The sequence below is a fragment of the Colius striatus genome, chromosome 4 (assembly GCF_028858725.1).
Source record: "Colius striatus isolate bColStr4 chromosome 4, bColStr4.1.hap1, whole genome shotgun sequence".
NCBI classification, from domain to species: domain Eukaryota; kingdom Metazoa; phylum Chordata; class Aves; order Coliiformes; family Coliidae; genus Colius; species Colius striatus.
The window spans coordinates 50,912,226-51,056,404 of NC_084762.1; positions in this window are offsets into that span (position 1 = coordinate 50,912,226).

The window sequence follows — 144,179 nt, forward strand, 5'->3', positions numbered from 1 at the left end:
GCCTGGGGCTAATTGTGAAGCCTGGCTGAATATTACTATACTTAATGAGAAAATATATTGTATAATTTACTTAATCAAAAGATGATAATTAATCATTACTGTATCTACCTTGGGGAATAGTTTTTTTTAAAATGTTAATTAGCCTACAAGAGTAACAAGTAAGTTTTGTAATCTCCTTTACCTCTTTATTAGCTGATGAGCTAAGTACCTCAAGAGAGCCTCAATTTGTACCCTCATGATTTTGTCTCCTTGCCTTGTGCCTAAGTATTACACAACTAGATCTCTTTCTTGATAAGTATCTGTTAATACAAAAATCAGCATTCCATAAAGAGTATAAATGAAAAATTAATAATGAAGCAAGAGCCAGAGTTGATATTCTACCCTATAAGCATGCCAAAATTATATCATTTGTGTTTTCATTCAGTTTCAAGCTTAGGTAAAATAATTATTTTCACTTTAAAAATCTGATAAATTCTTGTAACTAATTTTTCCTTGTTGAAATAATTTTGATAATGATTATTTAAATCCTTCAATTTGCTTCAGATCAGACTTGTTATCCTGAGCAGTAAGAAAAAAAAAAAGGAAAAAAAAAGAATGGAAAATGTGAGCTGTATAAGGAGATTCCACAAAGGCTAAACTATACAGTACTATAACAAAATTGGGATAAAGAAGGAAAAAAATAAAGAAAGGTGACTGTTAGGAAATAAAAATTGAAATTTTTCTAAATTATTATGGTTATGATTAAAGGCTGTTGATAAATAGTGTAGAAAAAAATATTTTAAAAAGTAGATCTAAGAAAATACCACATTACATATGTAGTTCCCATTCTGGCTGTGTGACAAATAGTTTCAGAAACTCTCTCACCCTGTCATATTCAAGACCAGCCATTTCACATTACAGCAGGTCCTTTCCAAACTCAGAACTAAAAGTGTTAGTAGCAGTTGCTTTTGCTAGCATCACTTTTGGACAGGTTGATGGGATGAGGAAGTGTGTGTATAACACAATATTTTCCTTTGGGAGATACAGCTGTCATTGAAAAATATATATAAAAACTAAATATTAGTAAAAATAAGACCTCTTCTTCATACACATACATGTATATATGTACACATATTAAAACACATGTGTATATATATATGTGGGTATATGTGTATATATCTACATACATATTTTTCTGTGTGATGCCTGTGTATATTTTTGTAAGTAAAGCCCCTAATGAGCTTCTGTGATTCTGTGAAATGAAAGAAATATTGCAAAGTTATGCAACAGAAAACAAATGTTTCTTCTTTTCTCTGGTATTTACAGTAATACCATTAATCGTGATGAATTCTCTTGATATTCAGGGGGTTGTAATATGCAATCCCTTAGGAGTTCTGTTATAATTTAGGAATAATTAATTTCCACCTACAATAAAGCATTACCAAAACTTGAATAATGTAGGGCCTGTTCCCTTTCTTACCTGTGTCTCTGATATTTTCCAATGTCTTCCTCCTTTTACCCTTAGTAGCCAGAAGGTTACTCTACTTATTTCCAGATAGTAATACAAAGAATTAAGATTTCCCTACTACCACTCAGACCTATAGTAATTCAGATGCATTATTTATCCCTTGAGCAATTTGCTAAGATAAATCCTTTCAAGAAGGTCTAATGCTGGATCCTCTGGGACATTTGTCATTTCTGATTAATGTTAACTGTGAATGCATATCTTGAAAAGTACACTACTGCAGTACTGTTATTAGATCTCTTTGACTCTGAAAAACAGAACACCTGCTTTTCAGCACTGATGGAGCTGCATCAAATTTGTCAAACACATGAAACCTTATGACAGGTTAATGCCCCGATCCCACCGTATCCAGCAAGTTTGCCGTAGCTTTGAATGTACTTGAACATAGACTACAACTAAAACTTTGATCTTGACCCTGCATCCTCTGTTCCCAGGCCTGAAACTGCAAGCATATCTATTTTTACTTTGTATGTAAAACATTTGGGTAAAAGTCTCACTTCAACATTTAGTAAATCTATATTTAAATACTTAGAGTGTAAGTAGTGTAACTAAAGTTCTCTCTCTCTCCTTAGCTGTACCCTAGCTAGCTATATCTATCTTGTCAGTACCTTCTTTCTCTCTAATACTGAGCTGATTACACCATTAAAATGAAACAAAACTGCAACACTCTTTTCAGAGGGTATTTCAAATGTTTCAAAGTTCAGAGAGATTTGGTGTCTCTTGAACGTAACAATAGAGTTGCAACTATTATAATTTAAAACTGAACAATTCAGCATTTTGGGATTCTGGAAGACGTCTTTGTTGAATTGTTGTGGTTTTTCCTTCTCTTTCAGTAGAGCTGGATTTCAAGTGTCACATTTTTCACCCACATGAATGAGTGTGAATTACACAGAGCTTTGCTTTTCTGGCAGTATTTTTAAAACTTCCTTTATACTTAAATACTGTCACTGATGCTTCTTAAAACAAACTTCTGCCAGGTAGAAGACTTCAAAAGTACACATATTTTTCAAAAATCAGATGCTATTATTTTATCAAAAGTCAAAGCATTAAAAGTACATCAGAGAACAATACAAATTATAGTGGTAAAATAAACAGCAAAAAGAGTAAACAAAATATATTGTATTAAAAATACTAAAGGTCATTTTGGTAAGTAGCTAGTGAACATTACCAGTAGTTTTCCAAGCTACATCCCAAGTCAATTTAGTGGGATAATAGCATAGTAACAATTTCAATAAGGGTTTGATACAAGTCTTCAATGCATAACTCATTACAGTGCCATTTATGATACAAGTTCATGATGGCAAGATGATTTGAATATCACTCTAAGGGGATTCCATTAAGAAGACATTGCAATATGAAGCTACAATAGCAAAAAACTTTCACAGAAAATCCACAGAGACAGTGTGATGGTTCCATTACTGATTCCAAAGTGTTACAATGACACTCCAAGGATTTGACTACAAGCCTACAGAGACCATATCAGCATAAAAGATGATGATATGGATGATATACTTCCTTGCAGATATTTGTATTCCCATTCTAAAATACAAGGGGTTTTTTGAGACATTGCAAAAAATAAAAGTAATTTTATGAATCATGCCATGTTTCCTACATGCACTCCAAGACACATTGTTTTAAGAAGCAAAATCCTTCAATCTGCATCATTCCTTATCAGCTTCAGTCTTATTGACATGTTTAAGAAAGGAATTGAGCTTAGTTCTACTTCTTTTAGGACATGATTGCATACCAGAAATGTATTATTTACTTCATTATTCACATACTGAGGTGAACACACAATAGTATCAATTGTCCTCAGTAACAGAATTGTAAAATTGTAATATCTGAACTTCTTTGCAAAATGTCCTAAATCTAGGAAGAAAATTCTAAGTTAAAATTGTTGAGTTTGGTTGCCTCTCTTCATAAGGGCAATTTCTCTTAATCTGTTAGGAAAGGTCCACGTTTTTAGAACTGCTTGTGACACTGATGATGGAACATTTTGTCAAGAGTAAAAAGTTCTGTAAAAATATGCCATATGTGCTAAAAACATAGGGAAGTACCTTTCTATGACATATTCAGAAAGAAAGAGTTTAGAGGTTTATTTTGGACCTCTTTTTTTAAGTTTTTTTCCCCTCATTGAGCTAGATAAGGAAATTGCAATTGAAAAGTTTAAGGGATGGATGTGAATGAGGGTTCTTTTTTTCATTTGGTTTTGTTTTCCTAAAGTAAAGTTGAAAAGAATCTGAATTGACATTCCTTTCTGGAGTCTCAGAAAGATTTTCTTCAATTTTGGTATGAAACTTGATTCCTAGATCGTTGAAGTCCTCAGTGAAGTGAAATTGCAGTTTTTATCTGTTTTATAATGTATAGAGCACTCCGCCTTCCAAGCAGCGTTCATCTTCAAAAGTGTTTGTGGATATTAAAGTTTATAAGTCTAAATAATGAAGTATTTCAAAAGCTGATGTTTGAGACTCCTTTTTAGGTTAGTGTGCACTCTTCAGAAATCCAGAATATTTATCAAACTACCATTCTCATTTTCTACATTGCAATTACAAGCATATATCATTGCTTATGTACCAGAAAGCATAAGTGTAGGTTAAATTATCTGTGTTTTTCTAGCTAATGCTCTTTGATGTCTTATTCATTAACATGGTCTACACAGTAGATCAAGTGCCTTTTGTTGAAGAATCTGTTATCACAGTATATTCCTCCCTTTGCTGGTTTTAACTACTTGCCCCAGCAAAGCCTAAGGGAAGTGTTTTTTATTTTCTCTTGTGTTTGCCATTCTGTTCATTTCATTTCATTTCATAATTTTAAAATCAAATTGCTAATTTTAACTGAATTTCACAGCAGATTAACAGTCTCAAAAATCCAAAGTTTAGTAAAGCTTCAGGAATATAGAAGGCAGGCTGGAAGGGACAAAAAAAAAGTTATTAATGCCCTCACAAGAGGAAGAGCTAAATATAGAACCTAACTTTTGTGTTACTGCAATATCCAAGGACTCCTCTCAGCATTGATACTGTCTAGAAGAGTGAAAGACAGACTCTTGAGCCAGAATTACAAATATTTATGTTAGTGTCATGAACTCATATCTTTGTTGTGATTTCAGCTTTCATACTGTATCCAAACTATCTAAAGAAAACTTAGCTGGAATATTTCAGTACTGTAACTACAGCAGCCACTTAGCTGTATAGAACAAGAGCTCCTAACAAATCTGAATCTATTTAGAAAATTAACAGCTGAAAGATGCTGTGAACCTCTTATTGAGAAGGAAGTCTTCTCTGGTATGGACACTTTCAAAAGCATATAGATAGCCTAATGTGTTCTTAAAGAATATGAGGAATTAGAGAGCACTGGGCTACACTGTATTCTTTTTATGATTTCTAACTTTCTAGCACTTCAAACAAGCTTATCAACCTGTGTCAATTTTGTCTCTAAAAAGGTCTTAACATTATTTCAACATCGTTTTTCTCGATGGAATATATTGTTAGTCATTCTCATCCTAGCTATATTTTCACTTACTTTTCTTGCATGTATTTGGAATCAATTCACCAATATTTTTTTCTTGCTTTCTACAATACTTTGAAAAGCTTGAAAAAGGTAATATGGCTTCATATTGACTTCAGTCAATGTCATCAGTGCTCAGATAATAAATAAAACTAAAAAGTAAAAAAAAACCCCAAAAACAGACCAATATGTAATGCAGTCATATATTCTGCTGCTCCCACAGCTGCAGTCTCTGCAGACCACAGACCTTGTGATGCTGTCCAAAAGACAGTAATTTGACTGCAATTTGAAAATGGATTTGTAACATGATGTACTTATTTGACAGTATAATGCAATAATAGAGGTATATTAACACAGCTATTTCAAAATAAACTATAATTGCTGACAGGGTCTTGTCCACAATTAAAGTGTGGATACTAAAAATAGTAGAGTTCTGACAAAATTATTGTGTGCACAGAGCCTGAGAAGATGCACTTTGAGGGAAGAGCCACTTCCTTTCCAAGAAGTCTTTAAAATAAAAATTAAATGCTCTTAAAAAAAAAAAAAAAAAAAGGAAGTGTATTCTCTTTCATCTGATAAACATACTTAAAGAATAATATTTTGCTGTCATGAGGATATTACAAAAAGATGTCAGAGTATTAGCAATTTATCTGTATTAACTTTTTTTTTTAAAGGAAATCAGACCTGCAAATCAATCAGACTCAGAGTTCAACTCTTTAAATACCTTGGTAAAAGTCTTCATCTATAGTGCTCATTCGTTTTATTTTTTTTGTGAGCATGCAAACTCTACTGGTCAAATCACGATTGATGTTTGATGATGCTTGAGTTAGGCAACTATTGCGAACATTGGCAAGTATAATTTTGATCAAAAAAAGATAACACTTTGGGAGGGTTTTTTAGCCTTAGAACACAGTTGAGGAAATTTAAGAGAGTGCTCTATATAATTTCTTAAAAACATACAACACATTTGAATTTTGACAGCTAAAGAGAAAACTGTTTGAGTGAGTGATATCTCTATGGAAGAACAAAAACACACTATATAAAGCAACGATAAGGAAAACTCAGACTAGGTGATTATTACAGCCTTATATTCGTGTGAAGAACTCTTTTGAATTCAGTGGAATCTTCAACGAATATCATCCTTCAACAGAAGGAAGGAGGTGACTAGCCAAAGCCTCAGTAATACCAAACACCAGTGACACAGTGATTGCTAACCATTGTGGAAAGTCTATGAGAAGAGAGAAAAGGAAAGTTTACATAAACCTTTATTACTATTTCTGGTCATACTAGACATAGCAGTTCTGTACAGAAGCCTCTTTAAATAGGATGCATAGGAAACAACATTAGGTTCTCCTTACATGTAATATGTGGTAGAAATGAAGTTAATATAGACTTGCTATTATTTCAGTAGGCAGAAAAAAAACTTAACAATTTTTCAGGCAGATAAATTGTATATTAATATTTAGTTGAAGTACATTAAAGCTTGTTTGCACTCCGAATTGGTAACAGCTATTTCAGTGGTAGTGGATGTGTTATCATTTATCTGAATTGATAATACTACCTTCATTGTGCAAGATCTGATTAAAAGAAATGATCAAAAAACAGTCCCTCCTCTAAAAGCTTTCATCCACAAATGGCTGACAACTGATGGATAAAATTGCTAGATAGATAGATTGCTAGAGCACAAGAAAGCATGACATTAATACAGATCAACCTGTTACCAACAATACTTGCAAATTATTCAAATAACTGTCATCTAGTTTTTCTGTGAGCATTGTAGACACAAAAAGTTTTAAGGAAGACGTGTTTATGTTCATATTCCAAATGTAGTTGCAGTGCACACTGTATAAAAATGAGTGATGTTATTTTCACTGTGTGAAATCTGAGAGAGAAGAAGCCAACTTGTAGCTATAACAGGTAGCAGCAATAACCATCACCATTGGCAAACGCTGACAGACATTTTTGATGTCAACACCGTTTCTTAAAATAAACCCCTTTACTGTGAGAAACTCTCTTTGTTATTCTGTCACCTTTATATCTCTACTTGCCTTGCTGTCTTGGTAAGGCCATTGGGAGTGGAACATAAAGCGTTCCAAATTTGATATGGATCCCTTGTGGAGGTACAACCAGAGTTCACATATCTCTGACTCTTCCATTCCCCCTTTGTCTCAAGGGGAGTGTAACTATAAAAATGTGTCTTTATAACTTTTTAAGTATTCGTGTCCTCTCTTAAGCCAACATTGTTAAAGATAGCTGTGCAGGTGAAAAAGCATCAAATTTCAACACAGAAAGTAAAAAATAAAATTATCTTCAGCACTGTTGGTACTTCTGATAATACATAAAAGATATAGAGAATAAATGATGAAATTTTGTTTAAAAAAAACCAAACCAAACTAAAACTAGGGAAATGGGTGAATAACCCTTGAACAGAAAAGCACTGATTGAGAAAGGAGTAGGAGGACCAGATGGAGTCAGAGAGTAGAAGTGTATCTAAGTTATTCCTTCTGTCATCACTGCTATACAATATAAAGATGTCTGGTGCACTGAATTATCTCTGCTTTCCTCTGTATCCTCTGATATGATTCACAGTTCTTCTTTTGTGATAGTTGTTGCATATTAGAGTTCAAAGGTTGTTACTAATCTTATGGTTGGAAAAGCGAACATATCTTATTAAAGAATCAGTAGCTAGTCTAATAAGGTCTGAACAGTCTACCCAAATTGCCTACCAGTTATTGGCACAATTACAACACTAATTCTTACAGCTAATAATACATTGAAGATTTCTATGCACAAGCTTTCTCGTATCTAATATTTTCTTGCAGTGTAAATTCACCCTTTAAATGTCTTTCTACATCTAAAAGCCAATCATATAAAGAAAAAAAAAACATTAGTATGAGAGTTACTGCAAGATATCTAGCACTGGACAAAGGGTAATGGGATGAAGCTGAAACATAAAAAGTTCCATTTAAACGTAAGGAAAAACTATTTTACTGTGAGAGTGACAGAGCAGTGGAAACAGGCTGCCCAGGGAGGTTGTGGAGTCTCCTTCTTTGGGGGTCTTCAAGACTCGTCTGGACACATTCCTATGTGACCTCATCTAGGTGGACCTGCTGTGGCAGGGGTGTTGGACTAGATGATTTCTAAACATCTCTTCCAACCCCTACCATTCTATGATTCTCTGAACAACAACTTTACTGGGAGAAATATGACAGGGTTTTCTTCTCCCTCACACTTGCGTCTAGGTACATTCACTGTCTTACAAATCTGTAAGTCTGTCATCATTAACTGAATACTGTGCTTTGTGCTTACAGTCTGGGGTCCGTGATGTCATCCAACATTGCTTTCCTGCACTGTGTTCTTGTTCCAGGTTTGTAGACAACTGGTCCATACTGAATAACTACTTGTTATTCTTACCTAGTAACTATAAGATGTTACATCACATAACTCCCCAAATCTAAAATAAGTACAGGCAATAGCCATCTTACCACCACACAGTTGTTAAAAGAAAACAAGTTCAAGCCTAAGATAAGTCTGACAATTCCTGACACCCTACAATGTTAGAAAAAGCCAGAGGCATTTTAATTACAATTATAGAATTATATTTACTGGATTTCCCCCTGATTGTTCTATTACATTTGAGTCTGAACTTCCACTTCTCCATGTGAATTATTTAGTGGAAATTTAGTACAGTTCATGGGAAAACTGGATCTCAGATATGAGAATCTGTATCCAAAGATTAGGAGGGAATTTAAATACAGAGAAAAAACGTACTGCAAATTTTACAAGCAAGGGAGGTATGGTATATTTATGTCTGCTGCATGATACAGATACTTCTGTTGACCTTGAGACACCCAAATAAAGAGGATCACATTCACTGTTGATATCACACCATTATTATTATTAAAGTAATTTAAAAGAATGTGTTTGGCTTCGAGGCTAGTCTCATGCAGATAGCTTCGTGTTTGTCACTCCTAAAATTCCATCATTCCCAGACACATGATAAACTTTATACTCTAGTGTCATTAAGATGACAATGATTCTTCCTCTGTGTCATGGATTTTGAATTCTTTGGCTGTAAGTGTACTCAAAGCAATATGCTTATCTCCTTGTGAGAAAGTACAGAAACTCTTGATATGTTCAAGACTTAGCTATCCCATGGAGAAAAAAAGAAAAAAAAATTACTTTACAATATTTACAAATCTTTCAGATTTATCATCTAAACAAGCCCAAATCCATATGTGACTCTAAAGGATATATATACTTCTCCACTTAGCTTTATCTTCTTTTCATGGAAACATAATTAACTCTCCCTCCAAGAACCACAAAAAGAGCCACAAACCTAAATGTGCTTATAAGTAAGAAGGATTTTTTCCCCCAATTTCCTGGGAAATGTCAGACTGTTATGTGCCTGGTGGCAGTAAAATTTGATGTAGGTTATCTCACAACTATCTGAAAATTCTATATACTAACTGCAATCCTTCCAAATGTCTAATATACTGACATTTTTAATCAATCATTTATATTTTAAAAAAAATGGATATATGCCAAGAAGATGACACTGAATTTTTTAAAGAATATTGTATAGTCATTTTCCAATATTGGTGCAAAAGCAAAGGATAGTACAGTGTATCACACACCTGAATGTCAGAAAATTATCAATCTCTTGCAGAGAAATTACCTATTTTCCTGATCTCTTTGATCCTTACATATTTGGACTGTGGAACAAAGATTTCAAAAGGAACAGCAAGAGGTAGTTAGAGTTCCAGAAACTGGACACAATGAGTGGCTGGATTGTTGGACTAGACTGACTTCCTTGCATCTCTCAAAGCATTTTCCAGATAGCATTTTCTCTGAACATGAGTGTATGTGTGTGTTTGTGTCCACTGTGCCCAGTTCACATGGCATAGTCCTTGTATGTTAAAGGTATCACTCAGATGTTTTTGTCACCATTTATGAAGGTGCCAGACTGTCTGGGGAATGCCTCTGTGGCAAGTGTAACAGAATCCCTTGTAAGCTGTTATACAAATCTCTTTTCATTTTTTCAGACGACTTCACAAAAACAAAAACCAGGAGAGTGCCTTTATTATTTTTCATGAACATACCATTTTTAATCGTATAGCAGATAGTTATATTGTAGTTTGGTGAGGCTTTTACCTCGCTTTTAACATACTATTACAAATAACTAAGAACTTGCTAACAAGCACTACTTTCTTGCAGTAGAGTGTATAATGCAAAACAGAGCAGAATTATTTTCAGAACTAAAGTTTTTCATGTGCTATTGTATATGTGGCTAGAGTCTTTATTGCTATGTTAAGAATTTACCAAAAATATAAGAATGGCAATGGAATATTATGTTTGTAAAAATTTTAAAGTTAGGAAATTTCAGAATTAAGTCTGCCTGTCAAATTTAAATTATCATCCATTACATTCTTACAATTTTTATGTACATGATCCATTTTTTACCTGCACATTTTCTGAATTTTAAGGATTTGACCATCAATGCAATTCAGATCAGTTGCATCAACCTCTCAGTTTAACATTTTAAATACAATCTTCTATGTCTTCTACGGCCTAGGATGGTTGGAGTGCATCATAGCCCACTCCACTGATATGACCTGGAAAAAACTACAAAGAGTGAGGTGGAACAGTTATCTTCTCCTCTAAGGACTTGTTTCTTAAACTCCTTTTGAGCTTTTTCATGGCCACAGTAGTTGCAGGATAGAGTCCATTGCATATAATAAAATACTCCCTATTGAACAGTAATAGGCAGTAATAAGTAGCATTAACTAATAGAGCATACTATTCACTAAGTGTGTTAAGTGATAAAGCATTAATTAAACTTAAAAGAAAATAATGAAAATTATGAAGAATTTTGCAATACTTGAGGAATAAGCATGAAAGCAACATGATCTCACACTGTATGGCTACCAAATGTGTCTTGTACTTGGCCTTTTCTTTCTCTACCCCAGAACTTTACCTAAGTGGTTTCTCAGAAGGATATACAAGGCATTAAGGGCCTCTTTGTGTTTAATAATCTACCTTCAGCTGTATGTAAGTCAAGAGACCTACATGTTCAGCCTATGGCTGACACACTCAAGAAGGAGTAGGTTTACGTGGTGAAACAACTCTACAGAACATGTACTGACTCTCTCCCAGCATCCAGCTCATGCAAGGTGCTGTGCTGCATTGTGTAGAGCTCTTCTATGTAGATATAGGGACACAGACAAAGGGTAGCTGAAGTACTACACTTCTACCCATATACTAGATCCTGTCTGCTGGGGATGGGAAATCTGAAATCTACTGGATTTCTGCAAAGATAATGAAGACAAGAGGGCAGAGTAGCATCACACCAGGGCCAAATAAACAAGCCAGGATTCAGAAAAGGCTGAGCCAGAATCATATCTGCAGGGTTGTACTGTGACTGATTGAGCCAGACTGGGATTGTCTTCTGCTTCCCTATTATTCCAGGGAAGTCACTGGGCTGGCCAGGGTCCTGTCTCAAGTGTGTTGGATGTCAGCACTAAAAGTGCTTATGAAAGAGACTATGCTTCTGTCAGCTTAGGTTTTCACTCTGGATGGAAATCCATAAGATTATCGTATAAAAAACTCATATATACAGACATATGTCTGGAAAACTGGAGAGAATTGTTCTCACCTTCCCACAATGCCTCAAGCTGAGCCAATGTTGCTCTGTCACAGCAGACTCTAATTGGAGCTCCTTAGGAGTAAGAAGTCTGCATAACATATTCTAAATGGGATGCTAACAGTTTTTTTTGGTGCTGATAGCAGTCCCTGAGGATTCTGTGATGAAGTTTATTTTCAGTAATACGGTAGGCAAACATGATTCTATTGTTGCTATTTCCATCAGGCTATTGAATTTTGGAAACTATGGTAAAATATTGTGCACCTGATATAATGCAACAGTCAGCTTTATTACATCTCATTATTGCATAAGCACATGAATACATTAATGTGCATACATATATGTATATGCACCTACTAATTTTTCACTTCAGGGACTGTATTTTCAAATTCTGGTTTCCATTTTCTATCTCCTTTGCTAATACAATTGAAACTTTAGGTCTACATCTGGTTTTATGAGCACAGTAAGCAATGATCCTTTTACACATCCCCATTGATTCCACATGAAGCTGGCAGCCCACCTGTGTATCATCACTTACACACAATTTAATATCTTCAGTGTCTAAATGATGGTATAATTAAGCACTAAGCTGCATGAACTGCTTAAGCTGTCTGGCGGAGAAAAGTTGCTCCCTTCTCATCCACTGTACAAGTAGAAATATAGAGGCCTCTTTTAACATTATCTTGCAGATTAGTCTTTGATGAAAGGAAAAAAAATAATTTCTTGCTCTGCTAAGAAACAAGAAAGTAAAGAAACAAACAAAAAAAAGGTGAAAGATACTCATTAAAGAAAGCCGCTACAATTAATTAATGATCAAAAAGGGAGGTGCTGTAAGCCAAGTTTTCGACATATAATTTCCTAGTTGGTGAATACACTATAAGATCCTTTGTGAACCAGAAATTGAATGCTTAGTGTTGACATACATCATCCTCCCAGACAATAAGCAGCATGTGGTTCCACAAGCTGGGGTCACACCAGCTTGTTGTAACTGAATGTCAATTATTTTCCTTGGAAACAGTGACTACTGGCAGCATTAAACTCTCAGGCTTTTGTGAGAACATAGTATGTTACCTTGTGAAGATGGCAGTGACATTGCTTATTGCTACTGTAGGTAATGTGTCTGTCTAATGCAATGGAAACATACTTTTTCATCTGCTGCATGTCTAACCTCTTTGGTTTGATCAATGACGTTGTATGAGTGAAGGTGCCAGGATAACTGAATCATTCCTGATTAATGGTGATATCATCAGTAGCAATATTTTAGTCTTAAAGTATTGGTTTGTGCTCGGTACTGAAAGGAAGTACATTACAGAGGTAGAGAGACAGAATGTACATTTGACTCAACTAAGCCTGAGATATATTGGTATTTCTAAAACAAGTAAGATATGGAGATATTATATATGAGCTGAGGGCCGTGCAGAAAAATAAGTTCTAAAGCTATTTTCTAATGCTTTTCTGATTCTATTTGTTATCTCTCTATGCTAAAAATTAATTTAGCTACCTAGCCTTATTTTTTCAAAATCTTATGTTTCAGAAGAAGCTGGAACACTTCTATTTCCTTGCTTAATAATTTCCACCATGACAGATATTTTTATGTACTCTGTCATCATTCTAGTGAGTGAAAAATTCTGGTAACTACAATACTGAGAAAAACTGCTCTGGACCTTACGTAATCTGACCTTGATTTTAATCTCAAATTTAAAATTATTCCAATAATGAAATAGGATGTAAGTACCTAAAAAGCCACTAAAAATTACCTAGCTTTTTACTCTACTTTGAATAGGAAACATTTAAATGTTGGTAATGGATTTTCCAGGACCCTTTATGAAGTCAGAAATAAAAATCTTTGGAGTACTGTTTGTATATTCCTGACTGTCCATATAGGAGAAGGAAATGTCCAATCTCACCTGAAGTAATATATACAAATACAAGGAAGAAAGGAGAAAAAAAAGGAAACTCTAGTAGGATAGATTTGGTAGGATAGGATTTGTTTTTTTTTTTTTAATTCATAACTAACTCCAAGTGTTACAGTGATTTAAAACTGGTAAAAGAGGAGAATCCATCTAATAAATTCAAGACTATGTCCTTCATGTTATTTTCAGAGCAGCTTTGAGAATGAGCACAATAGGCTTTGAAAACTACTTTGGAAAAAACAGTGGTAAAACAGATGTTAGAGATTAGTTAAGAGTTTCTGCAGTCACTAAACCACAATATAATTTGATTTTGTTGCTCTTTTGATAAGAGCAGCATTTCTGGAGCATGCTCATGTACAATAAGCACACATTTCTGTTTCTTTTTTCATTAGTTCAAGTAGCCTCTAGGGATGAAAATTTTTCCAGTATTAATTAGGCTTGTTTTCAGTAGACTTTTTGTGATAGATAGGAGCTTATAGTTAAATACTGGTTTATATTTGTGATCAGTTTTTAATGATTTGTGTCTATGTTTTCTCTTATTCCTTGTGGAGCTGTTATACTGAGAAATAACTATTGGGGAAAATCTGTAGCGTTTTTCTTTTGTAAATACATTAACATTCTTCACTATCAATGTTTCCATGTTAATGCAATTTTCAATAGGTTCATAAAATGGGTAATTCCAGCATCTCTCAATCACTTTCTATCACCTGGAATTTACATATTTTGCAATTGAACTGGAGATGTGCTGTTTTGCTTCAGGTAAATTTAAATCCCATGGAGTTTTTTAACCAAAAGTCCAGCCAGTTACTACATGCTTTTCTGTTTTGCTACAAGCAAGCATTTATAATGCCTGGATAAATACAGACAGGAATATCAACATTTTTTGTTTGTTTGTTTTCCACAGAGCAGGTATACTAACTGTAATGCTACAAGCACATAGATTTTTGTATTTTCTCATCAGTGTCCTCCATACTTGAGGAAAAATTTTCTATTCTGTTGAAGGCTATAACATAGATCAATACTCTTTAAGTATTTCTGCTATCACAATATGACTATGGTGACATTTTCATAGTGGGCAAATGAATTAAAATCATGGTTTCCATATGAATGTACTGTGCTTGGTAGGCTTAAAAAAATCACTAATTAGTGAAACTTTTACAAACCTGTGAGATAATGTTTGCAAAAGAGGAAACTGGATTCTGTTGTTTTAGTTGGTCTGTGTGTATCAGTTAAGTATGGAAGGACACTAAGCAACATTAATGAACAACTACTGAGCAGACACAAACAGGAGAGGGGAAATGGTAGTAAAATCCCTTCTTATTTCTCATCAGTAGTTCAGCCCCAAGATCTCTCAATTTAGAGAATGCTCAAAAAACTGATGTCCAGACACAATGTTGGATTCCATTAAATGTTTGCTTAGAAGTAATTTCAAGTACCCAAAGAAAAACTGGAAATTAAAATTTAATCAATTTGATAAACTTTATCTTACTAAATATGTGATTTATTTTGTTAATTTTACTATAATCACCACATTATTTGGACAGTACTTTAAAAAACAAGCAAAAGGAGATTTAGGCACTCATCTTTACATGCTTCTGAAATTAGCCTTAATAGAGCTAGAAACATTGTTTTCCTTTTTTTAAATTCCTTCCATTGGAAATTCTAAATCACTTTTATAGTCTGGGATAATTTTCTCTTGAACTCTTGGCAAAATCTCAAGACACGTTAATTTGCCAAATTCAAAGCATCTAACTTTCTTCTTACAGACTGCAAAATTACTTTTTTTTTTTTTTTTTCATGCAGATCCCAACCTTTGGAACTCTTATAAGAAGTGATATTCACTTTCTCCTTCTCTTTCAAGGAGCATTGAACAAGTTTCCAGGTAAAAGTCATTTTGTTTTACAAGCTGACACTGTTTTATTTTCTGTTAATTCTAACGATGTCTTAGAAGCATGAAAAGACTGATTTTGTCCTTTTATATGTAATATTTATAAATTCTCATTTTTTTAATCTTGTTCTCATGCCTGATATCATTACTAGAATCCTTTGATAAAAGTACACATTTATTAAGCTCACCTTCAATTTCTTAAGAAGACTTTTTCTCTTTTCATATATTCAGAGTAACAAACAAAACTCGGAAAAGTTTACAGTAAATTCTTCCAAATTCATGATAAGCAATTTTCAAACTACTTAAAAAAGGTAAAGAACAGCTATGCAATTAGTCTAGATCTCCAAATTATACACACAAATTTCAAGTACACATCTGTTCACTAAGAGTAAAATTATATATAGTTTAAAAACAGGCATTTAAACAAACAAGTAAATCAAATGAATCACCTGTTATCTATTTTGCACTCTTAATTGCATAGCCAGCACATGGAAAATGTTTACTCAAATGCTTTTGTAAATATTATAGTACTTCACTACTTAAGACTAAAGATATGTAGATTTTCTTCTAGATATAAACAATAATAACACAGTAGTAATAGAGGTTAAGCTTTAAAATTACTCATAAAGACTACTACAGGATAAAATTCTGAAGTGGCCAATATGTAAAAGGTAAATGAAAAAAAAAGAAGAGAAATATTTTTCCATTATCCTCTAAAGTTGAGGCCATTTATTTTTCTTGCACAGTTGCTTCTCACAAGTGTATATGAATTCTCAAGGGCATATGACTTGTTAGTATAAAGAACCATAAGTAAGTAATTCTGGGTCATGAAAAACCATTATTTATATGACAGTAGCCGATAGCAGTCCTCCAGCAAAGAATATAAAATATACAGTAACGCTTATCCCTCTTCCAGTACTCTGTGGCTTAGAAGCCTCTTAAGTTCTGGTTAATATCTTTTTGTTTAAAAATTTAAATGTTTTTTAGTTCATTAATATGTTTAATTGCTTTCTGTATCTATTTATAATTTGAAATTAACTACTGTATCTTGCTACAAAGCTCTTACACAGTCTACCTTCAGCATGGAACAAGTACTTCACTTGGTTTTAAAGCTCTGCATAATGATTTCTTTGCATTAATTTTAGTGCTTTCAGTATCAGAAATATTGCATCACCATTCTATTACTATACACATCTCATGATAATATAGTTATTTCCTCTTCATTGTTTCTTCTCAATGTTGAAGTCTATTTTTCTACATCCTATTCCAGCCAAGTCTTTACTTTTCAGAAGGCAATTATTTCCTCTGACTTTTTTGAGTAGTGGCGACGAAGCTCTCACGAGTCAATACTCAAGATGCTGACACAGTGTAGATTTTTGCAGTTGAGTAATTATGCATAATATTCCATTTTATATTATTTTCTTAAAAAATCATAGTTTTTGACCAATTTTTTTTTATTAATGCTGCTCACAATGACGCTCAAATTTCTTTTCTGTAGAAAGTAGGTAGCTTAGAACTTATCAGCCACTGTATATGTTTAGGGCTACTTTTTATCATATAAGGTACTTTAAATTTACCATTTCAGAATATCATCTATCACTTTATCATTTAGCCTCTTGATAGTATGGTATACTTTGGTCTTTGGAGCCAGCTGTTTTTATTACACTCAGTAATTTTGAGTCATCAGGAAACTTTGTAATCCCACTAATTACTCCCTTCTACATATTATTTTTTAATATGGTGAGCAGCAAAAGTCCAGGTACAAATCCCTGTCATATGTGATTTTACCCCTTTCTTCTCAAGTCCTTTAGTTGACTATCAATCCACAAAATCTTTACTGAGTGACATTGCCCAAAGTTTTCTGGAGTTAAAATATGATGTTCTTTTAAATATCTAGATGAAATTCTTATTGAGTGAAAATTGATGGTAATGATGGTAATATACGACAATAAGAAATTATTAATGTTTCTACTTACCTAAAAACTAAATCTCTCTAAAAGAATATGAATAAGTAAATCACATTTATCACTTTGCCTATAGGCTTTGATGAAATGCTGTAGTTCTGAGTGTCTGTGTAAGTGAAAGTATTTAGCCAGGAAAACAAACTCTCTTCTTTGAAAATGAAAGGTTGAATTCTCAATATTTTTGTGTTGTTTGTTCTGTTGTTCTTTCTCTTGTTGTCCTTTACACTTTCTGTGATCTGGCATTGAGTCATTTACAGAAACCACAAAAATCCAGAAGTCATGCAGAAGTGACTCTACTGTCCTTTGAATTGCCCAACAATAACAAAATGTGGTTCTTGTTACAGAGCAATCATGGTTCATCTTCTATAGAGCACCAGTGGTCTTAATCTTTCACATTGCATTTTGTTCATTACTTATTGCTTACTCTGTGTTTATTTGCATTCTAATTTCTGTTTAATAAGAAAGGTTATCCCATTTCTCCCAAAGGCATTTAATTGAACTGAAGGTGACCAGCAGGTGGTTTGCATAAAATTTCATTAGCCTTTTAGATTGTTTTTGACACCTTTATGAAAGAGAGCTTCATTACCATGCAAATGGTCATTGGCCTTGTCTCCAAGCTAATTGCTATATAACATAACATACATGTCACAATGTTATATTCTGTAAGATTTATATGATTAACTCAGCTAATTTCAGAGTTATAATGACACACTTAAATAACTACAGAATGGCAAATATCTCATACAAGTCATATCATATTATGCTATGAAGGATATCCCATACTATTCAGGTGAAAGAAGAATGAAATAAAATGTTTTTATTTGATACTCTTATCCATGGAGATAAAACTATGATTTCTTTCCAGCTTTGAGATGACAGTAAGGAATTTAGTGTAAGAACTGGTATTAACTTTCATTCCTTTAGTTATCTCTCATTAATCTAAATAAATTAAGGGGTTTTTATTACAGATTTTTAATACTTGTAATTTCCAATAAATATAACTTTCAAAATATTTTAAAATAAGTTAAAAAAATTAAATTTACTGACTTCCTTAAATTTCAGATTTTTGTTTTCATGTTTACTCTCATTTCTAGCTCACACGTTAAGCAACAGGAAATTTCATACCAGTATCCACAGACTGCTTATTTTCAGTGAATATATAGTTTGCAACTTGTCATGTAGCATTTGAATTTTTCTAAATGCTACTCTGAACATAGCTTTTGAACATAGGTTCAATGTGAGTTTTAAGTAATATAAGTTACATATATAAGGAAATGCTGTGAAAATAGAGTGATTTTTACTGAAGTCTATTCCTTTGTTGAGTATTTCTTTGGAAAAAGATTATTTGAAGGCAATGAGACTGCAGTTTTGTTTTATTAATTGTTGTCTATATAATAAAGCATGGGAATTTGCATGCTCTATGGCTTATTTATTTATTTACTTATTTATTAAATTATTAAAATACATCATCATGACAATTTGGAACTGTAGGTAGCCAGTACTAAGGCTCTTGGATTTTTCAACCTAGTTCAGCAATTGCTAAGTATAAATTCCTGAAAAATGGTACTGGTGTCACATGTAAGCCAAGAAGTCACAATAATATCCTATGGTAACAGACTGAGAATGTGTACTCGTTTTTCACAAACATTTAGTAATGAAAATAGTCCATAAATTCACCTCAATACAACTGTTTTCTTTTTTTTTTACCATAGGCAATTATTTGTTTATGTTTTTATTGTGACATGTATTCATTTTAATGTAACTTACTGCTAATATTCATGTTAAAAATTCAAGAGCTACCTTTCAACACTAAAACTAATAGAGCATTGACACCTTGTCTCATGTATGCCTGTGTAAAATGTATGCCACTGACATATTTAATTTTATGGCCAGTGTGCAATTTCTGTGGAGGACTGGAGCCTTTAGCACAAATTTGAAGACAGGAGGTGTGGCTGATGTACTTTCAACTGGCCGGCTTCCCCTAATGAAGTGCCATTCATGTATTGGCCTAGTAGAGGTGAAGGTCCTGAAAAAGGTGACTGGCAGCTGATGGTTCCAAATGGTTTCCAGTGACTTGAATGACACAGACCTTGAGATTATCCCTTGTAGGACTGTTGGTTTAGGCTCTCTCATAGACCTTGGGATTTTTGTCGAACCACACTTTAACACCTTGCATCCCCCTGAGATTCCTGCTTCTCTGCAGGACCCAATAGGTACCCAGTTAGCACATGTATAAATTAATTTCTTCCTGAAAGAAAGCATAGGTTCTTCAAATTACTGCCCTGATTAAGATTCTATTAGTGCTCTGTATGTATAGCTGGATCTCTAGTAATCATAGATAATGATTTTATTATACCAACACCCCTATGTGAAAATGGAAATACTCTAAAAATTATTACACAGCAGGTTAGATAATCATTACTTGTCTATTGTCAGAATAGTATGATGATGAAGATCATATATGCTTAATGCTTTTCTGAATCTGGGAACCAAATTAAATTCATTTATTTCTTCATTATTATTACTTGTTTTTCAATAGGTGTAAATTAAAACTCATACTTACTGTTCTTTGGAAAGTGCATTCTTTCAGCAGATTCATAATTCTTGGCATATGCATATCCTAACCCCAGCTTGATGGTCCAGTTGGGTTTGAAGTGGGAACAGCAGGCTGATAGCACAATTGTAGAATTTCAATGTTAGCAGCATTTCAATTAGCTGGTTAACTATGTTGCTGTCATAACAATGCTTGCTGCAACTACTACTAATACAGACAGTTTCTGACTCTAATGAGCAGTGTCATCTTTTCTGAAATTCATAGTTGTTATGGTGAGAAATTGAATTATGTGACTTAAAGGACCATGTCTTACTCTGACTTGTTACTTTCTCAATTAGCATAAATCTTACTGCAAGTCTTGGAAAGTAAGTATTGAAAAAAGTATTGGGAAAAGATGCTCCTGAATCATTTGGCAGCTTTAAAAAAATGCATCAAATCTCAAGACATTTGTTAATTAAGTTTTAGCATATTTACCTTTGAGTTTTTTTACTTACAGTAATTGAGTTGTTAGTGTGGAATAAGTATAATTATGTAAGTCTTGGAAATGCAAAAATAACCTGTTCCATAGAAATAACACAAATCATTATCCTTATTTCATAATTTATCAAACAGACCCTCTATCTTTCCTTTTTTTTTTCTCCTGAGAACCACAACATTAGGATGACTATGTTCAAGAACGGAAGACTTTCAAAATCTCACAGTCTGCATCATAGAAATCTAGCTACCAACCTGCTTTTTGTAAAGCATAAAAATCTGTAAAAGCATTTCTGCTCAATGAATGGCTAATAAGAAACAGGAAAAGTGAAGTGATTTCTCTTATAAACTAATCCCAGGACATTTCAAATTGATATATATAGTAACAATGTCTTTAAATTCCATGAAAAGATGAATGGACAACCACTGACAACCTCTGAACATCTGTTTAGCATTGCAACATCTTTGCCTTTTGAATAGTAAGAACATATGGTATGGTGCTGGGTGGTTTTTAGTCAAAGATATTGTTTGAAATATTTCCATTACTTTGATATCCTGCTATTGATTTGTGCTATGTGTAATAGAATATGCAATCTATACGGTAGAGTTTGTTAAATGCATGATACAGTTGTACAAAGCATAGAAAAAACAAGTATGTGAAGCTAACTACACTTGTGAAACTACGGAAGATGGAAAGCTGATTGGAGCACTTTTATGAATTCAAATAATATGGTAATTAACTATTAAATTAATGACATCAATATTGCTCACCTCTTTCTCCAGCCTCAAATTTCTTGCCTTAGTCTTGTTTTGATTGAGCTTCAGGAAACACGTTCACCTTAGGGAAACTATCTCAGGTAAATACTGCTTGAATATCACTGTGTAAATGAAAGACAAAATACAATTCACTAGAAAAAGCTGTCTGTTATATCTTTTCCTGTAACTTCTATTTGCGCATTTCTTTGTAAGGTCTTAATAGTGAAACTATTAGCTGGTCAATTTAGACAAGTCTTGGTGTGAATAAATTTTGCTTTTTCAATCAGTCAGGATAAACATGCAAGTATGAATATAAGATTAAATTTTATAATATTCCCTAATGTTTACTTAAAATTCTGTTTCCAGAAACATTTCTTCCAAGAAAACCATTAGTTAGAATAGCAGCAGGGAGATTAATGTTCAGTCATAATGATTAATTTCAAGATGTAAATGAGTGTTTGAAGATTTTTTTGAGAGCAGAAATCAATCAGCTTCACCTAAATGGTAAGAATGATGTAAATGGTGTTTATATACCTTATTCATCGCATTCTCCTGATTTCCCTGCACAAGCATCATGAGGTATAAATGACTCAAAGAGTTTCACCTTAACTTCTCTTTTCTTGAGGATCTTCATTGATACAGTATTCCCACAGTTGGGAACATGAGGAAAAAAAAAAAAAAGGAAAGAAAAAAGAAAAACAAGGAAAAGAAAAAAATAAAAAAAGGTTCATATGTTCCAAGTTTCCATTTCCCCTCAGAACCAACATAAAGCATCTCGAGGGGAGGGGAGAAATCATGCAGGGCTGTATCAGAGACTTTTTATAAGAAGTTGTAGTACTATTAGTTATAATTTGACCTTAAAATTTCCAGGGCCAGTGCAGCTCTACATGAACCACAAACCTGTAGATAAATGCTGCAATGTAGCCTTTGATATATTCTGTGTTATGATGAATTTAATATTTTTTTAATAATTTTTTTATATATTTATAATTGAGTGGTGATATGTGGATAATCATCACATCATTACTTAAGTAGTGTTAGAATCTTTACTCACTGCAGATTTTTGTGTTGTTTTTGGCTTTTGTGAACGTATTTCCATGTAACACTATTCAGCAAAAACAAATTGTAAGATAAATATTTATGTCCAAATATACCTTAATTTAAATGTCATTTTCTTTTAAGTATTTACATTTCTGTTTACCGAATGATGCTGAGTAGCCATTACTACCTGACAAATAACAGACGGTAGCAGTCATGGTAGATGAGTGAATACAACTTAATCCTAAATGCTTTACTGTTTAGAAAAGAAGTTGCAACTTTAGAAGTTAGTTAAGATAACTAAATTTATAAAATCTATGATGTATCACATTTTCTATGACAGATGCATCTTTATCATATATTTCCTAGGCTGCATTTCTATTTTACTAGGTTGTAGGTTCACATTCAGTGACCTGTCTGCATAAGCTAATATTCACCCTATTTCCAGGCACTTTTTCCCACTATCAAGAAACCTTCTGTTGTTGCTGCTACCCACGGTTGCATCCAGCTGTTTATGCAGTAAACTGGGGAATCAATCCAGCTGTAAAAGATCTCAAACACTTTTTGGCAGAGATAATTTAGGATAAATTAGCTCATCAATCCAATCTATTCTGTGGCTACATAAACACTTTATCGGCAGTGGTTCCTGGAACAGAAAAAGCCTAGGGGATAAGGGAGGACTGGTACACCATACAGCATCGTTGCTGCTGAAGGATCATTGCCTCAATGACCAGAACTCAGATTCAACTGTAGCGTATTTGGGGCATATAAATAGCTCATCATGACTAAGGCCATTTTTTATTATTTTGTTATGTACATATATTTTTGTGAGGAGCCATTATTTTCACTTTTTGTATTTACTAAAAGCTAAGACTTACCTTTTTTTCTCTCAAATGAGAAACTGTTACCTGCAAATCTCATAGGCCCAAGAGGTACCTGACTTCCTACATTTATTTATATATTTATGAGCCACCTTGTGCCCTGATCTTGCCTCTAGATCTGCTAGTGTGGGCATCTGTGCCTGTTATTTAAATCAGTAGAGCTGTAAAGATAGTTAGAGAAGTAAAATTACTGCAGTAGTTGACTTCAGCATATTTTTTACTTTGAACTATTGATAGATGTTTAAAAACATAATTATCTTTACAATATTTTCTGCTGAAAATGAAGATTATCACTTTAATGTACAGATCCATCTATTATATCCTCTGACAAAACAATTATATAACCAGTTTGAAAATTTTGTTTATGTTTCGGGAATAAACTTTTAGTTTAAGTTAAAATACAGCCTTATAGACTTGTCTTTTGCTGATAAATCTCGAGTTTGGAGTGTCTACCTCTATTCATCAGCGTTCATATTGTCCGTAATGCCTACCAATAGTTAAATTTCATTGTGTTGTTTTTGAGCAAAAATGAACACCAACTTTCCACAGTAATATCTAGTGTTAGCAGCAGAGGGAACTTGGGCTTAGCACTCCAGTGCCATCACAATACAGTATCAAAGCAATAGCCCTAGAAAGCTGAATTAGAGCTGGTAGTTGAAGCAGAACACATTTCCCATTCACTCTACATTATACCTGCAAGTGATATCTTTCAGAGGCAGTATTCCCAGGAAGAAAAATAGTATACTGCTTTTGTGTTTCGGTTATGTATTTGTAAAGCTACTAAGGCAGCAAGAGAAGTTAAATATTTCAGTATCTGTCTAGTCCTACTCCATAGATACAGAAAAAAACACTGAATGAAAGATGCTATATTTATTTAATACATACTGGTGCAGATTTCGGAGATAATTCTCTAACAAGTGATGCAAGTGCAGTTGTGTTTGGAAATACTTGAAGATCTGACAACTGCATATCAAAGCTCTTTCTTTGTTAACCCACATCCTTTGCTTTGCAGTTGTTCAGCGAATCAGGGTGCATGATTTTGCTGGAAAACAATTTATCTGCAGATATGCAGAGACTAGCCGGAATAAATCAGCTAGAAGGACTCAGAAATGTACAGACATAAAATGTGCACATTAGTTGATATGTTCTATAGCTGCCTCTGAAATTGCAGAGTAAGTTTTTCACACTAAGTAATGATAGTGCTAAGTACATCATGTTATCTTCCAAAAGCTGAACCAAAACAGGTAAGGGTAAAAAAGTTTTAACTGATTACTACAAGTCAGCCATACAGAGTCAAGAGATATTACTTTTCTAATGCATTTTATATTAGATCCATATTTTATGGACGTAGAAGAAAAAATATTGTAGGACTCAAGGACCTCTCTGATGCTAAGTAGAACTTCAGAACTAACATCTAGATACAGGATAATTATTAAAGGTAGAATTTCCTCTAGATGCAATCAATGTAGAGCTGTTTATGGTAGGTATCTGCACATTTTTATCAAACGGTTTCTCCACATATGAATAAAAAATGTCTCAAGGGGAGAGGATGTAATAATAGTCTAATAGATTACTATGTAACGTATAGATTTTAGTATTTGTAGCATTCTAATACACTCTGCAAAATGCTGTCTGTTTTGCAGATAACAATGACCAGGCTCTGTAGGAGAGCTCTGTGGCCATACTATAGGGATTGGTGCATCACTCTTCCCCAACAAATTGCAGTGCAGTGTTCCCCGAGGAAGCAGAAGATGTGTTTAAACTTGAGATCTGGAAGATGTATGAATGCATAGGTGTCTGTGATTGCTCAGAGCTAATAGGCCTCACTAACAGACAGATCTAGTTAGCGAGGACATAGCACTGTGCTGATTCTGCTGTGATGTTTTGGAAAATATGTATGTTCAGCACTGCAGTTCACTGTACAGACATAGCAGCCTGCTCAGAGGTCTCTAATTCAATGCTCCACTGGGCTCTGAAGACTTTTTATATCTGGAATACTGTAAAGAAATTTACAAGATAAAGCTTGCATGCTGAAAGTTTCACACTCCCACTCACAGATTTTGTCTTGTTCTGTGTGACAAAAAAAAAATAGTTACCTTAGAAGATGAGAGGCAAAGTTTCCACGACAAACAATAATAAATGTGTTGTATGGTCTTCACTCATTGAAGATGTCAGGGAGAACTGAATATGATTACATAACAGATTCAAACCTGTGAACAATTCTTTGAATGGTTTCAAAACTGCAGAGTGCTGCTGAGTGTTTCAGCAAAGAGGTGCAGAGGAGAGTAATGCTGTTATGCAGCAAATTATTGATAGTTTCCTAACTACTTTTCTCTTTTAGAAATAACAGATCTTCATTACACTTGAAACTTGTAGACAGTATGAATAAAGGTGTGTTTTAAGTCCAAAGACACACTCTGGTTTACATAAATACATAAATATATAAATATTTATGAGAGTTGGGCAGAGGGGAATGTCATGAGGTTCAACCAGGACAAGTGCAGAGTCCTGCATCTGGGGAGGAACAACCCCATGCACACGCTGGGAGTTGAACTGCTGAAGAGCAGCTCTGCAGAGAGAGATCTGGGAGTCCTGATTGATAATAAACTAAATATAAGCCAGCAATATGCCCTTGTGGCCAAGAAGGCCAACGGCATTCTGGGATGAATCAAGAAGAGTGTGGCCAACAGGTTGAGGGAGGTTCTTCCCCCCCCTCCACTCTGCCCTGGTGAGGCCTCATCTGGAGTTCTGTGTCCAGTTCTGAGCTCCTCAGCTCAAGAGGGACAGGGAAGTGCTGGAGAGAGTCCAACGCAGGGCCACCAAGATGATCAGGGGTATGGAATATCTTTCATATGAGGAAAGACTGCAGGAACTGGGGCTGTTTAGTCTGGAGAAGAGGAGATTGAGGGGTGATCTTATTAACATTTAAAAATGTCTAAAGTGTGGGTGCCAGGAGGTTGGGACATCCCCTTTTTTCTATAGTAGATAGTAACAGGACAAGGGGTAATGGGATGAAGCTGGAACACAAAAGGTTCCACTTAAACATAAGAAAAAAACTATTTCACTGTGAGGGTGAGGGAGCAGTGGCACAGGCTGCCCAGAGGGGTTGTGAAGTCTCCTTCCTTGGAGGTCTTCAAGACCGTCCTGGACATGTTCCTATATGACCTGATCTAGGTGAACCTGCTTCTGCAGGGGGGTTGGACTAGATGATCTCTAAAGGTCCCTTCCAACCCCTCCCATTCTATGATTCTATGAGTCTATGATATCAGCAATATAGTGTGAAAATCGCTTTAACTGCAAAATACTGTTCCCCTTTAATACAAAGAAACAAGATTAAAAAGAAAAAAAATTAATCTGTTGCTCTGTTTATTTTTCACCCTATATGAATGATCCTTATTCCTGACTTACGGACTATTGCCCTTATACTCTGTGTCTGTGTCCTAAATGGACATGCCAATGACACTGTGATGACTAGCAGTCAACGTTTACAAGTATTATCATAAGGAATACATTACACTACCATTCAAAGACTACATTGATAGATTATGGCATTGGTTACTGTTATTGTTATTATTACTAATATTCTAAAGTTTGACAATCAAGCTTCAGCATCTCCTATGGATTTCTCCTGGATGTTTAGAGGAATTTTCTTCTCCTACCGTTTACATTTCAAAACAAGAAGTTGATCCAATGTCTAAATCTGAAATAATGATAAGTGGTTTATGGAGACTGTCATGATGTAGATTCCATTTCAAGATCTCTCTGATAATAGGCAGACTTTACAGTCCATCATCAACAATTAATAAGGTTTTGACTTAACTGGCCTAGGACAGTAAATTTTTCTTTTTGTATTGGACAGTTCTGTGATTACATCAGTTTTCCTACTTATCCCTCTCCCGCAATTCCTTTTCATTTCATGTGAATACTTGGAAAACCTAGGAGAGATAGAAGGGTTTTTTTAATTTTTTTTTTTTTTCCACAATAGGATAAATACATGATTTCTATGTCTCAAGAAAACTGAAAAAAAAAAGCCTCCTCAAAGGTGAATTCCTCTTTTAGAATTTGGTGGATCTGTTAAGTATCTGATTATTCTACCACTTAGTTTTGACACAAGTTTCAAAAATTTAGAATAGGTGAAAAAAAAATATCTACTGTTATCTGCTAAAAGATCAGAATGTTTTTTTGAAAGAGTAGATGACCAATATAATGTCCAATGATAGAACAAGGGGTAATGGGTACATAAATGGAACATAAGAGGTTCCAAAGAAACACAAGGAAAAATTTCTTCACTGTGAGAGTGATGGAGCATTGGAACAGGCTGCCCAGATGAGTTGTGGAGTCTCCTTCTCTGGAGACATTCAAAACCCACCTGGATGAGTCGCTGTGTGACCTATTCTAGGTGATCCTGCTCTTTCAGTGGGTTTGTACTAGATGATCTTTTGAGTCCCTTCCAATCCTTAAGATTCTGTGATTCTGTAATTCTGTGAGTTGACATTTTATTTGATCTGGATAACTTAATGCCTGAGTGCTGTTGTTACTTCTTTAAGTTCTCCTCTGTCCTCCTTATCCAACACTTTATGGACCTCAATCAAACAGAGTGGAAAGATAAAATCATCATTTTAATTCATGCATGCATTATAAGGTAAAAGTAAATAAATAAATATATAAAACTTCAAACGTATATCTTAACAGAGCTATACTTAGTGTTTATTGAATCAAAGTGCTAATAATGCCATACTAAAGTGCACAATCCCATCCTGCAGAGCACATTTATATAGCAAAGATGTGATTTTTATATATGTACAAATATATATCTAGTTCCTCTGAGTACCTACACTTGAATTCACAAAGCCTCTTAGAGAGCCAAAAGTAGACGTATGTGTTACAATTCTGAGGAACTGGTTACAAGAACTAGAATCCAATACCTGAATTTAAATATATAAAAATAAAAACAAATGGTACAATATTCCTTCTTCTTTTGTCTCTCTGCTCTCCCTTCCTTTGCTTTTCATTAGCATTTTTGGCCTTGTATGATTGGAATATATGAATTGGCCCTCTGTTGATTGAAATGGGCTCAAGTTATGCCAGAGGTTTAAACTGAACATTAGGAAGAACTTTTTCACCAAGAGGGTTATTAAGCATTGAAATGGGCTGCCCAGGAAGGTGGTGGAATCACTATCACTAGAGATATTTAAACACGTGCTGAAGCACATGATTTAGTTTAGTGATGGACTTGGCAGTGTTAGGTTAGTGGTTAGACTAGTTGATCCTAAAGATCTTTTCCAACTAATGATTCTATTATCTATAATTATTAGGTCTTGTCTCTAACTAGACTATAGTGTTTGAAAACAATTTAAAAAAAAGATCTTGTAAAATTTGCTGTATTCATTTATGCATTTTATTACCCCGAAATGATCTTCCAACTTTCTCCATATTTACCCTATACTTAGTCCACACTATCTTTAATCTAAAGTTAATCTGATCTCACAGCAGATTTACAGTTGCATGTTGTTAGCAATTAAGCAGAATTAATCTTGTCCTATGTTTGCGTATACATGTCCTTAAATACCTTCTATTCTTCGTAATATGAAAAGCTAAATTTCAGTATTTCTTGGGTTTGAGGTTTTTTCCCACACCTTCAGAATTCTACTTCCATGCCTTAATTGTTAGGCAACTTATAAGAAACGTTCAGTTACTACATTTACTTAGTGCTTTTTTTTTTTTTTTAATGTATGAATGTTTAGCATCTTAGGGAAGAGAAAACGCTTTTCAATGTCATGCTAGAGTTTTCTTTCATCTTCAGAATCTCCATTGCTCATTCACACTATACGCCTGATAACTTTTTCGGCTTACCTGAAGGGTACTTCTGTTGAGTAGAGGCACTCCGAGGCAAAATCAATCTTCCTAATGGCAGAGAGAATTGTGCCACCTCAGTCGATATTACAGGTTATTTAGCATAAACATATGTGTTCCCATTAAAGACCATCTACATTCAACTAAAATGAGTCACTTGTGTAAGAAGTTTTGCTTATAAATCTGAGACTAATTTCCCATGTCTATTCCATATGTGCCATGAGGTATAAAATTGTACAAATGTCAGTGTGCAGCCTCATAATATATTTCTCTGAGAACAAAATGTGGAGTCATTATGCAGTATATTTCTCTGCAGAATTATAAATAAATAGAACACAAAAAATAAAATCAGTTCTAGGTGAGAACCTTCTCTACTTATCTCTCAGTTAAAAGTGCAAATATTTCTTCAGTAACAACAACCCATTGACATAGTGATTATATTAATATACAGTTAATACATAGTATATTAATTATGTGCAAGGATAATGACATCAGTTAAAAGGCTCCATTACCATTGTTTTTTATAGCTAATGATATGCTTCACTTACACATGACTGCACTGTGGTTGCCCTTGTCTAAGAGTCTTTTCAGTCTTACACAAAACAGAGAGATGGAAATAGGTTTTCAACCTCCTCAGAGGTGCCTTCTTTCAAGCTAGAGTGTCTTTCATCTGTAGTAGTTAGATAGGAGAGTTTTGCATTTCAGAAAATGTTTAGACTATATTTTGGCTGCATTTTTTGTGCTAAAATCTGTGGAGATTTCAACCTTCCTGAACCTGCCAGAGCCTCTCACAGTACTCAGTGCTCACTCAACTACCCCTGTACCATCTCAGGATTCTGCCTAGTTCCCTATTCAAGAAGCACAGAATTACTCACATTGGCATTACGAGCATAGGACTGGAGGTCTGGGAGAAGTGCCTGCACAATCCAGAAAAGGTTTCCTTACTACTTTTTATCAGACCATTCTCTACTTGCATCTCTGGTAATGGGCAGGTGGTCTCAATGCAGGTGTAGGCTATTGATTGTTAAAATTTTGATCATTTTTGAATGATCATGGAGGACTGGTGAGGTGTCAGAGAACTGGAGGAAGGCCAACGTCAGACCAGTCTTAAAAAAACGTAAGATGGAGGACCTGTAAAACTACAAGCTGATCAGTCTCAACTCCATCCCTGGAAAGGATATGTGACCTACTGTCAAGGTTTTGCCCACCCGGCAACGAAATGCCACAGCAGTCTCTTGCTCTCTGCTGCCCATGCACCCCCCCTCTCCACAGGACAGTGGATGCCCCAGTGAAATGGGAGAAAAAAGAAAACTAAGGATGTTGTGGATTGAGACAAAGGCAGGGATGGCTCATTGCCATTTATGATTCCAGGCAAAACAGACTTCAATACTTGACTTAGAGAGGAAAGTAGGAAAGTTTATTCTACTACCTACAAGAAACAGAACAGAACAAAAAGAAAAAATAGAGTAGGATGATGAGAAAATTACAACCAGCACTTTAAGATCTCCCTTCCCCATCCCTCCTTTCTTACCAGCTCACTGCTCCCCATATCTCTACCTCCTCCCCCATCAACAGCTAAAGGGGCCAGGGAATGGGGGATGTGGTCAGTCTCTCACAGGTGGGCTATGCCGCTTCTCTCTTCTCAGATGCGGATGACTCCTTGCTTTCTTTCCCTGCTCCAACATGGGGTCCCACCCATGGGACAAAGTCCTTGATGAACTTCTGTGGTGTGGGTTCTTCCCCACAGTTACAGCTTCTGTGAATACAAGGTCCCTCACATGGGACATGGCCTCCTCTGGTCATAGTCACTCCCCCTGTCATGGGATCTTTAACAAAGTGCAAACAAATCTGTGCTTCACCAGTCCTCTCCACAGGACGCAGGGAGGTCTCTGATCCAGCACACCTCCTTCTCTTTTCTCTCACTGATCTTGGGGTCTCCGTGGTTTCTTCTCTCTCTCTTCCAACTCGTTGTACCACCACCAGCTAGAAAAGAAGGAAGGACAGAAAAAGAAGAAACAGGAAGAACCCTCCTCTTCCGGCTTCTTCTTCTTAAAAAGTGGTAGTGGAGGCACCCAATTAGCTCAACCCCAGAACTGGATCTGGCTTAGAGCTGGGTAGTTTTGAGCAACTTCTTACAAGAGCCATCTTTGCAGCCCCTTCCCCATTACCAGAAATGGCTACATATCAAATCTTGACGCCTACTTAAGGTGATCCTGTTCTAGCAGGGGGATTGGACTAGATAATCATCTGAGGTCCCTTACAACTCTTGAGGTTCTGTGATTCTATGAGTCCACTCTAATATCTGCTGTGAATTCATATGTCACTCTCTTTAATGGGTCTCATGTGGAAGAGTTCTGAGAGCAGAAATCTGTAGCTGTTGTGACAGCAGTGGTAGCATAGAAAACCAGAAGGTCTGGGTGTGTTACTTGTGCTGGGGAGCTTTTGATGTCCTTGGAAGTCTTGCTTTGCAGATAAACCAGAACCATGTAATAAAGAAGATTAAATGTGAAGATGAGGTATAAACCTCACAAACTTTCTTCCTATGATAAGTATGAACAGCTCAGGAAAACTGTCAGTACCATTTCTGGATGTGAACACACCCGTAAACCTTATGGGGCTGTACAGGATAGTAAAATAGACCAGTAAAGAGGTTCAGGTGGAGCAGTTACAACTCTTTCAAGGTGGATTGAGTCTTAAGACCTACACTGACTAGGTCAGCAAGAGAACTTGACATCTATGTACTGATAAAGGTACTAGAAGACAATAGTGTAAGACATGGAATTAATCTCTATTGAACAAATATTTCTGACACTTTCTGACTAAATTAGATCATGTCCTACAAAAACAATGACATCTTCATATGCCATCAGCAACCATGGCTTAAATGGTTATGAATTCACACTATTCCTGTACTCCATAGAGAACTTTATATGATGGAATTGTTATCAGTTTTGAAGAGGAGAGTCTTAAAATTGATACATACTATGATGCTAGTAACAGCTGACAGTGTTATGAACTCATTCAAAAAAAGGTGTTTAAATTAGAGTTGTGCTTTTGTAGTACTCTTTATGATACAGTTTTTAATTATGTGGTCACATTGTTTTGTTTTGTTTTGTTTTCCCCAAAGTATGATTGTATCACTGAATAAATCTTACCAGGACTTTTCTACAGATGAAGCAAAGAAGTATCCTAATAGTATGCATTTCCCACAGTTGCACAATAATTACTGTCAGTTCATGTGATAAATGTATATGCAAATGTGTAAATCAATGTGTAAATCGTTAATTGAACAGGCAACTTCAACTATGACATTTCCTAACATTCTAGTATTAAACTGAAAGCTCTTAATGTACTCACAAAGTAGCTTTTTCTTTTCACTTATTTCATACTTAGCTTTCTTTTTGTTTGGTTTACTTTATTGTGTAGTCAAAATGAATTTAGTTTGTCTAATTAAAAAGTATACAAGTCTATATCATCTTCAGAAATTGAGAAGTTTCAGTTTAAATGTGCAATAATTAAGAGCAAATGGGATTGAGTACTTAAAATAGTGACAGCTCTGTGTTTTAAAATGTTTAGATGCAGTTGTTTGGCTATAGAGAAGGAGAAAAGAAAGCTGGAATTATGCTAGTAAAGGCATACTTACTGAGAATTTTACTTTTATCTCAAAGATCAAAAGAACTCATAATCTTCAGCAAAAATTCAGATTGAAAGTGAAGAAGTTAAAATGCACATTACGGATGATAAGTAAAGTAATTGTTTAACAATTTATGGGAAGGTAGAGAGCTGTTGTAAGAGAGCAAATGAAGATATAAAGTAGCCCAAACATATGTTTCGTGTCTGTTAGAGGCTATGTCTTTAAAAGTGGAAGGGTAACAGCCACTCAATATACTTTTCAACTGAAACCATATCCATATCAAAAGTCAGAATGTACTGTTGCATAATTGGAACAACTGGGGACATCTAATCTTACTAATGTCTCTGTAATTGGTACAGACTATAAAAACAAAGGAATAAAGAACACAATTAGTATAATGAGTTAGACTGCTCAACCCTGACTCTTGGCAAGCTCTTTCCCAAATATTTCCACTGTGTACTCTCTCAGAAATAATTAATTTAGAATGGTATGTTTTCCTTCTTTACATAATAGCTTGACCATTTCTAGTATTTATTACACAGTTTAGTCAAGAATGTCCACACGTAGATGAGAAGGTCACAGTGTTTGCGTTTGCTTCCATTTTGTCCTGTATGAAACTAGAATAAGAAAGTGTTTTACAGAGGCCAATATTTTTCTTTCCCTCAACATATAATAGCATTGATGGAGATAATAAAAAGATTTTGAAAATATTCTAAATTGTACAGAGGTGTAACATAGAAAAGCTTTCTAAAGACAAGTATCTTGTACCTATGATGGAAAAGGAGGTTTAAAGTCCAAGGCTCTACATCAACAAATGTGAATGGTATTCTTCTATTGACTCAGAGGATTGCTGCTACTTATGCCAAAAGTTAATTTATCTTCAAGGAACCATTCAAAGGTTGATCTCCCACTGTTGCATGAGGAAATGAAGTTTGAGGATTAAGTTTATTTTCTCTTTACATTGATTTGTGTATAGTTCTGCACTTCTGAAGGATTTGGGGTTTGCACGTAACAGCATGAGCTTCTTTACATTACAAGGCATAATATTATATATATTATATTATATAAGTTCAGAGACAAGTGGAATTACTGAATCTTAATAATCTAAGTAGCTACTGTCCTTGCAGTAAGAATACACCTATTATTCATAAACTGTTCTCATCAGATAGTAATTTTATTTGTGGTTTGTTTTAAATGAACCATTTAAAATTCTATCATTGATTCAGTATACATGGCAAAAATGACAGATGGTTGTGATAAAGGAATTTAATGCCTTTGCAAGCAGATCAAACTACAATCAGGAACAGATATTGGGTGTATGTGTGTGCATACTACATAGATATATATATGCAGTTGGAATAAGGATTTATAGGTGTGTTTATTTTTACATCTGTCTATATCCATAAATATTACTTGAACATTTCTACCACATAGATAAGGATAATAGTTAATCATGTATCTTAGCACACTAATGACCACATTTATTCCTGTAGACATACGAAATATTTCTATCAAGGACAATTCATAGAATGAATTCTTTTAATTCTCCTTAAATATTAGAAAAAAATTCACAGATATCACTTGTCCATAAGGTATAAATGTATGGGTCTTGTTGCCAAGACAAAAAAATCAAAGCAATGATTCCCCACATTTTTAGAGTTATGGTAATACTGTATACTGATTGTATTGTTTTTAGAGATTTCAGAATGGCAGTTGCTGAAAGACATCTGTGAAACCAAGCTGTTTAACATTTGCCAGAGTACCCATTAGCTTATGACTGAACATAGAGTCAGTGAGGCTACTGTATCACAATCATTTTCTTAAAATTATATTGAATGTTTATTGAAACATATACTTCATAGCATACATAAATACACCTTTAAAAAAATAATCATAATCTTACAGACCAAACCTGACTGGTAAAACAGAGCTAAAGAGAGGTGAGACATTTAATGAACTTTTTCTCCAATATTAGTAATGTCTTGTTCAGCCTTGTATTCTGATCAAGCCTTTCCATTGCAGGGCGATGCCATGACTGAAGCAGTCCTTGGTACATGTTTGCAACCAACTAAATGTGTCATGAACAAGAAACGTAAGTGTTCAGGGACTACTGATTTCAGCTCGAGTCTTTGCCTGATATTGAAAGCTGAACCTGAACTGTCTATACACTCTGGACAAGTCCCAGTTCCATACCTATTTAGCAACAATATGTATGCCAGTCCTTCCGTTTGCACACTCTCTTGCTTTGCAGAAAGGAGTTGGACAGAATCAAGGTAAACTCTGACAAGATGCCTGTCTTGGAAGACCACAAGTCAGGACTCCAAAGTTATCTAGAGTTGTCTAGTTACTTAGAGCCTGCCTGTACTTTGCAGACCCTAGGTCTTCTGAATTTATGTGATTTGCCCTGTGACTCCAGACTCTTTCAGCACCGCTAGAGCTAGATACTGCCTGTCATCCACCTACGTTTACACTGACTACCTATTTGTGCTGTTGGAGAGAGGAAAATAGAAATGAATTGTTTGATTTAAATTCTGACACTTCTAAATCTGAAGAGCTCACTTGAGCTACAGACAGAATGCAACCTGCTAGTTATCAGAAAAAAATAAAATCTGATGGGAAATACTTAATAAAAAATTCCTTTGAGGGTCACAACATTCTAAGTAAAGAACTCTTTAAAAGTAATTCTCAAATATATGAGTTTAAAATATATAGGTCTGAGTAAAGCTCTTCTGATATTTTTGAATACAAACATCTATTTAATTTAGTTATTTATCACAGGAAAAATTTTCAGGTGTTACTTCAGATAGTAGAAATTATTTTTTAGTATCTTTGTATATTTACAGTGCTTTGTACAGATTCCCTGCTTTTAGATTTTATGGTTTTGTCTTGGACTTGATCCTTCCTGTGATGCACTGAATAATCAAACCCTCAAGGAACTGAGGAGAGTTAACTATCTCTCAAGTTATTTAGTGTCCTAAGATAAGACATTCACTTTTATAGAGATACAGGAAATGCAAAAACAGTGTGAGTATGAAGTCAATACTTTATTTGGGATCTCGGACATGTAGAAGTAAGGTTGCACAGGCAATAACGTCATCTACAGTAAACTAACAGGAATTGTTTCCCAACTTGAAAGAGAAATTTAACAACAAAACTCACAATCAAGAGCTGCTAAATCACAAAATTGTTTCTATATATTAGTGGAAGAAGGTGGGATGCTGAACACTGAGAGCTCATTGTCTCTGAGCTTGCATAACTGGCTCCTTCTGGTACCTAGCCTAATCATTAGACCAAACATTAAACTATTTGGTGATGTGGATCCTATATGGATTTCTAGCTTAGTTTTTGTCATGCAAAAGATGCTGCAAAGCTTGAAGTAATCCCAGTGAAATGAATAACTCATTTGAAAGTGAATAGAATAGAGATCTGTCTTGGAAATGTTTAAAGATTTTAGAAGGCTACATTGAAGTACTGGCACAAAGGGTCCTCGCAGTTGTACTAGAGCTTTTACAAACACTTAGTCCCTCCAGATGGAATTTATTAGAGTCAAGGAGATTTGAATCAGAGATATAATCATTCTTCTAGAGAGCTTTCATTGTAAACAGATAATACTGTCAAAAGTAACAGTAGCCCAGATATGTGAATACCTATGAATAAATCTCACAGATACACAATGATGAAACTGGGTTACAGTGCAAGCCTTGCTTTCAACAGTGTTTGCAAATGTCCAGTTTTAGAGGTTGTGATCATTGTAAAAACATGTTTTGTTTCTGTAGTGTACATTGTACAAGCTAAAGCCCAATAAAAAAAGCAAAATCAAACAAAATCACATTTTAATGCTTTGTATAGGAAAAAGTAGGACTGACACCACAAAATAAGAAGCACTATCAATTAACAAAATAATATTTGAAACTGTTAAACTAATAATCTTCAAATTGCTTCATGGAAATATTAGAATATGTTTCTTCTAAAGTTACAGGAGTATGCTGTCCTATCTCTCACTTCAGTTCTTCTCAGAGAAATTACTTGTGGCACACACTTTTGAGATATCCTAATTTCTCTTCTCTCAGCCTTTGAGACATCAGTAATGTGCCATGCAATGAGAAGTAAAAGTCAAGTAGGTTACATGGTAGGTTTGGGGTATAGCTGTCTTGATCCTCTCCAGGGATCTTTTGACTGTACTCTCCGTGGACATAGGAAACACCTGACTGCAACCCCTCATCCCTCTTGCAGTAAATGACCTGTGTCAGATGGACCTGGACACAGGATGCCTGGCATGAGGAATGACAGAGTGAGCAGTAAGTATCTTAGTGCAGCACAGTAAGGGAGCAAGGAAAGAGCCTGAAAGACAGGGAGTGTGAGAAAAGAGAAAGTATACTGGTATTTGCCTTCAGCATCTAGGAGTTGACAGGTAGGCAGAGTCTGCACTGGCTAAGTTGCCTGCAAGAAGAGCCTTCAGGAAACAGATGCTGACTCAAGTCATCTACAACTGAGACTTGCTTGTTGCCATTACTATCCACTGCTTAGAAATGTTAGAGACAGTTCCATAAAGGAAACATCTATTGATTCAATTGGATAACTTAATGCAAATGTGCTCATTACTTTGTCACCTTTTTTTTTTCTTTTTTGATTGCAACTATTGGCTAATCAAATTATAATTTAAAATACTACTACTGTTTCTAATGCTACTACCACTATTAACTATATTTCCTAATCATTTTAGATTGTGCTAATCTTCTATTACATGTGACATTCTGATATGCTATTAAAACATAGATAAATTAAATAAAATTTGATGGAAAATATATTCTTGGTAACATTTATGCTTCTACCTGTAAATTTTTGAGTTTACTCATCTCAGAAATTTGTACTTTTCATAGAGTAGTTGCAGATTGTGCTAAAGTTCAAAAAAATAAGAGTATATAAAATGAAAACCATAAGAAATAAGAAAGTAAAAACTTTTTTTTTTTTTTTTTTTTATATGAAACCCCTTAACAAGATTTTCTTCCTTTCTCATTATAGGTCATTTCTAAGAATGCTACAAGAAGTAAGAAATGCATCAGTACTTTTTTTTTTTCTTTACAAGTTTTCAGATTATCCTCTAGAATTTACCCTCCAGGAGAGACAATAATCTGTGGAACAAAAATAATTTTAGGACTCATAGATGTCTGTTTATCTTTTCCTTTGAATTGTTATTATCTAAATTTTAAATAAGTCTCTAAATGATAAATCTCACATTCTGGGTTTTTACTTAAAAGACTTTTAATAAAATTACTTCGTCTAAGACATAATCATTTAAGAAGTCTGAAAATACCTTCTGTCCTGAGGTGTTTGAGTTCCAAATAGAATCATTAATTACATAGCCCAGAAGGCTCAAATTCCTCTTGCATTATCAATGGTATAGTTGAATAAACAACTGAGATTTCATATTAGGAAATCCACACATTTATATGAGCATATCCTCCCATATATATATCTGTACATATAGTATGGATGTATATTTATATAACAGAGGTTTCTTCATGTTTGGTCTTCAAAATGTAATGATCAGACAGGTGCTATATCCTTGATAATCAGTTGCTCAGGAGAAGATTTACAGTAAAAAAACCCTTTAAGCTCGGACACTGTTTACTGCATATGAGACACTAACTTGAATTGTAAATTTTAAACATGAATCCAGTGGGCCTTTACTTGACAGAAGATACCGCTTCTAGTGGAAACACTTTAACTTGGGCAGAAATATGAGAGTAGTGTCATAAACTCACATACAGTGACTATAGATATTGTATAAACCAGAGAAAAAAGGAGTTTGATTAAAGTTACTGTTTGTACTCCAATGATCCTTAAATCCCACCAGTACTAAAAGGCTATAGCATGTCACAGTGCCATAAAATGATCAAAGTTCAGAATCCTCAAAACAAACATGCATGCACAAAATGCTATTATAGTCTCTATAAGAGACCATAAGAACATTAAAATGTCTATGAAATGTAAATATAGTATCATCATCCTGGAAAATAGAGACAATGTTTTTTTTCAGTGTTGGAATGGCCCTTATACTACATGAGTATTTTCTCATTTGATTCCTAGGCGTTTTCACAGTTTGACATTTCTTACAGTACATAATCCTTGCGACAAGATTCAGTGCTTGCAGTATAATAACAAGCAGCAGCAAAGCTTTTCTACATATTCCTCCAAGTTATTTTTCTTAGCATGTGATCAGACTTTGAAAAAATATGTTGTTTTGTAGCTGGTTTTGTCACATAAGCTTCTGCATTTAGAAATAGCTGTGTGAGCAGCAGGAGAATTTGTTCTCTGGCTTGGTCTATGATTAGATTAAACTCTTGAGGCACAGTTTCTCTCTGGATGTTACTGTGTGGGCTGAGATTTCTGAAAGAAGAGATTACCAATTGTGATGATCTGTTCCAGAACTGGCACATGTGTTGATAAAACAAATGACACTGAGACTTTCTCTGAGCTTCCTACCTCTGAAACCACAATAACTGGCAAACTGCAGCCAGAAAAAAAAAATGTACTGGTATGAGAAGAAGGAAGGGATAATTGTATTTCTCTACAAATACTTTTATACTATTCAAAATCAAGCAAATTGAGATTCTGTGATTCTGTGAAATGGAATAAAAAAGTCATATATAACCATGTATATATACTATTTAAACAGTCTAACTAATTTACTTGAAATCTTCCATCATCAGTAGTTCCAGAATTCACAATAAAAAGAAATAATTTCTAATTAAAAAACCCCAAACAACAAAACAAAAAAAAGTCAAATTCAAACAACCAACAACAGCATACTGACAAAATGTAAAATAATCCCAAATACACCTCCCTGACCCCAAAACAAAATGAGAAAAAAAACCCCATAACAGATAGTTGCTTAATTCTGAAAACATTTCTAACAAACTTACTGACAAGCAGGCATTTCTGTATAGTTAGAAACAATACTTTCAGCAGTAATGTGACAGTTGCTTCAGCTTCTTCCACTTGGTGTTGAAACTCCCCCCTCCCAAACACAAAATCTTAATCTGAAACAGCCAGAAGAACATTTCAGTCTAAGTAACAAATTTGTTGAAACATTAGAGGATGCAAATCAACAACATGCCAGATAAAGCCCAAAGTTTGGCAATGGAGGTCTTTTATTTTGAAAAATTTAAAGGGTACACTTGATGTAAAATAAAGCATGTACATATGGTGGTGTATTTACTCGTGTAAAGGATTTTGTCTTAAATTCCATTGCACTCCAACTGTCTTGCAAACAAACAATATTTTAAAAAGTCTCACTTCCTGCTGATTTTATTGCTGTGTGTCTGAGAAGCATGGTATGCATATCATCAACAGTTTCTCATAACAACATTGAAGTCCTTTGCAAAGTATCAGGGAAAGCTGTGATATTCCTTGTCTGATTAACAAAATGCCAGGTAAATCTCTTAACTCCTTACTTTCTCCATACAGTTTCTGATGAGAAACATAGAGTTTTCTCAAATTCGAGAAGCATTATATAGAAAAAAAACCTGAAATAACTCCTCTTATCCTAAGCCTCCATAAATCTGTAAATCCCACTTCGATAATCTCAATGTTTTGCAGTCAAGGTGTGATTGAAGCAAAGTTTTAACTTGTTGCATTGGGTTTTGTTTGGGGAAAATGAAATCTTTAAATCACAATGGTTACTATTAATGCAATGTCAACCTGACAGCCTGCATAACTAATCATCAATCCTAGCCCTGGCAGTAAATTATGTGCTCCTTGGACATGCTCAGTGACTGTATCTTTCGTTTGCTTTAGTTAGATAGTTTAGATGCAAGCCAGAGCATCTAAATATATGGGTTGGAATGCTACAAAACATCAAGGGAGACAGGTAGTTGCTGCCTGAGGGTGATTCATACCAGAACTGAAATCATATTTACAGTCTACAGAGGATTAAAAGAGGATTTGTGCAAAATAAGCTCTACTTCCCTGTTATAGATAAAAGCTGTCTTCATGTTTCAGCTGTTAAACCTCTATCCTATGCCAGACAACTTCTACATAATCAGTTCAGGTTCTCAGGGCAAAAAGGCTCACCTTCAGTCTCAGAAAAACATGCTAACCATGGCAAGCAGGAAAAAAAAGCCACAGCTGAAATACAGTTCAGAGATCTGCTCTTAATCACCTATCAAACTCTCATTAAAGATTGCTGCTGCAAAGAATGCAATAACTCTGTTAATAAGTTGTTCAAATTATTTACTTAAAACTGTTAATTTTATATCTAGTCTGAAACTCATCATCTGGGCTAATTTTTTTTTATTTGAAAGTGTGCAAGCATTTTTCAGGAGTTACTGAACTTTTCAATTTTTTATGCTCCCTTTAAGATGAGACACATGTTTTTAGCATATGATATACTTGCTTTTAACAAAACCGTCTTCCATTTTTGGCAACAGATAGCTCAAGATAGAAGTATGAAAATGTTAAATGCAACATAATTTTCCTTATATATGCAAAATTCTACTAGATAAACCAATTTTCTTGCCTGACTGTATCAAAAAAAGAAATGGAGTATTGTAGAGTATATGGTTCACTGCTGCTTTCGTGCATCCATGGATCAGACATACTAGATAAGTCATGACATACCAAAACCTTCTAATTGCAATTTACTCTGAGTCACCATTAACAGTTGTCTTGGGCAAAATGGCACTGACTTGTGTCATCAAAAATGTACCATAGTATATTACGTACCTATTCAGATGCAATAATTAGCTCACATTAATGTAGTGTGCATTTTGGATTTTTCAGTAAAGATTATTCAAGGCAGTGAATTTGAAAGGAATGTTTCTTTTTATTAATGCTTCTGTCACGTTACATTTTTTTAAATTAGCTCAATAAAGCTAATGCCATCATAAAACTCTTACATACTGTATCATGTGACTATGATTTAAAGAACTGATGGCAGATGCAAGGTTTTAAAAGGAGTTCTGTGATATAACCTCTAGAGACTTATAGTGATACACCAATAATAGACCAATACTTATTACTTTTAGGTGAAAGAGCTTACACTGTGTAAATGTGCTGTGCATCTGTCAGGAAACCTACTCTACTACCCCAAGTTTTCTTGACAATGAGAATGAAAATAGTTTGACCATCAACCCTGAGGAGGAGAGATCACTTTCAATATCCATTAGAGACAATGTACCAGACCTCTAGAGGTGCTAAGCTTTCACTGTGTTATCCATAGAATATCCATACTCTCCAAATATTTTTTATTTCAGCACCTACTTTCATGTATCCTGAATAACTATTTATCACTTCTGTTCCATGGGAGTAGTCCCAGGACTACAGTCATCCCATGTTCTTTTCCTTCCATTGCCACTCAGTCACTGAGTAAATTACTTTACAGTATGAACTTTTCCTCTCATAGATGTTTTGGGGTTTTTATATGTCTTGGCACAATAATTACCTTCAAAATCAAAACCCAAGGAATATGTTATTGTATGAATCACTGGCTAACACTGACTACACTATCCACACCTAAATCATACAAGATACTTCTCCAAATAAGCCAAATAATGCTAGATTTAATGGCCTCGCTGTTACTAAGACAAGCCCTGACTCTTAATTCATCTTAAAAATTAAATATAAAGCTAGTAAGTAGTAAAATTCAGCCACTTGTTGTAAGCATTAGCAATAGTATTGAATCACCGATTATGTGAAAAATAGAATCTCAGAGCAAAGAAGCTGACTGAACAAAACATGACATTTTAATTTCTTTCTTGAGCTTCAGTGCTCACTTTTATGAGATTCATTTTCTTAGTAGCAGCAGAAAACTATAACTTCAAAAGCTTTTTTTAATAGTATGTTCTTACATTTTGCAATTAAAGATTGCTTCTTTTTTTTCAGTCACTTTGGAGGTTTAGAATTCTTCTAAAAAAACACAAAAATTGAACTGATGCACACAAATATTGTGCTTTATTTTCAGCCTGATCTTGTCTGAGTAGCTAAAAGTATGAGATATCCTTGAAAAGACATTGTTTACCTGACTAATCTTTTCTTATCTACAGGCAGTTACAGCTTAGAAAGAACAATTTGGAGTCCTCATTGACCAGTCTCCAAAACCACCATTTCAGTGTTCAAAGGCAGGCGAAATAGACAACCAAATCTCGGAGTTACTGACAAAAAATAAATAAAAAAGCTAAATGAACGAAGTATACACTAATGAAGAAGAGCTAAATTGCTGTGAATCATCAATTTGGAGGGCAGGGATGTGAGCAAGGTGTACACAATTATGAAGGCAAAGTGTGAGAAGAATACCGAATTATTGCTTTCAACATCCTGTTATAATAACAAGTACTCACTGAAACTAGTAAGAGTTTGTCTTAAGCGATAACTGTATTGTTATCCAACATTTTCTAAAGCTTTATTTCTAAATTCTTTGATTTTGGAAGGTCTTTTCTTGGAAAAGAAAAAAAAAACTACTCAACTGAATTATCTGAGGACAAATTATGTACTTTAATGACAGGGAGAAGTGTGAAGACTACAAAGCTTTGAGAACAGTTATGACTCAGAGACAACAGAGGACAGAAATGACACATATTCAGTTGATTCTACCTCAGGAAAAAGGGAGAAACTGAATGACTTCCAGAGGATTTATCCAGATCTATTACTCTGTGATCACCTAGATAAATATTAGGTCTGATTCAAGCCTCATGTGTACCTCATTCGGATTCTTTCATTTCAATTATGTAGATAGTGAACAAATCAGTAAGGATTTAGCATCAACAAGTAAAGGAAAACTTAGACAGCTTTCCATGGTTTGACAGTAACAGTATATGCTGGGTTAGTATATGAAAATTAAGGATAATCTAACTCGGTTTAACTCTTCAAGGATTATTTCCAGTAACAAGTAGGATCTTACTGTGTCTACTTTAATATCTAGCTAAACCTGAACATTCAGCTAAAGCAACCAGGTAACTGTTTTCTGCTGGTCCAGCAGAGGGAGATTTGAATTATTTCCTTCTGCTCTTTAAAGAGCTACACAAACTGCCAAGATTAGAAGGTGAATAGTCATGTCAGTACTCCAGCAGATGCTATAAAAGTGATAAAATCAGATATAGTGTTTCCTAACATAAGTTAAAGAAATAAAAACTAAAATTACATTAACTTTAATAAACTGTCACTTTGAAATTCTGTATGCACATGAATACAAGACAATAGGGTTTTTTTCTGTTTTTTCTTTAAAGATGCTTTTTTTTTTTTCATAAGAAAATGCATTCTGTACTCCTGGCAGTCAACTCTCAAATCTACGAAAGCTGAAATCATTTATTGAATATATTTCATAGAATCATAGAATGGTAGTGGCTGGAAGAGACCTTTAGAGATCATCTAGTCCAACCCCCCTGCAGAAGCGGGTTCACCTAGATCAGATCATACAGGAACATGTCCAGGACGGTCTTGAAGACCTCCAAAGAAGGAGACTCCACAATCCCTCTGGGCAGCCTGTGCTACTGCTCCGTCACCCTCACAGTGAAATAAGTTTTTCTTATGTTTAAGTGGGAGCTTTTGTGTTCCAGCTTCATCCCATTACCCCTTGTCCTGTTACTATCTACTATAGAAAAAAGGGATGTCCCAACCTCCCGACACCAAACCTTTGCATATTTCTAAATATTAATAAGATCACCCCTCAATCTCCTCTTCTCCAGACTAAACAGCCCCAGTTCCCGCAGCCTTTCCTCGCATGAAAGATGTTCCATACCCTTGATCATCTTGGTGGTCCTGCATTGGAATCTCTCCAGCAGTTCCCTGTCCCTCCTGAGCTGAGGAGCCCAGAACTGGACACAGAACTCCAGATGAGGCCTCACCAGAGCAGAGTGGAGGGGGGAGAAGAACCACCCTTGACCTGCTGGACACACTCTTCTTGATGCATCCCAGGATGCCATTGGCCTTTTGGCCACGAGGGCACATTGCTGGCTCATATTTAGTTTATTATCAGTCAGGACTCCCAGGTCTCTCTCTGCAGAGCTGCTCTTCAGCAATTTCACCCCCAGCCTGTACTGGTGCGTGGGATTGTTCAGTTCCCAGATGCAGGACTCTGCACCTGTCCTTGTTGAACCTCATTACATTCATCTCTGCCCAATTCTCAAGCCAATCGAGATCCCGCTGAATGGCAGCACAGCCTTCTGGGGAATCAGACAGTCCTCCCAGTTTGGAGTCATCAGTGAACTTGTTGAGGATACACTCTGTCCCCTCATCTAGGTCATTGATGAAGATGTTGAACAAGACTGGCCCCAGAATCGATCCCTGTGGAACTTCAATGGCCACAGGCCTCCAACTCGACTCTGTGCCATTGATCACCACCCTCTGGGCTCTGTCCTTCAGCCAGCTCTCGATCCACCTCACTTTCCACTCATCCAAGCCACACTGCCTGAGCTTTCTGATGAGAATGTTGTGGGAGATAGTGTCAAAAGCCTTGCTGAAGTCAAGGTAGATGACATCTGCTGCTCTCCCCTCATCTAGCCAGCCGGTTATACACTCGTAGAAGGATATCAGGTTAGTCAAACAGGATTTCCCCTTGGTGAAGCCATGTTGACCCCCCCTGATATCCATCTTATCCTTCATATGTTCAGTGATAACATTCAGGATGAGTTGTTCCATCACCTTTCCACAGATAGAGGTGAGGCTGACAGGCCTGTAGTTTCCTGTGTCGTCCTTTCTGCCCTTTTTGAAGACTGACGTGACATTGACCTTTCTCCAGTCCTCAGGCACTTCACCTGTCCTACCTGATTGTTCAAAAAATGATGGAGAGAGGCTTAGCAATTACATCAGCAAGCTCTCTCAGCACTCTAGGGTGCATCCCATCAGGACCCATTGACTTATGAGCCTTAAGCTTGGCCAACAAGTTTTTAACCTCTTCCTCTTCCACCCAGGGCAAGTCCTCTGCTGTCCTGGTCATCCTGTTATCCTTGCCGGACTGGATTTCCCAAGGGTCAGCCTTGACCATAAAGACTGAAGTAAAGAAGACATTCAGTACTTCAGTCTTCTATGCATCCTTAAACACTTGGGCACCCTCAGTGTTTAGCAGCGGGCCCACATTCCCCCTCACCATCCTTCTGCTGCTGATGTACTTGAAAAATGCCTTATTACTGTCCTTAACATCCCTGGCTAAATTTAATTCTAGAAGGGCTCTAGCCTTCTTAGTTGCACCCCTGCATGCCCTGGCAATGTTCCTATAGTCTTTCCAAGAAGCCAGCCCCTGTGTTTCCACCTCTCATCTCGTAGATGGCTGCTTTCTGCCTGAGTTGTCCCAGCAGATCCTTGCTCATCCATGGAGGCCTCCTACCTCCTTTTCCTCCTTTTTTGCACTTTGGGACACATTGATCCTGGGTTTGGAGGAAGTGGTGCTTGAAGATTGACCAGCTCTCATTGGCACTTCTCTCTTCTAGAATCATATCCCATGAGATCCATCCAAGTAGATCTTTGAAGAGGCCAAAGTCGGCTCGCCTGAAATCCAGGGTCATGGTCCTGCTTTGTGTTCTTCCTCTTCCACGCAGGATCTTGAACTCTACCATCTCATGGTCACTGCAGCCGAGGTTGTCTCCAACCTTCACATCCCCAACCAGGCCCTCTCTATTCATCAGTTCCAGCTCCAGCAGCACATCGCTCCTTGTTGGTTCCTCGATCATCTGCAACAGGAAGCTGTCATCAACAATCTGCAGGAACCTCCTGGACTGTGTGTACTTGGCTGTGTGGCTATCCCAGCAAATATCAGGGTGGTTGAAGTCCCCCATGAGGACCAGGGACTGTGATTGTGAGGCAGCTCTCAGCTGTTTGTAGAAGGCCTCATCCACATCCTCCTCCTGATCAGGTGGCCTCTAATGGACTCCTACAACAATATCACCTGCCTTGCCCTGGCCATTAATTTTTACCCATAAGCACTCTACTCTCTCCTCATCCCCATCCAGGCACAGTTCAGTACACATTAATTGCTCCCTCACATAGAGAGCAACTCCACCTCCATGCCTTGTCAGCCTGTCTTTCCTGAACAATACATAGCCCTCGATGGCTGTGCTCCAGTCACGGCAGCTGTCCCACCATGTCTCTGTGACCATAATAAGGTTGTAGCTGTGCATCTGCACCCACATCTACAGTTCATCCTGGTTATTCCCCAGACTGCATGCATTAGTGTAGAGGCAGCGCAGGGGCTTACTCAAACACACAGGTTTCCCTGGACAGGTATAGCAGGTTCCTCCCTGGTTTGGCTCTTTCTCAGAGTGGTCAACTTTCCGTATCTCAGCACAGTGTGCAGATTAAGGGCACTTATCATTGCATTCCCTGTCCTGCCCTGTTTAAAAGCTAGAGGGGACAGTTTGCTCTGTTTTAGTTCTCCCCCACTCCCCAAGTCCCTTAGTTTAAAGATCTCTTTATTAAATTTGCTAGTCTACTTTCACATAGTCCAGTGCCTTTACGGGAGAGATGAATCCCATCCCTTCCTATCAATCTGTAGTCCCCAAGGAAGGATCCATTGTCAAAGTACCCAAAGCCTTCCTGCCGGCACCAGCCTCTCAGCCAGGAGTTCACTTGGCTGATTATTTGACCCTTAACATCTTTAGCATTAAATTTCATAGATTCTTTTCAAATATTTCAGTGATGGATGTCTTGTTGTAATTTACTGTGGAATGGTAGTGCCTGTTTTATCTTCTATTCAAAAAATCCGATTGCTAACATATTTGGGAATGTTCAGAGGCAGAAAACATTATTCTATGGAATGGCAAAGGAGTCACTACAAATTGTCTTCTTGTTCTAAGTATGTGACTGTGGAAAAACACGAGTTTTCTTTCATATGATAAATACAGTTAAATTACATATTTGAATATTGGTTTACTACTGTCCTTTGTAATAATAAGCAGTCAACTACACAACAGAGAAAGTGCAAAACTTGATTTTCTAAATAAATACATTCAATCTATATTTTCTAGGTTGCTTTGACAGGTATAAATATATGTCTGTGTTGGATAGTTTCAGGGCTTGCTCAGATACTTGCATAGGAAAAGTTTTAGCTGGTTGAGGAATAGGTTGAAAAGGTACCGTTTTTTCACAGCCTACAAACCTCACTGTAATTTTGCAAGCATGTCAATAGCCCTATTGAAATCACACAAGAGACTACTCACACATGTAGAGCTACTTACAAGTGTAAATATTTGTTCAAAGAGACAGGGAACAACTCTAGGTAAGTATTGTTCATGTAAGGAAGCATAAGAATTGCTTGTGTTAGGAATCATCTGTAAATAGCAAAGAGACTTAGAATGCCTGCATTGCCAATATCTTAAATCTCCTTTAGCCTTTTTAGTACTGAAAGATTTACGTAAAGGCAATATTGTGATTGCTCTTTTAAGGTAATAGAGGCCACTAATCATTTAATCAAGTCAGAACTTGGATTTACTTTTTTTTTCTTTTCTTCGTTTGAACACAACGAAAAACTTCTTTACTCTGAGGGAGCCCTAGCACAGGCTGCCCAGAGAGCTGTTGGAATCACCTTCTCCAGAGGTTTTCAAAACCTGCCTGGACACATTCCTGTGTGACCTGTTTGAGGTGAACTTGCTTTAGCAGAGGGGTTGAGCTAGGTAATCTCTAGAGGTCCCTTCCAACTCCTACCATTCTGGGATTCTGTGATTCTTTTATTTATTTTTTTCTCATTTTTCAGTCCAGGCAAGATCAACTCTGAAACATAGCTATGGGAGGAAGGTTGTTTGGACTTTGCCTTTAGTAGCCCAATCAATTTAAAATTCAAATTAACAATAAAATGTTGTCAAATTATATTGCAGTAGAGTGGTAGTCTAGCCCTGCCTCTTAGTCTTTTTTCATTTTTTAAGCTTTTTGACACATTTAGCAACATGTGCAAGTTCATGAACAATTTTATTTATGTCATCCTTTCATTTTGCAAGTACAGTCAAGAATCACACATTAGGGTAAAATGTTATGCTGTGTAGTAAAATTATTCTTTCCCACCACTGAGAAGGAAGGAACATGCATCTGTCTAGGTTATTCTGTATTATTTTCATCATCACATATCAAAAAACTGTTATCAAACCTGATTATCTTTCCTTCACTATCATTCATATCGATGAGGAAGAAAACATATGGGTTTTGAAACTGTCAGGTTTCATAAACTAGATTTCTCTCGAGAGCCACATGGAATAATTCCAAGACCAAATATGCCTCTTTTTAATTAGATAAGGTACCAGATATCATATTTCTATCATATTCTGTGTGAACGCTGACTTCTAAGCCTGAATTTCTTTGTCACAAATGAAGTCTACAACTGTGTATCCAGAATTGTCAGTGTGGACTGCTTTAGCTGCCAGATGAGAGACGACCTTATCTAGTCCCCCAGAGAATGGCTAACATCCTCTCCAAGAGGCCATTTCCTCTTCAAGAAGACTCCTTAGTTTCAACAAAATGCTTCGACCTCTAAGAATTTCTTGATAAAGAAAATCTGAAAGAAAAAAAATGGTGATTCTGGGAAGAGGATCATGTGTCTTCCTTTTGTATATTTGTTGTGATTTTGCCCAGTCAGCCATGAAGCACCATGATAGTCTCTTGCTCAGTACCCTCCATCTACCACCCTCCTTAGGATGGTGGAGTTCCCAGCGAGATGAGAGGCAAAAAAAGATAACCAAGAAAGTTGTAGATTGAGACAAGGGCAGGGAGGGCTCATTACCAGTTATGGTTCCAGGTAAAACAGATTCCAGTACTTGACTGAGAAGGAAGTAGGAAAGTTTATTCTACTACCTACAAAACACAGAACAGAACAAAAAGCAAAAAGAGCGCAGGATGATGAGAAAAATACAACCAACACTTTAAGATCTCCCTTCCCCATCCCTCCTTTCTTTCCGGGCTCAGCTCACTGTTCCTGATACCTCTACCTCCTCCCCCCTCAATGGCTCTGGGAGGCAGGGAATGGGGGATGTGGTCAGTCTCTCACAGATGGGCTCTGCTGCTTCTCTCTTCTCAGAGAAGGATGACTCCTTGTCTTCTTCCCCTGCTCCAACATGGGGTTCCACCCATGGGCCAAATCCTTAATGAACTTCTCTGGTGTGAGTTCTTCCCCACAGTTACAGCTGTGAATACAGGGTCCCTCACACAGAACATGACCTCCCCTGGACAGAGCTACTGCCCCTGGCGTGGGGTCTTAACAATGTGCAAACAAATCTGTGCTTCACCAGTCCTCTCCACAGGATCCAGGGGAGTCTCTGCTCCAGCACCTCTCCTCCTCGTTTCCTTTAGTGACTTTGAGGTCCACATGGTCCCTTCTCTCTCTCTTCCAACTCCTTGTACTACCACCAGCCAGAAAAGAAGGAAGGACAGAAAAAAGAAGAAACAAAAAGAACCCTGGTCTTCTGTCTGCTTCTTCTTAAAAAGTGATTGTGGAGGCGCTCAATTAGCTCAACCCCAGAATTGGATTTGGCTCAGAGCTGCAGAAAGTTTTGAGCAACATCTTACAGGAGCCATCTTTACAGCCCCTTCCCCATTACCAGAAACGGCTCCACACAAAACCATGACAATATTTCAAAGGCAAGAATACTAAGAATATATTACAACCTACCACTTTCTTCAGTGATTTACTGTAGTTACATACCTCTGCAGTAGGGGGATAGTTATGAAAGAAACAGATCTTAATGATCCTTCAGATCCTTGCTAGGTATTTGTTAAAGATGGTGATGCTGCTGTACATAGGAACATGAGAAAGGTCCAACTGAGTCTTGTCTCTGTTCCTGAGACAAAATACAGAAGATAGAAAAAAGGATATCTAAGCCTATGTGTCTCTCTCACTTCATACTTTCCAAGTCTCCAAAAATGTCAGATTAAGTATCTTTCTCTGTCACATATACAAATATATATGTTTGGTAATTCTCAATAGATTCTCTAGTGTATATTTTTCCCGTTCTTTCCTGAAATTACACAGTTTTTTTTATCAACCATGTCATCCTTTGGTGTAGAGTTCTGCAGATCTGTTATCTATTCAGTACATATTTCAGTGTTAACAATGGAATACACAGATGCAGTACTACAGTTCTGGTATCTCAGTGTCTAATCTAAGAAGAGGAAATACAAGAGATTTTTTACTGTCTTTACAAATAGTTAAACCAGTGACAAATGCATAGAGGATGTAGCAATCTGTTTAAGGAAGTTTGCTTTTTCCTGTCCTGTAATCAATAATGTTGTTAAATGTTTACACAACTTCAGAAATTAAGTTAACACCTTTACTTTCTTCACATCCAGTACCACATTACTCCTTTTGAAAACCTTTCTTCACAGTACCACATTACTCCTTTTGAAAACCTTAAGGCATCAAGATTAAAGAACATGTATGGGAAGTTTTACATCTGTCAAATCCCTTCCTTTGTATGAATTATTTGTGTAAAAATTGCAGAAACTTCTGTGTCATTAAAAGCAATCAATTGGGTACAGAGAAATTGCTTAAGAATCAAAAGCAAAAGTGGCCTAACTCAACTAAGTTGAAAAGGTAAGAAAAGATTTGTAGCCACTCTGAATACCTCTGTTTACAAAAAGTTCCATTTAAATTTAAGAAAACACTATTTTACTGTGACAGAGCCCTGGCACAGACTGCCCAGGGAGGTTGGGGAGTCTCTTTCTCTAGAGATCTTCAGAACCTGCATGGACACTTTCCTGTGTGACCTGATCTAGGTGGACCTGCTTTGGCAGGGGAGTTGGACTAGTTGGTCTCTAAAGATCCCTTCCAACCCCTCTTCCTACCACTCTATGATTCTATGATTTAGTACCATATGTAAAGCTGATACTGAAGAAACCATGAATTCGTGCTGTAGAGCCTGTGGCATATCAACATGTTATGTACCTGAGGTGTTTTTATGCAAGTGTGTATGTGATTAAGTAATAGCTTGTCACAAGGGTTTGACAGGAACCGGAAAGTTAATTGTTGATAGCTAGATACTCTTGAAGTCTTCTGGTTTTATTTATAGATTTGTTAGATTTTTAGCCCAAAGACATTATTAGGACCTCTTTGGCCGTAGCACTGCTCCAAAACTCTCAGAAAAGAAAGTAAATAACGTCTGAAAGGAAACACTGTTTTGCAGAAAATATTCTGTCTTCAGTTTAAGTGTTCAAATTAACAAGAATCTACACAGACTTTAATAAAAATATTTCAAGCTTTGACATGCTTCCAATCAAGCCAATACTATTATCCAATCCTTAATTTGGTTAACATCTGTTTGTAAGTTTTGTCTTGTCATGTCTTTGTCAGAAAGAATCTTTCACACTCAAATATTTTCTTTACTTAAGGCTGAGAGTGCAGCTTTGGTTTAAAATGCTTCTTTGGTTTAAACGATAGGGGATTTTTCTAAACAAATGCCCACCATTAGATATTACATAGAAAGGAATTAGCAACTGTGAACATGGTACATTTGTGATTTTTATTATAATGTGTAAAAATGAGAAGGAAAAACATTCCTTTTGCTCCTTTCAAAGTACTTGGTTTATGTACCTTATTATATGGCAAAACATAATGCAGCCTACTTCATCAACAGTACACTGCGTCTCCCTCATTCTACCCTCTGGGAATAGGAACCTCATCCCCCAACAAGAGGGTAACTACTCTAATCAAATTCAGCTTCAGAAAATTTTTTTTCACAACCTGATTTATTTAGGGGTAGGGCTTATCCATTTACATTGAAGATTTCAGACAAGAGCATAAAAATCATCTGTAAACGTAAAAAACCTTGATCTCTATTTGAGAAACTGTAAAATATGAAACTTTCATTAAGATTGATTTTGGACTTTGCTGCTCTTTGAGTTAGTTAATTAAAAGCAGAAACAGATGAAAGATACATATTAATATTAATACCCTATCTGAAAGAACTTCCTTCAGTCAACAGAAGACAATGAACCAGGAAGATCTTTCCTAAAATATGTCTTGGCCTTCAGGCCCTTTCACAGCACTTCTTTTGACATTACTGGCTGACAAAAGGAGTGCCTTTCAGTCTCTCCTGTTACAGGATCAGTAGTTTTCACATACTGTTACTTCATATGCTGTTTTTGTCATTTTCATTAGGAATGCTCTGCAGTATTGAACATTAACCAGTCACTGTCATAATAACCTCAACTTTGAGTGACATATAAATAGATGACCTCTAGTATCAGTGCATCATAATCATTGAATCATAGAGTGGAAGGATTGGAAGGAACCTTTAGAGATCTAGTCCAATGCCTCTTCAGAAGCAGGTTCACCTACATCAGGTTGCATAGGAACATGTCCAGGCAGGTCTTGAAGACCTCCAAAGAAGGAGACTCCACACTTTCCCTGGGCAGCCTCTTCATCCCATTATCCCTTGTCCTGTTCTTAGCTACAATAGAAAAAAGGGACTTCCCGACCTCCTGACACCCACCCTTTAGATATTTGTAAACGTTAATAAGATCTCCCCTCAATCTCCTCTTTTCTAGACTAAACAGCCCCGGCTCCCGCAGCCTTTCCTGGTATGAAAGATGTTCCAGTCCCCTGATCATCTACATGAATGTTCAGAAATTGCACTCATTATATTTCAAATCTGTTTGCATATATTGAAATTGGAGTAGGCTCAGGACAGTAATGTTTATATAATCAAACTCAGTGAATAAGAGTAAAATGCAGAACTGAATGCAGGCAATGTTGTCAGACATCCTGAAGCCTTACCTTTCTTTCTATGTTCTTCATCTTTAGGGAAATATGAGATTGGATGTCTCTTGTTCACTGTTGATAGTATTTATTTCCACAGCTAATGAAAATCTTTGGCAATTTGAATCACAGCATTCTTTTTGGTATCAATATCAAAACCTACATGATATTTTTCTTCCATAGAGTTCCCCTTGTTTCAACAGTGCTTAGGTCTATCTGCATCTGGAGAGGAAATATAAGGAAATATAATCTAAAATATTTTTTTGCCAGTAAAGTATTTAATTAATAATTTAGGATAAACTAAATTTGGTTTACTGTAACTGCAATTTCAGATCTGCTTATATTTATGCCACAGTTGTAGGTTTTTAGGTTCACAGTAGGAGTCCTACAGTAAATCAGAGAAAAACAGACACAATTGTTTCATGGATTTATATAGCTTTCTTTATGCTAACATTACATTTTTATTTTAGTAATAAACATTATATGCATTCCTCAAGGAAAGTGTATCCAAGGAAAACTAAGTTCAGCTTGAGGGATTTTCAAAGTATACTTCCTTCATGAGAGAATTGAGGGATCAAGAAGGAGATAAACAAAATGTCAGGAGGACATACACAAAACACACAGATCTGCAGGAAAAGCAGCTTGAGTCTCAGTACACCTTGAGTGCCTCCTAATATCAAAGCACCTTCTGGCAAAAGAGTTCAGGAATGACCACATGTCCTGCTGCTTCTTCGTAAGAGACAGAGGAGCATAAATGAATGTCATTGCAGCTAAAGAGAGATAAAAAATGTCTCTGGATGAGAGGGCATTCTGAGAAATGAGTACTTGCTGCACATTAAGCACAGAGGGGAAAATGAGTGGAAATGGGTCCTCTGTGGACCTCCTTGTCCCTCTGCTTTGCTCGGAAGTCTGCTCCTCATTGCTCTGCTCTCTGTTGCACTCTCTGTATCACAGCTCAGTGAAGAACAAAGCTGTAGATTATTAGTATGTATTAGCTTCAACATGTTTTTTTTATAAATACGGTTTTATGTGAGGAATAGTGTTTGTTTCATGTGAAGAATATGATTTTAAACTTCTGGCACATACAAGTATTTGAATTAATCCTTTCTCTCTTGTATGAGAAAATACTGTTTGATGCTTCATAAGCATATTCAGTACAAGTGATTCCTTAAAGGAAAAGTTATTTCCTTGTCAGGCTTTTATGCATGTCCCAAAAGGTGATAATTATTCTGCGTATGATGTGCCTGTGTATGTGTGTGTTTAACCAGTAAACCAAAAAAGTCTATCTAATAGTATTTCTGTCTTTTTTATAATATCAGCCTTACTGCTAGGCTTTGAAATGACACTGGTGCTTTTTGAACACAGTATTTTGAGCACCAAGATTTATGGACAAATATTTGAGCTAAAAAACTTATCTGCATGAAGTGGGCATAAAAACTCCTTTACTCTCAGCCTCTACATGTTCACTCTTTCTGGTACAAAGTATGATTTAATCCTCTCTTGTCTCGCCATATTACTGGTGTTTTCTCACCTCTTCAGACTCACTAGGACTATCAAATCACCTTTTGAAGCAAGAATTATTCTTTTTATGTAATAATTCACCTCCCTTTAAAAGTCACATCTGTAGTCTGATGCTAGCTGGCACTCTGCTAGTTTCATGACTTCAACAAAGGTCTCTGCTGTCATTATAATTTTAAACTAATGTAACTACATTGACATTAATGGAATTGTTCCTGGTTTACATTTAAGTAACAGTAGACATAGTACAAATTTATTTAAAAGACATGTAAAACAGAAAACCGCTTACATTAAGTATCTTTACCAAATGCTGGTTTGAGTAGTTAAACTGGGATTATTTCATTAATCTGTGATAATAATTTTAGACCACTGTAACTAAATTCACTGTGAAGGTAGCTTTTTCCACAGAATTGACTCAATGAACTGAAAAATCAAAGCTCAACTCTATGATTATATTTATTAAGTGTATTCAGGAGTCTAACAGGAGTAGATCCATGACTAGAGTTAAATAATGCAATGATACGAAAAACAATGGCACTTTTCCAGTTAAAATATATGACAATGGTTTCATATAAGACTTTTCTATTTTCTATTAGACTCAGATTGTTACTGAAAAACAGTTCAGAATAAACTGTCTAATACTCAATGTATTACTAGAGGAGTTGGCATTTCAATATTTGTTGCTGAGTGTGTTGGGGATAGCTCCTCCTAATGCATGTAAAGAATACTATATACTTTACAAAATAATGAAGATAGATGGATACTGTCACTTTTAAATAATTCTCACGCTTTTCTTGCATTTCACTCATCATTCATCACTCAAAGTCCAAGTGATACTTATTTGAAATGATAATAAATGAGGGGAGTAGGGATCTATGGGATTCTATGAGGAGGGCCTTTATAGGAATCCCTGGAAATATTGGAACCTGATATCAATATAAGCACTCAATGCATACTGAAAGTTGCTTTTCAAAATTCTATACAGTAAAGGTTTTTGGTATCAGGAAAATTCCATCGCAATTCAGGCAGACTTTCCAGAGCTTTTTTGTGGAGATTACTTTTAGTTAGTGCAAAACAAACTATTTTACTCATCCAGAACTCAGAAGAGTATAAATGTTCAATAATGAATGAACAATAATGAACAATGTGGCTTGTGTTGGTTTTTTATATGATAACTAAATATTCTGATGTTTAATAGAAAATTTGGATTTGATTCAGGCTTACTAAAGGAAATTAAAATCCCTCCCAAATGAGGGTCAAATAAAGGAAAATGAAAGAGCAGCAAATCAGACTCAATTTTCTTCTGTGAACTGATACAGAGATAGAATTAGAGATAACTACAGCAACAGTGAAAACTTATCGAAACTTTTCCTTGCATTCTCTGAAACACTGTATGACAATCCCCAGATTGCATTAAGATTTCAAATCGGACAATATCTGTGAAGTTAAGAGATTTCTAGGTAAATATCTCTGTACATTGGATTGGCATTAAGAAGCCATCTAACAAAGACAAACTGATGCTGCATATTCCAATTACCAAGAGCTGTTATCAGAACTTTTCGCAAAGCTCTTAGGTTTCTTGATAAATAAGAGACTCAGTTCTATGTGTTATTGTTATGGTCAATGACATTGATTTCTTGGCACAGTAGCCAGAGAGATACAAAACCAGACTAAACTATATGCAATGTCTGCTTTTTTTAGTGTTATTGTTTTCAACTATTCTTGTATTTTTTTTTTTTTTTAATAGAGAAAATAAAATGAAACAGCTTCTGAATTATGTCTATCTTTCAACCAACATGTAGCTTCAAAAAAATGAGCACTTCTACTTGGAAAAGTTAGTGTATCTTAAAGAAAATTTCTTTATTGCTTAGACATTTAACTATATTTTGCTTGTTCAAATCAGAACAACATTCTGGTATGAAATTCCTTCAACTGTCAAGAAAAATGTAGATAATTTCTGCCTGCTGATCATATAAAATATATTCTTCGTGACTGGAATCAGTGATGTTTTCATCAGTTTAAAGGATCTGATGTAATCTTACTAGTGTTCAGGACAGTTTTGAATGCACTGACTTCAATATGCCATCCAGAAGTGACATCTGACAATTAAAGGCAGTTAGATCATAGAATCATAGACTGGTAGGGTTGGAAGGGACCTTTAGAGATCATCTAGTCCAACTCCCCTGCAGAAGCAGGTCAACTTAGATCAGGTCGCATAGGAACGTGTCCAGGCAGGACAAGAGTCTCCAAGGAAGGAGACTCTACAACTCCTCTAGGCAGTCTGTTCCACTGCTCCGTCACTCTCACAGTAAAACAGTTTTTTCTTATATTTAAGGGGAACTTTTTTTGATTGAAAATCTTACCAGAAAATGAATGGCAGTGTAAAGCTTTTCTACTTTGTTAGTGGAATTTTCTTCTTTAGCTGTTCCTTTTTTTACCACTTTGTTTCTCTTTATGGAAAAAGTGCCCTGAAACCTGCTTGGACTTGCTTAGCGATGTGTTTGTTATTGTCTTTTGATTTCTGAAGAAAAGATATTAAGATGGGCAGTATAAAAATAAAAAAATAGGATTCTAGACAGATACATCCAAAAATCCTCTTATGGATTATGGATTCTTATTGTCTAAACACAATAACTGAGATTCTATGCTACATGCTTCTAAAAAAACCCAAACTTCATAGCTTTGAGAACGAAAAAGAGCCATACTAATGTTAAGCTTCTCATACTATCTTCTCTGGGTTAGATATTGGTCCTGATAGTGTTTGAAAAAGCATCAGTAGACATGTCCTTTCTGTCTGTGTGGTGGGATGTAGCACTGTGCAGACTCTCCACCTCCCCACATAATCTGGCCCTGATGTCAGTCAGGTGTTCTTACTTTTAACAGGCTGCTAACATCAGGTCTATAATAGGGTTTATTTGCCCCAGTTCACAAGTTGAAATTAGTAGGTCTAAAACAAACAGGAACAGTAGAGAACACATAAACCAATAAGAAATTCTGCCTGACAAAAAATTATAAATATGAGTCAAAAATTTGCTCATTTTTTAAGTAGAAGACTGTTTGCTGTATAAAAATATACACAGTTGTAATAATGTATATTAATAGATATGCTATATGTTACATATATTTATATGTATTACATAGATATTATATGTTATATATGTATTTAGTATATTGTATATAATATGTTTGATTTATTAATATAGAAATTTATATATATAGGGATAAAGGGAATTTTCATCCTTTGACAGATGCAAGGGGAAATATCATGACCAAGGATGAGGAAAAGGCTGAGATACTTTACACCTTCTTCACCTCAGTCTTCAATAGTACAACCAGCGGTTCTTTGGGTGTCTGGCCCACTGACCTAGATGGCTGGGGCAGAGGACTGAATGAAATCCAGAGGATGCTGAGGATGTTGGAGGAAGTGTTCACCAACCACTGTCCATCATCTACCAGCAGTTCTGGATCATCAGGGAGGTCCCAGCAGACTGGAAGATGGCAAATGTGACACCATCTACAAGAAGGGCTGGAAGGACAATCCTGGGAACTACAGGCCTAACCAGTTCCAGGGAAGGTTATAGAAGAAATTATCCTGAAGGCCATCATGAGGCACATACAGGACAACTGAAGATTCAGACCCAGTCAACATGGTTTTATGAAGCGCAGATCCTGCTTGACCAACCTAATGGCCTTCTATGACAAGGTGACACACTTAGTGGATGAAGGAAAGGCTGTGCATATGGTCTTCCTGGACTTTACTAAGGCCTTCAACACAGTATCCCACAGCATCCTCCTGGAGACACTGGCTGCCTGTGGCTTGGACAGATGTAATCTGCGATGGGTGGAATGCTATCTGGATGGCCGGGGCCAGAAAGTGGTGGTGAATGGAGTTATATCCAGTCAGTAGCTAGTCACCAGTGGTATTCCCCATGGCTCAGTGCCGGGGTCTGTTCTGTTTAACATCTTTATCAATGATCTGGATGAGAGGATCGAGCGTACTCTCAGTAAATTTGCAGGTGACACAAAGCTGAGTGGGTGAATAGATCTACTTGAGGGGAGGAAGGCTCTTCAGATGTGTGGATGAGGTGCTGAGGGACATGGTTTAGTGGTGGTCTTGGTAGTGTTAGGTTAGTGATTGGACTCTATGATCTTAAAGGTCTTTTCCAACTGAAATGATTCTATGATTCTATGATATAATTCTATGGATATTGTTTCAAGTCTCATCAGTTCCCAATCGACCTAGGGTCTAGAAACCTTTAAGAGTTCCTTGATACTTGGATTTTTGGCACAGTTGTGCACAGTTCAGTTTGAGTCTGCAAAACCAAGTCTTTGATCCATTCAAGAGATAAAAGCTTAACGTAATAAATAGACCCTAAAATATAACTTGAAGGAAGCAAGTGCAGTCAAACTTCAGAAAAGTAAATTTAAAGTGATGAAGGCTCTCCAGTGAAATTATAAAATTTCATTTGAAATAAATAAATATGGGAAATGTCACTCTCAGAATACTTTTATTCTACATTTCAGTGTAGAGAATAAAAACAAGAGAAAAAGAAGTAAGAAATTAAAAAGATCATAAATGGTAAAGCCTTCCCCCGACTTGCATCTTGAAACAAATACCATTCCATGTGAAATATCTATATAGCATGTACCAGCCATGAAAATAGAGTAGGAAGACAACTAGTTAAAGTTGCTGGGACAATTTTTGACTCAATAACTGTCAATATTCAACATTAAAATTTTAAATTAGGTGAAATAAAAATATCATTACTTAAAGTTTATTAAACTGCATATCTGGTCATATGTGTTCTAAAACTGAGTTTTATCCTGGAATTACTGAAAATGATGAACATAGCATGAAAGCAGTGATGTTTCTTTGATTACAGTAAAAGAGTCGATCAGAACCAGAAGACTGTGATTTTTTTTATTAGTTACATGATTCTCTACAGATAATTGACTAACTGAACACCTGTCATTATTGCATCAACCATCACTAACAAAGAGGTAAAACAATTTAAAACTGCACAATGATCGTCAGAATTTAGGGCTTTATGCATACTCATTGAGCTACTTACTTGCTTCCTTTCCAAACAGAAATGGTGGGAAGTTGATAAAAACTAGAAAAAAGAATTCTCCTATCAATGACCTGGATGAGGGGACAGAGTGTATCCTCAGTAAGTTCGCTGATGACACCAAACTGGGAGGACTGGCTGATTCCCCAGAAGGCTGTGCTGACATTCAGTGGGATCTGGACCGGCTTGAGAGCTGGGCAGAGAGGAACCTCATGAGGTTCAACAAGGACAAGTGCAGAGTCCTGCATCTGGGAAGGAACAACGCCATGCACCGGTAAAGACTGAAGGTGGAACTGCTTAAGAGCAAGTCTGCAGAGAGAGACCTGGGAGTCCTGGTTGATAATAAACTAAACATGAGCCAGCAATGTGCCATCGTGGCCAAGAAGGCCAATGACATCCTGGGATGCATTAAGAAGAGTGTGGCCAGCAGGTCGAGGGAGGTTCTTCTCCCCCTCTACTCTGCCCTGGTGAGGCCTCATCTGGAGTCCTGTGTCCAGTTCTGGGCTCCTCAGCTCAAGAGGGACAGGGAACTGCTGGAGAGAGTCCAACACAGGGCCACCAAGATGATCAAGGGTATAGAACATCTTTCATACAAGGAAAGGCTGCGGGAACTGGGGCTGTTTAGTCTGGAGAAGAGGAGATTGAGGGGAGATCTTATTAACATTTATAAATATCTAAAGGGTGGGTGTCAGGAGGTTGGGACATCCCTCTTCTATAGTAGATAGTAACAGGACAAGGGGTAATGGGATGAAGCTGGAACACAAAAGCTTCCACTCAAACATAAGAAAAATCTATTTCACTGTGAGAGTGACGGAGCAGTGGCACAGGCTGCCCAGAGGGGTTGTGGAGTCTTCTTCCTTGACAGTCTTCAAGACCCTCCTGGACATGTTCCTATGCGACCTGATCTAGGTGAACCTGCTTCTGCACAGGAGTTGGAGTAGATGATCTCTAAATGTCCCTTCCAACCCCTACCATTCTATGATTCTATGATTTTCACATGGTTAACTTTATTTGGGCAGAAATGTTAATTATGTGTCCAAAAATTAATAAACCTTATTCCCCAGCAATTTTTTTGCTGATATGCACTACTTCATCAATGAAGCTGTAAGCTCAGTGTAATGGATCCTGTAAACATCCAATGTATACAGACATTTTATACTATGAAAGTAATGTAAATCTGCAAAATATATGAGCTTTTCTGCACTGCCATTGACTTTACAAAGACCTAAAGTTTTACACCTGAATGTTTACACCTCATATTTATAGTAACGTAATTGCTAGGAACTCAGATCTTGCTTCAAAGAAAGTAAAACCTTGACAAGTATTCTTATGATAATGTAAAAAAGCTAAAAAAGTCATACTTCTTTGCTTTTACAGTGTTTTTCTTTGTGTTTAGTTTTTTATTTGATTTCAAACACTATTGACAACTAATGTAAGAAGTAACAGTGCTCAGTTTATTTAACTGAACCTTCCTTTTACAATTATTTTTCCATTAGTAACTGCTCTTCTATTTGCTACCACAGGCAACCTATTTATTTTCACAGCACTTTTGCATTTTATTATGCCTACTACATGTGACATCCTGTGTAGTTCTACTTAAGCAAGTAAACAAATGAATTGCAAAAGTCTTTTCTTCTATTTTTATTCTAGACCTCTTCTGTAATCTCAGAATTGTGTATTCCCTGTAATACTAACTTGCCTAAGACAAAAGAAGTCACAGAAATGGGCAAACTGTGCCAGTAACTAGATTTCCAATAAAAAAAAATAACCTGATGACTCAGAAATGAAGCTTTTACTTCAAATAAAGTTCTTTAAGAAGATTTTCCATATTAGATCATGAAAGAATTTAGTTTGTCTTGCCCTCCTAACTACTTGAAAAGAGCCTTCTAGGGAATTTTTTTTTTTTTTAACTTCTTGAAAAGGAAAGATATTTTAAGCTTTTCAGTAGAAGAGGGACTGGAAAGAGGTTTGTTTCCTTGACAAACTGCATAAACACACACTCAGAAATATAAATTCCTGAGTTTTCCACATTTCAGGTTATAAAATGCCATTATGTATAATGCTACAATTGTTTCGTGTTTTATATTGCCAGTAATATGTACTTTGGGGTAATAACAAATGTGAGGGATCTGGTCTTCTTTAGATCATGAATTCTCAATTACTCAAAATCTAAAAATAAAAAACAGCCCAGGGTGTGAATAACAATCTCTAATCTGAATGCTTTCCTTATAGGAAATGATATTATTAAGGGCTAATTATGCTACATCTGTTCATATTTTGTAGTACTATCCTCAATAAGAAGTCAGAAGAAAATCATGAAAGTTGTACTGGAATTACATATTACCTATTCTGAGTGAGATGGCAGAATCTTCTATTTAAATATTATTAAAAATAAGTATATTTTTAACATATTTGTCCCAGCAACCTGATCGAGCAGAAGATGTCTCTGCCTACAGCAGCAGAATTGGAACTAGATGATCTTTAAGTTTCCTTTCAATCCAAATCATTTTATGATTCTATGATTCAGCTGTGATTAACCTGAGATTTATAGCCTGAACCCACCAATTAATCCACTTTTTTTCCTCAATAAAAAAATCTACTCCTTTTTAAAGTATTATTACAAATATTACTGAAAATAGATCTGAGCAGTTGTAATATTAAACAGACTTTCTTGGAGTCTATCGTAACAGTTGACAGTTTTCCCCTGAATGTAAAAAAGAATAAAAACTTATTTTCAGATTCCAAGAGACATGTTTTATTGTTGTTATAAATACCGTGTTGTCTTAGTATTAAGGAAATGGTGCCCAGCATGGAAGCTACTCAAAATATTAAATAAATTGAGGAATCTTTTCTGTTTATCACCACATAAATGTCATACCAGACTGTCTTTTCACTTATATAGTTCTAACAACTAGCGTGCCTAATATTATTTTATGTTATAGCTATGCAAAGTAAAAAAGCATATGAAACCTCACACTGAGCCTTGCTTCTTATAGGAAGAAATGTGACATAGATAATGTAGAGCTGAAAGAAGTAGATTCAGGCCTATATTTCAGAAGATTATTCAGAAGTTTCAGTTTATTAACATTACATCACACTGTGAAAAAGAGGCTTGTTAGGATGATTAGGGACAAATTAGAAAGGAGATAGGTTTCTGGTTTGCATTTTAAAAAAACATTTAACTCAATAACACAGAGAGTGAACATAAGCATTCAGTCCCAGTAACAAAAAACAAAGCATCTGAACCAATACTCCTGGCCTACTGTAAGATGCAAATTGCATATCACAATATTCACCCTCAAATTTCAAGCTACTAATGCAATTTTAGCTACCTTTTTTCTCATTATTTGCCTTTTCATGTCACAAACACATCCCATCACATACTCAGTGGTAAATATAAGGAGTGTGTTCAGTAAGGTCAAAATGAAAAACTAGGTTCTCAGGTGTGTGCAAGATAGGGAAATATCAGTGACTGTGTTGGTAGTGGAAATACCTGAAGTTATTAAGTAGCTAAAAGTGAAACTTTATTTTTGTGCATTGAAAAAAGACAGGTTGTAAGTATAACTGCTTCATAACCAAAGTTATCCTCTTCTCTGGATTTTAATAGAACTTAATTATGCTTCCAGGATATCAAATAGGAGATAGGTTTTTTTAAATGTCTTATTCTAGTGCATAATAGACCACTTGGAGCCATTATGGTCTATATGAGGTCAATAATAACCATTCTGAAACTCAGCAAATAAATATTTATAAATGAAAAAGAAACATTGCTCCTTGGAGTCTATCAATAATTCATATTTTAGAAAGCTTTAAATACATGATAACCCATAATGGCTCCAATGGAACAGTCAACTCTCATAAACTTCTAGGAGGATTTATTTTTTTATTTAATGTAAAACTGCATTACAATTCTATAGCAGAGGGATCATACATTAAAACAGTTTTGTAAAAGTGATACTGTAGATGTGCATAGTTAAGAATAATACTCTTTCTGGCTAGGGATAATTGCCATTTGGGCTAGGCCACAGGAGTTCATACTTTTTATGCAATATTATAAATGTACAAAGTGCTTAGCAATTGCCCTTATTCCTAGTAAGAATTACTGTTAGTCAGCTTTCAGCTGCATTGAAGAAGTCCCCAGTGCACTAAATATCACACAGAACACAGAAAACAGAAATATACATGCAACAGTTGCACTGTTTAAATCAAACAACAGAGATCCTAAGAACTACATGACATGAAAACATTAAATGGGCACAAAAATGCTTAGACCAATCTATCTTAAGCCTGTAAGAAAGAATTATATATGCAAATTTTACTCTTAACTGAATCCATTACACCTGTGCAAAGTCTGCTTTTGGACAAGGATTGTGAGGTGGTTCCCATGCTGATTGCGATTTTGCCATGTAAGAAAAACTTGTTGGAGTTGTTATTACATTTTCTTTAATTTGAAAAAAAAATAAAGCAAAAATAAAGTTGTGTGTACTCAATTTAGAAAAGGATATTTAACTAAATTCTCCTGGTTTGCTCCAGTAGAATCCTGGGATTTTGCTGGCTTTAAGAAGTTCTTCAATATTTCAATCAGTATCAAACAAGCTCCAATTTAGTTAATCCCATAATGTAGGGAAAGCATATATGCACACTGAAGTAAAATTCAACATGTTTGCTTAAAGGAGTGATGAAATCCTTCCTCACAGGGCTCAGCAGCTCAGCATATAGGTGAAGAAACAATATACATGAAACCATTCTCCACACTTTGAACTTCTTTCAGGTTCCTCTTCCACACCAGTTAATGTACCTGCAAGAGGAAGCACCAAAGGTATCAGCCAAATAATGAAACACCTAAGAGGTCATTTTTTTCTGAAATAACAACCAGGTTAATCACAAAAAGTCAAGCCCAAGTGCATCATTGCTCCTCATTTTTTCTGACTACCTCTCCTGAGATCTCTACCTGTGCCCAGGAGACACACTGGAGATCAGGCCTGAGCCCCCAAGCTTAGTTGAACCATGCTAAGAAAAGGTGAGGGCTAGTGCTGTCTCCAGCTGGACTTGGATTACTGCCTACCCTTCCTGCACTGAGCTGAGACGTGCCCACCCTCTCCTGCTTGTCTGATGGTCACTGGGCTGTCATTAGGACCTGTCATTGCCAGAAGCCCTAGCCTGCTGGCCCTCTTCGAGTGCCTCGGAGTGATGTCTTTTTTGGAGGCAACATCACCGATACTTGTGTTGAGGTTATCCTTGGCTTTAGCTTAGCTCCCCTCAAAGAGCTGCCACCTGGACAGTGCTAGCCAGCCCATAACTGCCTGCAGCTTTGATCTACAAAGAGAGGAAGGAAGGAAACAGAATAGTGGGGGTTCTGCTGTGTTTGCACATTCTAAGTACAAGAATCACAAGATTAGGAACAGGTAACCAGGAACTGCAAACCCTGGAGTCTTTTGCCAATTATTCCAGGCCACTCCACCTGCATGATAACAAGATGCATGCAAATGCCCTCAGTTGGTGTAGATTGAGAACAGGACCCTTGGCAGGTCAGTCCCTATTTTACTCTCCTTCACTAGTTTTTAGACTAGGAAGAAGGTAAATTGTCTTAATTATTACTGATTTTAAGATGTCGCTATTGACTTTCATTAGCCTTCTCTTCGGCTCATGAACATAACAAAAACTACTCCAAAAGCTAATAAAATTGGGTTCTGTGCAATTTTCAAGGCATTTCTAGCTCCCAAAGATACAAATAATGGTTTTAGTAGGTGATTTTTAAAAAGACATGCTATTAGAGTATATCAGTAGTATTTCATTGAACTGGCTGTCCAATACTTCAATGTCATTAATGTCCATGCATAAGGATGCTATAAAATATAAAATTAATTAAGCTGAATTTTGAAGAACAACTATATTATATTTTACTTGATCTTTATATGCTGTTTACACAAGCAGAATACTTTGGACTTGAGAAAGCAAGTTCCACTAGATATACCAGCTGACTGGTGGCACAATTTGCAAGTGTAAAAATACTACAATATAGCTGACCACAGAGTTTTTCCAACAGTCTGCCTCTGGTAGAATAAAGTTTCTGGATTGGGAAGTAATTCAGAAGAGAAGTAAAATGAATAAAGTATACAGATATGAGTCCCTTCTGAAAGCCAAGTCTGCACATAGACAGTCTTAACATCTTCTCTAACAAAATTAAATGATAAGATAAAGTTGCACTGTCATATATTAGCATTACAGCTACAAATGTTCTTAAATTCATTTTTTCCAGCAATGAAACAGTAGCAAGTATACGATATTCATCTATAATGTTGTTTTGTTCCACATGGCTTAAGCAGAAAATCTTACATAAAAATTATTCTAAATTGCAGTTTATGCCATTCAGCAACATAAATGTAACGAGAAATAATGTCAATCAGAGCTGTTAAATTATTCTTACAGATTGCTGCAACAAAATAATCCTTACGCTATCAAGTAAAGTGTAAATGGGACTGCTTGAGTTATAAATAACTCTGATTTTCTATGTTTTGAACAAATATGTTGAGTTATTCCAGCAGTATAGCCAGAAGCAAATAAAGGATAAAGAAACTTACTTAACATTTGGGCAGTCCTTAGTGGTACTACAAAAGCAGTTGGGTAATGGTACCAATTTTTTTTTTTGCCATTGCATATCTGGATTATACGTGAGAATTTGTGAGATAAACTAAACAACTAATATCATAGGTCCTGATGCATATAGAATCATAAAGAAAAATTTCAAATACCACTAACAACCTATCTGTACACACCATTCTTAATTCTTAGAGAAGTTAAACTTGAGTGATCACACTGACAGATCTAGGTAGCCTGTAGGTTTTAAACTGTAGTTCAACTGATAACTCTCCTGAGTTTTTTGCTTCTCATTTACTAGTTCTCCTACAACAGCTGCCTGCGTACTAATAAAGTATCTCTACTGATGCTGAACAACTGTGACTATCAGTGTAAAATATGGTTGCTCCACCCCATCTTTTATTTATCCGCTCTCAGAATTGCTTGAGCATAAAGGGAGAATAGTCTCTGAAGATCTCTCCTGTTTTTCTGTTTCAGAGGGCAGGGTTAACATACTGGATGCTTCCTGTTTACTGGCAAAAAGCTGTATTCATTACTTATTCTGTCTCAGTCTTTAGTGCTTCTACCTGGACAACATTCCAATTGGAAGTAACATTGATCTGAATTATTCATCTTTGTGGTTCTCTTTCAGGGACAGCACAAAATAGAGCTTAGTGTAAAACTCTGAGACTCCTTGAGTAGGATTATCTAATAATCTTCCCCTGTCTGTAAGTCTGACCTCTGCAATTGGTACACTATAGCTAATGGAGCTGACATGTAAAAATCACATCTTCTTTGTATGTCTCATGGGTTAATTTGGTCTGAAAGGGACTCAGTCTCTATGCAACATTGTTATCCACACCCTAGAATTCTTTAGTGAGACATTCTTTGAAAGGCCTTTTTCCCCATTTTTCCAATAACCTTACAGAGATCACATTTTCAGATGTGTTAAGGCAATAATAAAACTGTTCCCAAGCAGCACTCTTGGAGAGTAGTGCTGAAAAGGTTAACATTCCCAATTCAAGCAATTAAAATTTTTATTTATATTTTGGGGATTAAGCAAGCAATTCAGGCATTGTAACAAATCAAGCAGATAAGTCCTATTCACATAAATGTCAAAGTGCAGACAAAAATTAGATTAATTTCCTAAATAACAATGCTTCTTTTACTTTATGGGAAGTGTCCAGAACAGTGCTTCCAATTATTCCCAACTTTGCAATGAATAATTACAAAACAATCTTTTCTTTATAAAATTGTCTAATTTTAATGACTAATTGCACCTTTTCATTCTTTGCATAAATGGACTTTCTTTGTTACGTAGACCCAGAAGGGATGCAAGTGAAGAACAAATGCAAGACAGACGGGAAAGAAATAGTTTCCATGTTAATGTATTCACATATTTATGGAAAGTTTGCTAAATAAATGTAGCTGCAGAGTCGATAATAACTTGTGTGCATTTGTGCCTTGTCCGATGATATATAGGTTATTTCCCTGTAATTAAGCAATCATGTGTATTTACCTCATAGGAATATCTTCTGACAAATTCTGAAATGTATGCATGCGTACAAATTTTTTACAATTATACATTAAAAAGTCTGAGAATTAATCTAGGATTTTTCAATGAGAAGAAAAATAAATTAAAGAAAATGATCATATGATACAGTAGGTAAAAGGGAACACAGTAATAGATAGGAAATGGTAAAGCAAGGTAAATTGCTGCCTTATAAACAGCTCCTTGATTGCTGACTGTTAATTCAATTTTAAATCACAGATTTTTGGTTTCGTTAGGTTGTTGGTACTTAGCTGCCAGTTGATGGTGATCACACTAAAAAGTATGAGTATCAGCTATGTATCATGGATATTTAGCTGCTGCAGAGTTACTTTAGCTTTGCTTTTAGATCTGGCCCCTGCTGTCCAAAGCCTTTTAAACATTAGGTTATTATAATGCGTAATTCATCACTACAGATTAGTTAGTTGTGCATAGAAGACAAAAGACCAAGCAGCATACTTGTCTAGGGGAAACTATGCTGAGTATTCATAGTTGCTGGTCATTATTTGTCTAGTTCCAAGTCAAAGACCTGATTATCTGAGAGTTTCTCTGTCCCCTACCAGGACACGTGTTGCTGACAGGATATGTTTTGTAAGTACTGATGGATCTTTGTGACTTGACTTTACTCAGGAATAGTCCAGTAACACAGTCAAAAGTATTTGTGTATAAGGATTTTTCAGAGAGAGGTAATGCTATTTTTTAGGATACCACTGTTAGTTGAAAATGCTGAGGTTTATGTTATTCACTGTCTGACTAATCTGAGTTGATTTGTTCATGCTGAATGTTTGGTTGCTGGATGTACACTGCCAATGCAAGATTAAGTAGGAAAACTCAGAGCTTTATACATAGCATTTTTTTTCATGACGTAAATCTAATTAAATAAAGAAAAAACTTGGAATGAATAGTGGGAGCACCATTTGCCTTTGTCATCTTCCTGCAGCCTATACTTTTTTTCTTTATAGAGTCATAAATTCTCATAATGTTTGATACTCTCAGCTAAAATGAAGTCATCCCCCTAAACCATCACACTGCAATGATGTTCAGATGCTAGTCTAAATGACAGACTGGACTTTGCATTATAAGTAAATGTTCTTCCTCAAAAACACTACTAGAAATCTTGTAACTTTTCCTACTTATTTTAACAAATAGTAATCTTCTTTTTCCTTATAATTATTACAGAGTAGTAATTATCCAACTCAAAGTGCTGTCCATCTTGAACTTTTCAGTCAACTTTCCTTTGTTGGCCATCCTCTCAGAATAAGATCATCTGAGTGAACAATGTTATTTACCCCTCCCTTTTCTTCCTTGCTCTCCTTCCTGTCCTTCACCCTCATAAACCAACTCCGCAAAACAAAGGGCAAAAAAAGATCACGAAATGGATAATGGTCAAAAAAAAATTTTTGAAAAAAATTTCAACTGCAGCTGTTGAGATATATTACTAAAAGTGACAGATTTTGGATCTGGTCTTTTTTCAAGTCCTCTGTGAGTTACGTTATCATCATTTCTTCATCTGTAGGGGACAAACTCTGTCCCTTCTGTGAATTATGTCAGCAATCTTCCATCAGACACATGCAATATTGCTAGATGACACCTTGCAGCAGGTGTTCACTTCTTCCATATGGTGCTTCACACACTTACTTGAACTATCATATCTGAAGCATATTGGATTTGTTCAGCCTACAGAAGTTGTCAAGCTAGATGGACCACACTCTTTTAAGTATGCACATTCATCTTGGCTTGACAAGTGTCCATTCAACACTGAGTGGATTTTTTTTCCTGACAAAGCTCCAGAATCCCATATTACCTGTCACTGTAATTGTTGTGCTGCCAGAACTTTGCAAAAAAATATTTGTGGATTGCCACTGGCAAATTACTTTTATCTTGATATGTCAAAGTATGAAGTACTTAGATTTCCTGTTCTGAATTGGGTAAGTGAGCACATTTTATAAAGAATAGACAAGTCCTTACATCCTTTCAGACTTTCATTTCATAAATTAAAGTATTGGCTCTATGCTACCAGCTGCTTTAATAGAGTATCTATGTCATTTAAAATGGCCTCTATTGGAAAGTTGAATTTTATTTTTTTAAAACTTTTTTTTTTCCTAGAATACATCCTATTGGCAAGTTATGTGATTATTCTCTGTTCACTTGTTCAGCACAATGTAACCTACAGCAAAGAATCTTTAGCTGCTCTTGTATTTACTGAAAGGATTCAGTGACATACTATGTGTGTGTAGCCTTTGATATCCTGATTTAATTGAGGCTGCAAAGTCCTAGACAATTTAGTAAGAATACATATTGACTTGGACAAGCCAGAGAAGGATGACACAGTGCCTGTGAAGTGGGATCGAAAATCAGTAAGCTACAGTGTCCTTTGTAATCTGCCAAAAATAATGCTTTTTGAAAGAAAAGATGCTTTTTTTTTTTATCCCACTATATCATAACAGCAAAAAATAAGCAGACAAAAAAAAATCTTGCTTAATCTACATTAGGAAAAGGCTGGTATATCTGTAGTAGCAAAGGTATCAATCCCATATCCATATAGTGCTAAGATTCTTTAGCCTACTTCCTAGTATTTGTCTACATTAAACAGGTTTCCCCCTTACCAGAAAAGGCTGTCATGTCAAACCATGACTTGATCTTAGGGGAGAACACATCAAAGGTCTTGCTGAGGTCCCAGTGGAAAATATCCACTGTTCTCTCTTCACATACCAAGCCAGTTATTTAATTGTAGAAGTTTATTAAGTTGGTCGAGCATGATTTTCCCTTGGTGAAGCCATATTGACTAGTCCTGATGATTTTCTTGTTTATGTATCTAAAAAATAATTTCCAAGATTAGCTGCTCCATTACTTTCTCAGGGACTGAAACGGGGCTGACCGGCCCCTGGGTTTTCCTTCTTGCTGAGAGAAGTGATATTTACTTTACTCCAGATTTAAAGCACTTTTCCTAGTCACCACGATTGATTCAAGATTATTGAGAGTGGCCTCTCAATGACATCTATCAGCTCCCTTAGCACTTGTAGTGTATCCCATCAGGGCCCACAGTCTCAAGTATGCCTGGTTTGCTTATTTGACCTGATCCTCTTCCACCAAGGGTACATTTTCTTTACTCCAACCTTTTTCTCTGATCTTTGAGACCTGATATTCCCTAAGGCCAGTCTTGCTAACAAACACTGAGGCAAAGAAATCATTCATTACTTCTTCCTTTTCCACTCCCTGTGTAACCAGGTCCCCCGTCTCATTAAGTAATGGGACCACATTTTCCACAGTTGTTCTTTTGTTGCCTGTGTGCTTAGAGAAGCCCTTTGTGTCTTTGATGTGCCTGTCCAGATTCAATTCCATAGGGGATTTAACTTTCTTAACTTCATCCCTGGATACTCAGAATATGTTTCTGTATTTCTCCCAGGTTACCTGTCATTGCTTCCACAATGTGTTTCTGTTTTGTATTTGAGTTTGTCTAAGGAGGTCCTTGTTCATCCACACAGGCCTCTTGGCATTTTGCTTGACTATTCATTGGGCTGGTGCTCTCTTGAGCTCAGCAGAGGTGATCCTTGAATATTACCTATCTGTGATGAGTTTGTGTAGAGCTTCTTTTGCTTGGTAATAGAGGGAGGGAGCTGCAATGCTGCCTCCATAAATAGTTCCCAAAACTTCCCCCAGCTCTGAGTTTTGGACCTACTTCCAGTCTGGCCATTGGTGCCTCTGCCACTACTATATAAGAGCAGAAGTTTGTACTGTGTAGGAAGAGGTAGAAGAGTAGGGCAAGATGGAGGTAACCACACTGACTTTGAAGTCAGAGAATAAGAAAGGAAAGTGTTGGATCAGAGACTCACTGGCAGTCCACAGTGAGACTATAGACTGTCCCCTGTGACCCATGGGAGGGTAACGGGAGTAAGTTTTGGAAACTTCATGCCAGACAGGGCAAGTGTTTTGGACTCAGAGGAAGCAGAGAGGAGATGCAGTCCTCAGGATAAAGACGTCAGAGTGGCCCATGCAAGGCTGCTCTGCCTGTGAGGGACCCCAAGCTGGAGCAGGGAGGGCCCGTGAGGAATCCACTTGCCTTGAGGAGAGACAAGAGGCAGGAGTACAAAAAGTTTGACTGTACCCCTCATTCCCTGCCCCCCTGTGCTGTTTTTACCTGTGAGGAGGTAAAAACACTGGGACCAGGTGTCTGAGCTTGGGAAGGGGTGAGGGGAAGGACTAGTTGCACTTTTCATCATTCATCCTACTTTGTATTGATTTTAGTTGAGTATTTCTGTTTGACACGTTTTTGTTGGTGGAGGATTAAATTTTGTTTTCTTCCTCAAGTTGAGTAGTCCTGTCTGTTTTGTCCAGCACCATAAGTGATGACTGAGCCTTCCCTGTTCTTAGGGGGTTCAAGAGGCTCTTGGTACTTGTGGCTGATCATGGTTCCTTGTTCCTGGATGGGCCTAAACTGCAACACTAGTTTTCTTGGACTTTCCTCCAGGGTCTTATCGTATAGGTCTCTTCCAAGCAGATCTTTGAAGACTGTTCTCTTGAAGTCCAGGATTGTAAGAGTGCTTTTCATTCTTCTCTCTGCTCCCAGGATCTTGAACTCCACAATCTCATGGTTACCTCAGCCAAGATTATCTTTGACATTCACAATCCTAACAAGCTCCTGGATTCCTAATGCACTGCTGCGCTGGCCCTTCAACAGACATTGGGTTGTTGACCAGTTTTATCAACATTTTGATTTTTGACTGGTCATGATTGAAAGTATAGAGAGAGATCATCAATGTGAAAACTTCTCAAAATTGTTCTGTATAAACCATTGAAATAGTCTTACAAAGACTTTAGTTTCCTTTTATAGCATCATTAGTTACAGCCTTCATGGCCTAATGCTTTGTAGTTCCAACTTATGCTCCTGTAGTGTTTTAAAAGTGTGTTGAGATGAGTAAGCTGCTCATAAATATCTTTTCTCATTCATCTTATTATATTTTTAAGTTGTCAAAGTTTGTTACTTTTAGTTTTCCCTACTAAGAGATAGTTTTCTCTTTCTGAGATATATCTGTGCTTATAATAATTTTGTAATACTTTAATTCCAATCATATTAGCTGTTATTGAGCTCTTAAGTTGCACTTGGTCTGTGGTTTATACTACTCATCATCTATAGCAGCAGTGGTCATTCTCTGTGTGCCATCCAGGTCTTCGAATTTTGGCTCTGTCTTTTGTTTTTCTCCTTCCTCAATTTTTCTTTCCCTTTTTAAACTAACACATTTAATACATTATATTTTTCCTGGGTTTTTGTTTCTTTTCCTGTAAGGACTAGAATTTCACTGCATTATTTCCACTATTAAAGAGTTTTCCTTTTGGAGTTTTATCTTGAATAGCAATCTCAACAGTTCTCAAGACACATCCAAAGACTGACCCAGATCATGAAGTCTCTAATTGCTGGGTTTGAGAAATATCCTTTAATGGTGTTAAAAATATTATCGTTGCACCATGGTGTATTATGAAACTAACAAAGCACAAAAAGTCATCAAAATCTCCTGTTTTGTACATTTACATCCTTTCAAAATTCTCCTTCTTTTCACACACATTGTTATCATGTTAGATTACTTACAATAAACCCCCAATACTGTATTTGCCCCTTTTCAACACAGAACTTTTTTTTTTTTTTGTGGTCTTTTGTGATACCATCATTACACACATCTGACTTGGAGCTTTTTTAACATAAGGCACTATGTCTCTTCTGGCATGATTGTCTCTTAATCACAAATAATTTGTATTTTCCTGTTTACAGAGTTTCATCAGACTTTGGAGAAATCTGTTATATTTCCATTTTAATCCTGAGATATTCATTAACGTTTTTATTTTTTAGATTCTGAATTATTTTTTAGATCTTGAATAAGACTGACCCCACAACTGACCCCTGTAGAACTGCAGTGGCCACAGGCCTTCAACTCAACTCTGTGCCATTGATCACCAACTTCTGGGTTCTGTCATTCAGCCAGTTCTTGATCCGCCTCACCATCCACTCATCCAAGCCACAGTGCCCGAGTTTTCTTATGAGGGTGTTATTAGGGAAAATGTCAAGTTTCTAGATGATGCCAGGCTAGGGGTGCAGTTGATAAACTCACGAACAGGACTGATATTCAGACAGGCTGGAGGAAAGAGTTAAAGAGCAACTTCATTAAATTAAACAAAAACAAGTGTGATTTCTTGCACCTGGGACAAACCAATACCTGAAAAAGTGTGAGATGGAGACTGACCAGCTGAGGAGCAGTGCTTCTGAACAGTTTCTGGGGGTCCTGGTAGACAGGAGGATACACCACAGACAGCTGTGTGCTCTGGAAGGAAAGAAGGCCCAGGCTATGTTGAAAAGAGTGCAGTCAGTTGATCAAAAGAAGATTCATCTTTTTGCAGTAATGATTAGACTGCATTTGGAATATTCTGTCTAGTTTGGGGCCCTCCATGACACAAAGGGTGTTGATAAACTAGAGTGAGTTCAGTGGAAAGCCACCAAGATGATCAGGGCCAAGAAGGAGGGGCTGGAGCACTTGCCCTTTAAAAAGATGCTGAAGGACTGGGACTTTTTTTTCCTGGAGATAAGATAGTTTTGGAGGGGGATGAGCAGTAGCTCCCCAGTACCTATGGGAAGGTTACTGAGAAGACAAGGTCAGGAGCCCTAGAGAGGTACGTGAAAGGACGACAAATTTTAAGAGGGGATGTTCTGACTACAAGGAGAAAAATGTCACTTGTAGGAAAGTTTCTGTTTGGAAAAGTTTACCCTGACTTTTTGTGCAGACTCCATCCTTTGCTTTCAAGACCTTTGGACAAAAACTTGAACAACTTGATTTGAATTCAGTGTGGACCATGCTCAGAACAAGAGGTTTGATTAAAGACACCCTGAAGTCCCTTCTAATCTGAATAATCTCTAACGGCCAGAATCTCTACACCATCCCTCAAATTATTTTGTAGGAGCAGGTAGTAAGAGACTGGGCTGTTTGATGCAAGAACACAGTAAGACAGACATTTTTAGTGAGGAAGGAGGAGAAGGAGATGAAATTTTTTAAAAATTTTTCAATAAGTACAGAAATTCTGCTCTTCTTCTTGATATGAGTAATAATACCTGTCCTCCTTGAAAATTCCATTCTTTTGTTGACATTTTTTTTATGTTGTCATAATCATCATCTCTTCATAAATTCTGGAATAAATTTCCTCAGCTTTCACAGTTCCTTCTCTGTTCTTTGTCAGGACATGCAGACTACTGATCTGAATAAAACAGACTTTGCCTTGGAGAATCTGAAAACAAAATAATAGAAAATGTGGAAATGACTTCAAAACTTCTGGTCCAACTTCCTTCCTCAAGCAAGGCTTACTCCAAACTTAAATAAAGATTCTCATGGCCTCTTGTATTTGAGTTTTTAAAATCTCAGAAAATGGAAACTCTGAAGTATATCTGGGCAACCTGTATCTAATATTCTTTTGGTAAAGATTTTTATTTCTCTTTTATGATTAATAAGTTTTTCTTTATTGCAAATTGTGACAGTTGCCATTTGTCCTTTAGTTGTGCATCTCTGAAAAGGTTCTAGCTCCATCTTCTTCATAACTTTACTTCTGGGAATGAAAACAACAAACATATCCCTTGTTAGCATTCTTAATCTCTCCATCTATGTTATATGCTCCAGCTACCTAAGTTTGTTAGGAATAGGCCACCAAACTCTTTCCACATTATTGAAACCTTTCCTACATCCAGAGCTGTATATATATTCCAGATGCAGCCTCAACAAGTGCCAAGTAGAGGCAAACAATCACTTCGATCCACTAGTTATGGATGTAGCTCCTTCACACAATGACACATGGCTGACTCAGAACTCCCCGGTCCTTCTCTGACAATGCAGTACAAGTTTCCAGCTTGTTTCAGTGCCTGGGGTTCTTCAATTCCAGGTTGCAGACTGGTCTTTGCATTTGTCCGTGTTGAACTTCATATAGTTTCTCTCAGACAATTCTTCTATCAAGTCAGCTATTAGCACTGTCTTCTAGCTATATTGAAAGCATTGTTAGTCAAGATAAGTGATACCCATTGCCTTCCCCCAGAAAACAGATCTAGTCATTTGATGATAAAGAATAATTTCTCCATAGGAAAACTATGCTTTTAGTTTCTTTTTGACAAATTTCTTTTTGGCAAGTTTGCTTTAGCAGTGTTCAGTGTTTTTTTACAGACCTATAGTTTATATTTGACACAGTGATATGTAGATGAAAAGGAAGAATCTCACAGTTTGTTCAAAGACACATCTTTCCCCAAATGAAGCTTAAATTAGAGCCTAGTAGTTTTAGAGATCAAAGAAAATATGAATGAAGGAAACTGCATGCGTGTATCACTCATTTTAAGGACACATATTGTACAAAAGCCAATTATCCCATATATTTTGGAAGACATTTAAGGTCCTCCATATGTTGTCAAGGAGGGGCTACAGAGGTTAGTTTATTCCCAAATAGCATCAGCAAAGATTCTCTTTAGGCTTGGATCTTTACTTCTGATTGCACTTTCTGTCATCAATTACTTTCTGAGCACACCAAAGGAAATCAGTCAAGACTGTCAGCAGCATTGATCCCACTTCTCTCTGCCAGATGTTCTTCTTGTCCATCTGCTCACACTTGCTCTGTACAACATGAAAAAGAACTGAAGGCTGTGAGATGACACTGCAATTAACCTTGTAAATTATTTCCCTTTTGCAAATGAAACCAGCAATTGGGCCTATAACTTGCACAATTAAGAGCAATGCATCTGTCATTTTTTGTAATCCTCCATTTAATATTTGATCATTGATTTAATGTTTAATACTACAGAATCATTGTTCTGTGTCCCTCATTTCTTGAATGTCCTTGATTTTAAGGATAGTCAGCAAGATAGTATCTTGATCTTGCAAAGCTTTACTTGTATGAGTACTTGATGAAGGCCAATGTGATTATTCACATGAATAAGGGTTTGCATGGGTAAACTCTTTTATTTCAGATGCCTCTTTCCTGTCTTAGTAGACGGTCATCTTTAACTGTTTGATTTTCTTTGGGTTTAGTTTAAGATTAATTGTATGTTTGGAGGGATGATTTGAAGTTTTACTGCTTCTTAAAACAATTATTAGTAATGTTTTTCAACCACAGAAAATCGAAACTGCCTGTCAATATCATTTGACACCATATGAATGAGAACATGCATATGGATATTTGTTATATGCTAAAATGAAACTGCCAGTCTCAGACCAACTGGGATCAGGGCAATGGCCTGAAACACAAACATACCCACTCCGGTTTGCTGAAGGGAAAGCATTGACAAGAGTAAATGCTACCATGCTGTATGCAAGCTCCCAGTTTATTGTCAAAGTTACATAATATCTGGTTTTGGTTTTACATCCTTCTGACTTTCAGGCTTTGCCTGTTTTCCACCCTCAGGCTGCTGCTTCTCACACTTACAACAGGGCATTCTGTAACATTACCTCATTCACCAGCAGCCAGTCTCATACTCTGAAGGTTGGTTTACATTCTTTTGACAATTACCAACTCTTTGTTCCCACATGAAATTCTTGGAAAAGTGAACATTTCAGACAGATATTTTGCAAATCTACCTAGATATTCAAATATCTTAGTTCTCAGCACTAAATGTTTCAGTTATTCCAGATGTCTAATGCTGTTATATAAAGGCTGCTAGTATGCTGCAATTTTTTAAATAAAACTACTTTTCTCTGAGAAATATATGAAATAAATCACCAGGACTTGTTATAATGGATTATTCAGATGACTAGTTCAGGAGTTGCAGTTAGGCTTCCAAAGGTGAAAGAACATTCCATTAAATTATTATATCATAAATCTTTGCTGTTATTTCATTTGAAATGCCAATAATGTTTTCTTATTCAGATGAAAGTCACTAGTTTACTATCAGTGGCTGTATTATGTGACAGCTGCCATCTTGGTCACGACCTAGAGTTTAAAAGTGAGTCGTTCATTGCTTGTCAACCATAATAATAGCTATATCTTTTTCCTATTGTGTATGCAAGCCTTCATCTCAGAATTCAATTAAATACTCTTCTTTCTAGTCTTGTCATTTTAAGGTTCTCAGTCATGAGTCTTTTTTATACATTGCAACTTTTATAGTACAGGTCTGGAGACACTGGAAAAATAATAATGAACAATTCCAGATTGTTTTTTTTATTTTTAGCTTCTCTGCATGGAGCACATGAAATTAAGAGCAAACAGAATATGATTCTATCATGATTTTAAGTGTTATTAAACAAAATAGTTTTGTCTTTTCTCAAGAAGTTGGCAATTCTTATCACATTACCTACAAATAATTGACAGATTGACTTGTGCTGTGTGCTGCTCATGCTTGAGTGGGCTTATTCTCCAAGCAGAACATTATCCTAAGACTGATCATGAAGTAAGGTATAATTCACTTTGAATAAGTGCAAATATCATAGAACTAAATCCAGACACATGTTACTGTATGGGAGTGTTCTTGGATAATTTAAGAAATGAGCTTACCCCAAGTATACAGACTTTTCCTGCTCATGTCACCTTCAGATGTCACCAACATTTTTTCGTATTGTCTATCTTTTTCAATATTTAGAAAATGTGAGGTAATAAGATGGGCATTACTATCCTTCCATGCTGTGGCCAAAGGGAAGTGATATTCAGGACAAACAAATGCCAAATCTTATTGATTGCTCATTCGTATTCAGCAGCAAGAGAATCCATTCTCTAAAGAGAAAAAACAAAGACAGATTTAAAACATATGCTGCTTCAATCTAATCAACTCCTTACCTTGCCTTGCTTCCTCTTTCCCTTTCCTCTCCTGTCCTACTCCTTTTCTACTTTTCTTTCTTTTTATCTTTCTTCCATTCTTAATTGTGAAATCCATAGTTATTTTTCTGTTTAGTAAATTTTGCAATTCTACCTTTTCATGACTTTTTGTTCTATGCCATCACCACTTTTTTCACCAAATGAAAGGAAAAGTAATCTGTAAAATCTGCCTTTGGTCACTGTTCCTTTTCCACTTCACAGACAGTAAAACTTGCCACTTTTTTGCACAAGTTTGTTTATCTTTCTCTCTCTCTCTTTCTGCTGTCCATTTAACTAAAGGTCAGGATCTATGACTATAATCTTCTTCTGGGATAATAGCTAAACCTAATAGGGTATTTTCTTTATAACACTGACAGTCTATCACTACTGATTCCTCATGGTAGCTATTCTGTTCACCTCATCATTCTACTGGGTCTTTCAGTAGACATCGTCTTTAAAATCCCATTTGGACTATTTGGATCAGGTCAGGAAGAGTAATGGCTCTAATCTCATTGGAGTGATATTATTAATCTTGAAGCAGGTGAGGAGCGAGATGCTTTCTCCTACCAAAGAACTCAGTTCTGCCATGGGTAGTCCCAGGTTTACTGCACAAGGTAAAATGATTCAAAGATTAAGCTGTATTTTTTCATCATACTTAAACTTGTATAGTATGTTAAATCTGTTTTAGAGAACTAAGATGAAGGACTAAAGTTTCCCTTCCCAGTTTCAGTGAGAGTGTTTTAAATTTTCTTAATATATTTTCAGCAGATAATAAGCAAAAGTAAACAGGACTAGCTCTGAATCACAGTGATCTATGATCACAATTGTATGCTGAGCTTTTTCCTTCTGTGCATAACAGGTGCATATTTGCTAATGTCTACAAATTTGAGGATTTCACTACATAGTTAACCAGATTCAGTAATTTCACAGGTTTAAATTTCAGGATCAATTTGTTTATAAAAGCCATTAATCATCTTCTGTCACTGTCACTTCTGAATATCCAACCAGCATTTTTTAATATCTAGAAATAAGTCCTTAAAAGCCAAAAAGGGCTTCAAAGCATGAGTTGAAAGATGGTACACATGGTGGATGGTCTTTAATACTGAAGACATGGACCCTAGCTTTTGCTCAGTGTGCTGGATTGCTTTCAGTCTTATGTGAATTATTATAGACTATGCTAGGTTAAGTTTTGGTATATGCATAAACAAAAGTGAAAATGACAAAGAAATTGAGTAGAGGTAATTGGAGGAAATTCATCAAAATGTGTCTATTATACTAACTTACCCACAATATTGAATCACAATATTTGGAGAAATAAGATGGTGATGAGAAACTGGTTGTTTACTTTTCTAGTTTGAATTAACCTATCTCAAAATGCTAATTTATTTCCAACAGATCCTAAAAAATGAAAGCAGTAGCAATTGTACATGAAATATCTGTCGTTCTATCTACATCAAGTGAATACTAAAAAACAATACTGGAATTTTTTAAAAAAATAAAATTTAAAATATGTGTAAATTGTATTAAACATTCCCATTTTTCACTTTTAGAATTTGAGATTTTGGTGATTTCTGTAAGACTCAACCTTGTTTGGTTTCTCATCTGTATTACTCAGAGTTTTAAAACAATACAAAATCTTTATTTTTGTGAAAAAAAAGACTTTGTATAACAATACTTGAAATGAAAGAAATTGATTTTTTTTTCAAGATTAAAAAGCAATTTAACCTATGAACCTCCATTTCTCTTTTCAAGTTTAATGTGGAATGATATCAGATTTGCAAAATACTTGCTAAAAGAGAAACTTGTTGACTTACCAGTACCAATTACTTGGATACAAAAAGTTTTATATCCATTAGTGCAAAAAACCCGCTATATATTGAAGCTACATATTACCAGAAATGAGAATCGAGTTCATTGTCATTTCATGAGCGTAAAAATTTTTTTCAGACTCTTTCTCCACCCCAATATATTGGTTGTTTTGATTTCATTTTCCAGGGAGGCTGCCACTTGTGGGATTTTCAATGTAACAACAAAAAAACAGGCTAAATGCATTGCATAAAGCTTTCAGAGAGACAGTGCACAGCTGGATCACAAAGATTGCATCACACCACTGAGGAGCACTCCATTCTCACTGCTGTTTCTACTGATGGAATTTAGCTTTTCCTCTTTGTGGGAGTAAGGAGGCTTCTTCTTGCACTCTACATGGATCTTCAGAAACCAGAGACCACCTTCAGACAGTCAAAGTTCCTTCTGAATCTCTCTGTCCAATGACTTTTACCATTTGACACCCACTCAACAGTCCTCAAAATTTTCAAATGTTCCAAGCCCTGTACTAGTGGAAGGTCAAGGCCATGTGTGATGCATTTGTGTGGGGCTGTTTTTTGGTTGATAACAGGAGGAAGAAGCTGCAGTGTTGGCCCCCAGCAGTTCTCAGAACTTGTCCCAGCTCTGAGTTGGATCCACCTCTGGCCTGACAGGGCCAATCTGGTGTCTCTGTGATCACTATATAAGAAGGGAAATCCATAGGAAGAATTGGAAGGTAGGATAAGATGGAGGTGACAACAGAGACAGAGAAGGATGGAGGAGCAGTGCCAAACTGGAGAGCCCCTGCAGCCTATGGTGATAGAGTAGCTGTTCCCCTGGGGGAGGCAGAGGGCTATAGTGTGACAGATAGACACTAGGAGCTCCAGAAGGACCCTGTGCCAGAGGGAGTTTGTGTTGAGGACTGGACACCAGAGACAGTGATTGTGCCCACATGGGCAGGAGACTGTGAGGAGGTGGCCATGTCACAGGCCATGCAGGCTTCAGAGACCCACACAGGAGGTGGAGAGGAGCTGCAGTTCTGGGGACAGACATGCATCAGAGGTCAGTGCAAGACTGCCCGTCTGTTTTGCCTAGGACCATTAGTGGCAAGTAAGCCCTTCCTGTCTTTAGGGCATTCCAAAAGGCCCTTTGCTACATTTCTCTTTCCTGTCCCTCTGGAAGGGAGAGGAGTGAGCAAGTGGCTGCTCATGTTTCTTTGTTCCCAGTTGAGCCTAAACCATAACAGCATAGAAGGAATTTAGGTATCCTGAGGGATTTGGGAGGAAATTCTCTATTCTGTACAGAGCTACATTCTTTCTTTAGATTGCACTTGCATAAAGATTGAACTCACCATATATTTGTTCATTCCAATAGGAAAAAATATGTTTAGGGTGAGGCTTGACCTACTTGAGATGTAAGGAGGTGTATATTTAAATCTACAATTTCTTTCTCAGTTTCAGGATCCCCAGTGCTCTTTGTTCATTTCTATGAATAAAGTCAATGAGTAGTTTTAATAACAGCACACTTTAGTAATATTTCTTCCCTTTCAGTTTAACCACATAGCTACACACTTGATCAAAACCTCAATTGTATGTTTGGAAACTGAGTCAGATTTGGGCTAAGCTGTGTAACCCACCCGGCTTACCTCTCTAGATCCTGTTCATTTTGATGGAATTAGATTTCCTTTTGTGAAACAAAAAACACACAAAAAAAAGTAGTTTCTACTATTTCTTATTGTAATGTGGAACTACTAAAGCACAGAAAATAAGAACAAGCTAGTTTCTATTCTGGCCACTTCTGCCTTGCCAGAATTATTTTGAAAGAAGGAAGGCAATCTTTACTAATGATAAAGAAAAATCATTGCAAGTGAGGAAAAATTCCTCTCTCTATACTTCCACTGCCATTGAGGATATAAAGGAAAAAGAAAATTATTCTGTACAACATATTTGTATAGAAAAAAATACTGTGCTTTTAAATCCATAGCCAAAGTAACTTCATGATTATTAGTATTTTAGCTAATAATAATTTGCTTTTTCAGATTACGCCATATGGTTATTACTTGTCTAATGTGATACGCAAAACAGCCCATAGATTCTCTTTAATCTTCTCCTCCTTTTTGACATGACACATTTATAACAGAAATAGAAACAACTTTCTACCCTATTATTACATTTTCATAACTTAGATATTTTTTACTAGGTACAAGCAGGCACCTTTTTTTTCCAGGACCCATTGCTCTTTCTGTCTTGTGTGATATGTTCTGTTTTGATTGGTTAATCTACATATAGTTTGGGAAATGCAAATTAAGTCTGCTCCAGGTTCCTATTTATTTGAGTAATGTAAGACTGAATGAAATTATCTACAGATCACCTTCAGCTTGCTTGATAATTTCATTTTTCATTGTAAAGCCTCAGTGTTTGTTAAATCGAGTATCTACAATAATGACCAAAAACATGTCAGCAAGCCATCAGGAAATTCAAAGTGCTGCTTGCAGAGGAACTATAAGGAGTTGCTAAAGTGAGAAGTGATATTATGTATATCACTGAAATTTTATAATCCTGTCAGTATTTTGGAAAATGTGAGGAATGTTCAAAGCCTTACTGATGAAATTTTGTAAAATGAATTGACATGTTGTCTTCCTTCTGCATATATGCCTAATTTCTTCTGCAGAAATACATGTATTGAGAAAGTTCAATTCAACCAGAATAATATCTAAACATGTAATTATAAAAATGATATTTTTAAAACAAATGTTCTTAAATTATCAATGTTATGAAGAAGATAAGTTAAATTTTGTTTTGATCTTGAGATAGAAAGGACTTGTCAACTGAATAGGATTTCAACAGGCTTCAAATCCATTTTCATTCTCATCCTAAAATTATCACTGATATGATTTGTTTGGGAGAAGTTCTGAATCTCTTTGAAAAGAAGGAACATTTTTTTTCACATAGGAAAGGGCACTTTTAAAAGAAATGTCTTGACAGATGTGCTAAGGTAGAAATGAGAAGCTCCAAAATGAGTTGATCACACCTCCAGCATCAGTGAAATGACAGTGAAAAGCTTGTCTTTGGGAGACTTCACCCAAGCACTCAATAGAAGTAGGAAGTTTGTCAGAAGAGGAAAAAGAAAGACAAGAAAACTTTAGCAACTATTGGTTGAAGTTTTTTTACATTTTAGGAGAATTTTTTTGTTTTGCCAAAATTTTCAAGTCTCCTCAGTATCAATCTATTGTTTATTTATTTTTCTTCATTTGTGGCTATTTATGGGTAAAGATTCAACATCATATAACATGCAACAATCTCCTATGTGTTCAAAACATGATTTTTATCAACTGCAGGAACTGGGTTTTTTTCCTTCTTGTTGGAGGAAGAAAGGAAGAAGGGCTTAATTGTCCTAACTCTTCACTTCAGCTTCAAACAAGGAAGTTGGCATTTTAAAATATGGATAGAAAATAGAAGCTGAGCTGAGTAGAAACTGGTGTATGGGAAGAAAATAGAGCATAAAATTAAATCAATGCCTTCTTTAGATCAGAGAATATAGTTAGAATTAATGATCTTAATATGCATTTCCTGGGAGTATATCAAGTGCAATAATTTTTAAGAGACATTGTGATGACTCAGACTGGATTGTTAAACAACAGCTTAAGATGAGAATAAGACCAAATCCCATAGGTTTTACACTGTTTTTACTCAAGCAAGTTGCCACTGGCACAAAGAAAACAGACTGTAAGGGAGACATAGGAGTTAAATTGAAAAATCATTGTCTTCTTCCAATGCAAAGTTGTTGCCAGAAGTATAGTTTGAATTATTTTGTCCTGGGGTGCCTAAGTTACACGTGCGATGAAGCAAAAATCTTCAAGTAAACCCTATGAGCTGCTTAAAAATCCCATTGATTTAATGTAAAAAATAAAATCTTGAATACTCTTAATTTCCTGCCTGTTAGGCAGTCAAAACTGATATTCAGGCTTCATCTCTTTTCCTCCTTTCATCTCTTAGCAAGCCTTTTACTGATCTTTGTATTTGTCTTGAATGATCAGAATCACAGAAAATGCAGTGGACTACATGAATTCAAGAACACATGGGCCTCATTACACTCCACCACCAAGAAAGAAAAGGATGTGTCTTTCCTATAGGTCTTCCTGTTGTATAGGTAAGCTAAATATGTCTGATTTATTTTACTTTTCGTCAAAGACTGGATCCTTCAGTTTTGATATTGAACTAAGAATACACTTTCCTGGAGAACCATACAAAATTATGTTTTATGAGTATGGCTGACAGCTCTTTGTAGGCTTTTGGGTTTTTTTATAAAGCCATAGTTGTTGTACTAAGATAATGGGACTAGTGGTAATGGTTTCTTCCTAATATATTCACTTTTAACTGGATGCCCATTTTAATCAACCAAAATTCTATTGTTATTACTCCTTATCATGTACTTTATTACATAGCCTTTAGATTTTTAGCTCCCAAGATTGTTTAAAATAAGTGTTTATTCTGATATTACAGTTCAGAAAGTATTATAGCTCGTCTGCTGAATCAAATGCTTTTTAATACCAGTGAAACTATCAAGGCCATGATTTCAGCTGTCAGGAGGGCAGCTGTGGAACCTTAGCCTGTGTGGAAACAGCTGTCTTGTGGGATTGAGAGGAAGGATCACCTCCCTCTTTTCTCCCAGCCCTTTTTTGCTCAGAAACTTTATTTAAGCTCATTGTCTGAGTAACATTATAGCTGAATCTATTCCTCTCATTATGTCCTCTTGATCCTGTCCTCTTGACTTGGCTTAAGGGTCTGCCCCATGACTATGGTGCTGCCTGGTGGTCAGGGCTGTGGATAGCTCTGCATACTGTGACCAAATGTATTCTTCTCTTCATGCAGGGGTATCCTGAGGGCGTGCCTGTTGTGGGTGAGGGCACTGTGCTGCTAGCAATGCTTCCATTCCCAGCTACCCACCCTCACTTCCCTTAGCCCTGAAATGCAGCTAGCTCCGCTGCACTCTATGCATATGTAGATTTGGATGGCTGATATATAGTGTCTGACTCAGCAGAAATGTATTTGAGGTAGTAGATGAAAATTTCTAAAATCCATCTCAATTTAAGTGTAGAAATCTATCTTCAGCTGCTGTGTGGTCTTCAGAATTTGAGTCTAGAGTAACTTCAACATGGTTGCAATGAATGCAAGAAATTAGGTGGAACACTACATGAATCTGATATTTCTAGGCAGATTTCTAAGGTGCTGTCAGAGGATGGTGAGGAATCTGGCCAAGACACTTCTATTTCACTAAGTCACACTTTTACTTTTAAAGAAAAAGTATATAAAGAGGTTAAATAAACAAGCTCAAGTCTCATTTCCGTTTCTCATTGTGATAATTTATATTATCACATTTTTCTTTGCATATCTACTTTTGTGTAGATTAAAATAATACCAAACAATTCTTTCTTTACTGTTACATTAAACTAGGTAATTGAACATGTTTTGTAGGTTACACTAATCTTTGTAAGAAATAGTTTATGAATGAATTGGATAATTTGAGTGTAATTATAATATTTTTATTGCCCCTTTTATCAGCTACATTAAGAAAAGACAGTTTCTTTCTTATGAAAATCCACACCTGAAATCTATCCATTGTTCTAATATTTTCCAGAGTTCACAGTGTTGATTCAGAATACCGTGCCTTTCATGATGTGCCAAAAAAACTTAATGAAAGGGAAATTCAAACATCCCATTAGGAATGTATTAACCCTCTTGGAGTTTGGTCTCAAAGAACAGTGTCCATAGTGCAATGTAGTAATAGGATCATACAGCTTATTGGTTTGTCAGATGACTGGAAGTACCATGGGAAACATAAGTAAAAACCTGAACTATTTTGCTTTTGGTAGGAACATCTTGTTATTTAATCTACTGTTTATATTTACCTGATAGAAAATATAAATCTGGGGGCAAAATATCAGAAACAATAATATATACATTATGTTGATGTAGGTATTTATATATAAGTAAAGTTGCATTTTTTTAAGGAAAAAAATATTCTGAGCATAAATTCCTTGCCAACTACCAAATCCATGACTGTCCATATTCAATATAGAAAGTATAAATAACATAGTTTAGAGAATAGTAGTCACAGAGAGTGTTTGCACTAAATTGTGTAAGGAGTGTCGAGAACTAAAGATTTACTCAATTAAATTTCTTTATGAAGAGAGCTCATTGTCTAGGACTTGAGGGGCCTGTACATGCTTAACCCATGGACTTCTGAGAAAGGAGTTTAGTGAAATGAATACACAATAGCTATAAACTGTGCTGGGATCAGCATTTTACTTGAAAGTGGATTTAAGTGGACGCAGACAGCAGACTGAAAAATGAAATCATAGTGTCACTGTGTGAAGGATGAAATAAAGAATCTACAGTTGAAAGGTGAATGCAAAAAGGGGACAAAAATCCACCGTGTTTGAAAATATTCCAAAGCACAGACAAAGAGAATGTAGACTAATCAGAATTCTTCTGTAAGAGTGGGCAAAATTGTTCTTTTACAGTAAATTTAAGCAAGGCTGACAAGTTCTACTTAGAGTTTATATCAATAAATTATACTGTGAATTCTTTTACCATGTAATGATTTTCATGTATTTGAAATAAGTGAAGAAATTTAATGTGGTTATAAGAAAGGTTAATGACATTTAAAGAAATTGAAAATTACAGGTAATGTAATCTAAATGAGATATTTAAATAAAAGTTAAAATATATTTAGTGGATATCTCATAATCCAAGTATGGGTTTAGTAGCAGCATGAGTATCTAAGAACTGTGTAATTTTAGGAACTTTCTTCACATAATTACTGACTAATTAACTGCAGTATACCGAATCAACAACAAATTAATATTTCATAACTGATTACACATATAAAAAGAATTTACTCCTGGAAGACTTTTGTGACAATGTTTTCAATGAATACTTGACATTACAAATATTGTATTTAATTATTTATTTCACTTTTGAGTTGTACCTAGTATTTGCCAGTGATATAAAAATAGATTATCTCTCACTTGAGGATCTTATATAAAATGACAATAGGCCAAAGTGGAGAAATGATAAGAACAGCTGAGTTGATAAAGCTCTTTTGAAGCGTAAGGTGACTGTCTTTACTTGATATCCTGAAAATCCTGAAAAATTAATCCTGAGAACAAGAGTTGAAATATTTTTTTTTCCACCTGCATTGAGATTTATCTCATTTCTGAGACCGGAACTGGAGGATTCTTTTATTCTCATTTTAATTTCTTTCAGTGTTGTAAGTGATTTAGTGATTTAAATAGTGCTATTTGTTGCCAGAGCATAAAATCATCCTTAGAATCTGACCCTTCAATTTTATTGTCCCGCTTTTTTGAGTTCCATTCATATTTCTGACCATCAGACAACTAAAAACATAGTTTTAACAAAACACTACAATTTTAAGGGAAACTTGATATTGTGGCAGCTGGCATTTTAAGGCAAATACCAAATGTCAGGAAACTTACAGTAAAAATCATGAGAATTGACAATGCTGCCATCTAGCCTTTGAAATGTTATCAACAGGAGCAATCTGACACAAAGCAGTGAATGTCTGAATGTCTCCATTAACCCCCTAATTATCAGGCATCTAAGAGGACTCCTTTCTGTGAAGTTGTAGCATTCTTGACCACGGACAATAAGTGCTCTGAAGAGACAGACTGTATATATGTTGAGCTAGTGACATCATATACTCAGATGTTCAGAGGATGCACACGATGAACATTGCTACGAATGTCTCCATTACACAAAATAAAAAGTCAGCAAGCTCCTGTGTGCTATCCTTTAAAGAAAGAATCATGAGTGTCCTCTGGAGTACATCAAGTACTCTCATGGCTAGCTCCCTCTGTTTGTAAGTTGAGCTGCTGTCATGAAAAGATTAATGTATTTAAATAATAAAGAAATAACTTTTTTTTTAATGTCTAATTATATTCCTCTCATCAGTATTTGATTTAAGCCACAAGTTTCATTTCTTTCATATTATCTAAGAAGATCAAAGAATAGTCTTCTTGTAGGTAGGATTGATTGTGGTTTTTGGTTTAAATATATTTTCTTTTTAAATGTGTTTTATGTATTCATGAAAATTTTTATATGAGAAAAATCATTCTTATTTATTAATATGAGTAGACTGTTATCAGTTATGTTTGAAATGCTAATTTTTCTTCTGTTCTTGCTTTAAAACTAGCATTTGTCATTGTTTTGTTCTAGCCTGTTTCACAATAATTGATTTTGTGTTCACTTGTTAATTGGTTAGGTTGTTACTTTATTGAAATTCATGGATTTGCTGATGTCCTGAGGAGGATGTGTTTTCACTGGTAGTCACTAATTGCACAGTGTTAAGGATTCATAAGCTTGTAACTTCTTCATAAAGCAATCAACACATTTTATTAACTTCCTGAGTCTCTGCTCTGCTCCCTGAATCATAGTGTTTGCGATCCTGCACTTGCTGAAAACAGGTGCCATATTTGTATAATAAGAAACTTTGAAATGAACACATATTTTATTTTTTAAAGAGTAATTTCTTGCAGACAGAGTGTCGTAATTATTATGAGTGGTTTCTACAACAGAAGTATTGGGAGAATCAAAATCAGAGAGTCATTGTGCTATGTGTAGAACAGGAGAATAAAAGACACTTAAAGCACCAAAGAGCCTACAAAGTGAGATGGTTCCTAAATGTATCAGCCACATGAGGAACTTAGGAAGAAAGAAAGCACAACTGCTACACACACCAGCATAGTTTTCAAAAAGCAATATCTACCTTCTGCTTAGGAACTTCCCTTCCTGGCTGCTTCTTTCTGATGTGAGTGGAGGAAACAAAGAGACATCAGAGACACTGATTGCCTGATGTGGTGACCACCACAGGCAGAAATGATTAGCACCATCTCGTATCAGTTCTTCAGAAAAGTGGGGGAGTAGGAACCATGACATGTCCCTTTATGCCACAGATCCTATTACCCCTTAGACCAGACTTTGCTGAATAATGGCTGGTTCTTCTCACAGACTGAAAAACTGGAGCAAAATGAAACTTGGCCTCATACTGAAGCCTTAAAGCTTTAAAAGCTTCTACAGTTGTGCTGCAAAAGGAAATACACAGATCAGGAGACCAGTCACAGATTCCTTGGCCTTGGTTCTCCCTCTTTTCAGTTCATAGAATCATCGAATGGTAAGGTTGGAGGGACCTTTAGAGATCATCTAGTCCAACTCCCCTGCAGAAACAAGGGGCGTTGCAGAAGCAAGTTCCTTTCATTTTCAACCTTACATCTTTGATCTTTCCCTCACAAAACCACTGTAGCTGTCTTCTACCCTTTTGTAATCCACTTAAGAAGAAAAAATCAAGTTATATTTTCTTAATAATGTTGCCTGTAGCATTCCCAAGTCTTTGCCCTCTGACAGTGGATTTTTATATTGCTCCCCATTGCTTTCTTTATCTAAAAAAAGTCAGACTGGTCTATACAGCTGTATACTTCGAGCTTCTCTTTTCACCTTTCTTCATGACAAATTCACAAGTAGCTATCATTCATTTAGATATTGCCCACCTAGAATAATCACAGGTGTGTATACACAGTACTATAAATATATTTATGAGAGAGTACAGCCATGGACACATGGCTTGAGGTCAACTATCCTCTCTTTTGAACAGTTAGCTACTGTTTGTAAGTTGATGCTCAGTTTACTTCAGGTGTGGAGGAATACATCTTCCTCTACAGACCTGGGGGGAAAAGAGGTGAAATTTGCTGCCCTACTCACGACAGGTTCAGCTGTATGTGGCATATCAGTCATGAGCTAATGGGATCTGGCTGACAAAAACAGGATAAAATTCTGTGGCTGTCTGAATCTAGAAAATTCAGATTGATATTATTAGCATGTGTATTTTACCTCATCAATGGCTCATGTAGGTGTGTGTCATACACCTGCCCAGACAGACACCTGAGCAGGAAGATGAGCAAACAATCATATTCAAATAAACTGTACAGAATAACCCAGAGTCATTTAATACATTGTTTACATATGAAACCTAACTTTGGGTAATTTCTCAGCAATTCTTATCTGTTATTTGGGTAATTTCCCAGCAAATTGTTATTGCTGTGACTTTTTTTTTTCCCTCCAAGACTATTTTCACCTGTCCCCTTTGCATAAAGACAAATCACGTTACTTTTTCTTTGTGTCCTCCAACCCTTTATTTGCCCTTCAGTCTCCCACCATTCCTTTGTCTGATGAATCCTCTCATTCTTCTCATTTAAATCTCACCTTAAAATACTTTCTGAGAAGAAAATGACATTCCTTGTCCACCACTGGAGACCAGATGTATCACTGAGAGAAAAGATTATATTTTTCCATCTTTTTTTAGAAAAGGATTTCTGAGAAAAAAACCCAAAAAGTTGTTTTTGTTATTGCTTTTAAATATCATAGCCTGAACTAATGGCATGGAGACTGTTGCTCTTCACTTTATTCCATGTACTGACAAACCCAGTGAAAAAATCAAAGTAATTTATACCCTTCCATTCATGTTGCAAATTCTAAACTCTGTGTTCAAAAAATATTTCTTTTATTCATACTCCTAATCCAAATAAGAAGCTGTATATCTGTGTTGGCAGCGGGAAAGAAAAATGCAGCAGTTGTCTGTCCTTCCTGTGACTCATTCCTGATTCATCTGAGCACAGCTAAGAGAGTATGATATTGAAGAAATTATGTTCCTGCAAAGGAGAGATTTTTTCACTTGGGACGCTGATAGGTATCTGAATCCTGTGATCATTACCCTCTTCATGGAAACATTTCTAAGATTCGATAAGTGTGCTCACATGCTTTTTAAATTCATTAAAAAACTGAATTGTCTTTTAATTTTTAAAAAATATTGGTTTACATTCAGAAAAATTATCATCTTCCAAATTGGTACAGCTTTGTGCATATAAATATTTTGTAAAGCAGAGAAATGCAAGTTTGTTTTTTTTTTTTAAGTAAGCATATGAGGAACACAAAGTCAACTCATTTTCTAAAGAGGATGAAAAAAGACCAGAAGCACAAAAGCATGATATACTCTCTTTAGAAAGGCAAAGTGTTTCTGATGAGTGAATCATAACATGCTTTGCAGTTCCCAGCTTCTTAATTTCCATCTCTTGGTGGATTGATATCTTCTTATAAGCAGTGCAGTATGTTTCTTAAATGAGAGGTGTTTTTTTGTACCATCTTCTCTTACATTTAGAACTGTGCAAGACTCGATTGCAGCTAGACATTATTTACCTGTAAGATAAGCACCAGGCAAACTCTGAAAACTGGCTTCCCACTCCCATCTACTACCATCCAGACCTTTTTTTTTTAAATGGAATTTAGCAATTGAAAAGAAAGAGAAAGACATCGTGAGATAAGACAATTGTCCATGAACAGTTCAGGTGGGCTCTGCAGGCAGCAAACTTTCCATGAACTCTACAGTGGGATGTTGAGCATTTTGGATAGAACACAAATCTCACTGGAGTTATTTGAAAAAAACAACACTGCTGGAGACATTCTGTGTTGACAACTACCTTAAGGAATTCTATTGGACCAGTAAAAATACTCCTGCACAAAGTGAGCATTACACTTGTCGTTTGACCATGATCAAGTACAATCCCATCCAGATAGTCTGCTAGCAAACCCACTCGGTCTCCAGGAAAATATTGTAATCACTTTCTGATGATAGGGTGTGGAAATGGGTGGGAAAAAATTTTTAAGCATGATTTATTTTTTAATTTCTATTTAAATCATTCCATAGCCCCAGCAGCACTCCCCAGACAGCTAAAAATCAATGAGCCAGGGATGCCACAGCCCATTGGCAAGTGCCCATCATTCTTCTGAACTTAGAACAAGCAGCATGATTAATCCATTTAAATTTACTGCACAGGAAATATTGGAGGTGGCAGATGCTTTCCTCAATTGTGATTTACATTGAAAAGAAAATTAAAACCCTCACCGTAACAATTAACTGACTGCTTCACTAAATCCAGTGTCATCTCTGGCTTTTTTTCTTGTGGAGAATGTGACTATAAATGCTTCCAGCTTTCATGACATGAAGAGGTGAGAGGATGGGGGCTTTGTTTTGTTTTTCCCTTGCTGCTTTATTTCTTTATTTTTTAATTATTAATGACTTTCAGTTGCTTGTTTTGCATTATGATTTTTGGGGTGGAGAACCACTAGGGAATGCTGCTTTAGAAACTGATTAAACTGTAGTCATTAAAACACTTCACAGACACTGCAGCAAAACTGTCAGTATCTCTTCATTAGCTCTAAGATAGGGAGCTTTATATAAGTACATCTAAACCTCAGCTGTAACATCCTCCTCAGGGTATATTAACAGTTCAGGATTTTACAACATTTCAGGACTAATTTCCTGCTTATTCAGATACTTTTTCATCACAGAAAATTTACACAGCTACAGACATCTGTCTTAATAACACTCAGCATGCTAATATGCGTCTTCAGGACATGAGGTGATTGGGCTAGTCAATTCTTCCATCATTTTGAAATGATCAAAAGAGAATCCTTCATGGCTTTGGAAGATTTACTAAGGTGATTCATTTGTATTCTGTAAATTATACTCCTGCTTTTTTTTCTTAAAACTATGAGCTACAAGATGTACAGTGACAGTTCAAGGAGGAAGATCCATTACGTGGAATAATAGATCTTTACGACACTGAACCTTGTGAACTTCTCTTCCATCACTATAAATTCCATAAAGTCACAATGGTACTCATTAGCAAATTATCAGAATAGGATGTATGTCGGTAGAACAGTATTTTGCCTGACATTTTTTCCATGCTTTCATACTCTATCCAACCTTACAAGACATAAAATCAAATGATTTCTCAACATTACTGGTATGTATTTTCCACAGTCAGTCACTGTGTTCTCCAACCAGGCAATTCTCCAACATTTCATAGTGTAGGCTGCAAAATGGAGTCAGTCACATCATGAGTGATGCCATCCTATTACAAGTTTCTGAGCTGAAAGTATCTGTGCTAAGGTGAAATGTGAATATGCTTGACTTATTTCTGCATTTCTCCAGAAATTTTTCCCACCATGTAGACCTTACCCACACATGGGGAAAAAAAAGAAAAAAAAAGTGGGAAAGTGTTTGAATGCACATTATCTGATAATATAACAAAGGATTCAACTTGAGCACAGATTTCAGAAGACAATTTTTCAAAGGTCTTGGAATCAGCATTCAGCTTTATTTTTTTAAGTCCTGTGACTAGGCAGGCAAAGAACTGCTCCCACCACTGTTGTCTGCTGGTAGCTTTTTCTTCAAAAAGATTGAAAGAAGTATCAAGCTGAAAAAAACCCCAAAACACTCTTTTGGGTCAGAGATACACCACAGAGAAACTTGATAAACTACATCTGCCCAAAGCTCAGTTGAGGAGCTGAAACATGAAAATTGTTCACATCTGCAACTTGTTTTCTCTTTTATTTGCAGTTTTACAGTATCTCTGAGACAATTACAGCAACTGCTTATGAGCATCTCGGCTTATCACCTCAGTGTTCACCTGTTTTTGCAAACTTGGATTATTTTTGCTAAGGTATAGGTAAAAATGAAAATGGAGACAAAATATAATGTGACTGACCTGATTGTAAGATATTGTGTTAATAATCTTAAGATAAGGAAGATATTTACAGCACCTAAATTTATTAATGAAGAGGAATATTACATATATGCTACTTCTTGCATTTATTGAGTAATCAAATGAGAATAGTATTTACTCCTTTGAAAAACCTAGACAAATAGTTCTAAAAGTTTTACAAGCTTATTCTGAAATCTATGAATATGAAACATACCTCAGGATGAAATGGTAAATTGTTGTGCTTTCTTTTCCCTCTTTTATTTTCTTTAAATCTCTACTAATTGTAACTATTCACATTTTCTAACTGGGAAAAAAAAAATGTAGAATAGGAAAATGGTCAAAATTACAGAAAGGAGCATATGGAAGAAAATATAAAGTTTCCTAGCTCCATGTTTCTACAACTTGTTGCCTCTCACAATAGTTAGATGGACAAACAATTGCATTTGCTCATGGTCCTTTTTAACATTTTCTGAGATAACTCTTTTTTTTTACTTACTACTCATGAAAAAAGGCCATCAGCAATTGGTCTCAGAGTGGGTAAAAAGGGCTTTGCACCCAATTTTCTTATGTGGAGGCACATCAGCAAGAATCACAAAGTTTGGTAGGCAAAAACTCTGTGTTTAGCTGAACTTAGGCTCTAAGAGGAATAAGGTGATAGAACTGAAAGTGTTAAGTGACTTACATCTCCATCAGAGCAAAGAAAAATCCAACAACCGTGACCTCCAAGCTACATTTTTTGTTCTCCAGTCTCCTGAGGTATTGTTGCTTGAACTGCTGCTGTTCAGGGTACCTAGCCAAGTCACACTTCAACTAATAATGTTTTTACTGACAAGAATGCAGGTCTTCTTTTATTTTCCTGTAATCTAAGACTGGTAATGAGCTTGATGTAATCTCACTTGAGTCCTCAAATAAACAGTCCAATATGCTGTGAATATCTTATCCAGGCTTACTGCATTTATATAGAATTGGATTCTTTATTAATATTCAATTCATCTTGTACTGTGTTTTAGCTGGCTTCCCTTTATGGTAGTTTGTGGATCCTTTGGATGACTTCTTTATGAAAGAAATTATTTTCTAAATAAAAAAGAATTGCTCATCATAAAAAGCAGATGTAAATTTCATCTTTTTTTGCTGAACTATCAAAATCATTTTTAAATTATGTCCATACTGACTGAAACAATTCTTAATTTCTGAAACAACACTGTCAAGATTAAATAACCTTCTCAAACACAAACAATGATGCTGAGGCTTACTCTACTCACCTGTTTATAAGACATTATGAAAGTGCTGGGTCAAGACCTTGGAAAGGGCACTACCTAGCTTACAGAGCTTGCAAGATAAGGCAAAATCTAGTTAGGTAGCAAATGTACAGCAAGAGAGATGAGGACAGGAGCCATAGTAAGATTATGACAGTTATAATAAAGTTTATATATTATGGTATTTTTTAACCTGATATTTTGACATCATTGTAAACTTTTAAAATAGGCATCAGCAGCCCCCATTGACCTTCTACCTAGCCAATATCAGTTGGCTGTTTCCAGATCCTGTGGGTCTCAAAATGGGAGTTGAAAGATGAGAGGTTAATGGCTTTATGTACTAATTCAAGGAGTTCACTCTATTTCTAAAAGTGCTAAGACTCCTGTGACACAAACTGTCAAGTGAATAGTTGAGGCTACTATCACTGATGGAGCAGAAATGTCAAAGAGCAATTCATTAGAGTCAGAGAACAAATAGGTAGAGATACTCAGAGCTTTGAAAAGTGTGAAAGGTAAGAGATGAACTAGATGTGATGGAAAAAAAGAAGACAGTGAAAAACTGTAAAGAAGAGTGATCAGTGAAAAGGAAGATGACCTTGCACATAGCAAAGAGCAAACAGAGACTGTACACTGTTGTTCTAATATTAATGTGATTAATTTTGATTTTGAAATAGTCTTTAAAAAGATTTTTATAGACATTTTAAGAATCATAGAAACACTGACTGGAAGGTCGTCTAACAATCATCTAGACAACTTCTCACTTGAATCAGGACTGCATTCAACATTAGATTGAGTCAACTGTTGCTTTGTTTAATGATGTCTTGCAGAACCTCTGTGGACAATCTTTTTCCCCACTACCCTAACTTTATAATGAAGTTTTTCCTAATGTCAGTCTGCAAATCCCAAGCCCTAACTTGTTAACTGTTGCCTTTTCTTTTATCATCTGCCACTATTGAAAACAACTTATCTCAGTCCACCTGGGCTTTGGCTTTTCTATGTTCATCCCTGAACACTTAAGAAATGCTGTTACTTTTCTCTTTCCTTGTTTTTTTCAGAAACTATTTTAAATCATTCAGACCAGCTGTACACTCACTGAAATGTGAAAAGACTAATGCTCAGAAAGTTACCACACTAAAGGCTGAACTGAGGACATCCAGAATCTAAACAAAGTGTTCCATGTGTTGGTCCTGTCTGTCACAGTCATGGGAACAAACTTCTGCAACTTGACTTCCAATCCATGGTTTGGTGCTTAATGTGGAATAAACTGTTTCACTGTCATCGGGTACTGTTCCTAATCTGTTGCTAAGTGAGTATATTAGTGAATCACTACTTGATGCATGGATATCTCCTTAGGGCTGTAATATTTCCATGAACACCTTTAAATGTTGCTAAATTGTTCTAATATTTGAAAGCTGAAAGGTGAGTTTCTACATTTAGACTGATTCTATCTAAGGGCCAAGAGATTTGTTTTGTTTATAATAAATCATATAAACTCTGTTAGGGCCATTACATTGAATGTTGTAAATGTACATAAGGAACATCATGCTTTATGCAATATAGTAAAAATTCTTCTTAAACATTGAGAGAAATTGCCAGAAGAGATATGTGGGTATTGCAAACTAATCCCTTCACATTTAGGTTTTTTAAAAATTAAATCTACATTTAAATTACATTATTATAAAAGCATTTTAAATGAATTAAATATTTTTAAGTTAGTTTAACACATCTGAAACTTTCCAAAATATGGATCTTATTCTCAACTGCACTAAGGCCACTTTATATTGTTCTGGCATCAATTGCAGTTACATGCATTTCAAAGTCTAGGTACTCACTTGTGAAGAGGTATAGAGAGGACTTAATATAAATGAGAATTTAGTAATAATTGAATTGATCATTTATATATGGGAATAATTGATAAAAATGTAGCTTTACCTTCTTCATGACAGTCCTTTCATCCTAAACTATAGACCAACTCCTGTTAATTCTATTTCTTTGAATAAGTATTTCCATGCGAGTATCAGCTTCAAATGTGGATTTTATGTAACTATTTTCTAAAGAGTAATTTCCATTTTGCCATTTAGTTTTATCAAAAAATCTGTGAGCAGAGTGGTGGCTCTGCTTTCAGAGCAGTTTTCTTTGAAATCTGAAAAGAAAAATGAGTTCCTCTGTGGTTAAAACTACAGTGTTTGCCTAAAGCCTTTTGAGCAGTTTGGAACTCCTCCAGTAATTCTCAAGGCCTTCCAAGAGCACCATTTGGGCAGGAAAATCCAGTGTTCTCTTCACTGCCTGCCTTGAATTCAATTAAAGGATTTTCACCGATTTTAAGGTAAGAAAAGATTTTAAGTCATGTGTTCTGCATTAGCAGTCTGCTGTTCCTCAGTTCTCGTCACAGTCAATGCTGAAAGACAGGTAAGGTGACTCATATGCTAAAGGAGTTTATTTTGGAACTGCATTCCTGTGTCCATTGACTATTTGAAAACTTTAAATGGAAGAAAACAATCACTTTCTCTAATATCTGAGACTTCTCCTGAATGTTAGGGTCAAACTTTTGAACTTTATTCGTCTAAATACAGCCAAGGTACCAAGTAATCTGTCCTGAAATGGAAGTACATACTTAATGTAATAATTACAAAATAGTAACAGAAGTATATTAAGTGGTAATTATACAAACGCTCAAGTTAATATGACCAAAGTCTGAGTAGAATGGAAAAATGACACTGATGCCCAGAACTTCTGCATGTACATCAATTAATTTATCTTACGATTCCTAAACAAAAGCAATTAACAGAGTATACTTCATTACCACCCACAAAGTTCAGTGAAAGACCATCAAGATGGACAGGGAGTAGAGCAGTTATCATGGAAGAAGAAACTGAGGCACTGGGTCTTGTTCATCCTAAAAGAAGATGGATTTGAATGAACTTAACACCAGCTTTCCCAGTAGCTGTGGGAAGAAGAAGCTAGACACTTCACAATGGTACGTGTTTGGAGGACAAGAGGAAAATCTCATAAATTGTAACAAAAGAGCTTCAGGTTGGCTATAAGGAGAAACCTTTCTACCAATGGATAGTAAAGTGTCAGTAGAGCCAGCCCAGAAAGGCTATGAAGTCTCCATCCCTGTAGATTTTCAAGATGAGACTGGACAAAGCTCCGAGTAATCTAGTTTGATCCCCTGAATAACCTCACTTGATTCTATAGCTGGCTGTATTTTGAACTGGGAGTTATACTAGAGACACTAGTCCATTCTGTCCCCTCATCCAGGTCGTTGATGAAGATGTTAAACAAGACTGGCCCCAGAACCAATCCCTGTGGAACTCCACTGGCCACAGGCCTGCAACTCAACTCTGTGCCATTGATCACCTCTCTGTGGGCTCTGTCATTCAGCCAGCTCTCAATCCACCTCACTGTCCACTCATCCAAGCCACACTGCTTGAACTTTCTGATGAGGATGTTGAGGGAGACAGTGTCAAAAGCCTTGCTGATGTCAAGGTAGATGACATCTGCTGCTCTCCCCTCATCTAGCCAGCCGGTTATGCACTCATAGAAGGATATCAGGTTAGTCAAACAGGATTTCATTTTCAAATCATCATGAAAGGTTATGTTAAAGCCTAACTTTAGAGCACTGAGCAATAAAATCATCCCTATTCATTCAGTAGATAATTGTTATGTTTCACAAAAGAAAATATCACCAATCGAAGAAAATATTATCCACATTCTTGCACTGTATAAACTTAGATTCTTGTGCCCACTGTTCATGTGTCTGTTATGCCAGTAGAAGAAATTTGGAGGAGGTTTATCATCTTTTCTGCCATTATAATTTCACCTGAACTCTGCCACGTATACCTTGTGAAGGACTTTACAATGTCTGATTGCACTATAGACATTTGCCTTTGCTTAATCACAGTAAAAATACAAATTATATTATAATGAAGACCTGGGTCAACCAGTTCTCCAAAGCACTTAAGGGAGAAAAGCTACAGTTAACAAAGGATTATTTTTGAAATTATTTATTTGTTTTAGTTTTTGTTCAAGCCACAAACTGCATGTTAGAAAAATCTCACAGATGATGAATTTATCTGTAACTCATACATAACACATCTCTGGAGAAAACGGTAACATTTAACTTGAAATAACCAACTAATCTAATAGTCACGTACCCAGAAAACGTTACGTGTACTTGTATATATAGTACTAAATGCATGTCTACATGGATATCTATTAAACAGAACTTTGTTGATTACATTCTTATATTCCCACATTGAATCACTTTGATACATATTTTCTACAATAAATACTCATTTCCCTGAAGCAGAAACCAGAACTTTTATTCTTGTTTAATGTTTGGTTAAGCCAAACATTAATATAATTTTATATCTAGCTTCACCAAAACAAAATCCTTCTTCAGAATCACTACAGGTTTAAATATGATTGTTTGCTATATAGGCAGTGAGATTATCAAAAGGTTACAATGAATTAATGAAAATAAAACTAATATATCTATTCCTCACTTTGCACAGCTTCTCCTCTGCATTACTCAAGTTTGTTTATTCCATAGACAATACGTTAAAGCAAATGGAAATTGATGTTATATTTCAAATGGCAAATCTTGTAAATATTTGTTTACCTCTTCTCTGAAATGTGGAAATTCCCATCTTAACAAAATGTCCTACAACTGGCCACAGAAGAAGTGATTCCATTCTAGAGTAAATATTTCAGGGCTAAGACCTACTTTAAACTAGTTACGAATCTCTGTTGAGCTGGGAAAGATTTATTCTTTCCAGAAATGAAGATTTATTGAATTTTTTATCCCTCTGGGTACTTGTGAGGCTGGACTTGAGGACTACGACCTAATTATGAAGAAAAATAATATTTTTCTCTTTCAGAGTTCCTTACTTTACAAATTGAAGCAAACAAAAAAGACTTTCAATTAAAATATGGAAAATTGTTATAGGCGTCCAGAAGATCTCGGGTTGTAGCATGAGAGGTGGAGGGTACAGAAGAGGCGGGCATGGGGTGGAGTGAAAGGAGGTGCTTGTGTTAGGAGATAAAAATGCATGGTGTAAACAATTAGTTGGAATAAAGCGTAATCCATACTGAGTATGTAGTGATCTTGTCCCCTGAGCAGTGGTGGGCTGAGTGATCCACATGAGTGGCCTGGTGATGTTGCCGGTAGTGGCAACAGAAAATTCTCTCCACAATTTCTAAAATCATTTTTTGCAACATAGGTAGTGTATTCAGACACAAAATGCAAAACTTTCTTATCCTTTTGTAATATTAAGCTTTTTTACTCAAGAACAAAGTGATATTCCCAAATTACCATCTTTAAAATTCCCACTGAAATTAGGCAGAAATTTCTTTATTTTTAGACTGGGCATGCTATGGTGTTATAAATAGATCAGATCATTCACTATTTCTGCTGTATGCATGTGTAACTGCAGGATTTCTTTGGCGTTTGGAAATGGACAACTGTATCCAGACATCAGCTTCTGAGATTGAAGTAGAATGAAAGCATGCCATTTTTTTTGTTTGTTTTACTTATTTTTAAATAAAGGTATCATTTTGCTGTAGGCAACATCATAAGGGAGATTTAAAGGTGAGTGAATATCTAAAATTTCAAAACAAATACTTTAAAGGCTATGTCTGCAGTCCTTTTGTATTTCTCTTCTGTTCTACAACAGACTTTTAACAGTCAAGATTTAAGTTAATGAAAATGGAAGGTAATGTGGAAATACTTTAACCACAGTAGAGCTACTACGCATAGACATGATACAAAGTGTATTTGCTGTAATGTTAAGAAGAGCTCTCCTTTTCTTCCCTTGACCCATCATAAAAAAAGTAGGCTGTAGAAAATGCTGGTTAGGCTATTAAAATCACTGTGTATTCAACAGAATTACATATTAAAACTATTTAATCTGAAAACCTAATAAAAGTTGTCAGTACAGGTTACACAGAGTATTGAAAGTGACTTGTTTTATGTGTGATGACATTAGAGGGAAACCTGATAGAAGCTTAGATTCTGATGCGGTATAATCATTAAACATAGACCTAATTTGGCTGGTGATTAACCCTAGAATACTATGTTGTGGGCAACCCAGGAAAAAAAAAAGAAAGCATAACTTGCAAAGTGACTAAAAAAATGAGGCAGAGGCACAGAGTATAAAAATTTAGGTGAAAAACAATCAAGACACAGTTGACCAGTTTGGATTGCCACTTAAAAACCTTTGCCTCTGCTGTCTTACACAGTGTATGCTGAAAGAGCAAACTTCTGAAGTCTGCTGCAGAGTCATTATCATCTGTTATTTTATTTCTATTGCCAATTATCCTTAATTATTGGAAACTTTTTCAATGTATAATAACTGTTGAAATGTTAGCATGCTCATTAAATTGAAGCTGTAACTCAAAAAATAGATTTTGATAAGCTACGTTACGTTATAGACCTACATTTTCAAGTGCTTCATCCTCCATTAAGTTCATGTCCATCTTTGCACATTTTCCAAGATATATTTCTGTATTTATTTATTTTTACAGGAGAAGGCAACAGAAGGCAAGATTTCCATGTTGAAAGCTGACATAATTAGTATAAAGAAACAGACATGATTTGAACTGCTAGTAGTTAAAGAATAAATATGGAGAAGCATCGTTTCTGGAGGGATGGGTGATGTCACTTGAACAAAGGTAACAGGAGGCTGCAATTCACTGAAGACCATGGAAAGGTAGAAAAAAATTTCCTCCAAGTCTGCACATTTATAAAACTCGTTGCAGCCCACTATACAACCAGTTCTAGATACTGGGTGCTATCTCAGGGACCATCTTCCAACCTGCTTGCATGAGCTGTGAAAAGAAAGAAGACACCTCTGTCTTTGTGTTACATCCAAAGAGTATAATCTTGTCTGATGCTTGTGTGGATTTCATGTCTCTGCTGTTGCACAACTCCCAAAAAAGATGTGGGAAATCTGTCTCAGAGCGGGTCCATTTCATGCATAGGAAAGCCTAAAAAAACAAGTAGGGAATTGACAGGAACTGCAGAAAAAATAATACATGTACAAGAAACAGTAAAGGGATTACTTTTTAGATTTTTTTATCTGAGTTGCCCTACCTACATCACCACCAGGCTTGAGAAGAATGGATGTCCTTCTGTGCTCTCATTACCTTTTCCCAAAGGTAACCTCACCCTCCCTTCCACATCAGAAATGTCTCTTAGTGCGCTGTGTTTGCCCCGTCCTTCCTTTCTTGACTTCCCTGTTGTCTTCCAACAACAGCTATGATTTGAATCTCCTCTGATGACAGAGTATTTTCCCCAAAAAAATCTAATTAAAACCAAATAACTGACAAGATGTGCATGTAAAAGTGCGTATCACTGTGTTTGAGCACATAGTTCTTTCCTTTCTCATTTCTCATCAATCTCTTGTTTGTCATTTTTTTCTCTTTCATAATTATGAGATCTTAAGAAAAGAAAAGAAGAGTTTTTTGGGTGTGACTTGTTTTAAGTAAGCTCTCTGGCCTTACTGCACAAAACCATACATATAACATCATAAAAGCAAGCACAAATGTTAACGTGACAATTCTGATTTCTTTTAGATGTGTAGCTATGTTGCCAGCTCTGTATCTCCTTGTTACTCATTACAAGACTCATGATAGACACAGGTTTAAAGTGCAGTCAGATCTTTAAGGTTGATTTTTTTTTAAGGTAGTCTTCCTGTTCTAGGCAGTTCTGGCACACTATCTAGTAGTGACATAAAAGAACAAGAAGTAGAAACTTCAAAATGAGACAGGGAAGCTAACTGCCTGTATAATTGATTGCTCTTATTTTTGTATCTGAATTGTAAACCTGTGTTAGTAAAATTGGGTCAATATTGGGTTTTTTTTTTCATTGTACCTTTATGAAGTGTGTATATATGAATGAGATTTTACACATTCAGACAAACTCCCTCAAAATGTTTTCATTTGTTTTTACATTTTTGTTTTGTTTAACACCATGTGAGATATCAGCAAGAAAGCTGTAATCTTATTTCCACAGAGCACTGCTTTGTGGATGAAACTTGGCTATTACTTTAATTCTGAGGTTCCAGTAAAAAGCACCTTTGTGATTCAGGAGAATAAGATATGGAGAAAAGACCACTTTACTAAGTCAAAAAGCTTTTGAAAACTATGAGCATCTGCTTTAAAACCCTTTAGTCATTGATGGAATTGCTAATTCATTCTAGCAGAGAAAACTTAGAGAGGTATTTTATTGACTACCTACCCATTCTCACACTTCCCATAATTTGAGTATGTTTCTGAGGCTTCTGAGGACTCTCTATGGCTTTGATAAGAATGTTTCTACTCTAGATCAAATAAAATTCATTTTTAATGAATAAATATTACATATACATGTTTTTAAGTGAAATCCATGCTTGTGAAGCTCCTCACATCCTCACTGCAAACAACACTGACAGCAGTCAGAATGAATCTGATAGAAGTGATTTTCATGGTGTTTTCCAACTGACCTGCAACATGAAGTACTAGTGAACATGTGAGGTATCTGGGTGCACAGTGCTCACACGAATGTCAGCTCAGTATTGCAGAATAATGGCATTTGAAAAAGGTTCAGAGAATAGTTTGAACTTTTAGTGCTTCATCCAGAACAAACTAAGCTGCCTGGTCATTTAGCTATGCACAACACTAATCATCACTAGCAGTAAAATCTCTGGAATCAAAACCTGGCTGACAATTTTGTCAATAATATGCGAGGCAGAGTGCAATTCAGTTTGCTCTTTAACAGTTATATTGGCTGTGCTGAACTGACAGTAATATGAACTTGGTTTTGTCAGTAAACTAAGCAGATATAATTAAGATTTTTATAGAGATGCATAGGGTTTTAGCCATGTTTTTGTCATTAAAGTCAATAGAAACTGGGTAGCTGAAACCCCAGGTAAACCTTGGGCAGTTTATACAACAGAGAGAAGATAAGAGAAGTAATAAAATGCTATTTTTTCCTTTGAAATTTAGTACTCAGTAAAGTTGCTAGACTGGCAGCCTTGCAAAACAGAAGTTCTTGGCTCTATTTATCCACATGACAGGTATAGCATAAGTAGCAGCAATATGGCTTTCTTTCTCCTGCTGTACCAATGTTTTACATATTTTTACAATTGCACTTGTTTTTGCCACCATGATCTGGCGCACTGTTTGTAAAATGCATGAATTCAGTCTTCCTTCCTACTTGTCGTTGGTACTTATTTCTATATATGGATCCTGTAGTAATGAACAGGGTTTCTTTCTCCTTTTGTAGACAGTCATGTGGTCCTGTTATACAATCCTTATGCAATCTATTGATCTATTATCACATGAACAGACCCACTCTAGACAGCTGCAAGCATCATCTGTTTATTGTCATGGTCTGAATATGTTTTCTTTTTATGAGGTGCTAGGCATTCCTTGCTCTGAATAACTAAGGATGCAAAGAGATGAAAAAATTATTATTATACATCTTGTTGAACAAACAAGCATCATCTCCAGGCTATGTCTTTTCCTGTCATTCATCACAAAGTTGTTCTTTTCCTTTCCGTATTAAGAACCAAGCTAAACAGAAGAAAGAAATTAAATTTGTTAAACCTAGCTTTAGGAAAAAAGTAAGAAATATGTTTTGGATATTGAGTTTATTTCTTTCTTCTTTTACACACTATCTCCACCAAAACTGTTTCCTATGTCTGCTTGCCTGTTTACATGTATCTTTAACTTATATTGGCAGAAGTGTTTCTCCAAATAGACAGGTAACTTAGTGAGCTCTGAATCAGGGAGAAAGTGCACCTAATTATAAAAAAAAAATAATGTCCCATGTCATCTGAGCTGTAGTTATCTTCAGATTCTTCAGCCTCTTATGATGTTAGAAAAAAGTAGCTTAATACATCAATTATCTAGTCAATTGCAAAAGACCTCCACAGAGAACAGCTTTTCCTACATTCTAATTAGATTAGGTCGTGATCTATATGTGCATGAGTTGATAGGCTGGAGAGATGTTGCTACTCCTACAACAATGCTTAGCTTAATGAAATAGGTAGGTGGTAATTTTCAGAGTAAGGATCCTGGACAAACTATAACAGTGAAAATATGGGGAGAAAGGAAAATAAAACATATTAACTTAAAAGACTTTAGCTATTTAAAGTCATATAACTTAAAGGGGTAAATTTTGCATTTTCAAAAGATTAATTTTCAGTGTTTCTTTCCTGTGCCTTGCCCATCACTGCTGCACAATTGAGCTTTAACACCCTGAAAAAACTTGAGACCTGTGATTGAGTCAGCCATTCAGATCAACATAGTTTCCACATTTGTAGCCAAGTGACAAAGGAATAACCACAGCAGGATTATTTTTTTTTCTCCTTTGACTGTTTTATATGTATCTTGGACAGTTAAAAAGTAGGATTTCTTAATGCTATTTCAGAGAAATAACAGCTTTTGCTCAAAGCAAGCATTCCTAGTCAATAACAAGCCAGAGAATTCTGTGACTGGGGGGTGACAGCAAGTGGTAGTTACACTCAATTGAACTTCAGGAGAAGTTTTTATAGATAACCAATAAAACCTTTGACAAATTATTTTCTGTAAAAAATTTCAAAATTTATGTAAGTACACACTTTACTCAAATATATTTTAATTCCTCAGATCTAAGGTACTAAAAAATTTCCTGAAGTAAATATACTCTGTATTTTTTCCAGAGTATAGAAACATACACTTGTAAAACCACTGGCATCAAGTTATAACTTACCATCCCATCCCTCTGAACATTCACAGAAAAGACTGTGTTTCAGTGATTTTTACTATGATCCTTGTAATAAGGAAGGTAATATAGGCTTTTTAGGCCTTAATAATGTTTCCTATTTTTACCTTCCTTTTCCATTGTTCATAATTTAGTTGTTGAAGATTCAGAGCTTTTATTTTCTGTGTTGAATCTCTACCTGTGGTGATTTAGCCCTGACTGGGTGTCAGATGTCCACCAAAGACATTCTAACATTCCCCCTCCTAAACCAGACAGGAGAGAGAGACATATAATGAGAGGTTTCTGAGTCAAGATAAGGACAGCGAGATCACTCAACAAAAAAGACTCAACTTGGGGAGAAATGCTTTCATTTATTAACAATCAAAATGGAGTAGGAAAATAAGAAATAAAAACTTAACTTTAAAACACCTCTCCCCATTCTCCTTTCTTCACAGATTTCGATCTTCTCCTTTACAGCAATACAGGGGCACAGAGAATGGGGATTATGGTCAGTTCTTTACAGCCGGACTTTGTTGCTGCTTCCTCTCAAATAGAGATCTCCTCATACTTCCCACTGCTACAGTGTGGGGTCCCTCCCATGGGAGATAGTCCTCCATTAACTTCTTCCAATGCAGGTCCTTCCCATGGGCTACAGCTCTTCACAAACTATGCCAACATGAGTCTTATCCACAGTCCCTCATGAACAGGGTCACAAGTCCTGAAAGTAAATTTGATCTTGCCTAGGCTCTTCTCTCCATGGGTTCCCAGATCCTGCCAGGAACTTACTCCAGCATGGGCTTCCCATGGGGTCATAGTCTCCTTTGGGCATCCACCTGCTCTGGTGTAGGGTCCTCTCCAGGCTGCAAATGGATCTCCGCTCCACAGTGGACGTCCATGAATTGCAAGGACAGGGACTCACCATGATCTGCACCACAGACTGCAGGGGAACCTCTGCTCCAGTGTCTGGGCACCTCCTAGCCATCCTTCACCACTGACCTTGGTGTCTGCTGAGATATTCTCACATTCTCATTCTCCTTTCTGCTGCAGTTTAACACACACATAGCAACTTTTTCCCCTTCTCAAATTACAGAGATATTACCTCCATCACCCACTGGCTCAGCCTTAGTCAGCAGCAGGTCCATGGCAGAGCTGACTGGCACTGGCCCTATCAGATACAAGGGAAGTATCTAGCAGCTTTTTCACTGTAGCCCCTTGATGCCAAAACCTGGCCACACAAAACCAATACACTGCCTCAGAGTGAATTCTTTTCAGTTTGGAAGGAAAATTAGTTCTGCTGTTTCCAGACAAAGGTGAAGAAATGATTGCTTAAAGGAAATTAATAATGTCACATTTTAAAATAGTTCTATAACTAAAATGACTGGAATCTGAAAGGTAAGGTTGTCCATGTGGAGAGTTTTCACTAGCACCCATTAGCCCAAGTAAAAATTATATTTGTTCAATTAATAACCTATTGAAATAGTGTCCCAAGTCTAGTTGACTAAGTCCATAATCTATATTGAAGTGAGAAGTCATTACATGTCTGACACAAAATGATGAGCACTCTAATCAAATTTGTAGCTTTTACAGATGAAAAGGCTACTGTGACTTTATAGTAAGTGAAGACAAAGGTATGAAGGACCCATATGAGTTCCCATATCTCTCAATTGAGGAGAGGATGAAAGTATTAGGATTGTTCAACTTGGAGAAGAGAAGCTTCAGGGGAGAGATCTCAGCAATATGTATAAATACCTGAAGACAGGGATGCAAAGAAGGCTGAGCCAGGCTCCTCTCAGTGGTGTCCAGTGACATAACCAGAGTCAATGGACATAAACTGATGCACAGTGGGTCCCTTCTGAACATCAATAAACTCCTTTTTACTGTGAGGGTGACCAAACACCAACACAGGTTGCACAGAGAAGTGGAAGATCCCTCTTTGAAGGTACTCTAAAGCTGTCTAGATATGGTCTGTAGAGGGCCCTGCTTGAGCAGGAAGATTAAACCAGATGGCCTCCAGCAACCACAACCTCTCTGTTTCTGGGATCAAAATGAGCTCTGTAGAAGAGTTTGCAATTCAAAGGACTGATGCTTGTTGGTGAGAGAGAAAGAGCCAGAATACAGAACTAGGGATCTGGGATAAAGAACAGTAGTTCATGGAACCTCTGATACCAGGAAAGTGGCAGTCTGGACTCAATAGCCATTATGACTATCAAGCAGGTATTCTTTATTGCAGCACTGCACACACAGAGGATCACTTCACCAAGCATCTGTACTGTTTAAAGCAAAACTTTCTACATTTATACAGAATAGATATTCGTAGTCATTACACTTTTTCACTAGTTCCACCCATTGTCCTGCCTTAGTCCACCCACGTTACACCTCCATCACGTTTCCTTTCAGTAGTCATTGGGGGATCACTGAGGATGAAGATCCGAGTCTTCTTCACAGTGTATTTTCCACCTCTGTCTTCCTGGTGTTTGTTCAAACCACAGGACAGGATCAAACCAGGCTTGAGCAGTTGCTTATTCATTTATTTCACTCTGATTGGTCCAAGATAAGTTCTGTAATCTTGACAGATAACAATAGGAGTTAGATGTTATGCAATGAAGGCTTCTTGCTACAAGATTAGCAATTTCATGAAGCTAGTATTTCTACCAAGTTAACAATTTCATAACACAAGTACTTTGACAAGATTAGCAATTTTGTAAAGCAAATATTCCAAATACCTAGGAGTTACAAATGTTTTCTTGCAGTTTTCTAGCTAATACATTATACCCTTGTTCTGGTTTAGCAAGGAGCAGCTTTTGCTTAGTAACAGGGGGAGCGAGTTGCAGACTCTCCCCCCGCTCCTGGGTTCACATCCATCTCTGGCGCAGCTGGGCCAATCTGGCGCCTCTGGGATCCCTATTTAGGGGACGGGAATTTGAAGTGCTGGCGGGAGGTGTATGAGCGATACAAGATGGAGGCGACCATGAGGACTCTTCAGCCAGAGAAGGAGGAAGGAAGGAGAAGCAGTAGACCAGAGACCCCTATGCAAGCCGTGGCAAGAATACAAGCTGTACCCCTGCAACCTATGGAGACCCATGGCAGGACTGAGAGTTACCAGCAGCTCCATGTGAGTGAGCCTGGACTGGCGAGGGACTGTGTGGGGAGCTGGCCATGGAGCAGGCCGTGCTGGAGCCTGCACGCAGCAGAGCAGCCCCACACGAGAGGCAGAGAGGAGCTGCAGCCTTTGGGATAAATGCACGTTGGAGCAGCCCGTGAAGGGCTGCCATGTGTGTGAGGTACCCCACAGACTTGCAGGAAGGATGGGTGCGGAGTACACCTGTCCTGAGGAGGGGAATCTATCGGAATAGACTAACTGAAATCCCCACTCCCTGCCCCCCCGCCCTGAGCCTTTAGGGGGTGGGGTGGGGGGTAAAAACCCAGGGATCAGGGCTCTGAGCCCGGGAAGAGGGGAGGTGTGGCAAGAAGGTGTTCTTAAAAAGGCTCGTTGGACTCTTCATTGTTGTATTACTCTGTGTTGTTTTATTTTTGGTTATGTTTTGGGGTTTAAGGTTATGTTTTAGTTGATGTTGCATTAAATTATTTTCTGTTTTCTTCCCCAAGCCGAGTAGCCTGGTCTGTTTTGTCCTGAACCTTAATCGGCAATTAAGCTCTCCCTGCCCTTTGGCAATTCTCAGCCTCTTCGGTATTTGAGGCTAATGGTGGTCTTTTGTTCCCTGATGGGCCTAAATTATGACAACCCTATATGATGCTTCTATAAATTCACCTTCACTTGACATTTTAGTGATGGTTAATTCATGTTGTAGTTTCTTTTAAGTCATGCATTCTGTTGCACTGTCTGCACATGGCTGCAACATGCTACAGCTACAGCTACAAAGGAATCTTCTTCTACTTTATTTGCTGTTGATATTGATCATAAACCATTTCTTTCCATTTGACAGAAAAATTTCCCAAAAGTTGAGAGACTGTCTACAGTTAAGTACAGTTGTCAGTTATCAGAGTCTGTGTAGATGGCTTAGCGATAAAATAATCATTACTTTGTCATTTAGGACATTTTACCTCCTTCCTATTTTTCATTAACTTTGCCTTTTCCATATGTCATAGGAATATGTCCCTTCAACTAAGAATATGACTTGAGAACTTAATCCAACAGTCCTGAAGAAGGTAAAATTTGGCTCTTCTGAAAGAGATATATTTGAAAGTTATTATACAAATATATAGCTAAACTATATTTCCAATACTTTTTATCATTGAGATGACATGAAATGTAGGGAATATCTTAAAACGTCCAGCTACTCAAAGCTTGCTAGAACAGGCAGAACTCTAGAAATAGATAGAAGCCAGTGCCCAATGTAAAAGAGTAATTCCTTCAGATCCTACTGAAGATAGCCCTTCTCTCATAGAAACATTTTTATTTTCCAAAATGATGAGAGTCACATTCTGATACTATTCCTGAAAGTATCTTATCTGCTTTTTACCACCTACTTACATGGTTAAGATAATGTATAAAGACTACACATGGGCATTATGGGGACTATCCATAGGCAAGGATGTTTCAGGAGATTTTATTTCTATAAAGCAGACAAATGCAGATGGCATGAAACAATGTTTTTGCATTGTGAAATTACAGAATATGAGTTATTATTAGCCTTAATTGAGGTGGGTTGAAGAGGGAGACAAAAACTCCTTGAGGATTCTTTGTGTTACCATACTTTTGCCAAGAAACATATATATATATATGTTAATCTCTGGAACAAAGTTTGTTCATGCAGATCTTATTAGTAGCACTGAAGTTCCCTCCCATTGTCACCCTTTGGACACCCTGAAAAAATGTTTTTTGGATGCTGGACACTCCAATATTGAGCTCCAGTCTTAAAGGTCATCATGTCCATTGAGATAACACTACCCTCTATGCTCACACCTTTGCTTGGAGTGTGTTAAAGTCCATTCAATTCCAATAATCTCCTTCAGATAGTGTTGACTTTCCCGAGACACCAAGAGGGTTGAAGCTAGGCTTTTCCATACTATGTTGAGGTCATGCTCAGTATATAGAGGGGAGCTACCGAACTGCAGCAGCATGCATGGGAAATGTGGCTGTTCCATCAGGACAGAGCGTCAGGTTCTGAGTGGTGAGCAGTTACACCAGACATTGCTCGCTTTGTATGTTCCTTTACTGTTGTTAGGACTGTTTGTTCTCTCTTTGTGCTGTTCTACTAAATTGTTCTCAATCCACAAAGTTTTGCCTTTCCCTCCTTATTCTTCACTCCATCCTGCTGAGGTGAGGAGGAGTAAGCGTGCGGCTATGTGATTGGGTTCTTGCCAGCTGGGTTTAAAGCACAACACCAGGATAAGGAAATAGTGCTGATATTTTGACAATTCTTTCCTCCTTGGAAACACTTCTTAAGAAAATTTGTTTATTTCTGTGCCTAATGATGTTGCCAATCAGTAGACTGGTGAGAAAATTTTTTGCTGCTGTGGCACCACACAGATCTGAGTGGGATATAATTATACAACCTGAACTTCATATTTCACAAAAGCAGGGATATTAATAATGTGTACTGTACACAAACATGTAAATATTATTTACTAAAGTATATGGCTCATCACTGACTGAGATTATTCATATAAATAAACCAAACAATGTTACAAGAATGGATTTCAGATGACTGGTTCTGCTCTCATCTCTTCAAAATGATGAAAAGATGAGTGTCAAGTGTTTCAAGTGGAAGAAACAGAAAAACATATCATAATAGCATTCTGTACCTTTTTTGAAGAGTTTTGTTTTTTTTCATTTAGAGTAATCCACGTGACTTAGTCTCTTCTGACTTATTTACATTCCATAATTTAATTCAAGGCACTGGCATTCACTAATGGAGCACTAAAAGATCTTGAATTTTCTAGACATTTAAAAGATCACTTGTTAATTTTCTGGTTCACATCAACAAGTGGGGAGGAGTTTTGAAGGAGTTCTTTTTGGTTTAGCTTCCTTTTTTCCTTCACTGTTGTTCCAAATCCACCCATGGAAATTACTGGTATCAAATTGCTGGCATGCAACAAACAGCTTTAACATTGATATTCACTTCCTACCTTAATCTTCTGAAGCTTGTATTGATTGATATGCAAGTTCTACTGCAAAAATCTTCTGCCCTCAGGTGATACTTTTCCTGAGGTAACATAAAAAAGAGTGTATGTATAAGTTTGTCATGGTTTTGTGAGAAGCTCCTTTTGCTTGGTAACAGGCAGAGGGGGTTGCAGTACAGGCCTGGTAAAGAGTTCTTGAACTTTTCCCTGGCTCTGAGGTTTGCATCCACCTCGAGCCTGACTGGACCAATCTGATACCTTTGCCAACTCTATTTAAGGGAGAGAATTTGAAGTATGTGGAAGGAGATGGGAGGAAAAGGCAAGATGGAGGTGACCACGTGGACCTTGGAGTCAGGAAAAGATAGAATGAGTGATGACAGGCCAGAGACATCCTTGCAGCCCATGACAAGAGATCCCATGCCAGAAGGGGTGAGAGCTGGAGACTCTGGGTCTGAGGGAGTGATCAATTTAGACTCTGATCCACAGGAGATGAACTTGTGTTGCAGCACCCTGTCAGAGCAGTCCACGCTAGACTGCCCAGTTTTCAGGAGATCCAGAGTTGGAGCAAGGTAGGACTGGTGAGGAGTACTTTGCCTCAGGAATGTCATAAGTGGCAAGAGACATCAGGAAAGGACTGAATGCACCCCCATTCCCTGTCCCCAGCACTGCTTATGGGAGGAGAAGATAATGACACCGGTTTCGGAAGGAAGAGAGAAAGGATTGGGAAAAGGTGATATTAAAGAGCTGCTTGCATTTTCATCATTTCCCCTACTCTATTATTTTTGCGTTGGGTATTTCTGTTTATGTTTTAGTTGGAGGCACATTAAATTAAGTTTTGTTTTCTTCCCCAAGCTGAGTAGTCTGGTCTGTTTTGTCTGGGACCATAAGCAACAATTAAGCCCTCCCTGTTCTTTGAGAGTTCCTAAGTCTGTGGTACTTAAGTCTACTCGTGGTCTTTTGTCCCTGGATGGGCCTAAACCATAACAAAGTTAAATATAGAATAATTGTTCTCCAGGTGATCTAGGTGAATAGGGCAGGATTAAATATTTCCAGTAAACACATTGTTCTAAGAAATATATCTTTTGTATTAAAAATGAAAATAAAGATGAACTATTTATGTGTTGATGATGATACACATTTTCTGATTATATGTCATTCAAATTTAGAGCAGAATCATAAATCACAATATTAAGGAAATAAGTTGTATTACTTTGTAAGGTAATTATTAGGCATAGGGACATCAGAATTCTATCTTGTGACCACAAATGGAAGTCTCGTCTGTGCCTAAGTATTCTACATACACATACAAATTCAGGGTTTTTTTAGTAATACACACATAAGCATAGATTTCTTGACTCAATGACAGTTTCTCAACCACATTTTGTCAGAGAAAAGCACTGTTAACTGCAGGCAAAATATAGCCTCTGTTTTTTGTGGGGTTTTTTTGTGGAGGGAATTTTATTTTCTATGTATATTTAAAACCAGAAATGTACTTCAGAGAAGACAAGACTTGTCTGTCTGTCTACTGAAAGCACATACAGTTGCAAAAAAATATTTCTGGGGTTTTCTTTAGCAGATAGTGGAGTCAATCACTTGCTAGGAATCCATGGGAGCGTTTGCAAAGCACTCTTTCTTTTGCCTGGGGAGGGTACTTTGCTGCCAATGTGAAAAAAACAGGGCCTGCCTGAAGAATTTAAATTGATCTACTTTATCCACATCAGCCATTTACTCCCTTGAGCATAGTCATACTCTGCTGAGGAAGAGAAGAGGATAATGTCCTAATATCTGTACCTTAGGTCTCTGACATAGAATTTAGCTATTTCATACCATCTGAGAACATATTAAAGTGCCTTCAAAATATTTAAGACAAATATTATCATATTTAAAAAATAAACTGCAAAGGCAAGTTTTTCAATTAATCACCAACAGATTTTTTTTTTCCCCTCTTGTTAAGTCAAGATGCATTAAGCACATCACAAAGCTTTGAGGTTGTATGGTATCACAACTTAGCAATCCAATATTGAGAATATCTCAATTAAATCACAAAACTGTTCCCTATTTCTGTTTCTCTGGATCCATAAGCCAGGCTAAGATTTTAGAGGTAAATAATGAAGCTACATGCTGAATATACAATGTTCATCCTAAGTTGTTGGGGCTCTGTGAAGAGATGATATTGAGGAATAAAGAAATGTATCACTCATGCCAGTGTTCCCTAGTATATGTTGAATATATCTATCTAGTCTGAGCTTAGAATAGGTATGATGCCTTCTTTAAATAAATACTTCTTAAGGATAGAAGTGGTGAATTTCAGAACAATTCAATACTTTTTATGGAATGCTTGACAAGAAACAGTTTCATCAAGAAAAGAAATGCTTATATTAGTTACTTTATTTTAAATTCAGTCTGCTTTGATTCAGTCTTTGCTAAATATCACTTTACAATAACAAGTAACATCAGAGAATATTCTAGAAAAATTTTTTCTCTTCTTTCTTTTCTTTCAGTTATTTCAACCTTTAATTGTAGTGTATAATACAATGCCAGTGAGTGATTCTGTATTTGTCTTTAAGTTCATGTAAATATTTAGTATATATTGTTCTTGAAGTTATTTTCTTGTAACTGATGCATATGAAATACATTGAACTGCATTCTATGACCTGTACCACTATCTAGTATTTGTACTAAAAAAATGTTATGCATTCAATATTGTTGATCAGAAAATGCTTTTTTTTGTTTCTCTACAAAAAATATCATCTTTAATGACACATTAAATATGTAGAAATTCTGTAAATTTGGCAGTCACCTAATAAAGCTAATTTTTATGTGATGCATGGTTCAGAATCACACTAGCAAAGCAGCAGGAAGATACTGTGCCATGGTGACTCTAAAAGAATGATTTTACGAAGCTATGCTTTGAAGTGCTTCCAGAATAGCAGTATTTTCCCTCTCAAAATAAGCAGTGAACCATGCATTTTTGTATTTGCACACAACTGTCTCAGAGCTTGTATTTTGTCATGCCAAGAATAAGCTATTTGAGCTCACTTGCTCAGCGTTCCCAAGACAGGATGCTCTTGAGAAAGTATAGTATGAGGAAATGAAACGACATTGGGAAGAAATTTCAGCAGAGGTGAGTTTGTTGTTCCTTAATCTCATTCCCCCTGCTACTAGGGCCATCTTAAGTAGTGGCTGTGGCCAGTCTCTTTAGAATCAGCTACAGTGGTCATCAACGTAATTTTTAGTTTCTCTGGCAGAGCAAGTAGTCAAACTGTATATGTATTTCACTTCCATTAGGTAAGTATGTAGTTCATCTATAATTAAAGATAGACTTTTAGGCATGTGTACATGTGCATGAGAAACGCTACCTATACTCAAGGTGCATCTGAATATTTGAGTCAACACTTTACACTTAGAGGTTTTCTCCCTATGCAAGTATGAATGAAGTAAAGGCATAGAATTTCCTTACAGAAAAAAATGGACAAAGTCAAAAAGCCTGATTTTCATGTTTCTATTAATGTATGTGAACAGATGAAACTTTTGCAATAAATTCACATCTCTTGTGAATTTAAGAAAAAAATATCCCTAAAACCTACCACTTTACTTGTGAAACTGTGGAGTTGAATATTGATTCTATTACAGTCATAAGTACAAGGCATGTGGTGCAGAATGGAGAGGCAAAACATAAATCAGCAATTGATCCTCTTCAAAGGACTGCAAGAGAAATGGAAAATATCTAAGAGGTAAATGTGTCATTGATAAAGACAAAATCTTTCTTTTTGTTCAGAAAAGTCGAGTCTCAAAAAAAAGAGAAGTAAAGGAAAGAAATCAAGATTATCGCAACTCTCCTTGTGTTCAAATGAAGCATGCAATAAAATTTTCTGAGGATTTTTTTTCTGAAAATTTTAAAGAAAGAAAAGTCTGATTGCAGCTCTGCACAGCTAAAAACAAAACAAAACCTTGAAGAATATAAAATATATCAGTTCTATAAAGTCTGACAGAGGTGGAAATTAAATTACTTACAAGTTTCCACTGAAATGAACACTGAAACTTTATTAAATATTGTTATTCTGTTCAACGGAAACCAAAGTGGAAAATATCTTAATCTAACCTGGGAATAAGAGTCCTTTCCCTTAATAAATTATATAGGCCATGTTTTGTATTTAATGTTAAATATTATAATGCAGATAGGACTTTGGGTGAATTCAAAGCTATTTCAAGGATGAAGGCATTAGTGAAGATTTGTTTACTCTTGTATCAGTGTTTTTGGTTTTTAAAATAAATATTTAAAGGGCAATGTATATCCCTCATATTAAAAAAAAAAATGCTTTCGGCTTAGTGAAGTAGTGTTTTAGGTTATCTTTGCTAAGCCAATTTTTTAAAATGGAATTTTGATGTCATAGACGTTTCAACAGATGGTGATTTATACTGCAGTTCATTCTAGCTGATTTTTTTAAAAATTGTAATAAAATGTCATGTGTTTTTGACATTTGGTTTTCATTAAAGAACTATTTCTCACCTGATGCCATTCATCTCTTTGGATGCTTTTGATGATTTAGTGGCAATATTAACTACAGCTTATATTTTATTTCTCTCACTAATTCTTTTCCTTTTCTGTCTAATATTTTGACTCTGTGTTTTAACCCATTCTTCTCCAATTAAATTACTGTAGTGGAGCTTCTAATAGCCATTCTATAATTAAAGCTGTTTTAAGATTAAAAGTATATAACTATAGGCAGGGTGTTCCATTTAATCATTGGTTCTAGAATCAATCAACGTAGTGCATAAAAGACAGAAGTACTTAATTCGACAAGACTGATAGGATATTCATTTAAATGGGTCTTGATAACCACTTGACTATCTAACCATGGTGAGCTACCCTTAGACAGCAGCCAAGTACCCACACAGCTGCTTGTTCACTCCTTCACTTGTAACGGGACAGGGAAGAAAATAGGAAGATCAGGAGAGAGGAAACTCATGGGTTAAAATAAAGTCAGGGAGATCACTTACTATCTGCTGTCATGGTCAAAGCAGTCTAGACTTGGGGAATTTAACTTGCTAGTTAGGGTAAACATTAAATTATTGATTCATGTACTAGGAAACAAAAAATATTTAGACACTTGGCAAAACAACTTTCCTCTCCCTTTGCCATGTTCAACTTCAGACACATTTGCTTCCCCAGCATTCTTGCTGCAGGTTACCCTTGGTCCCTTCAGTAAGGCAACTATCATTGCATAGTAGTTTCTCTCTGCTGACCTTTCCTTACCACCCTTTTCCTATGCTCCAGTGTGGGTCCTTCATGGGTGACATTTTCAGATATGTGCTCACTGTGCATGGAACACCTCCCCCTCCTCAGACTTCACTGTTCCCTCCTTGTCTCCCTTACTGGTGTTTCTTTAAATATGTTATCACAGAGGTGCCACCAGCTTTGCTGATGGACTTGGTTGTGTCCTATGCTGGGTCCATTTTGGAACCAATCAGAACAGCCTGTGTCTAGCACAAGGCAGACCCTAACCTCCTCTCATGGAAGACACCCCTGCAGACCACCCCACACTACCAAAGTCATGCAATATATGTAATAAACTAGTATATAGTAGTTATAATTGACAATATAGATGCCAATCATAGTGGTTCCATGTATCTCCTCAGCACTGTCCAGGAAAAGGATACAAAAGTTACTGATCCCTGCAAAAAAAGTGTCAAAATAGATCAGCTAGTCTCCTGCTAAGAAGACCTCTCACGTTGTATAAGCAAGGCTGTTAAAATAAATACCTGCAGTCCTTACAAACTTTGTGCCTCTTATGCTTATCACAAGGACAGGGATAGCATTTTGTGGTAAACCACAGAAAGTTATCCTTCTTCAATTGGAATGTTTTATTTTACCACTTAAAGGAACATGAAAGTCAGATAGGCAGGCTTCTTTCCCTCCTAGCTTATTAATATCTCTCACATCTATGCTCACCGCTACTGACTAGGAGACATACTGCACTATGCCCACTTGAGAGCAGAGATGGAGATGATAGTCATGTAATATTGAAATATGAGATGAGTAATGAAAAAAGCAGAATCCAAACCGAGACATTTTTTTTTTCTTCATGGTGAGAGGCAAGTGATGAAAGCAAGGAATGCCTTGGAAATACAAAGACTCAGTAAGTCTTTTGGAGGAACTGAGAATATAAGCATGAACAGGTGACAAGAACAAGAAAAGTGAACAAATTGCAGAGAAGATAAGGAATTTACAGATATTTTTATTTATTGTCCAACTGACTCTTACAGGCATCCTATTCTTGCCCCAGTTCCAGGAAAATCTAGTCACCTCAACATAAATTCAACTGTCAGTACTTAAACTAATACACATGAATTCTGTTTTAGAACAATTGTATCACTGATCAAAATCAGACCAAAGTCTTTAACATTTCCTAACTTAAAAAAAAAAAAAAAAACAAACAAACCAAACAACAGATTTTGATACATTTCATCATCTAGAATAACTTGTTTTCCATAACAGAAAAAAAAACATTAAAAAAATATTAGCAGTAGCCCTTTGCTTTGAAAATCTACGACAAACACCTACACAGTATCATCTTCAAAACTAGCATATTTGGTACTTTGTTTTCCTGCTGTGAAGTGGAGAATTTGATTACCAAGCATTTAAGAATTATAAGACCAATCCATTGTTCTGTGAAGAAACTGACAGTGATGGTTCTTATGGCATATTGTCAGTATAATTAAACATCAGTTTATGTTACTCCATGGAATATATGAAATATATAAAAATGTAAAAGTCTACAGAAGTTTCTCAGCTAATCAAGAATGCATTAGTCACAGTGCACAGGAGATGGTGAAGAATGACTATGCATTTTCAATGACATATAGTTTTATTTACTTGACAGATTATGAGGTTCTTTCCATCTATCTTCTTAATCTGCATTTAGCTAGTTTCAAAGAAAAAGTTTTAAATTACAGATTGTAATGCTATGTTGGCTTGTTACAGTACTGTATATCTGTTCATTTCATGGAGCTGTTATGATGTTAACCTGCATATCACACCAACAGTGTGAATATTAAAATTTAAAATTCTGATTAAAAAATGTTGACCTGATTCCTTCTTTCTAGCTCATATACTAACGTAAATCAACTTAAATGAATGGATTTCAACTAACATAAGTATTTAGAACTGGCTCTGATACATATGGAAGGCAAAACTTTTCTAATGTGGCTTACTTTGGAAAATATTACCAGAGCATAATTCCTGTAACGTAGAACAAAGTCAATTTTTTGATTATATGTACACACATACACTATACCTATATGTATATACATTATATATACACTTTCACTTGCCTTGTGAACCAATATGAAAGATTTTCGTCAATACATTGCATTGGTTTAAAGATTGCTAAAAATTTGTAAATATCTTCACTTTTAAATGATAGATAGCTATACGGAAAGGAGGAAATACATAGTTTTTGAGAAGAGAATAGGATTTAACGTTCTTCAAAGGAAACTGTTCTTACAAAACCTTCAAAGTGTTTATAAATCTTCAGTTTACAGTTTCACTACAAACAGCAAGATGTCCTTACAGTTACAGGTTCTATCTCAGCCTTAGGCAAGCCATTTCAGAGGATAAAAAGCTCCAGGTAATTCCACAACAGGGATGTGTATTACCTTTCTGTCTAGCCTCAGCTACAGCTGACTTCAACTGCTACCTGCCCTTGGGGCAGATGGCTTAACTTGTCTTCTAGTAATGACCCTGGTGTGTCTTTTCTGCCCATTATTCTCACTGTGATATTATATTCAGGATAGATGGAAATAGACTGGACAGTCAGGCTGTGTTGATAAATGTTCTTTCCAAGACTTCAGGAACCAAATATTCCACTAGTTTCCTATGTGATTTTCTCCAAGATACTGTGCAAAGATTAAAGAGTGTAAATAGTCATTGCATTTCAAATACAAACCCAATCTTAAGGCAGTTCAATGAATGCAGTATGCATCAGACTTCCACTTTAAATGGGAATCCACAGGTTATTCTTTCAATTCCCTTACAACATCAGCACAGAATTGTAGGACTAAGGATGGAGTTAAATGATGAACTAGGTAACTAATTACCATAAATTCAATATCTGGTAAAACTGTATTTACTTCCTTCATTAAAATATTAGAAAACTGATCAAGAGACCTTCATAAGGGTCAATCATTGTATTCTTCATTAAAGCAAAAAGTTCCATCTGTCTAATTACTGAAACACTGTTCTACAATCATACATAACTTTCAATTTATGGCTATTATTCTACATTTGTAAAAAAAAAACCAAACCCCCCAAATCCAACAGATAAAGTAATTGCTTTGTCAGTACATGTAAATTGTTTTTTCAGTACATGTAAATGTATATAATTTAATGTAAACACTAAAATATATGTATATTTATGAATAGTTGACATTGCATCTTGGAAAGACCTGAAAAATATTTTAAAATATTTGTATATTATCTTTTTACCTGTGTGTGCATGATATCTCTATACATAGTGTGTTTGTGTATTTCTGAAATCATTCCTTTCTACGCCTTAGAAATACAATGAGTACATGACTGGAAACTATTGCTTTGATTGGTCAACCTTGACACTACAGGGCTATATCTAACTGCATTATTGAAAAAAATAGTTGTAATTTTTGTCTTTTCTAGTTTCCATCAAAACAGAATTTCATTAAAGTGCAGATCTAGGAAACTGAAAGTTCTGTCTAGAGACTAACACGGTATGGATTGAATTTTTTTAAAAACAACATTTTTGTATAAATTTATAATTTGCTAATTTTAATTTGTTCTTGATCAAGAGCTGTGATTTTTACCAAGTTAACCTTCATGTATGTCTACAAATTATGAGGCAAATCTACTGCATCTAAAATTGAACTGTATTTCAGTCCAGGTCTCCAAATACCTTGATCTTATTTACCTACTGCAACCAAACATTGATATTTTACAAAATCATATTCTTCAGTGGCATCAATTTACTTCTGATTAGCAATGTGGGAAGATCCATTTGGTGTTTTTGTGTTGTGTGAGTTTCTTTCCACATGTGGAAATATATAAAGGAAAAATACATGGGATGCAGGGGACTGCTAGTGGCTTTTAACTCAATATTGTTACTAAATCTGTATTTCAAAGTCTTTGTGGGCTAAGATAACTAGAAGAAAGAGTCAAATTTACTCCCTTTAATTATGATTCCCATGGTCCTTATCACAATCCTATCTTTTCTCTTGTTGATCTTTTTCAATAGTATGCAACTCTAACAATCGTCCCTTGTGGCCATCTTTCTACATCTGACTGACATTTGTACAGTGCACAGTGAAAACTGCTTGGCATGAGTTTGAAAAGAAATGTCAAAAGAATGACCGTGCTACTGATGTGGGTACTCTTATACCCTATGGCTCTTGGAGTTGTTCAGAAAATCTCTCAAGGGACCTCCAAAGACTGATCTGACAATCATTAACTTTGATACAACTTGCATGGTTCATGCCTGCTTGTTTTACAGATGTTACATTACCCTGATCTGATTTTGAAAATCCACATTTAAAGCATGTTCATAAACATACAGTTCACAAAACGTAGTCAAAAACTAATAGAAATAGATACATGATAGAGCTTCCTAATTTATTCATATTCTGTGCCTTTTCTGCTATGATTGCTAAACAGGCGTCAAAACAAGTAAATGCTTTGGGAGGGAGGGGAGGATATAGACATATATGTATCGTTGAACTGGTTTACTCTGATGTTTAGAATTCCCCTTAATAGTTTTTATAAAAATACAGCAATGTACACTGTCTCTGCTTCATTGGTCTTTCAGTAGACCTTACTTTCAGTTTTGATCAGTGAGGATTCAACTCCCTCAGTTTGCTTTGTGATCTTTCCCAAATTCCTCTTTTTGACTGCCTTGAATGAGAGAGGTTCACTAGAGAACATTTGAAAAAAACACCAGTGATAATTTCAATACAGACAATCTCTCTGTCAGCTTTCTGCAAACTCAGGCAGTATTTTCAAAAACAGGTCCTCAAATTTTGTTTCTTAAAACCACATATCAACATTTGTTTAATTTCTAAAGAATGTTTATTAGACTTTTTTGTTTGCTTTCTATCTTCTGTTAAACTTGTTTATCCAATTTGAACTGCATAGCAGAGAATATCACTTGAAGAATCTTATAAATCAGGATTATTCTTGTGATCTGTTCTGTTCCTTAATGGCTGAATTGAGAACTGCTATGCAGATCTTTTCTCACATTTTAGAGACGTGGATGGCTTAAAATACACAAAAATTTCTTATTTTCCTTTACCTAGTCAAGCTAAATTTTGTATTCTTTCACTGTTGTAGTGGAAATTTCCAGGTGTCATTGTCCATATTGTTTAATGCTGATGTACTTTCTCACTTCTCTGCAATTTCATAATGTATTAAGAAAATGAAGCCGACTACAAGACTTTGGTGTAAAGCCTTATAGATTTTTCTGTAGAGAGCTAACAATAATTGTTAGAAGTTAAACTTTGTACAGCTATTCATGTATATTTCCATTACTTTGCCTCATGAGATCTCTCAGAGGGAGTATGTGGATATTTTCTTGGGGATTTTTTGTTTTGATTAGAGCAATATCTCACAAAGTAACTTTTATCTTAAGGCAATGTAATAATGACAGTCCTTAATACGAGTGTAATGCGTTTTCTTCCAATTTGAAGTTCCTGACGAACTATGTAACTACTTATCACTAAACTCTTTGGTATGAACACATCTCTAATACAGTTAACATTAGCTCACCTACATTTGGAATCCCCAAAGCCTTAAGCTGATAACGTGTCGTATATTAAGAAGTTTATAGAACAGAGATTGTTCAGTGAGTTTGGATGTTTCCCTCCTTTAGTCCTAGCGCCACCAGTAAGGAGAATTCCTTTCTTGAAACCAATGCAGATTCTTTTTCTCTTTCAATTATAGCTCTCGATTATTCAGCAGCAGTGAGAAATTATTTCTCAGAGGACAATACTTTTCTGTAAAGGAATCTAAAACATATTTTTTTAAAAAACTACAACAAAGCCCCACACATGCCTAAGTCCAGCGTTAAACATAACTTCATTTCCAATACCAAGAGACGCCAAGGTGTTTTACAGTAAAGAGAGAATGAGAAGAACGAATTCATTGCGGTGACTAGTCAGCAGCAGTAGTTCTCTAAATACTGGTTGCATACAAGAATATGAGGCTGAAGTCATGAGATAAAGACTTGTTCTCACTAATATTTTTTGCTATCATGTACTTATCACTTTATTATCATATATTATTTTGTGATTATGGCCCTATTGAATTCCATGGATGTGGAACATGAAAACAGATTCATTTACTTCATAAAAAATTTGCAAATGAAACCAGATAACTTGTTTCCTGAGGATGAAAAAGACCTGTACAACTCAACATGTTTGCAAAATACAAATATACTGCCATTTAAGAGTCAAAACTCTCATCACAACAGGTTTTACAATACATTGTTGTCGTGGTTTGGCCCAGCTAGCACAACAGCACCATGACAGTTTCTCGCTCGATGCCCCCATTCACCCCTACCCTCGTTAAGATGGCGGAGGACCCAGCGAAATGGGAGTAAAACGATAAGCAAGATTGTTGTGGATTGAGACAAGGGCAGGGAGGGCTCACTGCCAATTATGGTTCTGGGCAAAACAGACTCTAGTACTCGACTTAGAGAGGAAAGTAGGAAAGTTTATTCTACAAGAAACAGAACAGAATAAAAGCAAAAAGGGAGTAGGATGATGAGAAAATTACAACCAGCACTTTAAGATCTCCCTCCCCCATCCCTCCTTTCTTCCCGGGCCCAGCTCACTGCTCCCCATATCTCTACCTCCTCCCCCCTCAACGGCTCAGGGGGGCAGGGAATGGGGGATGTGGTCAGTCTCTCACAGATGGGCTCTGCCGCTTCTGTCTTCTCAGATGAGGATGACTCCTGGCATTCTTCCCCTGCTCCAACACGGGGTTCCTCCCCGGGACACAGTCCTTAACGAACTTCTCTGGTGTGGGTTGCTCCCAGCAGCTGCGGCTTCTGCCGATACAGGTTCCCTCACACGGGACACAGTCCTTGGTGAATATCTCTGGCGTGGATTCTTCATTGTGGTTGCAGTTTCTGCACTTGCAAGGTCCCTTCCTCGGGACAGGGTCTGCTCCGGCCATAGTGATAAAGGGCCCCTCCTTCGGGACAAGGCCTCCTCCGGCCAAAATCACTGTCCCTGGCTCGGGGTCTTTAAAGAAATGAAAATAAATCTCAGCTTCACCAGTTCTCTCCATAGAATGCAGGGGAGTCTCTGCTACAGTACACCTCCTCCCTTTCATCACTGACCTTGGAGTCCGCGTGGTTGTTTCTCTCACCGTTCCTACTCCTTGCACCACCACCAGCCAGAAGAAGAGAAAAAGGGGCAGAAGAAAGAAGGAAGATGGAGGAAGACACCTCCCCTTCCGGCTTCTTCTTAAAAAGTGATCGTGGAGGCGTCTAATTGGCTCAGCCCCAGAAGTGAGCTTTTTCTGAGCTGGGGAGAGTTGTGAGCAACTTCTTGCAGGAGCCATCTTTGCAGCCCCTTCCCCCATACCAGAAAAGGCTGTCATGTCAAATCATGACAATTGTAGTGAAGATACAGAAGGAGAGGAACCTATAGTCATTTAGAACTCTATTACCTATGGTTATTTGAAAAACAAGCTGTGCAAAAAGAAATTCTAGTCCTCCAAAATCAGTGCTGATTTTTAAATCAGTGAAACAGAGATAAGGATATTTTTTACAGTTTAAAACTTAGAAACAACTAATAACAAAGAAACAACTGCAAGTAAAATTAATACATTGAAAGAAATTAATTGCAAATAAAAATGATAACTTGGATAACATACCACTAAGGCAGAAGAAGAGATCACATTAACTTGAAGAGCATGAAAATAAAACTCTCAGAGCATTAAAACTGGTGGAAAATCATATAAAAATTCTTTTTAAAAATATACTAATACTGGTAAGAAAAATGTTGATATGGCTGATCCTCTCCTCATCAACTACAAATTTTGTGGGCTACAGTGGACTGTAAAAAGTTCTTTGGATATTTTGGTCCCAGCCTGAACTTTTCTTGTCCAGATGAGTAAATTCTGGAAGAAATCTACAGAAATGAACTAGTAGCAAGGACCAAAGAGTTGAAATTGCTGCATAAAGTGACACGTTATATATAAAATTGCATGTCATCACACCACATGGAACAAAGCCAGAAACATTCAGTGCAATTCCAAATCCCTTGTGGATTTTGAAGCTTAAATCCTCTTATTTTGGCCTGCTGTGACAGTGTTGTCACAATTAAAAGGTTCCAGAGAAGTCAATCTTATTACTCCTCCACAGATTATTAAAAAATGCTAGAAAGCAGCTTTAAGAATGAAAAGAGAGAAGATATGAACCTCTTGACCCCATAAGATGAAGGAATGAATACTTTAATGAGCATGATTGCAAGGTTACTAAAGACGTAGTGCATATATGTAATGGCAAAAACTCCGACATCCATGCTGTATCCATCTAATATGGCTCTAATAAGGTAATTTTATATAAACTTTAAGCCTTTATATTGTTTTGCAACTGAAAAATTGATAAGAAGTGTAGGTCCATTTAAAGCAGTCCTAATATCTTTTCAGTGGCACAGTCTTCAAGCTCAACTGTCAAGAACACTTGATAGATTAATATTTTAATCATGACTACTAAGCTTCTTGCTAGATGGTCTTGAAAGTGATTGACTAGAAGTTGTTGCTGAAGTTTATCAATTATGCTTTCAGGTTATGCTAGATAGAGCAGAGTGTAACAGTCCTGAAAGTATCTCCAAGAACAGTCATTATTTCCTTCATGGAGGATAAACTTAAGAGATCCGTTCTGTAAAGGGAGAAAAATCAAAATCAGGGTATTTTAAATGGAAAATAAGCATCACCAGTAGTGCATATACTAGACTTAGTTAAAAACTTTGATAATTTTAAGGAACAGAATGGGCAAAATTTGTATTATTATCAGAGAATTTGTGTATGTGTGTGTGTGTGTGTGTGTGTGTGTGTGTGTGTGTGTGTTTATTGAGTTTGTATGTTTATTGGGCTTGTGTGTTTATTGGGTTTGTGTGTCAAGGTTTTGGTAGCAGGGAAGCTGCAGGAGTGGTTTCTATCAGAAGCTGCTAGAAGCTCACCCATATCTGAAAGAAACATAATAGTACCTGGATTTAAGACAAACCTGCTGCTGGCCAAGGCCAAACCCATCAGTGACAGTGGTAGTGTCTCTGTGAGAACATACTGAAGAAGGGGAAAAGTTGCTATGCAACAGCAATTGCAACTGGAGAGAAGAGCGAGAATATGTGCGACCAACAATTCAGCAGATATCAAGTTCAGTGAAGAAGGAGGAGGAGGTGTTGTTCCAGGTGCTCAAGCAGAGACTCCCCTTCAGACTGTGGTGCAGCCTATGCTGAGGCCCTGTCCCTGCAACCTGTGGTGAGGGTCTGCTCCTGCAGCCCATGGAAGCCACAGGGGAGCAGAAATCCACCTGCAGCACAGGGAGGACTCCACATTGGAGCAGTTGGATGCTGGAAGGAGATTGTGACCCCATGGGAAACCCACACTGGAGCAGGCTCCTGGCAGGACTTGTGAATCAATGGGGAGAGGAGTCCAGGTTGAATCGGGTTTGCTGTAAGGACTTACGATCCCATGGGGGACCCACACTGGAGCTGTGTGTTACTGAAGGACTGCACACCATGAAAGGACTCATGCTGGGGCAGGTTGTGAAGACCTGCAGCATGTGGGAAAGACCTACATTGGAAAAGTTCATGAAGGACTGTCTCCGTTATGAAAGGACTTATGAAGTCCCTTATGAAGGACTGTCTCCATTCTTATGAAAAACTCCCAACAAAAATCTAGACCAGATGACTTGATACTCAGTAGATGCATAGAATCATAGAATCATAGAATGGTAGGGTTTGGAAGGGACCTTTAGCAACCATCTGGTCCAAACTCCCTTCAGAAGCAGGTTCACCTAAATCAGGTTGCATAGGAAGATGTACAGGTGGGTCTTGAAGACCTCCAAGAAAGGAGACTCCACAACCCCCCTGGGCAACCTGTGCCACTGCTCTGTCACCCTCACAGTGAAATAGTTTTTTCTTATGTTTAAGTGGAACCTTTTGTGTTCCAGCTTCATCTCATTACCCCTTGTCCTGTTACTATCTACTATAGAAAAGATATAGATATTTATAAATATTTAGATATTTATAAATATTAATAAGATCATCTCTCAGTCTTTTCTTTTCTAGACTAAACAGCCCCAGTTCCTGCAGCCTTTCCTCATACGGAAGATACTCCAGTCCCTTGATCATCTTGATGGCCCTGTGCTGGAGTCTCTCCAGCACTTCCCTGTCCCTCTTGAGCTGGGGAGCCAAGAACTGGACACAGAACTCCACAGAATCTCCCTTGACCTGCTGGCCACACTCTTCTTGATGCATCCCAGAATGCCATTGGCCTTCTTGGCCACGAGGGCACATTGCTGGCTCATATTTAGCTTATTATCAATCAGGACTCCCAGGTCTCTCTCTGCAAATTTGCTCTTCAGCAGTTCCACCTTCAGTCTTTACTGGTGCATGGGGTTGTTTCTTCCCAGATGCAGGACTCTGCACTTGCCCTTGTTGAACCTCATGAGGTTCCTCTCTGCCCAACTCTCAAGCCGGTCGAGATCCCGCTGAATGGCAGCACAGCCTTCTGGGGAATCAGCCAGTCCTCCCAGTTTGGTGTCATCAGGGAACTTGCTGAGGGTACACTCTGTCCCCTCCTCCAGGTCGTTGATGAAGATGTTGAACAAGACTGGCCCCAGAACCAATCCCTGTGGAACTCCACTGGCCACAGGCCTCCAACTCGACTCTGTGCCATTGATCACCACCCTCTGGGCTTTGTCCTTCAGCCAGCTCTCGATCCACCTCACTGTCCACTCATCCAAGCCACACTGCCTGAACTTTTTGATGAGAATGTTGTAGGAGACAATGTCAAAAGCCTTGCTGAAGTCAAGGTAGATGACATCTGCTGCTCCCCCCTCATCTAGACAGGCCGGTTATGCACTCATAGAAGCATATCAGGTTCGTCAAAGAGGATTTCCCCTTGGTGAAGCCATGTTGACCCCCCCCGATAACCATCTTATCCTTCATATGTTCAATGGTAACATTCAGGATGAATTGTTCCATCACTTTTCCATGGATGGAGGTGAGGCTGATTGTCCTATAATTTCCTGGGTTGTCCTTCCTGCTCTTTTTGAAGACTGGTGTGACATTGGCCTTTCCCCAGTCCTCAGGCACCTCACCTGTCCTCCATGATTGTTCAAAAATGATAGAGTGAGGCTTAGCAATCACATCAGCCAGCTCCCTCAGCACTCTAGGGTGCATCCCATCAGGACCCATTGACTTATGAGCCTTAAGCTTGGCCAACAAGTCTTTAATCTCTTCCTCTTCCACCCAAGGCAAGTCCTCTGCTGTCCTGGCCATCCTGTTATCCTTGCCGGACTGGGCTTCCCAAGGGTGAATCTTGGCTGTAAAGACTGAAGCAAAGAAGGCATTCAGTACTTCGGCCTTCCTTGCATCCTCAGACACCAGGGCACCCTCAGCATTCAGCAGTGGGTCCACATTCCCCCTCACCATACTTCTGCTGCTGATGTACTTGAAAAATGCCTTATTGCTGTCCTTAACATCCCTGGCTAAATTTAATTCTGGAAGGGCTCTAGCCTTCCTAGTTGCACCCCTGCATGCCCTGGCAATGTTCCTATACTCTTCCCAAGAAGCCAGCCCCTGTTTCCACCTCTGCTAGATGGCTACTTTCTGCCTGAGTTGTCCCAGCAGATCCTTGCTCATCCATGGAGGCCTCCTACCTCCTTTTCCTCCTTTCTTACGTGTTGGGACACACTGATCCTGGGTTTGGAGGAAGTGGTGCTTGAAGATTGACCAGCTCTCATTGGCACTTCTACCATCTAGAATCATATCCCATGAGATCCGTCAAAGTAGATCTTTGAAGAGGCCAAAGTTGACTCGCCTCCTGAGGAGACAATTTGCACTGCCTTACGTAAGTGGCTATAGGGGTAACTGGCTCTTCTAGGAGGCTTCTGAAGTATAAAAATTGTCTAGGATTTCGATAAACAAGATTAGTTGTGCTTAGAGGAAGTCGATGTTAGCATTTTATAAGCTCTTTCCATACTGTTTTGCTGTAAAAAATTAGCAAGCACTAACTCTGATTTGTAATAATGAATAAGGAAAACAGTGATTGTCACAAAATGTTACATCCAGTTCCAAAACCAATATTTCTGATAACTAGAAGCTCGACAGCTAAGAGAAAAAAAAAAGAATAAAAATAAGCAAGTGGGTGAAAAATAAAGCAAGTGCCTGAAAAAAGGATTTCAACTAGGCTATCATTGTTTATAACATGAACCCATAACATGCTATGGAGAAAGAAGTATGAGGTGCAGCTTATTTAATTTAATTCATCATATGGAATAGTGCACCTGTCTGATAATTTCTTGGAGAAAGCCTGTACAAATAGATAATGATATGCAAAATTATTCACAAACCTTTTCTTGTAGAGGCCTATAAGATCTCTCATCAGTCCTCAAAGGTGAGTAGGTGCAAGCAAGTTGGGGAAGGTATACGTCGGGTAAGTGCTATATATACTTAGTTACATCATTGAACAGGCTCTTCTGGTACCAGTCCTTCAGGAAGAACCAAACTGATCAAAACTCTGGTGAGAAGGAAGAGTAGAATTTTATTTCTCCTTTTGTCAGGTGAAACAACATTCCTCTTTGCATGCAATCTGGTAAGATAGATATTGTTTTTTAAAAAAATGCTTTAATTGAAAGTAACATCTGCAAACAGTAGTGTGTGGGAGTACACAAGGAAGTATATCTCCAGCATACATGTATGCAAAGTCAGATCTAGTTATCACACAGATAAAATGTTGTGCAGTTGCACAACCTTCTCTGTCAAATGACTGGTAACATTCATACCATGCTGATTGACTAATGCTGCCTGGATTCTCTGGTAAATCCGAGCAGTTCTTTACTTCAATAATCCAAAGTAGCAAGGTCGTCTTGTTTGCACCATATAATCAGTTTTTACACTGGAAGATTGTGTTTGGTTTTGTTCTTTTTTTCTTCCTATTTTTTTTTCCTTTTCAATTAAAAAAGAGTAAGTGTAAGGTACATTATAAACCCAAAGATCTAGCAGAGGAAAACAAACAAAAAGCCCTCAACAACTTAACTCAACCCAAACAAACAAACAAGAAGGGGAGCAAACAAAAATTAAGAACTAAAACTTAATAACCTGTGGCTATAAAACATTTCTACCCAAGAGAATCCTACAACACTGTACCAAAGGCAGCACTTTTTCCTCAGATGAGAAATGTGGGAGTGGAAGCTGGTCAACATTCTCCTGCTACTGAAGCACAGCAGACTACTAAAAGACTACTGTGTCTTTTACTGCTGGAAGATAAAGAGACCATTTTAAAAATTATGATGAAGAATGAGTGAAAGTAATGTATAGATGTTTCCTAAGATTTGATTCAGCAAGGATCTTTCATGAAGAGGTACTTCTAATGTTGCTGAAAATGTAAAGGATAAGCAGAAGAAAGAAGGAAAATCAGAAAAGAATCCTGGGACAAGAGTTAAAGCTCTTTCTCATTGAGAGAGCTTTAAACTAGATTTGAAGGAGGAAGGAGACAGAATCAATCTTGACAGAGTTAAGCCTGGGAGTATTAGGCCAATATTTGAGGGATGGTCTGCTAGTGAGATCCTTCTGTCTGCTGTCTCAGTGGAGAGAGAAGATGGAGCATTGTGGCAGCAAGGATGCAAGAGGTGTTGTGTTAGAAGCCACAGAAACCCCTGAAAATTGTCATGTAAGGGACAAAAGATAGCTGAGCCAGTAACCCATCTACACCAATGTACATAGCATGGGTAACAAAAAGGAAGAGCTGGAAACCATTGTACAGCAATAAAAGTACAATATATTTGCCATTATGACTGGCCTGCAGCACTAGATGGCTATAAGCTCTTTGGAATGGCTAGGCAAGGAAGGAGAGGTGGAGGAGTAGCCCATGTTGGGGAGTGTCTCAACTGTTCAGAAGTCAATGACTGTGATGACAGGGTTGAGTATGGGTAAGAATCAGGCAGAAGGACAACAAGGCAGATGTCATGGTAGGAGTCTGTTATAGATTGTCCAATCAGGGTGAGATAGATTAAATAGTCTATAGGCAACTGGGAAAAGTCTAAGAATCATTAGCCCTTATTCTCATAGGGGACCTCATCTTGCTAGATGTCTGTTGAAAATGCAACACAACAGACATGAAACAGTCCAAAAGGTTCTTGGAGTGTGTGTAAGATAACTTCCTCATTCAACTTTTGAGGGAGTCAGCTAAGAAAAGTGTCTTGCTGGACCCGGTATTTGTGAACAGAGAAGAACTTGAGGGAGATGTGATGATTGGAGGCCATTTTGGGAATAGTGATCATGAAACAATGGGTTCCTGATTCTCAGAGAAGCAAGGAGAGGGAGTCAGCAGAACTACCTTAGACTTACAAAAGACAGACTTTGACCTGTTTAGGAAGCTGGTTGCCAGAATCACTTGGGAGGCAAACCTGAAAGGCAAAGAAGTCCAGGAAGGCTGAACATTCTTCTAGAAGGAAAGCCCACGTGCAAAAAGATGAGGCAGTGGGGCGGAAGACCATCCTGGCTGAGCAAGGAGCTTCTGCTAGAGCTTGGGAAAAAAAAAGAGACCTTATGACCTCTGGAAGAAGGGACAGGCACCTCTTTAAGACTACAAGGAGGTTCTGAGTTTATGCAGGGAGGAACTTAAGAAGGTCAAAGCCCAACTAGAATTTAAGATGGCAACTGATATAAAAGACAATAGAAAATATTTCTATAAATATATTAACAACAAAAGGAACATTAAGGACAATCTCCATCCTTTAATAGAGGCAAGGGGAAGCACAGTGACCAAGGATGAGGAAGAGGCTGAGGTGCTTAATGCTTTCACAATAGGGACTGGGAGCAGAATAAAGCATCCTTAGTCCAAGAAAAAATTATTAGCAATCTGTTGCTCCACTTAGACTCACACAACCCTATGGGATAGATGGCATCCATTTAAAGGTGCTGAGGATGGACTGGAGGTTAGCAAACATGACACCCACTTACAACAACATCTGGAAAGAAAATATGGGGAACTACAGACCTGTCAGTCTGACCTCAGTACCAGGAAATGTTATGGAATAAATCATCCTGAGCACCATTGTGAAGTCATATATACAGGACAATTAAGGATTCAGGTGCAGTCAGAAAGGCAGGTCCTGTTTGACCAACTTGATCTTCTACAACAACATGACATGCTTGGTGGATGAGGGAAAGGCTACGGACATTGTTTACCTGGACTTCAGTAAAGCCTTCAATACCATTTTCTGCAGCATCCTCCTGAAGAAAATGGCTATTCATGGCTTGGATGGACCTCCTCTTTGTTGGATGGAAACTGTCAGGATGGCCAGGCACAGAGAGTGGTGATGAATGGAGTTAAATCCAGTTGGCAGCTGATCACTAGCAGTGTTCCCCAGGGCTCAGTGCTGGGACCTGTTCTGTTTAACACCTTTATCAATGACACGGATCAAGTGGACCCTCACTAAGTCTACAGTTAACACAAAGCTAGGTGAGAGCAGAGATCTTGTTGAAGGCAGGAAGGCTCTTCAGAGGGACCTGGACAGACTGGATAGATGGACTGAGGTCAATTCTATTAGGTTCATCAAGGTCAAGTATCTGGTGCTGCTGTACTTGGCACAACAACCTCAGGCAATGCTACAGGCAGAGTGGCTGGAAAGCTGTCCAGTGGAAAAAGACCTGGGGATGTTGATCAACAGCCAGCTAAACATGAGCCAGCAGTGTGCCCAGGTGGCCAAGAAGGCCAATGACAGCCTGGCATGTATCAGAAATGATGTGACCAACAGGTCCAAGGAAGTGAATATGCCTCTGTACTTGACACTGGTGAGCCTGCACTTCTAATACTGTGTTCAGTTTTGGGCCTCTCACTACAAGAAAGACCCTGAGGTGCTGGATTGTGTCCAGAGACAGGCAACAAAGCTGTTGAACGATCTGGAGAACAAGTCTGGTGAAGAACGGCTGAGGGAACTGGAGTTGTTTAGCCTAGAGAAGAGGAGGCTGAGAGGAGATATGATCACTCTCTACAACTACCTGAAAGGAATCACAGAATCATAAGGATTGGAAGGGACCTTGAAGGATCTTGCCAGAGCAGGACCACCTAGAGTAGGTCACATCATACAGGTGGGTTTTGAATGTCTCCAGAGGAGACTCAACAAGCCATCTGGGCAGCCCATTCCAGTGCTTCAACACTCTCACAGTGAAGAAATTCTTCCTTGTGTTTCTTTGGAATCTCTTATGTTCTAGCTTGTACCCATTGCCCCTTGCAGTGAAATGAGTGTGATAGGACAAGAGGAAATGGCCTCAAGTTTTGCCAGAAGAGGTTTAGATTGGATATTAGGAAAAATCATTACTGAAAGGGTTGTTAAACACTGGAACAGGCTGCCCAGGGAGATGGTGGAGTCACCATCCCTACAGATATTTAAAAGATGTGTAAATGAGGTGCTGAGGGACAGAGTTTAGTGGTGGATTTGGCAGTGTGAGGTTAGTGGCTGAATCCAATGATCTTAAGTCTTTTCCAATAGAAACAATTCCATGATTCTAATTGACAACAACGTGACCCCAAGTAAACCTGAACTTTTGAAGGAGCTCAGGTGATCATCTGGTTTAGTTGAAATAGAGACAATTCAATGATCATGGTTCTCCCTAGTACACATTGAGGGTTAAAAGCAATGCTGAATCAAAGGCAAGGATTTGCAAGTGTCCAACATAATTTGCTGAAAGATCTTGGGTTTTCTTGGAGGTTTTATTTTTATGTGCTGGATCTTGTTTGGCTGAGAAGATTTGACAAGTAACAGAGTTGTAGTTGGATCTATGGAGATGCTGAATTGGAATTCAGTAGATACTGAATTCAAGAGATACTGAATTGTTCTTGGAATGGTGTAATGACTAAACTGTGCTCATTGTATGACAGAAATGCAAAAGAATAAAGAAACAATGAAATTCTGATGCAGTATGTTTTCAAAACTTTACACAGACAGTGCTTTTAAAATGTCCACCTTTGAAAGCAGGGGATTTTATTTGTTGTTAAGCTCTCTTGTGAAGGACAGGAATCAATAATGACTCTTTCCTTCAAATCTAGACCACTTCTACTTTCTGGTATTGTTTTCAGTATTGTCCATAATTTTATTACTCCATGGTTTTCTCACAGGCTTCAGTAACTGACTGGCAAAACTAAAGCATTTAGGATTTTTTTTTTCACTTAACATCAAGAAACACATTGTTTTTAACCTCATTTTATATATGACTCCTGAAAGCTTGCAGTCAAGTCATGTCTCTTCAGCATAAAGCTCGAAGGAATTGCACAGATAAAGCTCGAAGAGCAAAGAGAAGCTAAAAGAGGGACAGGAAAAGCAAAGGATATTAGAAGAGGATACAGGAAACACGGAAGCAACAGGCAGCATGAGCTTCAAAAAAGAAGACGTGGAATCTTATAGTACAGAGAAAAATCAAAAAAGAAAACAAAAGGTAACATTTTGGTGCTCACTTAACCTTCAAAAGTTAGTCTATAGAGGCACTGAAAAGAGCACTAACAGCTATGTCTGCCTCTGAGATTTCATCTTGTATGAAAGGTATAGATTGAGATAAAAAATAAGTTTGTCCTTTTAGGACCAAGACTCTGCCTATTAATCAGTTAAAAAAAAAAAAAAAAGAAAAGAAAGCAACAACAGCAACAAAAGGCAAAGCAAAACCACAACAGCAATAAGGACATCTGAACAATCCCACGTTTATCATCAATTCAGTTAAGTACATAATTAGCTTTTTTCTTTAATGTTTCAGGCAGCTTCATTTGTCTGACTGCTCCTGCTTTGCTGTCAGCCATTCAGCTCTCTCTAATACAAAGAGTCCCCAGGACATCTATCCTTTACCCAGAGTATACCCAGGATACCTGTCCTTTGGAACATTTAGCCTTTACAGTGTATCTTCCCTTCTCTTGTGGTAAATGGAGCTTGCGCCTTTCTACATGTTACTGTAATATTTTCTGATCAGTAGAATTCGTATGTCATTTTCATTTTCAACAGTAGCACAGCACAGTAAGGTACACAGTTGGTGCCAGGAAACTAGTCTCCTGTTACTATTCTCTGATGTGAGCTTATTACTGACAATGTGCTCTGTTCAACAGAGCCACTGAATTACAATGAGGGTGTAGAGTCCAATTGTCCCAGTGTCATCAATGACAAAACATACAGAGACTACACTGAAACCTATGTAAAACAGTTTGGCAATATCAGGACTGTCCCTTTTCAGATTTAATTTTTCTCTTTCTATATCACCTGCATAATGCAAAAGAAAAATAATGGCCAAAATCTCAATAAAAGTATGTGAAGGAAGTAGTATAATGCTTTCTATGGAACAAAAACATCTAAGTGAAGCTTCAGAGAGGTTATGGTCAAAGGCTAGGACCATTAGGCCTGCCATTAGACAGCTCTTCAAATGTGCTTGGAAGCTAGATTATCTCTCTGACATCATGAGTAAAGAGTTGTCCCATCAATAAACACTTTTAGAGCATTTTCAACTGAAATAGGAAAGAAGTTAATGGGAGGGAAAAAAAAACCCAGTAAGGCAAGAAATGGAGCAGTGAATTGGAGTTAAGGGAACAACTAAGAAATCTCATAAATGGTAAATTTGGAATTATTTCTTTTTATATTTCCCTTGCTCCTTGATTTGGCTACAAAAATGTCCTTGATTTGGCTCTTTACCCTGCCACCTTCTTAATACTGTGAAAGTCTTTTCAGTGCATGCTATATCACAGCAGTGTTAACGTGTTTCCAAAAGTGTGGCTTGTTCCTAGTTTAAATAGAAGTCCTTTTCTTAACACACAGGGACAGACTGCTGTAGTAGAAGCATGAGAACCAGTATGGGCAGAAAACAATTATGATAGTTATCACAGGATGGACAGGTCTGTGGTTATGAAGTATGACCTGATTTTGTCAATATCAGGTCTTGCTCCAAAACATGAGAATGAGATGCTTAAGAATTTATAGCAAATAAAAATAATAACTGAAAAAAGCAACACAATTAGGTCACCTGAAAAATGAAAAACTTAAAAGTGAAGGGCAAAAGCTTTCTTATATTGGTCTGAAATTAATACATACATCAAAGAAGCTATTAAATCTGGTTGAAAATACAGAGTAAGTCAAATAAAAGAGCCTATATTGATAGTGCAGAGAATTTTACTTCCTTGAAACAAACATGATACAGATTATATGAGGTCTGTTAGGGGAATAAAAAAAAATCTTTGTACTTCTAAATTATTATTCAGTAGTGACACATGTTTATGGAATTTATTGTTTAAAATTATTTGTATTCTTAGGAAATCTGGTCTTCAATTTCTTATGTCTGGAAATAAAACTAACTCTCTGCTTTATAAACAAAAAAACCCACTGCCTGGACATGTTCCTGTGTGACCTGGTCTAGGTGGACCTGCCTCTGCAATACTAGATGATTTCTAAAGGTTCCTTCCAACCCGTACCATTCTATGATTATATGATTCTTTGATTTTCTTGAGATAGTCTCACTTGGAAATGGTTCAGTGAAGCAGAGGTCAACAAATATCAATCCAAAGTCTTGGGAAAAGGCAACACAACAACATACCATCGTTCTGAACAGAAATCTTACTTCATAAAATATTGATTCATATCATTTTCAGAAAAGTAGGAGTTTAAGCACATCACTGATAGCATTCATAATGCCTGGTCTGGAAGATAATTAGAAACCTCAGAGAGACAATTTACTGAAAAGTCTGTGGACTAAAGCTCTGATTAGTTTTTAACACTGACATTAAGAAACAGAATCACTAAACTAAGAATTATTAGTTGTCAACATACTTTTTGACAGAGTTAAAAATAAAAACAATGCAATTACGGCTACAAACAGAAGAAAAATCATATGGAATAATCCTGAAGTGAAATAAGAATTTAATGATTTAAGCACACATTTTGATTTCCTTTTCCTAAATATTAAGTTGGAGAAAAAGGGGCAGACAGACATTCCCAGGGAACAGCTTCAACAATTTGACACATATCAACCCACAGTATGAATAAAATGAGAATAAAAATATTCTACTGCTTTAAAAAAGTTCTGAGATCTCAGGAATGACCATGGATCTTAGAATTGTGGAATTATTCTGATCAGAAGGGATTTTAGGTTGTCCTTAGTGCAGTCTCTTACTTCAAGCAGAGCCAACACCCAATGACTAAGATTTTCAAGGCTGTCACCACAGGGCTCAAAAACTTCTCAGCACTTCCAGTACATAAACTCTATACAACCTACTAGAATGCTTAATTATCTCTAGGGTGTCAATTTTTCCTTATATGCAATTAGAATGCTCCCCATTGCAATTTATGACACTATCTCTCATTCTCTCCCCGACCTCATTTGCACTTCAGTGGAGAGTCTGGTCGCATCCTCTTGATGACCTTCCTGTAAATATGGAAGGACTATTGTCAGGACTGCTCAAAGTCATCTCTTTTCAGGCTTAATAAGTCTCAGTTGCTCAGCCTCTCTGCACAGGATAAATGGTACAGCTCCTAACCAGATGAACTTGCTTCCATTTGTCAAAATCTTTATTGCCCTGAAGCTTCCAAAAGTGAATGCAACGTTTCACAAGTGACCTAGTCATTGATCTCAGAGGGAGTAATCATGTCCTTCATTATACTGGTTGTAGTTTTCTGAAGAATATTATTTCATCCCAGGTACAGGATTTTTCATTTATCCTTTTTGAATTTCATATGTTTCATAACAGCCCTTTCCTCCAGCCTTTTTAGGTCCTTCTGAATGCCTCTTCTATATCCTCAGACTGGGGTTGTCCCAAGACTTGATGAGGTGCACAACATTTCCTCTTCTAGGCTATAGATATTGAAAAGAATAAAAAATATTGCATGGTCCCAGAATTGACTTGCAAAGAACTCTGATGTCAAAATAAAAATCATTAATCACCATACTTTGAGTTTGACAACTCAGCCAGATTTTCACCTATCCTTCCCTTATCTAAGATCTTAACATCCTAACTTGACTACAGGGGTGCTGTGGGAGAACATAAGGAAAGTCCTGCTATAGCTCAAATAAACAAGATCTACTACCCTTCTCTACCCACAGTCATTTCATCATAAAAGGTGACCAGGTTCGTATGGCAAGATCTGCCCTTGGTCAGTCAATGTTTGCTATTAGCAAACTCCAGTTTTTCCTTCATGTGATCAAAATGGCTTTCAAAAGGCAAAATCTTCCTCCACACATATAATCTTATAGTGATTAACTTTGACATATTATGCTTTTAAAATCTAGTCAGAGTTAAGAATAGGAGAGATGAAAACGTAAAGAAGATTTTGATGCAAATAGACTGAATCAATCAATAATCCTTCCTTCAGAATAAAGTACTTTTCAATGCAGCAGCTTCATGTGGTTGTGTGGTTCTGAAGGTAGTGACACATGAAGATCAATTAAAAAATTATTTTTTTTTAAATACCATCCATCTTTTCTCCCTTTCCATTTCTTATTTCTGTTTCTCTTTCTGAGTATTTTGTCCTCCCAAAAAGTAGTGTGTTCTCTGGACCTGTGAATATGGGGACAAAAAAAATAAGTCTACAGCAATCTCAAGCCTGAAGGCAGGTTCAGAAATGTTAGGGATGGAAAATCATACCATTTTAAGCTAAATGTCTGTGCACTTGAAGCTATCTTCAGGGACTGAAAGAAGCCCTGCTGGCACATCATGTGCATGCACAGATGAGATTTCTTACAGAGGCCTCATAGAGCTATCTAGGCACTGGAAATTGAGGTGAGAACTTTGGATCTAAGTTTAATTTGGTCACATCCAGGGTCAGTTTTTTAAAGACTGCTGCAGGGAGAGTGAAGTATAAATTGGAGAATTTTTGTTGACTAATAGTGGGTTTGCATGAGTGCATGCATGTGTATATGTAAATACAGCATAGAGCAAGAACTCCGTATAAAACAGCAACAATCATATAATGCATATTTTTTCAATTTGCAAATGTAAAGCTGACAGAATTTGTCAGTCTTTGTTAGTTTAACATTTAAAAGTGCTATTATCTAGACTTTCTTGTGTTAAAATTTTGATTCTCTGCCATCTGTTTAGTAACTGAGTAGGTCAAATTCCACAAAAATATTAATAGATTATACTTTTAGTTAATCCTCAGGCATATTTTTTGCAAACATTTTGTTCACAGAGCCAAGCCACCTGTGCAGAGGCAAGCATGGAGCTATCAAAACCTTTGCCATGAGGAGTTAGGGAGATGCCACCTCCCTCAGACACAATGGTCTTGGGCTCCCTATACACTTTCCTCATAGATTTCCTGATCACCTTGAGAGGCAGTGATGAGTGACATCAGCCCAGTCTGCCTTCCCCTGTGCTGAAACAGACTCTGTTTTTCAGTCTGACTTTAACATGCTCCATTGAATTTCAGTAAACAAGCCTGTTTATGAGCCTAGCAAACCTAGGTAACAATTTAAAACCACCGTTAAAGAAATATATTCCCAGTCAGCCTATTATATGTCAGAGAGTCCCATATATGACTCCCAAGTCTCCATTTAATTCATGTCTCTTGAGGCCATGTATCTCAGAAGTACTCTCCTCTGTACTCTGGACCATTTTGCAGAGAAATTATATATATATATATATATATAAGAGCTTTACTGATGCCTTTTATTCTCCTACTCATCCTTTCGGTTATGAATTGCTCTTTCCTTCCTTTTATGTTCTCGTTATCCAACTATATAGCTGATAATCCACTTTCTCCCTGTAACCTCTCCCATGCTGCCTGTATCTTTTTTTCTCAGGGCTCATACTGCTCTTTCTACTGCTTACTGCTCTCCTGTGTTACTCTTCACCCCCAGCGTTCTCCATTTGTCACTACTGTATGCATACAGGACTTCATACTATTACTGGACTTAGTAACTCAAATATTCTCAGTAGGCATGCTCCAGATCAAATCTTTATAAAATATGCTGATCCTACATGCACTGTCTAAATCAAGAAAACAATAACAGAGTAATAATAGGAGAAATAACAAAGAAAGATTTATCCATTTCAGTTACTTTTAAATATCCCTTAAAAAAAATTCAAGTGTATGTTTAGCATATTTGCAATAGTCATACGACTATTATCACCATAAAACCACTGCAATTCCCTTAATACATTACTTCTATTACTAGAGTTAAAACTAAGTAAGAAAATAACAAGGCTAACCGAATAGATCAATAGACCTTTAGTTACCTGCAGTTCCCTACATTTGATCTCTTCTGAGAATGAATTTTCAGTAATTTCTCATTTTCAATAACAGATTTTTGTCTGGAGAGTCCTTCAAATAAGAGAGAACTTTCTTACAAACGTGCACTGAAAAAACTTAGAGGAAGTTTCCAGATATCCCTTTGTCACATAGAAAAATCTTTCCTTAATAGTGAGGGAAAACTATTACCTGTACCTGGAATCAACTACATGTTTACAGAAATATATGAATAGAAGCAGGCCCTTACATTTACCTCCAGATTTTTTTTCATATGTGTTTCTTTGTTGGGAACAGCCCACCATTACCAATAACAATATACTATATGAGTACGCACAAAAATATTATTAATTCATACATGGAAGTCACACCTTGTATCTTGGTTTGTTGGGGTTTTTTTTGTAAGACATAAAACTGGAATCTCAGGTTAAAGAAAATTTTGCACAATGTAAGACAGCTAAAGTGAACAAACTGATTGTTTAAATTAATTAGTATTTCAGTTGGACTGAGCTGTAAGTTCAAAATGTATTAATATAGTACATCTGGAAATATAAACACAACTTGTTGGTCTTGGAAAAGATAATTTCCATACATTAAATCCAGAGTACCCTGGCTTTATATGGGACTTTATTCTTTGCTGATATACACGGTAACAAAAACAGAACTATAATTTTGAAATGTCATCTATATAAATAACTAAGATGTCAAAGAAAGAAAGAACGAACAGATATAAACTAAGTGCAACAGCAGGTGCATTATATTTCCATAGAAATAGCTGTTATGACTGTGGGAATATAGTTTGGAAACAATACTGTTTTCACTACTTAGCAAATTGTAGATCCTTCCCATAGGCTGGAAACTTGCCCTTACTAATGAGAGCCAAGAGGAAGAAAATAATCTAGGCTGTGAAGCAGAGTTAATCATGCAAGCATTACTAAACCATATTGATGACACAGAGGAGATGAGCTAGCTGAACTGCAGGAAGGCTTTTATCTTTATTAAGAAATGGCAACATGTATCCTGGATGGCTGTATATATGTGTAAGGTGATGAGGTGTTTGGCCCATCTGTCAAATTGCAAATCTGTCTTCCAAAATCAGTGAATACTGATTTACACAACGAGATAAAAATATAACATTATTCCATCAGAGTCGACAACATCTCCAGGTCTAGAAAATTAAATCTTAATTTCTTACCAACATTCCCTAATGCACAGTCTCAGAAATACCTAAGGCAGTAACTAAGTAAACTAAAACTCAAGTACCTTTTGTTGCATAGTCAGAAACAAGATTTCTGAAGAATTTCCAAACATTGTATTTTGTAGTTGGAGCACAAAAAGGACTGAAATATACCAGGCAGCAATATCCCTACAAATTTAAACAAGCCTGTAGCTTTTTTTTTTTTTTTCTGTCTTGATAAAGTGAGATCATTACCCTAATTATATATTTAGTTAGTCCATCAGCTAGGAAGGATACATTGTTTATTGACACAGTAATGCATTGGGCAGATTAATTTTCCATTGATTTATTATTTTTGCAGGGGTAGTGGAACTGTGAAATGCCCATGATACTTAAAGTGATCTGAGCCATAGGGCTACAAAAGCATCTACAAAAAATGAGGCACATTTTTGTGTCGTCTCACAGAATGTGTCCTTCCTCTAGAAATAAAACTAGATGCATGCAAAATTCTATATCTAATTACTCTGCCTATGACAAAAAACAAGGGAACTGGTAAGCATGCAGGAAAATTCTTTGTACTCCTGGTGAAAAGCAAGTTTTATTCCAGGTGATTAGATAGAGAATATACATTATGTATTACAGAATCATAGAACATTTTCAGTTGGAAGGGGCCTTTAAAGGTCATCTAGTCTAACCCCCATGAAATATGATATCTTTAACTAGACCACATTGCTCAGAGTACCTTCCAACCTGACCTGGAATATTTCCTGGGATGGGGCAACTACTACCTCTCTAGGCAATCCATTTCAGTGTTTCACCACTGTCATTGTAAGAATTTTTTCCTCTCTCATATTTAGTCTAAATCTGCCCTCTTTAAAAACATTAACCTCTGTCCTATTTTTACAGGTCCTGCTAAAAAGTTTGTCCGTGTATTTATATTCACTATGTAAAAGGTAATACTGAAAAATAAGAGGTATGACATTATTACAAACTTTTATATACTACTAAAACATATATATTATACAATATTTTATTATACTGCAAAGAAGGTAAAAACCAGAGATAACATCTCATTTTGATAACATTTTTGCTTAGAGAAGCCAAGTGCTTGATTTCAGCAATGCTTGTAGAACTAGTGAATGAGTCTGAAATCACCTATAAACCCAGAAGATAATAACCTAGCAATATCAATACCATTGCAGAAAGATTTTATCTTTAAATCATAGAATCATAGAATCATAGAATGGTAGGGATTGGAAGAGACCTTTAGAGATCATCTAGTTCAACCCCCCTGCAGAAGCAGGTTCACCTAGATCAGGTTGCATAGGAACAATTCATAACAATTAAATTCCACTCCTCCTTCCTCGTCACACTGTTGGCTCCAGTGTGAAGTCCCTCCTACAGGATACAGTCCTTCATCAACTGGTCCAGTGTGAGTCCTTCCCATGGGTCATAGTCCTTTAAGAACTGCTCCAGCATGCATCCTTTGCATAGGATGCAGTACTTCAGAAACAAACTATTCCAGTCTACAGTGCCATAGGCCACAAATCCTGCCAGAGAACTCATTCCTGCATAGGCTCCTCTACATGGGAAGCAGCTCCTGCCAGGACCTTGCTTTGGTTTGGGGTCTCCATAGGCTGCAGCTTCCTTCAGGCCATATCCACCTGCTCCACCATGGAATACTCCAGAAACTAAAACGGGAATATCTGCTTCAGCATGCACCATCGTGGGCTGAAGGAGGCCACTCTTTGTGACCATGGTCTTCACCATGGGCTGCAGGGGAAGTTCTACTTTTGTGCTTGGAGCACCTCATGTCCTTCCTTCTTAACTGGCCTTGGTTTCTGTAGGGCTGCTTCTTTTACATTTATCTTACTCCTCTCTTTCAGTCACAGATTTTACATAGTGTTTTTTACCTTTTCTCAAATATGCTATCACAGAGGTGTCACCAGCATTGGTGAGGGGCTCAACCTTGGGTAACAGTGAGTGCATTTTGGAAACGTCCATAAAGATCTCTGACATAGGAGCAACTCCTGCTCTCTTCCCACAGAAACCACTCCTTCAGTCTCCTTTCAACCAAACCCTTGCCCCATAAAGCCCCCCCACACACACACACAGAAGGAAAGAAAAAAAGCCCCTAATTTTTGATGTTAATTCAGCATATAAATAATTTTGTTAATGGGATTTCAAGTACAGTCTGATGCTATTCCACTAATGAGTTTAATTCAGTACAATTTTACAATTCTTCAGTACAATTTTTTGT